The 124096-nt window shown below is 45.2% G+C and overlaps 3 protein-coding genes across 6 annotated transcripts in view; 1 reads left to right on the top strand and 2 right to left on the bottom strand.

Moving 5' to 3' along the window:
* Window positions 1-11760: 11760 nt before the first annotated feature.
* On the bottom strand, window positions 11761-65484 carry rrp9 (ribosomal RNA processing 9, U3 small nucleolar RNA binding protein). Its single transcript, XM_059944546.1, has 15 exons — window positions 65346-65484; window positions 61472-61554; window positions 53497-53603; window positions 52599-52666; window positions 50627-50668; window positions 49711-49837; window positions 49209-49333; window positions 46492-46584; window positions 44960-45060; window positions 44261-44395; window positions 26882-26944; window positions 26609-26754; window positions 24123-24202; window positions 15358-15431; window positions 11761-11981 (listed from the first exon to the last, which is right to left on the bottom strand). The coding sequence occupies exons 1-15, from the start codon at window positions 65415-65417 to the stop codon at window positions 11882-11884; spliced, it is 1416 nt and encodes a 471-aa protein (XP_059800529.1). The 5' UTR covers window positions 65418-65484; the 3' UTR covers window positions 11761-11881.
* A 6866-nt stretch (window positions 65485-72350) lies between these two features.
* On the top strand, window positions 72351-99065 carry parp3 (poly (ADP-ribose) polymerase family, member 3). Of its 2 annotated transcripts, none has more exons than XM_059944548.1 (11): window positions 72351-72474; window positions 79248-79426; window positions 83397-83522; window positions 85482-85667; window positions 87053-87185; window positions 89926-90149; window positions 92112-92267; window positions 93489-93569; window positions 94335-94512; window positions 95022-95168; window positions 97243-99065. In XM_059944548.1, the coding sequence occupies exons 2-11, from the start codon at window positions 79250-79252 to the stop codon at window positions 97410-97412; spliced, it is 1578 nt and encodes a 525-aa protein (XP_059800531.1). In that variant the 5' UTR covers window positions 72351-72474; window positions 79248-79249; the 3' UTR covers window positions 97413-99065. The 2 variants fall into 2 exon arrangements, with proteins under 2 accessions (XP_059800531.1, XP_059800530.1); XM_059944547.1 differs by lacking the exon at window positions 72351-72474 and adding an exon at window positions 77159-77216.
* Window positions 99066-111506: 12441 nt separating this feature from the next.
* LOC132377981 (cadherin-related family member 4-like) overlaps window positions 111507-124096 on the bottom strand; it is a 97981-nt gene continuing 85391 nt past the window's right edge. For 2 of the 3 annotated variants that reach the window (XM_059944549.1, XM_059944550.1), the window contains 3 exons: window positions 122752-122885; window positions 114125-114187; window positions 111507-112355 (listed from right to left, as the gene is read on the bottom strand). In XM_059944549.1, coding sequence (XP_059800532.1) covers window positions 112346-112355; window positions 114125-114187; window positions 122752-122885 — 207 coding nt within the window. In that variant the 3' untranslated portion in view covers window positions 111507-112345. Of the gene's footprint in view, window positions 112356-112497; window positions 114188-122751; window positions 122886-124096 lie in introns of all 3 variants that reach the window. The other variant, XR_009506860.1, reaches the window with a different exon arrangement.

The following is a 124096-nucleotide window of genomic DNA, read 5'->3' on the forward strand; positions in this document are numbered from 1 at the left end:
AAACGCTGGAGGAACTCAGCAGGCCAAGCAGCATCTATGGAAAAGTGTACAGTCGATGTTTCGGGCCAAAACCCTTCAGCAGAATTGGAGAAAAAAGTGCTGAGGAGTAGATTTAAAAAGTGGGGGGAAGGGAGAGAGAAACACAAGGTGATGGGTGAAACCTGAAGGGGGAGGGATGAAGTAAAGAGCTGGGAAGTTGAATGATGAAAGAGACAGAAGGCCATGGAAGAAATAAAAGGAGAGAGAAGTACCAGAGGAAGGCGATGGGCAGGCAAGGAGATAAGGTGAGAGAGGGCAAAGGGGATGGGAGAAGTTGAAGTGGGGGTGAGGTGCATTACTGTAAGTTTGAGAAATCAATGTTCATGCCATCAGGTTGGAGGCTACCCAAACAGAATATAAGGTGTTGTTCCTCCAACCTAAGTGTGGCCTCATCATGACAGAGGAGGAGGCCGTGGATAGATTTATCAGAATGGGAATGGGAAGCAGAATTAAAATGTGTGGGCACTGGGATATCCCGCTTTTTCTGCTGGATGGAACGTAGGTGTTTGGCAAAGCAATCTCCCAATCTACATTAGGTCTCACCGATATACATGAGGCCACACTGGGAGCAATGGACACAGTATATAACCCCAACAGACTCACAGCTGAAGTGTTGCCTCACCTGGAAAGACTATTTGGGGCCCTGAATGGTAGTGAGGGAGGAGGTATCAGGTGTAACATTTGTTCTGCTTGCAAGGGTAAGTGCCAGGAGGAAGATCAGTGGGGAGGGACAAGTGGATAAGAGAGTCATGTAGAAAGCGGCCCCTGCAGGAAACAGAAAGTGGGCAGGGAAGGAAAGATGTGTTTGGTGATGGCGAAAGTTTTTGGAGAATTATGTGCTGGACACAGAGTCTGGTGGGGTGGTAGGTGAGGACAAGAGAAACCCAATCCCTGGTAAGGTGGTGGAAGGATAGGGTAAGAGCAGACAGGCATGAAATGGAAGAGATGTAGTTGAGGGCAGCATTGATGGTGGAGGAAGGGAAGCCCCTTTCTTTGAAGGAGGACATCTCCTTTGTTCTAGAATGAAAAGCCTCACCTGAAAGCATATGTGGCACAGAAGGAGGAATTGAGAGAAGGGGATGGCGTTTTTACAAGTAACAAGGTGGGAAGAGGTACGGTGCAGGTAGCTGTGAGAGTCCGTGGGTTTATGATAGACATCAGTGGATAAGCTGTCTCTGGAGACAGAGACAGTAAAATCAAGAAAAGGGAGGGAGGTGTCAGAAATTGACCAGGTGAATTTGAGGGCAGGGTTGCTGCAGTTGGGCTAGGTACTATTTGGCACCACTAGAAAACCTACACTGCGGGTTGCTGTCTTGAGAGAAACAGAGCAAATTTAGACAGCCAACACTGAGACTGGAAATCCTGTGGTGAATGACTCAGCTCCTAACTCCTCAAAGACAGTCCAGGCTCGTACTGTAAGCAGCGTGGTGGAATATTCCCCACGTGGCCAGATGAGTGCACACTCAGCTACACCACACAGGACATCGCATCTCATTTGATATCTACTTAGCCTACCACAGATGTAGCAGTACCATCTAACAGGATGCACTGCAATATGCCGTCAGGACTCTTTAAACACCAACTCTACCACCTGGAAGGACAAGGGCAGCAAAAGCACAGGGCACACCACCACCTGGAAGTTCCCCTCCAAGCCATGCCATCTTGACTTGGAAATGCATCACCATTCCTTCACTGTAACGGGGTCCAGTTGCTCATTAAACCGCAGCAGCCTGCACAGTGAAAGCACTACCAGAAGACTGATAGGTAGGAATATGCGGGAGAAAAACTGTCACAACAATCTGTGTGAGGCTTATTTCAAAACAGGCAACTACTAGATACGTAGTGCTTTGGAAGGCAGTGAAGGATGGGAGTTCTCAATTAATTGAGGACAAGGGATCCTTAGGGGTTAATGGACAGTCTCTTGATCAAAGTTGAGCAACATTAGTTACATTAGTGTAGAGTATGATATTGTACTAAAATGGACATCTTGTTCTAATTGAGCTTTCTTGTAAAAACTGTGTATAATTTATGTTCAATATGTTTTTTTCTGATGAATGCCACTTATATGATGCCTGTTATGCTGCTGCTAGTAAGTTTTTCATCGCACCTGTACACACATACACTTGTGTACAGCATGACAATCAACCTTGATGTTGACTTAACAATCACAGGCAAGCATGGGAGGACTAAAACGGAGAAGGAACTCTCAAATGTGTTTGTGAACTCTGTGTCCCATGCTGGAAGGGGATTTTTGCTGGATCCAATTCTAGGTGAAGCCGGATCAGTGAACAGAAGGAAAAGGTGATCATAATCTCATTTATGTAAGACAATTGGGTCTTTGGTCAACAGCAGTCAGGTCTAGGAGTACATACAGAGATGTCAGGGTTAAGTCTTTTACTCAGAGAGGTGAGTGCGTGGAATGGGCTGCCGGTGACGGTGGTGGAGGCGAATACAATAGGGTCTTTTAAGAGACTCTTGTATAGGTACATGGAGCTTAGAAAAATAGAGGGCTATGGGTAACCCGAGGTAAGTAAGTACGTTTGGCACAGCATTGTGGGCCAAAGGGCCTGTATCGTGCTGTAGGCTTTTATGTTTCTAAATGAGTTAAGTTGCAAGAAAAATAAGGCTATGATACTAGGTGATTTTAACTTTCCACATACTAACTGGAACTTCCATACTGTAAAGGAGTATATGGGATAGATTTTGTCAAGTGTTCAGGAAAGTTCATCATTTAACACTATGCATGAATCAAAAGAGATGGGGGATCTTAAATTAATTCTTTTGCATCTGTATTTACTTGGGAGACAAACACGGTCTATAGAACTGGGGTACAACAGTACTGTGGTCATGCCCTGTAACCGGATTACAGAAGAGGAGGTGTTTGCTGTCTTGAGGCAAATTAGAGTGGATAAGTCCCCAGGGCCTAAGGTGTCCCCTTGGACCTTATGGGAGGCCAGTGTAGAAATTGCAGGGGCTCTGGCAGAGATATTTAAAACGTCCATAAGTACAGGTGAAGTGCCAAAGGACTGGAGGACAGCTAATGTCGTTCTGTTGTTCAAGAAAGACTCGCAGAATCAGGCCAGTGCGCCTGACATCAGGAGTGAGTGAATTATTGGAAATGGTTCTAAGGTACAGGATACATAAATATTTGGATAGTCAGGGACTGATTAGGGATAGTCAACATGGTTTTGTGTGTGGTAAATTATGCCTAACCAATCTTACAGTTTTTCAAGGTTACCAGGAAAGTAGATAAAGGAAAAGCAGTGAACGTTGTCTACATGAACTTCAGCAGGCCCTTTGACAAAGTCCCACGTGGGAGGCTGCTCAGGAAAGTTTGGTTGCTTGATATTCTCGATGAACTAGCACAGGGGGTCCCCAACCTTTTTTTGCACCATGGACCAGTTTAATATTGACAATATTCTTGCGGACCGGCCGACCAGGGCGGGGGGTGGGGGGGTGTTAATCACGACCGGAATATAGGTGAAACTATAAGTCACTTATAAGTAGCTAATTAATACACTCAATTTCATTTCTAAAAGGATTTATCTAATGAATTTAATATTAAACACAGTGCATATTTTCCTCGCATGAATATAGTGATGTCTTATAAGTCAGTAGAATTATAACATTTTAAGTAACATTTGGATGTTAAACATACAGTGCATATTTTCCTGGTATGAATATATAACATCATTGCAAAACACCAATATCGGTGAATCAGTGCGAACCCTGGGCTTGTTTCCCTGCAACAAGACGATCCCATCGAGGGGTGATGGGAGACAGCGATACTCGAAGGGGGTTTCTTATGTCCAGTCTATTCCGCAATTTAGTTTTCGTTGCATTCATTGCAGAAAACCCCGCTTCGCAGAGATACGATGTTGGAAATGGAAGCAACGTTTTCAGTGCTTTGGTGGCTATCTCAGGATATTCAGCCTTGACTTTGGTCCAGAATGCCGGCAGAGATGTTACGTCAAACATCCTTTTCAGCCCACCGTCACTTGCAAGCTCAAGGAGTTGATCTTCTTCCCGCGCTGACATGGATGATTCACCGGGGACATTCACAAATGGGTCACGGACCCATTCCTTTGCACGTCTTGGGTCATTTGTGGTTGGGAAGTAACGCTCGAATTCTGTCGACAGCGAAGTTAGGTGATTGCGCACCAGCTGTGAGAAGGACGGTGCAGCCTCAGTCTCTCCCAAAATCCCAGCTAACGTTGGGAACATGTCAAATATGCCCCTGTCCACTCGCCGTCCCCACAGTTCCAGTTTGGCTTTGAAAGCAGACACTTTATCTGCCAACTTGAAGACAGTTGTCATTCTCCCCTGAAGTGACAAATTGAGTTCATTGAGCAGGTTGAAGATGTCACACAGATAAGCGAGTTTTGCTATCCACTCCTCGTCACTGAAGTGTGCTGCCAGTGGGGATTTTTTCCCTGAAAGAAATCTCTGTAGTGGCTCTCTTAACTCAAAAACCCTGGCCAGGACTCTCCCCCTTGCTAGCCACCTGACTTCAGTGTGAAAGAGAAGGCGTTTGTGCTCTGCATCCATTTCCTCGCAAAGCTGCTCAAACAGACATGAGTTAAGGGCTTTTGCTTTGATGTGATTTATAACTTCAACAACGTCACTCAATACGCTGTTAAGATCAGGTGACATTTTTCGGCTAGCCAGCATTTCCCTGTGTATGACACAGTGTGTAGACTGGCATTCAGGAGCAACCTCTTTGACTAGGGTAGTGAAACCAGAGAGCCGTCTAGTCGTAGCTGCAGCCCCGTCTGTACATATTCCAACACAGAATGACCAGTCCAGTTTGCCTGACATGTAGTCATTCAAAGACTTGAATAGTTCTGCCCCAGTTGTGTTAGTTGACAGCGGCAGTGCACACAACATATCCTCGTGCACATCGTCTTGAAATATATATCGCACATAAACCAGCAGTATTGCCTTGTTGTCGACATCAGTAAACTCGTCGACCTGCATTGCATACCACGGTGACTTGTTAAGCCGTTCCAACAGCTGTGCTTCAATGTCCTCTGCTAGATCATCGATTCTCCTTGAAACTGTGGTAGCTGAAAGAGAAACCTGTGCCATCTTGTTAGCTGCAGCTTCTCCCAACAGTTCACGGCCCATGTGCCTGGCAGCAGGCAGAATGAATTCCTCAGCAAAAGTGAAAGGCTTCTTAGCCTTAGCAATGCGGCTAACCACTAGGTAGGACGCTTTCAGGGCAGCAACATTTGTGGTGATGGTGGCTTTCAGCACCTGCTTCTGTCCCGGTTGCTCACGTTTTTTCCGCTCAAAAAACTCGGTGGGTTTGTCCTTCAGTGCGGGGTGCTTGGACGCAAGGTGCCGAAGCAGCTTTGAGGGCTTCATCGCCTCATTCGACAGCTTGACTCCGCAGATCACGCACAGGGGGCGCGGGGCGTGCGAGTCACCGGTCGCAATAAACCCGTATTTTATGTACGACTCGTCGTACTTTCTGTTGAAGGAGGCTTTCTTTTTTTTGGTAGCGCCGGTCTCAGCTGCCCCTGCGTTACCGTCGTCGTTAGGCCTTTTCGGCCCCCCGCCTCTTCCGACGAAACTCGCCGGCGCCGCTGGTTCCTCGCCCATACCGACCGATGAGCTGGCGTGCGCAATGACCTGGCGTGCGTCATGACCTCACGTGCGTCATGACCTCGCGTCCGTTCGGGTCCAACGGAGAGTGCGGGAAGCTGCAGCTGGATGATACCGTTTCCTCGCGGCCCGGTACCGGTCCGCGTCCCGGTGGTTGGGGACCTCTGAGCGAGTAAATTTGGCAGGAAGAAGCCAGAGAGTGGTTGCCTCTTTACCTGTAAATAGTGGTGTGCTACAGAGATCAGTTGTTTGTCATCAACAATCTAGATAATGTGGTAAACGGGATCAGCAGATTTACAGATGACACCAAGATTGGGGGTGTGAGGAAGACCACAAAAGCTTGCAGCAGAATCTGGACCAGCTGAAAAAATGGACAGAAAAATGATAGCTGGAATGGCAGACAGGTATGAGGTGTTGAGTTTGAGAGGACAAACCAAGGTAGGACTTACACAGAGAACAGTAGGGCACTGAGGAATGCAGTAAAACGGAGGGATCTGGGATTACAGATCCACAATTCCTTGAAAGGGGCGTCACGGGTAGATAAAGTCATGAAGAGAGCTTTTGGCACATCGGCCTTCATAGAGCTCTGAGTATAGGAATTGAATATTACATGAAGTTGTACAAGACTTCATTGAGACCAAACTTACATTATCGTGTGCAGTTCTGCTCACCTAAGTTTGGAAAAAGTACAGAGAAAATTTACAAAGATGTTGCCTGAACTTGAAGACCCAAGTTATAGGGATAAATTGAATAGGGTTGGACTTCATTCCCTGGAGCACAGGAGAATGAGGAGAGATTTGATAGAGGTATACAATATTATGAGAGGTATAGATGGGGTAAATGCAAGCAGGCTTTTTCCATTGAGGTTGGATGAGACTAGAAGTAGAGGTCATGGGTTAAGGGTGAAAGGTGAGATGTTGAAGATGTGGAAGTTGTTCACTCAGAGGGTGATGCACGGGTGGGACGAGCTGCCAGTGGAAGTGGTGAATCTGTGTTCGATTTCAACCTTTAAGAGAAGTTTGATATGTACATGAATGGAAGGGCTGTGAAGGATGATGGTCCAGGTGCAGGTCGATGGGATTAGGCAGAATAATAATTTGGCATGGACTAGATGGGCCAGTGGACCTGTCTGTGTTGTAGTGTTTTATGACTCTACAGTAGAATTTATGAAAAGAACTATATGACTGATAAATAATGTGCAAAATAAGTCAAATTGAGGAACTAAATAAATACTGAGAACACAAGTTGTGGAGAACTTGAAAGTAAGTCCATAGGTCCTGAAATCAGTTCAGAATTGAAATGAGTGAAGTTAACCACACGGTTCAGGATCTTGATGATTGTAGGGTATGTAGGGTTCCTGAATCTGGTGGTGTGGGACCCAGGGCTCCTGTACCTCCTATCTGATGGTAGTAATGAAAAGAGAACTAGGCCTGAATGGGGTCCTTGATGACAGATGCTTCTTTCTTGTGGCTGCACTCCGTGTGAATATGCTCAATGGTGTGGAGGGTTTTGCCTGTGATGAACTGGGCTGTATTCACCACTTTTTGGTGTACTGTAAAGTCTGGTTTCGGACACTAGAAGGATGAATGGACTACCTGATGTATACCAAGCCCGTCTCACCCAGCATGATGGAAATACCACACAACAGAATGCGAAGACAGGACCATCTTCAGAAGGACAGTACCAGGTTATTCTCCTTTACTGGAATTGACATTACACAATCTGAATGTGTCCGATAATGATACTGGCAATCTGTTAACACACAGAACAGGAGGGTCATTGACTATCTGAACAAATGACAATTGCATTAGATATATTGAGCTCGGCTTCTGTTTTGTCAACTAGGGTGCTAACATCCACTCTCAACACAGTGGAGAGGCTGCCGGGGAGTGGTGGTACAGGCAGGTACATTAGAGACACTTAAATTCAGGCAGACAGGTGATAGAAAATTGGAAGGTATGTAAGAGGGAAGGGTTAGGTTAAAAGGTCTACACATCGTGGGCCAAAGTGTTGTAGTGTTCTATTTTGGATGATGTTTGGGAAATGGTGGTAGTGTAGTTGTTGCCAGCTTCTCTCTAAGGAGTTCGAACATTCTTCCCATGATGTCCCGGTGCCCTGGTTTCTTCCCACACTCTGAAGACCCACAGGTTAGGCTATGGGCAAGCTCGCAGCACATTGTGGGGGTGTGCTGGTTGTTGATGCAAACAATGCATTTTACTATATGTTTCAATATAATTGTTCAAAGTTCAATGTAACTTTATTATCAAAGTACATAAATGTCACTATATACAACTCTGAGATTTATTTTCTTGTGGGTATTCACAGTAAGTACAAGAAACACAATAAAAGACTGCACCTAACTGGATGGAGTGTGCAAAAGTCAACAAACTGTACAAATACAAAAGGAAATAAAGAATAGAAATAATAATTATAAATAAATAAATAAATAAATAAGCAATAAATATTAAGAACGTGAAATAGAGTCCTTGAAATTAAGTTCTGGTAACAGTTCAGTGATAGGCAAGAGAAATTATCCCCTTTGGTTGAAGGGTATTAACTGTCCCTGAACCTGGTGGTGTGAGTCCTGAGGCTCCTGTACCTTGTTCCTGATAACAGCAATGAGAAGAAAGCATGACTTGTGTGGTGGGGGTCCCTGATAATGGATGCTGCTTTTCTGCAACAGCGCTCCATGTTGATGTGCTTAACAGTGGGGAGGGCTTCACCCGTGATGGACTGGGCTCTTATCTATTACCTTTGTAGGCTTTTCATTCAATGGCACTGGTCTTCCTTACCAGACTGCAAAGCAACCAGTCAATATATTCTCCACCATATATCTGTAGAAGTTTGTCAAAGTTTTAGATGACATGCTGAATTTTTGCAAACTCCTATGAAAGTAGAGGCACTGTTATGCTTTCTTCATAATGGCAATACATGCTGGACCCAGAACAGATCCTCTGAAATGATAACACCAAGGAATTTAAAGTTGCTGACCTTCTCCACCTCTAATACTCTGATGAGGACTGGCTTGTGGACCTCCAGTTTCCTCCTCCTGAAGTCAATAATCAGCTCCCTGGCCTTGATAACATTGAGTGAGAAATTGTTGTGGCAGCACTCAGCCAGATTTTCAAACACCTTCCTATATGTTGATTCGTCACTATCTTTAATTCAGACGACAGTGCTGTCATCAGCACACTTAAAATATGGCATTGGAGCTGTGCTTAGCTTCAGAGTCATAAGTATAGAGCAAGTAAAGCAGGGAGCTAAGCACACAGTCTTGTGGTGCACTTGTGCTAATGGTGAGTGTAGAGATGTTGCCAATCTGAACTCAGAACTGTTTGCAAGATAGCAAATTGAGGATCCAATTGCACAAGGTTTTGAGGCCTAGGTCTTAAAGATTATTGATTAGCTTGAAGGGGATGACAGTATTGAATGCTGAGCTGTAGTCAATAAAGAGCATACTGGTGCATGCAATTTTACTGTCCAAGTGATCCAGGGTTGAGTGGAGAGCCAATTAAGTGGGATCTTATGTTGGCTTTTAGAGACAGCAGGCAAATTGAGCAGATCCAACTTCTCAGGCAGGAGTTGGTATGTTGCTGAGTTGCTGAACCTGATTAAATATTTGCACTCGAAGTGTACAGGTGTACCTAACAAAACGGTCACTTACTGTATGATACTATGTACTTCTGATGCTGTTGCAAGCAAGATTTTCAATGCACCTGTACATATGTGTACTTGTGCACAATAAATTCAACACTTTACAGTTCAATTCCCACCAGTCTGTAAGGACTTTGTATGTTCTCCCCACGATGGCACTAGGCAGCATGACTTGAAGGGCAGGAAGGGTCTATTCCACACTGTATCCCAATCAATAAATAAAAATTACAATGCTCGTTTTTTAAACTCCTACTGTTTAAGCATATTACTGTGGGGAGGAAAGCAAAATCACATACCATCATAATGTTCAGACTTCTCTAATTTAGGACTTTGCTCATTTGCAAATTGGATCATTTAACCATTGGCTAGTGTCAATCTTACATGCTGTGGCATTTCATAAGACTATAAGACATAGGAGCAGAATTAGGTTATTTGAGTTTACTCCACCATCCCATCATGGCTGATTTATAATCCCTCATTTTCCCTATATAACATTACGACACCCAGTATGTGTTTTTATTGGATAGTAGTGCTGCAAAGCCTTTTAGTACATTATCATATTAAGGTTGTGTTTTAAAATAAGTTGCTTTGTCCAATTTCCTCTCTCATCCAATGCTATACAAGTGATCGAGTGTTTCTTCGGTCAGCTCTTAGTGAGACTTCCATGTTCTGTATAGTTGCCTGCCACGTTTACTGCTGAAATAAAACTACTGGCAAATCCCAGGTTAAATATAGTATTAAATTCATGAGCATTTTTTGAAACAAGCGGCTTAATTATTCTATGATCATTCACCTCATTGTTCCCTGGCTGAAAATCTGCATTACCCATACAAATACAAGACTCGGAGTTTGTCTACCAAACAGATTACAGTATAACAACAAACCGTGCCTTTCCTCCATTTCCTTAGAGCACAGAAATCCCATAAATCCACACAACATGTGTTGCAATAAATCAAGAGTGTGAAGCAGGCAGGGAAATCATTACTCATAATGGCTACACTAATCTCATTCAGCTCTCAGGACAGAACTGTATTCGACTAATGTCAAAAACTAACTAGTTTTCGCTCTGCAAGCGTGTGACCTGGGTATAGTTGCTAAGAGACAATTCTTGGTGTTTTAGGGGAAGTGTAACACAAACAAGACTAGTGGAATGATCAAAGTGAAACAAAAATCCCTCATCAGGTGTGATCTATCACGGATGAAGTTCTGAAAAATTTAGCAGTAAAGTGTACATATCTCAAGGGTTTTTGCAAAGGATTAGAGAGTGATAACCTGTTTTAAAAATGCCAGTTTGGATTAGGATGTCATAACACCACCATAAATCTAACACTGGGACAATGCTGGTGACAAGCATCATTTCTCATGAACTACACTAAGTGGCCACTTCATTAGTTAATTCCACTAGCTGAATGCAAATATCTAATCTGCCAAAACATCAGATTGGGAAGAAATGTGATATGTGACTTTGACCATGGAATGATCATTAGTGCCAGGATGGGTAGATTGAGTATCTTAGAAACAGTGGATCTCCTGCGATTTTTACACACAAGTCTCTAGAGTTTACAGAGGATGGTGAGAAAAACAAAAAATATCCAGTGAGCGACAGTTCTGACAGCAAAAATGCCTTTTAATGAAAGGGCTCAGAGTAGAATGGCTAGACTGGTTCAAGCAGACAGGAAGTAGCCAAGCTTTACAACAGTGGAATGCAGAAAGACACCTCTGAACACAACAGCAGTGTTACCTAATGAAATGGCTACTGAGTGTATATTTGCCACCCAACTGCTTGGTAACTATAGAATCTGCACTTAATGGTAGCATCTTATGGAAGCTTTTTGATGGGACAACAATGATATGGTCTTGTTCTTCAACTTTGGTTGGAGAGAGAGAAGCAGTTTCTTCAGTGGAAAGGGTTAAAAGTGGGCATACTGTAAGTGGATGAAAATTCAGAGCACAAAACATCAAACTGCACTCAAGATCACAAAACAAAGGAGCAAAAGTAGGCCATTCGGCCTATCGAGTCTGCTCCACCATGAGCTAAACTATTCTCCTGTCTAGTTCCAATTTCCGGCTTTTTTCCATATCCCTTGATACCCTGACCAATCAGATACTTGTCAATATCCTCCTTAAAAACCTTCAATGATTGGGCCTCCACAGCTGTATGTCCCACATTCATTAAAAAAAATCCCCAAGACTTTGTGCTTTCAATCTGTTTTATCCCAGTTCTCCATTCAATAAGAACTCACCGTCATTCTGGTGAATACAGTGTGAATCCAGATGAAATCACGTGACTTTATTCATGACTTCTTTGCATGTTTGGATGCTTCCTGTTCTGATTTTCATGTATGACTGGGGGGAGAAAAACTACTGAAGGTGCTAGTCAACTCCAAATCAGAACTCTCAGAATCAGTTCAGCAGGGTAGGCAGCTAAATTGTGCCTTACAGAAGGACAGAATACAGCAGTGCATTTGCCGTGACACACATCCTCATCATTGAGAATGCACTAGAATTTTATTTACAAAATAAAGCCACTCCAAAGTCACTGGAGAAATTTTGTACAAAATATTGGCTAAGCACTTTAGAACTATTTGCTATCTCCCAGTTGTTGTTTCGTCTGTGTCCTTTTCAGGGGTATTATATAGATTCCATTCTTGGCTTCTTTCAGTCTCCACCACCGACCCAACCTGCAAAGAACAGTACAAGTTTCATTAAATATATTTCCCAGAATTTTCAGTGTGCCAAGTCAGTTCTATATTTCATCAGGAGTCTGGGGAAACTTGGTATGTCCAAAGACTCCAGCAAATTTCTACAGACGTAGTGTGGAGTGCATTCTAATTGGTTGCATGAATGTCTGGTATGCCAATGTAAAGGACTGGAAAAAGCTGCCAAGCATTGTAAACTCAGCCAGCCAGCTCCATTATGGGTACAAGCTTTCCCACCAGAGGACATCCTCAAAAAGATGATGCCTCAAGGCGACAATGTCCATCATTAAGGACCCCCACCACCCATGAGCCTCTCTTCTCATTACTACCATCAGGAAGGTGATACAGGAGCTTAAAGACACACACCCAATGTTTTAGGAACAGCTTCTTTCTCTCCACCATCAGATTTCTAAATGGTCCATGAACACACTGTTTTTTTCTTTTATTTCTTATATACAGTGGATTCTGGTTAATTGGGACACATCAGGACCAGTATATTTTAGCCCAATTAAGCAACTGCCCCAATTAGCCAAAGCTTCATGGAAATAGTTTGAAAAGACAAACTATATTTAACTGTGTAACAAATTGTATTTAAATGAAGTACAGAACAAATTAGAACACTGTCAATATTACTATATACTATAAAACTATTATTTCCTAGTAGAAATTGATGGAGGAATTTCTACAGTGTACACTGCCGTGCTCTTTCGATTGACTGTAAATGAACAAGATTACCACAACCACCTAGTGCAGATAGTAGACTGCTGCCTTCATTGTTGTCCTGCATGAAGTAGTGTCAAAAATCATTGCTGTTTAAAAACCTGGTGAATAACACAATAAGCAACTGACACTATTTAAAAACTGTTCACTCTAAGTATGGCATAGTGTCTAACAGCCATACAAGTGCACACGACTGAAACTGTTCAGCAACCATCTCCTATTCCAGTTAAGCGGCATAATATTCCAAGTAAGTCCTGCCTGTTTTCTCAATTAGTTTTTGTGTTTTTTTTAAAAAAGAGTTGTCTCAAATAAGCAGCAGCCTGATGGCCCAATTACAACTGGGATTATAAGGTATTTCTTATTGTAACATTGTAACTTTTTTTGGGTATTTCTCTATACTCCTGCCAGAAAACAACAAATTTCACGAAAATGTCAGTGGTCAGAAAATGCAACAGAGTAGTCCAAATAACAAGGCAAGCCTGCACTTAAAATTAAATTTAAATTAACATCTACTGCAATGCATTTGCCAGCTGCACTGTGATTCCATGGTCATTGCTGACTTACTGATAACACACTCTACGCACAAGCCTACTAACCAGAGTGAGCAGGAACAGGGGCCTCAGCCACACCCACAATGCTGTTCAGGTCACCAAAACAACTAACCAATACAGCCTAGGACGGGGGTCGGCAACCTGCGGCTCCCGAGCCATTTGTGGCTCTTTCACCTCTGTGCTGCGGCTCCCTGTGGCTTTGGGAAATAATTGGTCAGTATTTAATTAAAATGTATTTTATGTTAGTTTGTTAGCTTTTGAAATGTAATTCTAAATTTGAAGATTATGGTGATCTTGTACGATCTAAGTGTGGCGACACATTTCCTCACAATTAGCCAGCATTCCGGCTAAGGGAGATAGCCTACGGGGGTTTGTGAGTACGTGTCTTTTGCAGCATCTGCGTCCATGGGGGCTGGGTTGAGGGAGGCTTAAAAGCAAGGCTGTTTAGTTCGAATAAAGTTACCTTTGACTGCAGTCTTTATTTTAGCGCTGCGTGTAGCGCTACACCGCTACAACGTGTTTTTTATCGCTATTAATATACATCACCACTGCCAATGCCTGACACCCGCCAGTGCGCGCTTTCTTTTAATTCTTCGATCCAAGGTAGGCTACCTATGTAGTAACCTTCAACCCAACGTCTTTTTTTCGGAGTTCAAAATGTTTTTGTTGCATGCAGAAATGTAATTTCGTTTTCTCTGCAGGAGTTCATCAATTTCAAAAATGCAACACATTATAGTTTGTTTATACATAGCATAAAGGCAAAAAAAACCCGTTGTATGCAGTGTTATTTCATTTTGTGGCTCCCAGTGTTTTCTTTTCTGTGGGAAATGGGTCCATATTGGCTCTTTTAGTGGTAAACGTTGCCGACCCCTGGCCTAGGAGCTCTAAAGTGCCTACAACAAATATGTTAAAGATATTAAACAAATATGTCAAAGATACTTTGAGCAGATAGATTCGAATTCAACTAAACAGTAAATAGAAAACTTGTTTTTAAAAACAATCACAACTGTGAGTGCATTTGAAAGACAAAAACTTCACTGGAGATACATCATTGCAAATATTCCACACAAGTGGAAAACATCCTCTGAACAGCCAAGTAATCTTGAGTACGAGACAACCTGATGAAGGGTCTCGGCTGAAACGTTGACTGTTTACTCTTTTTCATAAATACAGTCTGGCCTGCTGAGTTCCTCCAACATTCTGTGTGTTGCCTTGAATTTCCAGCACCTGCAGATTTTCTCTTGTTAATGAAGCGATCATGTCTGCTTTTTTAAAAATCTTTTTTCTCTCCTGGCCCCTCTCTGTTGTTCATTATCCACCCTTCTAACACTTAATAAAATGATCATGTGCAATAAGTTTTGTGCCTCATTCTTGACTTCTTAAGAACCTCTGGATCACAGAAGTTACCAGATCCAACAAGGGCATAGCAGACATGGTGAAAAGGACAAAGTACATATAACCTACAATCTCACAGAATGAGGGAATGATGTGCCTACAGTTTCTATTGCCACAGGGAAATGAAAACCTGAAGGGAGGGTAAGTATTGGGTCTACTTGATTTGTAAAAGGAGCAACAAGTGGCGATATCATACTGAGAACAGCTTTGCAAAGAGCACTGAGTAACTACACCCTGACAATGCCATTTCTGCAGCTCCAATCAGCATGTAGCCAGATCATGAACAATATTCAGCCTTTACACAAAGCTGCACCTGTGTTCATTCTTCACCTGATGAATTTGCATCTTGCTCCATTACATTAGCTGGTGGATTCAGAAATATTTTGATGGATAGTATTCACAATATCAACCAAGGTAGAGGAATTTCAACGTAAGTACACCGTGTCCGAGAACGGACCTATGCATGGTGCTGTGCACATACTAATATAGAACAGTTTGTCCAGACAAAATCCAGAATACATCAGGCTGGATATCCACAGGATCGGTGGACCATCAGTGGGAGATTAACCTGTCGTGGAGAAGTGATATATACTGCAAGTACTTGAGCCATGTGTAGAACGTCTCTGGAAATTGACTGACCTCGTTCAGTGGATAGCCTGAGACTGAGATTTGAGAGACAACAAACACTTTACCTGTGCTCCTGTCCCACGCCAGCCACTAAAAAGTGACCACAACTGGAAAATTTCAAACAATTCACGAAACCAACCTACAAAAGAGGCAGAAGGAAAGATTAGTTTCAACATTGCAATGACCTCTTAAACTAGCTCACAGGTCTTAATTTCCTCCAAAAGGTGACATTTTTATAACACAGTATAAAGTGGCTTGCAGAATATAGTGTTGCTAACCATTCTGAACCAGGGCTGAAGTAAACATTGCCTAGTGTGAAGGAAAAGGTTAAACACGGGAAAAGTAGAAATATTATCCAAAGTTTCCGCTTCCAGTGCAAATTATGGCAAACTGACATTGAATGCATGCAAAGTCCTATCCAACACACACGGAACTGTAGTGTAGCGGTTAGTGCAACTGCGTTACAACGCTAGTGATCAACAATTGGGGTTTGATTCCTGTGGAGTCTGCAGTTCTGCCTATGACTGTGTGGGATTTCTCCGGGCACTCTGGTTTCCTCCCACGTTCTAAAGATGTACGGTTGGGGTTTGAGTTGTGGACATGCTATGTTGGTATCGGAAGCTTGGCAACACTTGTGGGCTGCCCTCTAGCACAATCCTTGGACTGTGTTGCTTGTTGATGCACTTCACTATATGTTTTGATGTACATATGACAAAAAGCTAATCTTTAACATCCAACAGGTCAATTTGAATACTTCCACAAAAGAGACTCAAAATGACAACACATCACAGCACCATATGGTGTATGAGAATGTGACTCTCGATGGCTGAAATACATTCAATCTCTTCAGAAAATTTCACCCACAATATTTCACAGCCCGGGCAATACACCCTGACTGCCTTGGGTTGTGTGGTGTTGACCCTGAGAGTTTCACATTTTTAACGTGGGGATTATTACAAGTGCCTGCTCATCTCTGGGAAGACTGCAGAGATATTGGGTTGGGGAATAAGATAAACCTTCTGTTACGGACCAGCAGCAATAGATCACAAATTGAGTCAGGTTTTAAAGTTTATTAGTATCTACTCAAGAATATAGCAAATTAAATGAAATAAAGAGAAGTTATCAGTGTGCGGCTCCCAAACTGTCAAGCTTAGAAACAGTTCTTAAAGTCTTAAGATGGCAAACTAGAAAGGTCCAGTAATCCACAGAATAAATGAGGGGAGAAATTTATAAATGCACATCATTGTGTAGAGAGGAGGATCACAAAGAATTCCACAGGTTCCACGTTGGGAAAACGAAGTAACAGTCGCCGAAGATCCTATCCATCAAGTTGTTCCGAAATCCACGTAGAAATATCCCAAAGGTGACAGGCATGGAATATCCCTTTGCACAAGTGGTTACCACATAGCACACCCGAAGGTAAGGGTTAACAAAAAGCGGTTGCCACAGGATACTCCAACAAAATCCACGTAATTAATGCCATTAATCAACCCAATCCTTTGGGCATGGGAAAGTATTAGACTTTACCCTTTTTTTTCACAGCAGGCCCCTGCTGACAGCTTGCAGTCCAAAGTCCTTCCTCTATTTTTTTCTTCTCTACCAGACCCAGCGGTCTGTCGCAGCTTGTTATACTGACGTCATAGTCCTGCCTCATCCAGGCGTTTTAAAGTGACATCCACAGTAAACGGAACCGTGGTCACATAACACTTTAAATGCACTCACCCCCAAAGGTGACAGTGATCATATTGATAAAGGTTTCATAGAAACATTCAGTCTCCAGCACTGCCGTTGTGAAGCTTCTTTGACTCGGTGTACCAGATCCCAGCGCTTTGCCCAGAGTTCAGTTCCATGCTTCTCTCCCTCTAGCCCAAAGCACTGTTATTGTATTTCATGGTCAAAAGGAAGAGGAACGTAGAACAATGGCAGAATTCAATCAACAGGTGACAATGGTTCATCAGGAGGCCTTTTTTTGTATGGAGGAACCTCTGTGCTTTAAGTGATACTGCTGTTAGAGAAGTCAATTGCAAGAACTGTCAGCAACTCTGACCAGAGAAACATGGCTGACATGTAACATCAGTTGAGCCAGAACCCAAGGCCAAGAAACTGTAATGAGGTTGCAAACTTGGATATTAATGGAGAAGATGCAGTCCATCTCAACCCGTGCTGATGTTTTAAGGTCAGCTGACAGCGGGGGGGGGGGGGGGCGTGTTTCAGCAATAACTTGAATCATACTCCATTGGGGAACAGGTACTGAGAATGCAATTAACACCTCCTTTCAATTATCCCAATACGAAAATAGTGCAAGAGAAGCAGAAGTCATGACTATGCAGATTTAGAGGGCAAACTGCTCCTGCTATGCATATTAAGTGAATGCATAAGAAAATTGTGGCCTTTCTTTTCGTAAATTTAATTTCTTCCCTATTAGAGAAACCATCTTATTTAAACACTTCAGCAATGCAGTTAGCAATACATTCAGGATACCCTGATGCCAACCCCATCATTCAACATGATCATGGTTGATCTAAGCTGGCCTCAACTCCTCTCCTGTTCTGCTTCCTCATTAACCCCTTAGTTCCTCAATCTCTCAAAAACATCAATTTCACCTTAAGTCAGAGGTTCCCTACTTTTTTTATGCATGGAGCCCTACCACTAACCGAGAGGTCTGGGGTCCACAGGTTGGGAATCCCTGCCTTTAAATATACCTAATGATCCAGGCTTCACCACTCTCATGGACGGAGGGGTCCCAGAGAAAAAAATTCAATGCCCTTCCGTTTTAAACGATTCAGCCCTTGTTCTGCAGCAAAGTCTTCTTGCTCATGACTCTTCTACTTGTGAAAACATCTCAATATCTATCCCTTAGGATCTGGAGGAGGGGGATGAATGTACCTTCCTATTCTTGCTTGGTGTTATATAATCACCCATATACATGTCATTGTTCAGCGAATTTTTCAGCATTTACAGTGGTTACTTCTGTATTTGTCTAGAATTTTCTTAGTTCAGTAGTAAATATCACTCCATTTGAATCTAGATGTTTTATACATTAATTGTTATCACTGTAATTTTGTTACCTCTAGTCTAAGAATGAGAAGACCACAATTACATTTTAGTCTGGGTCTTTGTTCTCTCCACGCAGCTTCTCTTCTGCTTGATCTCAGCTCAGTAACACTTAATAAAACAAGTGTAAGCAATAAGTCATTCTTGACTTCTGAAGAACCTTTGGATCACAGAAGTATCAGGATCCAACAGATCTTATGCCACTCGTCATTTTCTTAAACTGCAGGAATAAAGACACAAACTGTCGAAACCTCCTTCAACAGAGCAATCCTCTCAACCTAGAAAATAACCATGCAAATCTCCTTTGGACTGTCTTTAATCCTACCCCATTTTTTTAGGCAAGGAAACCTTATTAGTGTATACCATTCTGGGAGTGGCGACACAAACAGCCTGTAACAAAACCTCAACATTCATAATCTCAAATCCCTTCACAAGAAATACCAAAGTATTTACCTTCATAACTACTTGTTACACCTCCCAGCTAACTTCTTGTGATTCATACCCTAGACCACATAAATTCCCTACAAACTTCACTTGTTTACCATTAATCCTGTGTTGCCTTTATAGCAGTTATTTAGTTTATAATATTTTCACTTAGTAATTTGTTTGTTAGCATTCTAGTTAAAGTTAGGATTGTTTAAAGTTGTCTGTGAGATATCGCGGCATGCGATGACGTCACATCCGGTTTTGCCGCGTCCTGTGGGAAAATACCGGTTTGGAGAAACGGGAAGCTGGGGGTCGAGACATGTGCGAGCGCGAGCAAGCAGCAACGTTTTCTCTACGCACCAGGAACATTGTGAAAGCAACGCTGTGAGTTATGAGATAATCAATATGTTGAATTAAAATGTTAACACCGATCCTGTTAAAAGTAATGACGGTCGATAATGTTTATGTTTTCGTTAGTTAAAGAGTTGCGGATAGTTTGCGTTGAAGTGTATTTAAAGCAGTCAATGGCGTAGGTAGATTCTGACTGTATGCTGCACTTTAATGTAATGTAGTTGTAGTTTTACTTTTGCAAGTATTTACGATGTAATTGTAATATCAAGAAGGAAACAAATGCTGTACAAATCTTGTATTGTTTTATCAACAGTTTTCACCATACGTCAATGTGGAAGAGTGAACAGTAAACGGTTAATCTTACTATGATCCTGTCGTTATTGACAAAGGTTTATCTCGGTGTTTAGTTCCGCGTTATCTTACACGCCGAGCGAGAACACTACAGTGAAAAAGCGGCATTATCAGGTGTTTCAAGTGCTGCAATGACAACTCGATCCAGCGTCATGTCGTTGTCACCCAGCGAGGGGAGCAGTAGGACATCATCAAGTAAGTCCGCCCATTGCAGAGCTAAGGCAGAAGCCGCCAGGGTGCGACTGCGCTACGCCAAACAAGAAGCAGATTTGAAAATGGAAGCGGCTGCCAGAGAAGCCGAAAACCAGTTGGAAAGGGTAAGGATAGCGTCAGAGTTAGAAATGCTGACACCGGAACGAGAAGCAGAAGCTGCCAGGGTGGAAGCAGAGTTCATAGAAGATGCTGAAGAAATGCAAGATCTGGTTGATGTAAAATCTACTAAAGAAAAGACCAGATTGGAACACACAAGCGACTATGTCCAATCTCAAACAGTCTGGAAGATTCGTTCTTCCACTCCATACTTATTTGATAACACCCCACGTCATGAGGAGACTCAGAGAGACCCAACTGCACCACACCCATCTGAGGAAGACAATTTACCCTCGCAACTCTGCGATGAAGTCAAGAATGAAAGGGCTGATGACAAATACTTCTCGACACCAAACTTACAAGATTTGGCGAGAAGAGAGGCAAAGGCTGAATTCAGAACAGCAAAGTCCATAACAGAGGTACGCTCTCGGTCATATACCCGCCAACATATTTCCCCAGGCGGCAGGCCACTTGCAGTTGAACCCCTGGCACAGTATTCAGCACGACGAGATCACGTCACTTCAGGACTGTACCAGTTCGACGACAAACCTGAAAATTACTGTGCATGGTACTCCACATTCACCAACGCTATCGACGGAGTCCAGCTCAGAGCAACCCAAGAGTTGGATCTTATGGCGAAATGGCTGGGAAAAGAATCATGCGAACAGGTGAGACGCATACGTTCAGTGTACATCAACAAACCCGAGCTAGCCTTAAGCAAAGCATGGGAGAGACTTCGGGAGGGCTATGCAACTCCCGAAATTATTGAAGCGGCGCTATACCGACGTCTGGAAAACTTTCCTAAGGTGTCAGCCAAGGACCACACTAAGTTAAGAGAGCTCGGAGATTTACTCATGGAGATTCAAGGCGCCAAAGAAGATGGCTACTCAACTGGGCTAGTATACCCAGATACTCTATCCGGGATCAGACAAATCGTGGATAAACTTCCATTTGGGCTGCAGGACAGGTGGGTGTCTTTTGCCTCAGAGAACAAAAAAGACAACAATGGTCGATTTCCTTCCTTTGAGTATTTCACTAGGTTTGTGTGCAGGGAGGTGAAGAAGCGAAATGACCCTAGCCTCATGGGTCCAGGAAGCAGTACAGTTTACACCAAGCCAGATAAATCCTCTTCGAATAATTTCAACATTGATAAACCCGTCTCAGTGCTTAAGACTGAAGTCTTTACAACTAACCACGACCCTAGCAAGAATTGCCCATTGCATAACAAACCCCACCCCCTCAGGAAATGCAGAACGTTTAGGGAAAAACCCCTTGAAGAGAGGATGGCCCTTCTCAAGGAGAAAAGAATATGTTTTAAATGCTGTTCCTCGACCTCTCACCTTGCTAGAGAGTGTACGATCGCCGTGAAGTGTCCGGAATGTGATAGCACTAATCATGATGGGGCCATGCATCCTGGCCCATTACCGCAAACCGACAACCCACAACAGGACGGCGGGGAGAGAGAGAGAGGCTCACTCCAGGACAACCGTTGTCAGCTCGAGCTGCACAGAAGTTTGCGGTCAAGCTCAGTCAAGCCGTTCTTGTTCAAAGATCTGCCTCACTAAGGTGTACCCTAAAGGAGCCAAAGACAAGGCCATCAAAGCCTATGTAATTCTGGACGATCAGAGCAATCGCTCACTAGTCAGTCCAGAGTTCTTTAAATTGTTCAACATTGAGAGCGAGCAGTTCCCATACTACCTTAGAACTTGCTCAGGAAACGCGGAAACTCATGGAAGGAAGGCAGAAGGCTTCCAGCTCGAGTCCCTGGATGGTAAAGTCGTCATCTGTCTCCTTCCACTCTTAGAGTGCAATGAAATTTTGAATAACTGCACTGAGATCCCGACGCCAAGTGCGGTGCTACACCAGCCACAACTCCGCCACATCGCCAAACACATCCCAGAACTGGATCCAAAAGCAGAAATACTCCTGCTATTAGGAAGAGATGTTATCCGGGTGCACAAGGTTAGGCAGCAGGTCAGTGGACCACACGACGCCCCCTTTGCGCAACGCCTGGATCTAGGCTGGGTGGTGATAGGAGAAGTGTGCCCTGGCAATGTATACAAACCGACGGTTAGCACACTCAAGACCAATGTGCTAGAGAGTGGCCACCATTCAATTTTTCAACCCCGCACAAGTGTCACGTGTATTAAGGAAGCACAACAAGGCTTTAACAAACGTAAAGTAACTGATGAGACGCTGGGTCAGCCAGTCTTCGTTCAAACTGAGCATGATAATAAACTTGCTCAATCAGCTCAAGATGCCATTTTCTTAAAAACAAAGGACACCAAGGTCTTCAGAGTCGAAGCAAATAATGGGGTCGCCCCACTGCCTTTCAGAGAACCACGCCAGTGCTTGCCAAACAACAAAGAGCAGGCAGTCAAGCAGTTCACGTCCTTGCAAAAAACCCTGAAAAGGAAACCTGAGACGCAGCAACGCACCTGATTGACCCACGAGGTACTGTGCACACTAACGGCAGAGGTCACAGCCATTATAAATGCACGACCACTCCTACCAGTGTCTTCTGACCCGGAAAACCCCTTCATACTCTCGCCATCAATGCTCCTTACACAGAAGGCAGGAGCTCCCCCTCCACCAGGGGACTTCTCTGATAAGGATTTGTACTTAAAGCAATGGAGACAGGTCCAGGCTCTGGCAAATTGGTCCTGGTCTCGCTACATTCCCTAGCAGGGACGGACATGTCGGGATGGTTGAGTTGAAAACTACCGACCAAGGTGATGTGAAAATATACCAAAGGCCTGTTACAGAAGACATTCTACTTCTACCTAAGGACTGATTAGAGACTAAAGTTTTGTATTATGTTCATTGTGACCTTACGAAGGTTAAGCGGGGAGTGTGTTGCCTTTATGGCAGTTATTTAGTTTATAATATTTTTGCTTAGTAATTTGTTTGTTAGCATTCTAGTTAAAGTTAGGATTGTTTAAAGTTGTCTGTGAGATATCGCGGCATGCGATGACGTCACATCCGGTTTTGCCGCGTCCTGTGGGAAAATACCGGTTTGGAGAAACGGGAAGCTGGGGGTCGAGACATGTGCGAGCGCGAGCAAGCAGCAACGTTTTCTCTACGCACCAGGAACATTGTGAAAGCAACGCTGTGAGTTATGAGATAATCAATATGTTGAATTAAAATGTTAACACCGATCCTGTTAAAAGTAATGACGGTCGATAATGTTTATGTTTTCGTTAGTTGAAGAGTTGCGGATAGTTTGCGTTGAAGTGTATTTAAAGCAGTCAATGGCGTAGGTAGATTCTGACTGTATGCTGCACTTTAATGTAATGTAGTTGTTGTAGTTTTACTTTTGCAAGTATTTACGATGTAATTGTAATATCAAGAAGGAAACAAATGCTGTACAAATCTTGTATTGTTTTATCAACAGTTTTCACCATACGTCAATGTGGAAGAGTGAACAGTAAACGGTTAATCTTACTGTGATCCTGTCGTTATTGACAAAGGTTTATCTTGGTGTTTAGTTCCGCGTTATCTTACACGCCGAGCGAGAACACTACAAATCCCAATTAGATAATAACTCACTTTCAGATTTCCTAAAAATGAGTCATTTGCTCTTTGATTACTGACTCCAAATCTTAACTGGTCTCTCGTTCCCTGAATTCTATCTTCCTTATGAACATTGTTTTTTTCCAGTCTTCTGGTATGATACTAATGGAGCTTAAAGGGAACAGTAAACTAAAGGAAGAGAAGGAAACACAACCTGGTAAGTTTCAGTTTGTTTAAAGGAGCAATTTGGATCTTTGCCAGTATTCACCAATTCTAAATTCTATCCATAGCCTCCACATTACAACTCAAAACTGCTCTGATACCTTCCATGATGATCAATACTATCCTGCTCCTTTCACCTGTGTCCTGATCATATAACCTGGAATACTAAGCACCCAGTCTTGGTCACCATGTTTCCATAACAGTATTAGATTATCCTCATATGTTGCTGCTATTGTATGCTGTCAACTTATTGATCTTGATGCATTTTGATGAAAACTTAAGCTTAGATTTCAATGTTTTTTTCCAACTCCGGATTTGCTCTATGTTGTATTTTTTCTTTACATTTTCTGCCCCAAAAGGTCAAGCAGAAGGATAAGGTAGAGTCCGACACGATCCTGCATGCTCAAAAAGCTTGTTGACATTAATGCACTAAAGATAAGTAGGACTCTCTCCAACACAGATTGGTGCTTCAGGAGAGGGCTACATTAAATAAAGGGATAAAAGCGATTAGATCACTGAGTGCGGTTTCCAAAGATTCTATAATCAAGCTCAGCATTCAGCAGAATAATATATCAGCTGCAAAAAACACTTTAAAATCTCTTACCACGGGGATGTCAAAGAGTGGCTCCAGTCGCTTGAATCCCTCTCCACACTTCCAGAGTCTGATCTGGGAATTTTGTGAACCTGAAATCATGAATTAAAACAGATAATATTCAAGCAATATTAGCAATTCAGTAAAAAAAAACTGATACACATTCTTATCGTCCTGTATTTACTCCCCATATAATGCACCATAAATATAGATGAAATTAAGACATCCTATAAAAGTTAACATTTGATTGAAGAAAATGAGATGATACACTAGGGAAGATTAATGAAGGACCCCAGGAATATGTCATTCTGTTGCTGGCTACTGCAATGAGTGCATTCAAATACTGGTACAGAGAAATGGCTAATTATCTTAGCTACACAGCAAGACTGGACGTTAAGACTATGAAAGAAGATGTGAGTAACTACAGAAGTGTTAACAGAGAACGTTTCTCAGCTTCATTGTGCCCTAGAAGCTACGCTAGCATGGTAGTAACCTGCAAGCAGGAATACATTATGATCAAACAATTACTGCAAGAGCCCAGAAATGACAGGCAAAATTCAGAGCCAGCCACTATACAGCATTGTTAATGTAGTAAAACATTAAGATGCCTTGTGGGCACAGGCTCTAAATCCCTTTCAACAGGAGAACGTCTTGATAAAAATAGATAAAATTCAGATGGGAAATTGGCTGACATGGACTGAGCAAAACACTGCTGATGTTGAAAATCTGAAATAAACTGTTGGCAGCAGTCTGCAGGTGAGGCATCATCAGCTTGGAAAATAAGGTAAGCATGTTTTAGGTTACAAGGGAACAGGTTGGAACAAGCAAAGGAAATGTCTGTGATACAATGCAGACCTAGGCTGGCAAAATAATAAATAATTATTTATTTATTGAGATACAGCGCAGAATAGTCCCTACCAACCATTTGAGCTGCAGTGCCCAGCAACCCCTGATATAACCCCAGCCTAAACACAGGACAATTTACAATGACCAATTAAACTAATTGGTATGCTTTTGGACTGTGGGAGGAAATGGAAGCACCTGGAGAAAACCCACGATTCCACAGGGAGGAAGTACAGATCCCTTACAGATGACGGTGTAATAGCATCGGAACTAACCACTACCCTTTACTTTAAAATAAATATTGGCAGCTGGAAGAAAATAGAGAAGCAGAAATGTATAATATTGAAAACAAAGGTACAGCCACATGTGTGAAAAAATGGCATAGTTGTTTAACTTGAAAATGTAATTTAATGCTAAAGGAGGTGGCTATTCCTTGAACTTACACAGGGTGTAGCTCGGAGAATTGCAGGGTGAAGGCAGCTGAGTGGGTAGAGAATTAAAGCTCCAGGTTGTTCTTACAAACGGAACCATTCTACATCGTGGTCACACAAACCTTGTTTGGCTTTTCCAACAGAACAATCACATTTATTGCAAACACCAAATGAATGAATTACTACATCATCTGGAAAGACTGCTTGGGCCCCTAAGTAGTGGGAAAGAAAGAAAATGTTGCATTCTTATAATTGTATGGAAACAGATTCAGGAGTCAGAAAAGGTATGGTTCCTTGTGAATGATGAAAGTGAAGGGCGGTGGAACCTTGTAGGAGATGGGGGAAGTTATGGAGCATTGTCCTTTGAATGTGAGATAGAAAACAAGCACCAGAGGAATCTTACCCTTGTTCCAGCTGACAGCAACTGTATGTGGGAAATAGGAGACAGAGTTGGAAGCCCGAACTGTGGAACAGGAGAAGCCACAGTTAAGGCAAATGGAGGACATCTTGAAGGCACTGGTATGGAAAGTCGCATCAGAATAGGTATAATGAAGACAGCAAAACCGAGAGAATGCATCCTTACAGGGTGTATAGCAAGAGGAGGTGAAATTGGGATGATGTGGCAGCTGTGAGGGTTTACAATGGATATTGGCAGCTGACGTATTCCCTAGAGATGTTCAAGAAAAAGTAAAGTCAAAGATGGGCCATGGGAATCAAAGAGACAGGTAGTAACAGGCAGTAAAATAAAAAAAAACTCTGGAAAAACAGCGGAAGCAGCACCAATATAATCCCCAGAACATCCTTAGTCTCATTGCTACCATCAGAGAAGTAGCACAAGAACCTGAAGACACACAACAGTTTCTTCCCCTCTGTCTTCAGATTTCTGAATAGGCAATGAACACTACTCCATTGTTTTTGCACTACATATTTAATTTGCCTTTTTATGTATACATTTCACATTTCTTATAATTTCTAGTTTATGGATTGCACTGAAATGTTGTTAAAAAACAAAAAAAGATTCACAACCTATGTCAGTGATAATAAACCTGATTCTGAACATACTCGAATGGGAATCTGAGTAAGTCAAACTTGTTTCAGAACAGGATAGACAATACGTTCTGTATGTTCTGAATGAAGCAAAAAGGACAATAAAGTGTTTTCTGAAAGCATGTTTAGCAACTTTCAGTAGACACAGACATTAAATTGCATGTCAGTTTGATGTACCTGAGGCTACCAAATCACTGTTCAGCAGTGCTGCCACAGAAGTAATCCAATTTGGCTGCTTTATGCCTGGATCTCCTTGGAAACCATGAGCTGCCCTGACAGTTACCAGAGGCCTCTTCTTAGTAACTGTCCAAAGCGCCAAGGAGCTGAAACACAGAGGTCAACAGGTTTAAAGTTTAATTTCCTACATTTCGGCAAAATGATTTGTACCAAATCTTTGTTTTAGAAATAAAAATGAATAAAACTGAAATATTTCAGACTTAAAACACGTACCCATCATCAGCTCCAGAAACCATCGTCTCCTCATTTATCAGCTGAATGCAGTCGATGGAACTCCTGGGGAGCAAAGGGAAAATCACAACTAGCTGAAAAGCAAGAAACTGTTAGGGCTAGAAATCTGAAATACAAACGCCATTTCCAGAAAAGTTGGGGTATTTTCCAAAATGCAATAAAAACAAAAATCTGTGATATGTTAATTCACGTGAACCTTTATTTAACTGACAAAAGTACAAAGAAAAGATTTTCAATAGTTTTACTGACCAACTTAATTGTATTTTGTAAATATACACAAATTTAGAATTTGGTGGCTGCAACACACTCAACAAAAGTTGGGACAGAGGCATGTTTACCATTGTGTTACATCACCTTTCCTTTAAATAACACTTTCTAATCGTTTTGGAACTGAGGATACTAATTGTAGTAGATTTGCAACTGGAAATTTTGTCCATTCTTGCTTGATATAAGACTTCAGCTGCTCAACAGTCTGTGGTCTCCGTTGTCTGATTCTCCTCTTCATGATGCGCCATACATTTTCAATAGGAGATAAATCTGGAATGGCAGCAGGCCAGTCAAGCACACGCACTCTGTGTCTACAAAGCCACGCTGTTGTAGCCCGTGCAGAATGTGGTCTGGCATTGTCCTGCTGAAATAAGCATGGACGTCCTGGAAAGAGACGTCATCTTGATGGCAACATATGTCTCTCTAAAATCCTAATATACGCCTCAGAGTCAATGGTACCTTCACATACATGCAACTCACCCATGCCGTGGGCACTGATGCACCCCCATACCATCACATATGCTGGCTTTTGCACCTTTTGCTGATAACAATCAGGATGGTCGTTTTCATCTTTGGCACGGAGAACTCAACGCCCGTTTTTTCCAAAAACTAGCTGAAATGTGGACTCATCTGACCACAGCACTCACTGGCATTTCGGCATAGAGTTGATGTATGGCTTCCTCCTTGCATAATACAGTTTCAAGTTGCATTTCTGGATGCAGTGACGGACTGCGTTAAGTGACAATGGTTTTCTGAAGTACTCCCGAGCCCAGGTGGCTATAATTGTCACAGTAGCACGACAGTTTCTTAGGCAGTGCTGCCTGAGGGCTCGAAGGTCACGCGCATTCAACAGTGGTTTCCGATCTTGCCCTTTACGCACTGATACATCTCTGAATTCTCTGAATCCTTTCACAATATTATGTACTGTAGATGTTGAAAGACCCAAATTCTCTGCAATCTTGCGTCGAGAAATGTTCCTTTTGAACTGACTAACAATTCTCTCACGAATTTTGGGACAAAGGGGTGAAGCATGACCCATCCTTGCTTGCAAAGACTGAGCCTTTGATGGATGCTGCTTTTATACCCAGTCATGATACCACACCTGATACCAATTAGCCTGCTTAATGTGGAGTCTTACAAACCGGTGTGACTTGAATATTCTGTGCACTTTTCAATCTTATTTCAACTCTGTCCCAACTTTTGTTGAGTGTGTTGCAGCCATCAAATTCTAAATTTGTGTATATTTACAAAATACAATTCAGTTGGTCAGTAAAACTATTGAAAATCTTTTCTTTGTACTTTTATCAGTTAAATAAAGGTTCACGTGAATTAACATATCACAGATTTTTGTTTTTATTGCATTTTGGAAAATATCCCAACTTTTCTGGAAATGGGGCTTGTAAAACCAGAAAATGGCAACAGGTACTCAGACATGTATCTGCCTGACCTGTGGAGTATCCCTATTATTTTTGTTATATTTTAAGCTGCAAGATGTACATATGTACAAAATTAAGGGAGGGAAGTTTAGAGGAGACATCAGGGGTAAGTTTTTTTTTTATTAACACAGAGGGTTGTGATTGCCTGGAATGACTTGCCAGGGATGGTGGTGGAGGCTAAAACATTAGGGATATTTAAGAGTCTCTTGGACAGGCACATGGATGAAAGAAAAATGGAGGGTTATGGGGTAGTGTGGGTTTAGTACTAAGGATTATATGGGTCAGCACAACATGGAGGGCTCAAGGGTCTGTACTATGCTGTAGCGTTCTATGGTTCCAAGATAAACTTGTTGATAGACAGTCAGTGATCAGAACAAGCTACCAGCTGTACAGAGATCTCCTAATGATGACAGGCACTGAAACAGCAGCTCTCATCTGTCAACTTTATTCCAATCTCCCAATAGTTTTCTGCTATTTGCTGTCAGTCATAATGGCAATAGGTTAGATAGGGCCTCGGCCCTAGTGGTGGTGTGATGTTGTCTGATAACTGTAGGATAGACCAAGGGGAAAATGGTCTGCTTACTGGACAAAACACATCAAGAGCAAGTCATCTGCTTCCCTTTGCCCATCACTGCGTCTCTGAACTGTGACAGGGATATCTGTAATGCAACTTCGGTGACAGAAAAACAACTCAAACTACTGTTGTCACATTGGAACAAAACTCTTACACATGGTGGACTACCTTAATACTGAAAGAAGTGACACGTCCCTTATACTAAAGTGCTCTCTTCATATTCTTGATATTGTGGTAGTTTCAATTCACTTGCAATGGGAATCAATGCCAACCCTCAACCACTCACCCCTCCCAACCCAGGTAGATGCCTTAACCCACTCTACAAGACATGCACAACACAGTACCAGTACATGCTTTCCCTTCTCCCTCAAAACAATCCACACCCTTCACCACAAATTAAGGCAATCACATCAATTTTTGGTGACAAATCAAATGATGCTCTACACTATACTATGTAGAGTAGTATACATAATATACAGTCAGCCCTCCTTATCCGTGGGGGATTGCTTCCAGGACCTCCCCAGCAGATACCAAAAAACGAAGATGCTCAAGTTGGTAGACTTTAGGACCCAGTGGAGCCCGGGACCTGCCACCCACAGTGTTTCTGTTCCGGAAAATGATCACAATTGAAAATAAAGTGTAATTAATAAAGCGATCAGAAAGAGGTGAAACACCATCAGTCATTGGAAAAGCGTTAGGCTACAGTTGGTCAACGATCAGAACACTTTTAAAGGATAAAATGAGAATAATGGAGCATGTGAACGCCTTGCCCCGATGAAAGCTACAATTATTACTAAGCAATGCCATGGTTTAATTATTGAAATACATAATGTTTCTTAAGTGTTTTATATGCATAGAAAGGTAAAATACATACTATATACTAAGACAAGCGTTTGACTAACTGATGCTAAATAATATCGGATGTACCTGTTCCGACTTAGAGAACTTACGTTTTTTTTTCAATTCCCGATCTGCAGTAACCTATGCACATCCTCCTGTATACTTTAAATCATCTCTAGATTACTTATAATACTTAATATAATGTAAATGCTATGTAAATAGCTGTTATACTGTATTGTTTAAGGAATAATGACAAGAAAAAAAATCTGTGCATGCTGTGCTGGAGAGAGAGCTTCCAGGTTTTCCTAATCAGTGGTTGGTTGAATCCGTGCATGCGGAACCCATGGATAAGGAGGGCCGACTGTTGTTGTGAATCTCCACATAATTTCCTGTTGTTGCAACTGTATAAAGATCTTGCAAAAAAGGAGACATGCGGCCAGCCCAACAAACGATCATGCCGATCGAACATTTGTTCAGTGCAGGCGATGTGACAATTACCTTGCATGAAAACACTTTGGTAGGAAGAATATAAATGCAAGAGAGTGGGGTTGAGAGGGATAATAAATGGAGCAGAGCCAATGAGCCAAATGGCCTAATTTTGCTTGTCTTATGGTCTTGAAAGGAGGTGCATTCAAAAGTAGTCTGCTAGAACGTTTCATTTCACGGCAAAAGTAGAAATGTTGAGTCACGCCCCATTTAAATGTCAAAGGTGAGTGACAGCAACAGGAGGGACTGTTTCTTTCCAGCCAGTGCTGCCTGGCCTGTTAAGTGTTTCCAGAATTTTCTGTTTTATTAGCTCAAGTGCAGTTGTATACGCAGTCATTTAAAAGCTGTGAATAACGTGTGTCTTGTGCTCCTGTGTTAAATGCACCTTCCTGCTGAGGGCTGCTGACTGCTCTCTGCTTTTAACAGTACAATTCCACCTCACTGGCTACTAGCATTCAAACTAATGGCCTCAGTGTTAAAGAGAAGAGCTCCGATGATACAAAAGGAACAATGGAAAATGCTGACATTAGGATCACTGCCAGCGTGATCATCTTTTGCTGAACATAAATTTCAACTGTAGAATCCTACTGTCATTTCAATGGGTTGTCAGTGTTTACAGGACGGTCGATGATTAATGAACTCAGTTATGTATTTGCAATCAACTGCATTGCTAGTCTAAAGGCATATTAATAGGACCTGCCAGATAATGACATACTCCTCATTTCAGCACCTGTACTTTAATGGAGTGTTTAGGAACAAGTAATTGGCAACAGATAAGATCAGGTAAGCTGGGGGGAAAAGGATGACAAAAAGCAAACTGTGTGAGGCAGAGCTCAGAGAAACAACCAACTCAGTTATTCTAAAGAATAAATTTCACAGCTTCTTTATGGGAATTGCTCCCCATTGTCTCTCATTATCTAAACACAGACTTTCTACCAAACAGCTGTGAAGATGATTAATTCAGTCAGGGCTAAATTACTTTTTATAGAACGAAAGAAAGTATATGACATGGGAAGCCATTTAGTCCAGTGGCTGTGGCAGATGAAAAGGAACTACCCAACCTGACACAACCCCACTTTGTATCACAGGGTCCCTATTCTTCAATTACTATTCAGATACTGTCAAGGGTTTCTGCTTCCCTTAATCTTTTCAGGCAGCAAGTTCAAGACCAACACTCCCCCCTCCCCTGGGTGAAGAAATGTTTCCTCAGCACCCTCTAAACTTTGGTTTTTGACCCCTTTACCAATAGAACCAGTTCCTTTCAATTTATATTTTATCACCCCTATCATTTTATACAGCACAATTAAGTCTCTTCAGTTTCCCTTGTTTCTGAAAAGAAAAAAAAATCTTATTGCAGCTGAACTTTCCTCAAATACAATTTTCCAGTTCCTGTGACATCATCTCTTCCGCATCCCTTTCCAAATGCCATCTTATTTTTCTTGTAATGTGGTGACCAGACCAGTCCTCAAGCCATGATCTAACTAGTAATGTATTCAGTCTCCCTGTTCTTATATTCTTTGCTTCAGATAATAAAGGAAACTATTCTTTTTCAAGCTTCTTGATTGAAGCATCTAACTACTTTAAGGATGTGTGTGTGTGGCTCCTTCAGTTCCTCCAAACATTCAATATTTTTGTTGCACTCCCCAAATGCATTACCTCACACTTCCCTGACCCAAATGAACAGACCATCTACTGTATTTCTTTATCCTCTTCAGCGTTAACCAATTTTAGTGCCTACAGTTTTTCCACATCAAAAATAGTGAGGGAGCTTAAAATGAGGCAAGCTGGCCAGCTGAAAAGTTAGTCCTCCAAAGATTTCTGACAATTACATGAAGCATTTTTGTGAATCTCTACTGTATATTCTTTCCAGTACAACTTGTTTAAACTTTTATAACATGGTGACCATATCTGTGAAGTCAGCTAGAAATAACATCGCTTAGCTTGATTGTGATGCTCTTCATAATTATGCAACCCCTAACATAACCTAGGATTAATAAATTGATCCTGCTGAGAAAATCCAATGCTTTCAGGAGGGCTGAGAGGGTGCAGGGAAGCTGGACACAAGCAAAATTAGTGACATCTTTGGCACAGCAGCCAGCAGCTTTTAAAATGCTGTTTCTGATTGGTTGAGTTGCCGCAGACTTTGCCAATAAGGCTGGGTCAAATGGAGCAGCTATGTTGAGAGTGAGCCTGTGTAAGAATGGGGAGCTGAGGCTTTGGCAAAGTGGCACAGGTCAGAATCAGTTACCGTAAATTCCGGACTATAAGCCGCTACTTTTTTCCCACGCTTTGAACACTGCGGCAACACTGCAGCCTATACTACGTTGCGGCTAATGCATGTTTATTTTTCATGCCGCCAAAAACATTTTGCCTCGTAACAGTTGACCAATAAAATTGATGAGTAGTTCACAGAGGTCCAATGAAATTGTACGATAAATCAAGCGCACTTTCACAATTAAATTATTGTAAATCAGTCATTTGTACTCACCCTCATCAACATGGAAAACACTCGAAGAAAAGCATATGATGCAGCTTTTAAGTTAAAGGCGATCAATCTGGCGGTTGAAGAAGGAAATCGAGCTGCTGCACATAATCTTGGCATAAATGAATCGATGGTGAGACGGTGGAGACGCCAGCGTGAAGAACTGAGTCAATGCAAAAAGATGACAAAAGCTTTCAGAGGTAATCATAGCAGATGGCCCGAACTTGAAAACTTTCTTGAAGACTGAGTTAACACACAGAGAGCAGGCGGCCGCGGTGTTACCACCGTGCAAATCAGACTGAAGGCTAAAGCAATCGCCAACAAAATGAAAATCGAAGATTTTAGAGGTGGGCCATCATGGTGTTTTAGATTTATGAGACGAAAAGGCCTGACTGTCAGGGTACGCACGACTCTGTGTCAGCAGTTCCCTCCCGACCACGAGGAAAAACTTGCTAACTTCCGCACATTCACTCAAACAAAGATAGCGGAGAATTCCATCGGGCCAGATGATATCATAAATATGGATGAAGTACCTTTGACGTTTGACCTGCCTCTCACTTGGACTGTTAATAAAAAAGGTGACTTGTCCATCACACTGAAAACAAGTGGCCATGACAGAACGCATTTTACTTTGTGTTCTGAGCTGCACAGCATCTGGACTAAAGCTTCCACCGATGGTGATTTTTAAGCGGCTGACAACACCAAAGGAAAAATTCCCAAAAGAAATCATGGTGAAAGTCAATAAGAAAGGTTGGATGATGGAGAGTCTAATGAAGGATTGGCTGAGAGAGTGCTACGCCAAGCGACCGGGGGATTTTTTCACAGAAAAAAGCGGCGCTGCGCGTTGAGTGGGAGGCTTGGATGATGAGTGGCGAGAAATCCTTTACCAAAACAGGACGCATGCGAAGAGCATCTTTAACTCAAGTCTGCCAGTGGATCCTAAATGCGTGGAGCCGTGTCACAACATCCACCATCACCAACGGGTTTCGAAAGGCTGGACTGCTGCGTGATGAAGAGGACCGCGTGCGCTCAAGTGAGAGCGACAACGAAGAGACTGAAGTGAATGATGAGATCCTGAGGTTGTTCAATTCGGACACTGAAGAAGAGGACTTTGATGGTTTTAGTGCGCAGGAGGAAGATGAAGAAGGCGATCAATAACTTTTCCTGGTAGGCTGCAGTATATATATATTTTTTACCCGTCGTTAGGAGATATTGGAATGTTGTTCGTGCACTGTTCAGTAAAAAAGTATACACAACGTAATTTGTGTGTTACCGATACGTATGTATATTTAAAAGTAGCTGTGTTACAGGCACTGTTCAAAAAAAAGCATTTGCAATATGTATTTGTTTATGTTACCATACGGATTTAATTAAAAGTTAAAAAATCCTCACGTGTAATATCTTTCTGTGTAAATATCTCATTACAACGTGGGACACCTGCGGCTTAAAATCCGGTGCGGCCTGTACAAGTACAAAATTGATTTTCTTTCTAAAATTAGAGCGTGCGGCTTTTAATCAGGTGCGCTCTGTAGTCCGGAATCTACGGTAATCTATTTAATCTGTGACCTTACAATGGCTGCACATTGGTTTTGTTTTTCAATCATTGTTCAATCATGCCCGCAAGAAAATGAATCTCAAGTTAGTATATGCAGTTTGATAATAAATTTCCTTTGAACTTTGGACCTTTGGAAGTTTAGATGTAAAGGCAGTCAGGACAGAGGATATTCCTCTTGCAAGATGTGGGAAGCCAGGGAACATCATGGTTTCCATGTCTACATCTACGGGAAGTGCCCCCATCCTGACAGACTGGTGAAGGTACTCCAGCTGGAGCTGGATGTACTCAGGGTCATCTGGGATCCAGGACATTAGAGATGAAAGTTTTAGTGAGGTAGGCACACCTCATGTACAGGCTACAGATACATGGGTAACCACCAGGAGGCAGGTAGCCAGGCAGAAAGGTTTTCATAGGGCCATTCCTCTCACTAACAGCAATCCTATAGATACGATCCTATGGTCTCCTTTTCTCTTCCTCTTCATCATCTACAGCTCCGACTTCAACTACAACACAGAGTCTTGCCATCTTCAGAAGTTTTCTGATGACTCTGCCATAGTTGGATGCATCAGAAGGGAGATGAGGCTGAGTACAGGGCTACAGTGGGAAACTTTGTCACATGGTGTGAGCAGAATCATCTGCAGCTTAATGTGAAAAATACTAAGGAGCTGGTGGTGGACCTGAGGAGGGCTAAGACACCGGTGACCCCTGTTTCCATCCAAGGGGTCAGTGTGGACATGGTGGAGGATTACAAATACCTGGGGATACAATTGACAATAAACTGGACTGGTCAAAGTACACTGAGGCTGTCTACAAGATGGGTTAGAGCTGTCTCTATCTCCTGAGGAGACTGAGGTCCTTTAACATCTGCTGGACGATGCTGAGGATGTTCTACAAGTCTGTGGTGGCCAGTGCTATCATGTTTGCTGTTGTGTGCTGGGGCAGCAGGCTGAGGGTAGCAGACACAAACAGAATCAACAAGCTCATTCGTAAGGCCAGTGATGTTGTGGGATATCTCTGACGGTGGTGTCTGAAAAGAGGATGCTGTCCAAGTTGCATGCCATCTTGGACAATGACTCCCATCCACTGCATAATGTACTGGTTAGGCACAGGATTACATTCAGCCAGAGACTCATTCCACCGAGATGTAACACTGAGCGTCATAGGAAGCCATTCCTGCCTGTGGCCATCAAACTTTACAACTCCTCCCTCAGAGTGTCAGACACCTGAGCCAATAGGCTGGTCCTGGATTAATTTCCACTTGGCATAATTTACTTATTATTATTTATTTATGGTTTTATATTGCTATATTTCTACACTATTCTTGGTTGGTGCGACTGTAACAAAACCAAACTTCCCTCGGGATCAATAAAGTACGTCTGTCTGTCTAATTAGTGGTGGAATGATCTTACAGAAACCAGCACCAGTAGCCAGGACAGTGGCACTGTGCCCAGCTCTGAGCTAAAGGCAGTCAGGCAGAACAATAGTGGTGGGGATTTGATAGCAAGGGGCATAGATCAGCAATTTTGTGGCCACAATCAAGCTCCCTGGTGCCAAGGTCAAGATATCTCACAGCGGTTATCTGAAATTCTGAGGAAATGGCGAATGCCCGGGGGTCATGTCTGCACGGGGCAAAGGCGAAACAGGGGTGACATCTTGCAAAAGAAAGAAGTCAAACAGCAGGACTTCCAAGGTTGTAATCACAGGATTGCATGCTAATGAGCTGAGAAATAGATACACATGGTTAAGGACCTGGTGGGGGAAGGGCTTCAGATCATTGGGATCTCTTCCAGGGCAGATGGAACCTGTATGAATAAGAATGCTTGCAGCTAAACTGTACAGGAGTCAGTGCCTTCACTGGGATGTATGCTCAGGAGATTATACACAGGAGGATTTAAACTAGAGTGGCAGGGGGATGGGAACCACAGACACAGGTGGAAGGGTGGAAGGCAACAAAACTGAAAAGAAGGGCAATGGACAGGTTAATCAAAATGGTGGGTCTGATGGGCTGAAACAGGTTTATTTCAATGCTAGGTGTATCATGGGTAAGGTGGATGAACAGAACAGGATCAGTACATAGAATTATGACAATGTTGCGATCATAGAGACCTGGATGCATGATGCACTAGACATTGTTTTAGACATGATAGAAAGTGGTAAGAGGTGGAGTGGCTGCACTGCTGATAAAACGTCACAGCAGCCCTCAAAAAATATTGCACAGCTCATCCATTGAGGCAATTTTGACAGAGCTCAGAAATCAGGTAGGTGAAATAACATTGGGATTATAGGTATTACAGTGGGATGTGCCAAAGTGCTGAGACGCACAGGCGATAGTACTGAATCTTCTAAAAAGCATTAAAATGGATATATCCCAGGGGGTTGATGGCATATTACATATCACAAAATATTGAAAGAAGCAAGTGAGGAGATTGCTGGGGTTTCAACAGGGATGCTTCTGTTCTCACAAATAACAAGCAAAGTTCTGGAGGACTGGAGAGTAGCAAGAAGGGAAATGAATTAGCATGCAATCCTTGTGTCAGTGATAGGGAAGCTACCGCAGAGCACATTGAGGGATAGGGTTTATGTGCACGTGGAAAGGCATTGCCTGTTTAGGGGCAGTCAGCCATGACTTAGTGCAGAGAAGGTCATGAAGATGAAAAGAGAGCTTGAAGCGGGCAAGGAAGTGGATATTTGGATACTACATGGGCTTTAGTAAGGCATTTGACAAGGTCCTTCATGGCACGTTAAAGACAGAGATACATGGGACCCAGAATTGCAAGTTTAGCTTCTGAACTGACTTGATAACAAAAGATATTAAGGGTGGAAGACTGTTACCCTGGCTGGAGGTTCATGACCAGTGGTGTTCTGCATGGATCATTTGTGAATGGTAACAAAGTTGGTGGAGCTGGAGACAGTATAAAGGTCTATAAAAGAATACAGCAGGATATACATCAGTTAGAGATACGGCCATTAGTGGCACATGGAGTGTAACCCAAGAAAACTGGAGGTACACAGAAGAGTACTGCATGGGAACAGGCCCTTTGTCCCATGATGTGCTGAACTAATGAATAATCAAATGTCCTACTAATCCCTTCTGCCTACAGCATCCATATCCTCCCATTCCTGCATATTCATGAGCTTCTTGAATGCCTCTACCACAGGCATGGGCAAACTACGGCCCGCGGGCCATATGCCCGTTAAGCTTTTTAATCCGGCCCGCAGAACTTGATGAAATTATATTAATAAACCTTGTTAACGTTTTTCCCCGCAATTCTGGCGTTTTCCCAACAGATGACGCACTCTATATACATTTGTGGCGACCCATTTCCTTGCACATCCGAACCAGCTCACAATTAACCAGCATTCCGGATAAGGGAGATAGCCTGCGGGGATTTGCGAGCACAGAGCTTTGGAGCCTCTGCGCAGGGGGGCAGGTTGAAGGAGGCTTAAAAGTGATGCTGGGGATTTCGAATAAAGTTTTTTTTCTTTATTAGTTACCGACTCCGTGTCGTAATTTTAGCACTGCATGTAGCACACCGCTATACATTGACCTTTGTTGAGGTGCAGCGTATTACTCCACATTTGCGCTTTACTCTTTGTTCGGCTCGACCCATTTGTGTGAACAGGCGTTCAGCGTCATGAACATCAACAAAGCCAGCCACAGATCCAAGTTAACTGACCAACACCTCAGATCCATCCTGAGAATCGCCACAACAAAACTAAATCCAGACTTTGATGCGCTGGCTAAAAAGGGAGACCAACAACACTGTTCCCACTGAAATTAAAAATAAGTTTCTTCGTTGTGTTATTTTAAAAAATGCATTTGAAAATATTTTTTTCAATAAGCCTTACATGTTACATGTCATTTGTTAAGTGATGGACATGAATAGTGCGCAGGTGCACGTACGTTCTCAAAATAAAAAAATGCGCTCCAGATCAAATAACGGGCTCCACATACTGGCGCGCTGTCAGTGTTCTGTCTTTGTGCAGGTCGTTGTTGAGTTTTGGCACAGGGGACAATTGAATAAGAAGGAGCAGGACAAGTAGACCTGCATTTCCTACCGTTTTTGAAATAAAGACAGTCAGGAGGAGAGTGATGATGATAATATCTTGAAGGATAACAGAATTGTCAGTGCTTTAAAATAATAACTGTTACTATTAAAAAAGCTGTATTTTATTCATTTAATTTTCAGTGTTTTAAAAGTCATTTCAATAAATAGCTAAAAACCATGGGACTTCAAAGACAGATATTTTGTTGTAATGCATTTGTTCATTTTCAATTGAAATTAAAGCACATGTTTTCTACATATCCCATGATATTTTATTTTCTCTTATGAGGTGTATTACCAAAACACTCCGTCCATCTGCTCCTGGTCCGGCCCCCCTGTCAAATTTTAGAACCCTTTGTGGCCCTCAAGTCAAAAAGTTTGCCCAGCCCTGCTCTACCACCACCTTCGGCCAGCACATTCCAGGCATTCACCACCGTGTAAAAATACAACTTTTGCTCCGCACATCTCCTTTGAACTTGTCCCCTCATCTTAAATGTGTGTTTTCTAGTATTAGGTATCTTGAGCCGGGAAAAAGACACTGGCTGTCTATTTATCAGTGCCCCTTATAATATTATTTATTTTATTTAGAAATATGGAGCAGATTAGGTCATTCTGGCCCTTCGAGCCGTGCTGCCCAGGAACCCCTGATTTATCCCTAATCATGAGGCAATTTACAGTGACCAATTAGCCTACTACCTGGTACCTCTTTGGACTGTGTGAGGCACCCAGAGAAAACCCATTCATTCTACAAACCCCTTAGAGGATACTGTGATTGAACACTCGACACCCCGAGCGGCAACAGCATCACAACTGCTACGCTATCTGATATCTCCACATCCTCTGCTACTCCAGAGAAAACAGATCAAGTTTGTTTATCCTCTTCATATGCAAGCTTAACCAGTTGGCATCTTGGCAAAACTCTTTACTGCACCTTTTTGAAAGCCTCAACACCCTTCCAACAATGGAGTGACCAGAGTTGAATGCAATACCCAAGAAACTTTCCAACTTGTGCGCAACACATACCAAATGCTGGAGGGCCTCAGCTGGTCAGGCAGAATATATGGAGTGAAGTGAACACGACATTCCAGACTGAGACCCTTCATCAAGACTGGAAAGAAAGACGGTAGAAGCCAGAGTAAAAGGGTGGAGGAAGATATTGTTGATAGGTGAATCCAGGTGAGAAGGGGAAGGTAGGTAGGTAGGTGGGGAGGGGGGAGCAGTTGTAAGGAGGATAGTTGAATAAAACGGCTCTCATTCTCTTTATTCCACAGTCCACTGTCTTTTCATATACAGGCAGTCCCCGGGTTACAAACGAGTTCCGTTCCTGAGTCTGTCTTTAAGTCGGATTTGTATGCAAGTCGGAACAGGTACATCTGGTATGATTTAGCGTCAGTTAGCCAAACGTTTATCTTATATCTTATATATCTTACCTTTCTATGCATATAAAACACAAAGGTATTTAAACCACTGCATTGCTTAGTAATAATTGTAGCTTTTATTGGGGCAGGGCCTTTCACATGCTCCATTATGCTCACTTTATCCTTTAAAATTATTCGAATCGTTGACCGGATAGGCTAACACTTTTCCAATGACCAATGGCGTTTTACCCTTTTCCGACTGCTTTATTATTTCCACTTTATTTCCAATTGTGATCGTTTTCCATCAACGGAACAGAAACACTGCGGATTCAGCAGCAGTGAGCTCCCCTGGGTCCTAAAGTCCATTGCACTGAGACAGGTTAAATGGGACAAGTGGGGGGAGTGCTGACTGGAAAAGGGTGGGAGGCGGAAGTCAGGGTGAATCTTGCTAAGAAAAATTTAGGCCAAATACAAAGTTACACATTCAACATGGTGTCAACAGCAACAACTTAAAATGGCGGATGGTGTTCTTCTTCCTTGGTTCGTAAGTATGAGTTGTTCGTTAAGTTGGATGTTCGTAACTCGGGGACAGCCTGTACCATCTTCTTCTGCTCTTTGGCTCTTCCACCCAACATCTCCCAGCAAGGAAGTCATGCTGGACCTATGTAAAACTTTAGTCTGGCCACACTTGGGAGTACAGTGAACACAGTTCTGGTCACCCATTATAGGAAGGATGTAGAAAAGGTACAGAGGTAGTTTACCAAGATGTTGCCTGGATTAAAAGGATACAAGCTACATAAATGGATTAGATAAACATAGATTTCTCATCCTTAGAGCCTCAGAGGCCAAGGGGAGATCCAAAGGAGGTTTTTAAAATTTAGACAAAGATAACAGTTGACAGAATCTTCACCACAGGGTAGAAATGTCAAACACCAGAAGACAGCTTTTATGGTGGGGAGGGTGTGTGAAGACAGACAAGGGCAAGTTTTTTTTAAATGTCAGAGAGTGGTGAAGAGAATAGAAAGACATAAATGATCAACAGGAAGCATCAAGATTGGCACAACATTGTGGGCCATAATGTCCAGTGCTGTACTGTTCCTTTCTATAAAACTGTACGATAAGAGTCTTGGGGGGGTTGGGGGGGGGGGTGAATAGACACAGACACTGGTATGGAAGCACCCTCAGCCTGACTGTCAAGTCTCAATGACTATTTTGAACTATGAAACCAAACAACACTATCGCCACAATTGGATCTCTCTGCTACTGGAGATGTTATGTGATCATCTTCGTGTTCTGTGGTAAGCCCACCTCTTTCCAGATATAGATAACTTTCTGAACGCATTTCTTCTCTGCAAGTTTTAGAAATTCAGCAGGATTAATATTTCCTCCCATGGCAATCCTTTCAATTGGCATAAGACCTTTTTGATTGCTTGTTAATCAAGGTTGTGGCAACAATGGACCCACAGGCTGCTGTGGGTCCGAGTCAAGTGTTTTTACATCAAGAACAGGGTCACAGTGAGATGGTTTTTAAAGTGTTCCTTCCAGTTGATTCTAATTGTTGCCTTTAAACTTTCTTTGCTTGGCTTCCAGCGGTGGCCCTTGGGTGTTTGGGCTGTAGATGACCTCAGGGGTGTGAAGAATCACACAGTGTCAGAAAGTCATTGGAATTCATACCCATCATCTGTTATTTAGATCAAAACTTTTCTGCTGGTCCTTAGCCTTCAGGTGACAGTGAGGAACTTTTCTGCCTCCTTAACATATAATATTTCTAATTAAAGTACACCCTACATTTGCAGTTAATTAACTCCTGGATATCATGGTCATTGTACTTAAACAAATCCTGGTGTATTGTGGAGAAGCCAGGAGTCTCTTCAGAGATTGAATTAGAGCAGTCTAGACACTCTGCATACAGATTACCAGTGAGGTGCTGTCTGAGAAGCTCTTTTAAGCTCCTGGGATGTTTAGCATTTTCTTACAATGCTTACACAAGCATGTTATTATTTTCTCAAGTCTGAGAAGCACTCAGTCATGAGGCAGAGAGATGGCAGCCCTGCTATCTTCGACCCACCAGCACAGTCAGATGTGTCAGAGCAAATGATTTGTCTTCAACCGACAGGTGCAGAGTGGAAAGTTGTCACATTGCTCCAGTGAGCTCAGGCACCTGGCAGGTGTGAAATGAATGAGCTTCATGTGAAAGGAACAACAGTGAAAGACAACTGTTCATAGAAGTCAAAGAATGAACTGGATGTACCAGAAACCAAAGCATTTGGAAGTTATAAGTTGGAACTGGAATGACATTTGGTATTTAATCAGTCTGCACACTACACTCCTAGTGGAGTATGGTCTCCATATTCTGATAGGCACTGCCAACTCTGTTCAACGTGCCAACACCCCTCAGCCAGAATTACCACACTGTACAGCCCAGCAACTTTTGGAAAACGAGCATTACAACCACTTGAACAGACTAAACGCACATTCCAAATAAGCAGAGATTTGATGGCAGTAGTGACAAAGTAGGGTTAAGAATTATAGAGCATGGAAAGAGGCCCCTCTTCTCAGCTTGCATAAGCCAACCAAAGGGCTTCCCTAAGCTAGTGTTATCTACCTGTGTTTGGCCCATATACCTCCAAATTTTCCTAACGAATCCACACTAACTCTTTTTTTGCAGACAAGTTGGTAGAGAATTTAAATTCAAATTAACAATTTAGGATTTTTAATGAAACAACCAGTCTTTGTTCTGCCTGCAGAATGACTGGATTGTTGTAAGTACCATCCAGATCAGTGATCAAATCTGCAGAACACACCTTGGCTGGTCAACATACATTAGTTTTAAATACATGACTGCCTCTTAAATGTGCTCAGAAATAGCCTACAATATCATAACCTCTAAACCTCAATCTCTCAAAGCTGAAGAAGAATGAAACAGGATAAACTACCTAGGATTGAGTTAGGCAACAAGCCACTACTGACTCCGTTGACCTTCCAAAGAATTTACAAATACATAAGCTGTTCTTAAATTGGGAGAACTGTACCACAGACCAGTCATGCAACTGATTAAGTATGTGTCAGACCTGTATGTCAGGCCAACCAGAGGAAGCTGTACAGTCACAAACCTACAACAGTGATTACACTTCTTTCAATTTACTCTACTGCACTCAGAGCCCATAATGAGGTCCCCTCTGCTTCAAAACAAACACAGTCTACAGAGAAGCACCCACCACTTCTTCCCTACTGCACTGACTGGTATGTGGCCTCCAACTCAAGCTAAGGAATGGCACCTCACTGGCACAATGCAGCCTTCTGGACTCAATGCCAAAATCTCTAACTTCCAATTGCTTACTTTCTCTGCCTGCATTAGAACTGGCCTTCTGATTTTGAATGGTTTGATGATAAACTATTTCCACAAATGCTTCTTCACCTGCTGAGTATTTCTAGCATTTTTGATGTTCAAATGTAGGATTACATGTAGTGAACAGTATGCAACAGACAGAAGTATGCAACCTCACAACCAACGTATCGCATTGATGCTCTGCGGTCCTACTACATCTCGTCATGAACTGTGGTGGACAATCAAACAGGTAACAGCAGGAAGGTCTGAGATCCCTCCCACCTTCAATGACAAAATGAAAGCTGTGGCAACCACATCCAAATATATTACCCATTGATTCACTATTCTACACCCTCCCATCTGTACAAAAGGTCACAGATGTAGGGCTACACATGTAAGTGTTGGCACGTGGCCAAGTGATTAAGGTGTTTGTCTAGTTACCTGAAGGTCGCTAGTTCGAGCCTTGGCTGAAGTTGCGTGTTGCACTTAACCACACAATGCTCTTGGAAACTTTGCAAGGTGCAAATCCATGGTCTATCGAGACTAACAGAGGCCTACACACACACATGTAAGGAAAGGAGTTAAATTTGATTGCTCCTTGGAATATGCCAAAATGTGTAACACAAAATGGTATTGTTCAGACAAAATGGTGTTAGCCTGTGATGTTTGAATACTTTAAGATAGTACAAGGGAACTTATCTACAACCATGTTTCAAGAACTTAGTCCCAATACCAGTAGATAATGGTGAAAAACATGCTTATCTGTTAAAGTACTGGGGTAAATGTTACAACAGATTTTTGGAGATCTTGGAGGGTGTAAAAAGGGCAATTTCTTTGTGCAAGTGGGGGAATCTTCTTGTGCTGGGTTGTGAATAATGCTGAGAGAGGGTGAGGGATACCCTTTGCTGCCAAATCAAAAAAGAACATAGAACAAAATATTTTCATTCCAGCAGCTCATTCACAACCACATGCACAATCACAGTACTCACTCATGACCATGAAATACAAGCTGTGTTTCCTCCACAATCTTCCAAATGCGTACAGTACGGTCTCGACCCCCTGACGTGACACATCGCTCCCGACTAAGGCTGTCCAATCCTGTGATTGCATCCTGGTGACCAAATCTGTTTATTTTTGGGAAAAAGAAATGAAGCACAACAGTGAAGGCCATGTCAAGTATGGGCGTCTGCTTTTCCTGATCCTCATTGTTTAAATCAAGGTTCAGCATGTTTTCTTTCTCCAGAGTTGAGAGCATGCAATGAATACTGAAACAAAGATACAACACAGAACCAGGCCTTTTGGCACTCTTTTGTATATACCCTTTTTTGGGTAATCCTACCCTAACCCATTTTCTTCTCCTCACACATTCATGAACTCCTCTCCACCACCCCACCCACACTTCACCACTTAGGGCAACATACAATGGTCAAATGTAACAGATATCATGGCAAGATTATGGGGATCTTTAAACAATGGGCATCAGAAATCAATAATGGTCTTCCTAAACACAGCAAAGTGTACCATTTTACAGTAAGTAATCAATTCTTTAATTATAGCATTAACAAGAATCATTCAGATGGATTTCAGATTATTTTTATTAGTCAAAAGTCTGTGGAAATTTATTGAATTGAATGGGAATTTAACAATCCCAACAAGATCAGCAATCATTACAAGTTAGCAGTACTCACAGTGTTTCAATGTAGGCATTCTGGTCAACATTCCACAACTTAACAGAGCGGTCATGAGAGGCACTATACAACTGGTGTGTCCCTTTCCTAAATGACAAACCCTGAATGGAGAAGTACATAATTAAAAGGCAGCACCCAGCAGTCGGATATACAGTACTGTGCAAATGTAAAAAAATTCTGTAAAGCTAAGATGCTTTCAAAAAAAATGAAAAAGTTACTAAATATCAAAAATTTACTATAAAGAGTAGTAAACCGTAAAAAACTAAATCATATCAGTATTTGGTGTGATACCCTTTGCCTTTAACACGGTTTCAATTAAGTACACTGTTAATGCAGCTTTATAAAATTGGCTGGTAGTTTGTTCCAAGCATCTTGGAGAACTTGCCGTAGTTTTTCTGCAGACTTTGCTGGCTCGCTTGCTGGCCTCTTCAGGTTGTTTTATACATAATATAAAATACATATACCCTTGTTGCTGAGTAATTAATACATACACACTTAAGAATGTACATACCTAATGTGAAGTCCACTCTACGTTATTGCCCTACAACTGCTGAATTGACATGGATAGCTCCACTCTGAACTGATTCCATAACCTATAGACTCACTTTCAAGGACTCAACAACTCTTGTTCTCAGTATACTTGTTTTTTTGTTTGATTGATTGCACAATTTGTCTTCTTCTGCACGTTGTTTGCCAGTCTTTATGTAGTTTTTCATAAATTCCTTTGTATTTCTTTATTTTCCTTTATATACTTGAAAATTAATCTCAAATATATGGTGGCATTATGTACTTTGATAATAAATTTACTTTTGACTCTGTACTCATTCCAAATCCTCAAGTGAAGCAATAGGTTCAAGCTGAGCACTGACTGCTTTCATTCTAATAACAACTAAACCAACAACTACACATCCTTCTGGAATCTTGTCTATTGCTCCCCCTGAGCTATAGTTTGTTTGTTCCCAGATACTGTTGCTTATACTAGCAGCTGCAAAATCTATGATTAGAGAGCAATATGAATAACCTCAACTTTTCCCAAATAATTACAAAGATCAAGACAACTTTGTCTGTCACACATACATCAAAACATATACTGAAATGGGTTATTTGCGTCAAATCAGTGAGGATTGTGCTGGGCAGACCACCCAAGTGTTGCCACAACTCACTAACCCCAACACGGACATCTTTGGAATATGGGATAATCAGAGCAGCTAGAAGAAATCATGTGGTCATGGGAAGAAAGTACAAAACTGCCTTTAGGAAGCAACTGGAATTGATTCATGAACTTGCAGCCAGTGTTGTAAAGCATTGCACAAACCGTTGCATACCAAAACAAGAAGCCACAGTGGCAGCTCTTGTACAATGTTCTGTGAAGCACTAGAGGGCAATCAAACCTCTCAATGGGATTCAAAATGCAGCTCTTCACTGTAATTGAACTGAACGTGCTACATCAATCTGTGGTTCTACTTAACTCTACGAAAACTGAAAATTTCTTCCATAAACACACATCTCACAACTCCACCACGCTAACTCACCGACACTGCATCTTTATGCCCTTTGAATGTGTGAAGATGCTGACATGTAACTGCGTCCCATATTAAGATAATCTTGTTTCGATCGCCTGTAGCCTGCAAAGAGAAGCAACTGGATTAAGTTTTACAGAATCCATCCACAGCACACCTTTACAAACACAACTGGTAAACTGTTAAATGCTCACAGTTAGATCTACAGGATATGCTGAGTATATTACATGCTTCAGACTCTGGCAAGTCAAACAGAGAGGGTCATCATATACTGTAATGAATGAGATATATCACATTAGTTAAGGCCATTATTCCAAAGAGGATGGTTTACTGGACTGGGATGTCTTGCAAAAACAATGCAGAATAGTGGTGAAACCACATCAGGGTACGGTGTTTAAAAGAAAATTTATTTGGGGTTAACTTGCGGTTAAGAATTGCGTACAGTGTTGCACTGAATGAGCTACTTTCACACACAGCATGGGAAGTGTTGTTCCACAGTGGCAGAAGGAAACATGAAAATTAAGAGTTAAAGGATATAGTAAGAACAAAACAGGAGCTGTTTTATTCCTTTCAGTCCTATCTAATTGAAATAGAATGAAGTTATTAAATTGGAATGGGTTGAAACTGGTTTTAATTGTTGTATATTGACAATTATTAGTGAAAAGCTTGCCCTGCATACTGTTCCCAGAGGTCGTATCGCCATAGAGAGCACGTTAGAACACAGAACATTACAGCACAGCACAGCCCTTCAGCTCATGGTGTTGGGGTGATCTTTCAACCTACTCTAAGATCAATCTAACCCTTCCCTCCTTTTTCAATCATCCATGTGCCCTCATATATCTGCCTTTACCACGAACCCTGGCAGAACATTCCACGTATCCATTCTGTTAAAAAACCTCTGACATCTGCCCCTTGCTATATTTTCCTCCAACCACCTTAAAATTATGCCGTCCTGTATTTCCCATTTCTGCCCTAGTATTAAATGACATATTAATATTAAAAATGGAGGCTGGCGAGTTCTTGATTAGTAAGGACATCAAAGGTCAGGGGGAAAAGGTAGGAGAATGGGTTTGAGAGATGTTGTGTTTGCTATTGAGGGATAGTGCAGAGTACACCAGAACACCAACATACAGGATACTCAACTGGACTTTATTGACAACCTTGTACGTGAACTCCTCCCATGTGGGAGTGGCTGAGTGGTATTGGAATAACACTATTAGCTAACAGTACAAGAGGGATAATAAATCAGCCACAATTGGATGTCAGAACAGACTCAATGGACGGAAAGGCCCTACTCTGCTCCTATGTTTTATGGTCTAAATCAATTTCTGGGAGAGCAGATTCAATCACATCAGCTGTAACTTTACTGAACATCAGAGGCTTGTAAGACTGTCTGCACAACACTGCTTTTTCTCCTTACAAATGCAACAATAAAGAACTAATGTCACCGTGCTTCAGTTCTAGAACTCCTGATTATTGAACCTGGACTGTGAAGTCCCTCTACAGAATCAGTGTAATCGGTGCAGTCACATCATGGCACAGTACTGGTGGGACAGCTGGGAAAAGCTAAATCTTAGCTCTTCCACCTGCAAGTGGGGGTGATGATCCCATAACAAATTTCCAGCATCTTGGTAAATATTTACATCATAGATTAAAACACTGTCATAAAACGTGGTAGTGCAGAAGCACGAGTATTATTTTGTACAGGGCAAGTACTTGACTGATTGTAAAATGCTTTGAGATGCCCTGAAATTAGGAAAAGTGTTCAAAGTACAATCAATATCAAAGTATACTGTATACAACCTCGAGATTTGCCTTTTGGCAGGCAGCCACCAAAGAAACACAATAGAATCCACTTTTAAAAAAAACAAAGACCGATAAATACCCAAAGTGTGAAAAAAATTGTGCAAAAGTAAAAAAAGCAAACAAATAACACATAGAAAATGAACTGCGAAGATCCCAGCCAGAGATAGTTCAGCACTGAGGTGAGTGCTGATGGTTGCAGGTCACAGCTGCAGAGTCAGTTCAACGCTGAAGCGCTTTAATCAAAACAAATAGTTTTTTAAAAAAGTAAACAAAAACACATGGAACATTATCTGCAGGGTCCCTGAAAGTGAGCCCACAGCTGCAGTGCCTGTTCAGCGCTGAGGCAAGCGAAGCTCATCCAGGACCCAAAGGTTGCAGGGCAACAACTCTCCTGACCCTGGTGGCGTTAGACCCAAGACTCCTGCACCTCCTGCCCAACAGCAGAGGCAAGAGAGGGAAACTGGTAAACCACAGGGCAGATGATACTGAACACCTGTCAGCTCTCATCTTCGATGATTTTAGTCTTACTTGACGCTTTAATTGGTGCAGACTAATGGAGCCAACCACAGGTTTGTGTTCGCTCATCAGGAATCAATGCTGCTTACACCCCAGTGATGACCACACTCTCCAGAATCCCCCAGAAGATCACAAAATTGCCAGATCACTTAATTGGCTCAAAAATACATCGCTTAATAGGGAAATTACAGGCTGCAATTGATCGAAAGTTAGACGACCGTACAATTTCCAGAAGGAGAGTATCTAGTAATTTTGTGAACTGCCTGTAATATGTTGCTGGCATCATCTTGCTCCTTATATTAAATGCAGATGACTCTCCTCCTTTCTTAATTCTGTTTGAAATGGAAAACACTGTACAAGCCAGAGTATCTAATGTTATCTTATCAAGGAAGAGGGAAGTCACTCACCAAGTACTTGCCATCTGATGATATTGCCATGGAGAGAATGTGCATTGTGTGCCTCACATGTTGATCTTCTGCTCCCTTGCCACCGCCACGGATTGTGTTGATCTTTTTACCACTGGCAATGTCCCCTGAAATCAGGTTTGAGATACTGTATCATGTTCTGCCTTTTAAATCCAGAGATTTTAAATATTAGTAGCAACAGTAACAAGGAGACAGTGAGCTCAAACTCGATGCTGGAGGAACTCAGCAGGTCAGGCAGCATCAGCGGAGGGAAATGAATAGCTGATGTTTTGGGCCAGGACCCTCCATTAGGTCCCGACGAAGTGTCTTAGCCCAAAGCATCAGCTGTTCATTCCCTCTAATAATGCTACCTGACTTGCTTCCTCTAATATTTCGTATGTTCCTCAAGATTTTCAGCATCTCCAGTTTACTGTTGATAAAATTTCAGCTAGGTTCCCAGTATCAGATGCTGAGAAATCCATATAATTGAACTACAAAAACTTACATTTAATGATGGAACAATCTTTGGATGCTGAGAATATGTGTTTATCGTCAGGAGACAGAACTAGGCATGTGATAGCAAGTTGGTGACCACGTAACAGGCGAATTTCAGATGTGTCAGGTGGAAGATACTGAAACAAACAACAGTGCAGTTACTTTGAAAGCATAAACAGAGACAATCTATGTAACTGGGGAGTAAAAACAGTAAATGCTGGAAACACTTGGCAGGTCAGGCAACATTTATGGAAAGAGAAATATTTCAGATGCTGCCAGACCTGCTGAGTGTTTCCAGCATTTTCTCATTTTAATACAGATTTCATGAATGACAAATCTCCAAATTAAGATGTACACATTGGAGTGAAGTATAGCAGTCCTGTGACATTGCTGCTGTTTAGCTTTATGGGAATTGGTGTAGTACGCCCTTTACTGTACCATAATGCCCACTGGAGGGAGGGAATAACAAGCCTAGTAGCAAGGGAATAAATCAAATGGATTTCTCTGCTTTGGGTGACATGGACCCTCCTTGCAGGTATATCTGGTGACTGACAGTTTTCCATTGCACTGTTAGATGCATGATGATGTGCAAAAGGCAGACGTCTGTTTAAATTAATAATGCATGACATGTTTGAGAGATTGCATTGCAATTTCTAATTTTCATTAGAAGGGAAAGTAGCCTTGTGTAAATACTCAAAGCTAAATAATCCAACTGTTACAATGTTTCATTTGTGAAAATTTAACGTTTTGTTACACCTACTATGTGCAAGGAATCATTGAACCTGTACCGACAGCGTTCCGATAAAAACTGCTGAAAAATGCTTGGAGAACAGGACAGGCTTCCCTGTTTTACACTCACACTCGGCTTTTGCTCATGGTCATTATGTGATGAATTTCTATCTGGAGATCTTTAATCCTTTACTCACATCTTTGGCAACAAGTCGCTTTAGTTTTCCCTTCTGTTCCAGCTGTAAAGAACAATTCAAATCAGTATCACTGGAAATAAAAAAACTCAAATCACATTGAAAAGAGCCTTTACTTTAAGTGCAACTTTCCCCCTCTGGCTCCGGACCAACTCAGAAGTATTAACATCAACATTCTGACAAGGATTTGATACAATCCATGAGAAGGCTCACCCTTTATAAATAAGTACCGAAGTGGCAACATGACATAGCAGGTAGTGCTGCACCTCACAGCTCCAGTGAGCTGGGTTCAAAACTGACCTTGACTGCTGTCTGGAATAATGTGGTCTCCCCTACACCCATGTCATCTTCCCCTGGTTTCCTCCTACACAGTCAAAGAACACAACACAGAAACAGGCCCTTCAGCCCATCTAGTCCGTGCCAGAACATTAGTCACATTGACCTGTACGCTGACCACAACCCACCATACGCCTCTCATCCATGCACCTGTCTCTTGAATGCTGAAATCTAACCCGCATCCACTACTTGGGCTGGCAGTTCAGTCCACACTCTCACACCCTCTGAATGAAGAAGATCCCCCTCACGTTGTCCTCAAACATTTACCTTTCTCCCTTAACCCATGACTTCTGGTTGTAGTCTCACCCAACCCCAGTAGAAAAAGCATTTACCCTAGCTATAACCCTCATAATTATGTACACCTCTATCAAATCTCCCCTCAACCCCCTATGCTCTGGGGAATAAAGTCCTAACCTATTCAACCCTTCGCTATATTTCAGGTCCTCAAGACCCGGCAGCAACCTTGCAAATTTTCTCTGTACTCTTTCTATCTTTTGACAATCAGAGGAGCAATCACTTCTTACACAAAACCAATGTCTAATCCAATTTACTACCTCATTTTGAATGCCAAATGACAGAAAATTCTTAACCAACCTCCCATGCAGGACCATGTCAAATGCCTCGCTAAAGTCCATGTAGACAACATCCCCTGCCTAGCTTTTATCAACTGTCCTGGTAACCTCCTCAAAAGATTGGTTAGACACAACTTACCAAGCACAAAACCATACTGACTATCCCTAACCAGTTGCTAACTATCCAAATATAGCCAGTCCCTTAGAATAACTTCCAGTAACTTTCCCATTACTGATGTCAGACTCACTGGCCTATAATTTCCTGGCTTATTCTTAGAGTCTTAAACAATGGAGCAACATTAGCTAACCTCCAAACCTCTGGCACCTCACCAGTGGTTAAAGATGTTGTAAGTATCTCTGCTTGATCCACTGAAATTTCTGCACTAGTCTCCCACAGGATCTGAGGGAACATCCTATCAGGCTGTGGAAATGTACCTATCCTAATTTGCATCAAGGCAGCAAACAGCTCCTCCTCTGCAATCTGTATAGGACTCATGACCTCCCTGCACTGTGTCCGTCTCCAGACTCCAGACTCAATACAGATACAAAAAAAACTTAAGAGGACCCCACCCCACCAAACTCTTTTGGTTCCAGACGCAGATTAGCACTCCAATCTTCCAGTGGACCAATTTTGTCTCTTGCTATCCTTTTACTCTTACTATAACCATATACAGGCAGTCCCCGGGTTATGTATGAGTTCCGTTCCTGAGTCCGTCTTTAAATCGGATTACTGGATTACTACAGTAAATTACCCCTTAGTGAATGCAGGGGTAAAAGACCTGGTTGGAGGGAGGTGGGGGGGGGAGGGGAGGGAAGTGGTGCCTTTAACAGGTATGCGAAAGAGAACAAGCTGCAAATGAACAGTGGGAAATGGGGTGGGAGTGAGACTTGTACACTGGACTGAGATCAAAAACTATCGACTCTGAGCAAATGGTCAACAGCAGGAAAAGCATTTACGTGAAAAACAAACACAAAACGGGAGAGACCTCCATTTTCCTAACAGTAGATGGAAGGACTACGATCATGTTCAGTTTCTTCTTTTTACTTTAAAAAAAAGCATTTCTTACCGCATCCTCCTCTAATCTTCCTCCAATAAGGTCGCTCTCCAATTGTTCCTCCTCCGCTTTCTCCTCTTCTGCAAGCAACAAGAAAAATTAAGGCAAATCAGAGGACGCAGCAAAACAAACCTGTCAGCTTCACCTTCCAAATCCCACTGTCCGCCCATACTGTATTCAAAAATGCAATGAAATAGAACTGCAGTAAACCAAGTGCTACACAGATGAAAATTTCAACTACTTTTTCTACTAAGAAAGAACCAGGAACATTTTTTCTCAGATTCCCGAGTACAGGCACAGTGGAGAACAGTTTAACACCCAATGAACTGCAGCAACTTTGCACAGGGGCCCAGAACCAAACCCTGTGTTATTAACTACAAACAGTAATACTCTGGTATCTAAATGTTCCAAAATCGCAAAAACTTGGTGCCTGTCTTACTCATCCATACACAAGCCTTTGTTAATTGCAGACATGAACATAGAGGGTTAGTCAGCCATGTGTGTGACATGGGATGTGGGACAAATGAATGACCCGAGCCAGGAACACCAAATGCCAGAAATGTTGGGAGGGTTTGGCAGGATGCAGAGTGTTTTTACAGCTCAGTTTGTTTGATACGTTGAAACACAGAAGTCAAAACTCATCTAGCTCCATTTCTCTCATTCTCTAAACTTAGTGGGTATATGGGGAAATTTATTATACTCTCGTGTAAAAATTGAAAAAGAGCAGTCGCTAAAGTAATAGCAGAGGCATCCAATCGCCCAGTGAATCTGCTAGACCGGTACAACAGCCCATAAGTTTCAGATTATCAAAGCTTTATTCTCACCACTTCCAATTAAGTAACCTCATGATCACATTTGGATTGCTACAAGGTCTACACCATGGTAGCAAACAGGGTAACATAAAACATACCTTCTTGCCGTAGTTGTTCCAAGTAAAGCTTGGCAAGTCGCAGCTTCTTCTCCTGTGCCGTTTCCTCTATCTCTAACGTCTCTGGAGCTTTCTTTTTGTGCTCAATGCTGCCAGAGAATTTAAACAATCTTTAGTATTATCCTTAAAAGAAAAATGTGTAATTGAGTACAAGGGTTCTAATCCAATATACCAAAAGCTTCAAGCTTGAATGTTGAGCCTCCATGAGCAGAGGGTTCCATGGATACAACTAAATAGTTCCCTGAGAATGACTGCACAGGTTGATATGTTCGTAAAGGTGGTATATGGAATGCTTGCCTTTACTAGTCAAGGAAATGATTTCAAGAGTCAAGAAGTTACGATGCAGCTTTATAAAACTCTATATTAGACTACATCTGGACTATTGCTTTCAATTCTCACTGCTCCTTTATTGGAGAAGGTGCAGAAGGTTTATCAGGATCCTGCTGGATCAGAGGCCATACGGCATAAGGAAGGTTGGATAAACTTGGGCTGTTTTCTCTCAAGCAGCGCAAGAGGCGGGGTGATCTGATAGACGTTTAAAATTGAGATGCATGATTAGAGTGTCAGTATCTTAGATGTGAAATATCTACCACTAGATTACATGTATTAAGGTGAAAGAGGGTAAATACAATATTAAAAAACACAGCAGACCTGGAATACACACTGCCAGGGATAGTTTTGGAGGTAAATACGATAAAGTTGCTTAGGACGGGATCAGTTCAATTAAGTGTTTTGATTACTAGCTTAATTAATTTGGCACAATTTCATAGGCTTGTTCCTGTGCTGTACTGGTCTACATAGAGGGACTTGACTGGCTATTAAAAACCTGAACCAACCAACTGGCTGGATTGTTCAAAGATCGATACTTCCACCTCTCACTACTATGGCCTGCATGCTTCAAAAGGGCTGCAATCATGCCAGAGACCAAGAGGAGGAGGATGCCTTAATGACTATTGATCGTTACCACTTACATCCAATGTAATGAAATGCTTCAAGAGACTGGTTAGCACTATCACATGCCCAAGAAAGGACCTAGACCTGGTGCAACTTGCCTACTGCCACAACAGATCTACACTGGTTCTCTGCTGTGCACCTAGAGAGCAGCAAAATATACATCAAGCTGCTGTTTACCAATACAGTAATTCCCCTCAGTATTAATCAACACGCTTTGAAAACTGAGTTTCTGCACCTCCCTCTTCAACTAGATCCTTGACTTCTGCATTGGGAGACCACAATCAGTACATATCAGAGACAACAGCTCTTTTCACCAACAATCAACATAGGCATACCTCAAGGATGTGCCCATTACTCAACTCTACACTTGTGACTGTGTGGCTAAGCACAGCTCAATTGCCATTTGCAAATTCACAAACACCACTTTGGCAAAATCTCAGATGGTGACAAGGAGGCATACAAACGTGAGAGATCAGCTGTGTCACAACAGCCTTGCACTTAACATGAGAAAGGCCAAGGAATTGATTGCAGACTTCAGGAAGAGGAAGTTGGGAGAAAGTGCACCAGACCTCATTGAGGTGGAAAGAGTGAGTAGGTTTAAGTTCCTGGATGTCAACAGCCAGAAAATCTGTCCTGGGTCAATCACGAAGGCGGCAAATCTACATGAAGAGATATGTTACAGCTGAGATATTGTACACAGTTTACACGACAGCCTGGAATGGAACCTCTAAGGTACAGGATCAAACGAGACTTCAGAGGGTTGTAGACCCAGCCAACTCCATGGGCTCAGTATCATGGCTGTATAACACTATTACAGTGGCAGCAACTCAGGTGCAATTCCACCACTGTCTGCATGGAGTTTATACATTCTCCATGGGCTTTGTCCAGGTGCTTCAGTTTCTGCCCACATTCCAAAGGTGTACAGGTTAGTACAGGGGTGGGCAAACCTTTTGACTTGAGGGCCACAAAGGGCTCTAAAATTTGACAGGGGGGCCGGACCAGGAGCAGATGGACGAAGTGTTTTGGTAATACACCTCATAAGAGAAAATAAAATATCATGGGATATGTAGAAAACATATGCTTTAATTTCAATTGAAAATGAACAAATGCATTACAACAAAATATCTGTCTTTGAAGTCCCATGGTATTTAGCTATTTATTGAAGTGACTTTTAAAACACTGAAAATTAAATGAATAAAATACAGCTTTTTTTAATAGTAACAGTTATTATTTTAAAGCACTGAAAATTCTGTTATCCTTCAAGATATTATCATCATCACTCTCCTCCTGACTGTCTTTATTTCAAAAACGGTAGGAGATGCAGGCCTACTTGTCCTGCTCCTTCTTATTCAATTGTCCCCTGTGCCAAAACTCAACAACGACCCGCACAAAGACAGAACACTGACAGCGCGCCAGTATGCGGAGCCCGTTATTTGATCTGGAGCGCATTTTTTATTTTGAGAACGTATGTGCACCTGCGCACTACTCATGTCCATCACTTAACAGAAATGACATGTAACATGTAAGGCTTATTGAAAAAAATATTTTCAAATGCATTTTTTACATAACACAACGAAGAAACTTATTTTTAATTTCAGTGGGAACAGTGTTGTTGGTCTCCCTTTTTAGCCAGCGCATCAAAGTCTGGATTTAGTTTTGTTGTGGCGATTCTCAGGATGGATCTGAGGTGTTGGTCAGTTAACTTGGATCTGTGGCTGGCTTTGTTGATGTTCATGACGCTGAACGCCTGTTCACACAAATAGGTCGAGCCGAACAAAGAGTAAAGCGCAAATGTGGAGTAATACGCTGCACCTCAACAAAGGTCAATGTATATAGAGTGCGTCATCTATTGGGAAAACGCCAGAATTGCGGGGAAAAAAAAGTTAACAAGGTTTATTAATATAATTTCATCAAGTTCTGCGGGCCGGATTAAAAAGCTTAACGGGCCGCATATGGCCCGCGGGCCGTAGTTTGCCCATGCCTGGGTTAGTAGGTTAATTGATTATATGGATGCCATTGGTATAGGGCACAAGGGTTGTTGGGTTGGAAGGGGTCATTTCTGTGCTGTGTCTCTAAATAAACAAAGAACCTTCCCCACCATTCCGAACATCTCCAAGAGGCAGTGCTTTAAAAAGATGGCACCCAACATTCTGTCTATTTTCTTTTTACAGCTGAGCAAACCAACCATTGCTTGGAGCAGTAGAAGTTTACACAGCCTGAAAACTGTGTGACACTAAGTGTTTTTTTCCATACTAAATATGTGACTGTGATTCATTCTAAATATTCATACTATGAATATTTAGAATGAAAGTTGAAAAATCACATGGTTTTGATTTTATTAATTGAAGGGTATAATAAATTAAAGTACAAAGAAAATTGTTCACATTTCATAAACCTTTTCTCATCTGTATTTACTCTGGCTGCGCACCAACGCAGCTCAGAGGGAACGGTGGGGGCATCCATCACTATGTACAGTCAGCATCTTGGATATACCCTCTTCTCATTACTATCAGGGAGAGGGGACAGCAGCCAGAATTCAGGAACAGCTTCTTCCCCTCCAGCAGATATCTGAATGGTCCGTGAAAACTACTTCATTATTCCCTTTCTTATATACTATTCTGCAAATTTATGTATTTGCACTGTATTGCTGCCTCAAAACAACAAACTTAACCATATAACAATTACAGCAGGGAAACAGGCCATCTCGACCCTTCTAGTCCGTGCCAAATGCTTACTCTCACCTAGTCCCACTGACCCGCACTCAGCCCATAACCCTCCATTCCTTTCCTGTCCATATACCTATCCAATTTTACTTTAAATGACAATACCAAACCTGCCTCTACCACTTCTACTGGAAGCTTCGTGTCATACAAGGCAGTGATACTAAACCAGATTATCTTAGCTTTAGAACCTTCAAGATGGGACAGGATAGAGGAATAATGAAGCTGGTCCTGATTTCATTTAGTAGCCACTTGCTGGGAAGTGTCTGATATAGACATATGATCAAGGACTTCTGTTGTTAATGGGCCTGCCAATAGAAAGTTTTAACTTTCAACCATCGTGAAGCAAGAGAACATCCTGTACATTACAGAGCATTAAGCCGGATGGCTCACAATTTTAAACAATTAATTTAAATCTTCACTCAAACTCCTCTTTTCCGAAGAGAACAATCACAGCTTATCTAACGTTTCCTTCAGACTGATCCTAACGAGTTTAAGAACCCTGCTTGCAAGACAATTAGGAAATATAATTAGATATGCCCAAGTGAACAAAAACTTCTTGTTCTGAATGGTGCCAATGGCATGTCAATAATACTAATCACTCACCACTGCAAGCCTGGCAAATCACTCACAAATGCAGGGGATGGCTAGGACAGGGGTCCCCAACCTTTTTTGCACCGCGGACCAGTTTAATATCGACAATATTCTTGCAGAACGGCAGACGGGGGGGGGGGGGGGTGAGGCTATTAATCACGACTGGAATATAGGTGATAAGTCAACTATAAGTCACTTATAAGTGGCTACTACACTCAATTTCGTTTCTAAAAGGGTTTATCTAACGAATTTAATATTAAACACACAGCACATATTTTCCTCACATGAATATACTGATAAGTCAATTATAACTCACTTATGTCAATAGCATCATAATGTTTTAAGTAACGTTTGGATATTAAACATTCAGCACTTATTTTCCTTGTGTGAACATATGAACGTCATTGCAAAACACCAATGTCGCTGAATCAGTGGGAGCCCTGGGCTTGTTTCCCTGCAACAAGACGATCCCATCAAGAGGTGATGGGAGACATCGATACTCGAAAGGGGTTCCTTATGTCCAGTCTATTCCGCAATTTAGTTTTCGTGGCTCTCAGCATTTGCTTCTGTCCCGCTTGTTCATGTTTTTTTCATTCAAAAAACTCAACGGATTTGTCTTTACGTGCAGGGTGCTTGGACTCAAGGTACTGAAGCAGTTTTGAGTGCTTCATTACCTCATTAGGCAGCCTCCGAGCCCGAACTCCAGCCTCCCGCCCGTCTGCCACCAGTTTCCTTGGCCAGGTGCGGCTGGTCGTGGGTGGGGTGAGAGGACAAGGTCAGGGCCGTGGCAGTCGCAGTCCAGAGGCTCGAGGGATGACTCTCAGTAGATCGCAGCGAGGTAGCTGCTCTGCTGCTTACGAAACCCTGAGCCTGAGTTAGGTCGTCTGCGAATATTTTAGCACCGGGTTCCTCACGAACATTTGGTGTGTTAAACAGGTTTAGAGCCCATCTGTCCGTGCTCCAGGCCAGTAGCAACTGCACTTCTTGCCAGCTGCCTGAGGCGGCTGGTTTCCCGAGGCCAACCGGTGATCCCTGGCGTGAGGGTATCACTGCGTTTAGGTGACTGATGACCTCAAGTGCATTCAAGTTCAACAGTGGGCGTGACAGGGAATGAGGAAAAGTGCAGCTGGCTCATATCATTTCCTCACGGCCCGGTAGTACATGCTTTGCCACTGGGCTAGGACACATCACAGCCACTCCAAATGAAACATATGCATCCTTCTGCAGATAGCTGGAATCACAGAATCAGAGAAAAGACCACCCTGTCCATTGTGTCTATGCGAGTTAAAAGAGCCACCAGTCTCATCCCACGTTCCAGCACAGAGCTTCCCCTGCAAGTAGCAACTCTTCAATTACTCATACAAATACTATTTAAAGATATTAAGGGTCTCTGGCACCACCCTTTTACACAGCACGGTTCAGATACCTACCACACTCTAGATGATAAAATGTTCCATTACTTCCATTCTAATTCTTCCACCATGTATTTTAAAATTATGCCCTTGGTTTTAGACCGGGCATGGGCAAACTACGGCCCACCCCTGTTTTAGACCGCTCTGTTAAGTGAAGTAGGTTTGAGTAACTTAGCTCCTCCTTAGTACAAAACAGAACATCACAGTACCAGCCCTTCAGCACAACGTTGGGTCTTTTAAGAGACTCCTGGACAGGCAGGTGGAGCTCAGTAAAATAGAGGGCTATGGGTAACGCTAGGTAATTTCTCAGTTAAGGACCTGTTTGGCACAGCTTTGTCAGGCCCAGGGCCTGTATTGTGCTGTAGGTTTTCTATGTTTCTAACATTTATACCTATTTCCAAGATCAATCTAACCCTTCCCTCACATGTAGCATCTCGCATTTTGCTTCTATTCCTGTCCCTATCTCAGAGCATCCTAAATGTCCCTAAAGTATCTGCCCCTACCACAACCCTGTTTGTGCACCACATCCACCCACCACTCTACGTTAAAAACAACTTCCTTCCAATCACCTAGCCACTTCCACCCTGGGAAAAGGTTGGCGCCTGGCCACTCTTATCTATGCCTCTTACCTTATACATCTCCATCAAGTTACCTCTCAGATTATCGAGCACAGGAGTTGAGTATTATATTGGAGTTATATAAGAATTTGCTAAGGCCGAATTTGGAGTACCTTGTACTCAATTGCTTCCCCTGTGTCCTGTTCCAAAGGGAGGGCAGCATAAGTGGCACAGCTAACAGGACACAGATGTTCTCCCAGTTCCCCTCCCTATCTCAGACTCGCACGTTTGGAACTTAGTTACCCACCATGAATTGCCCCAAGTGTGCAAATGAGTGGTAAAATCTGGAGGGGAGGAGGGCAGAAAAGAGGCAACCTGATCAATGTGAGAATAAAAATGTGTTACGGTAGAATTGGCTATAAAATGGATGTTTGGTGGTTGGCAAGACTTTGTACTGTGTTTAATCTCTCCATGACTATCCCAACGACCCTCGATCTTCATAAATCTCCTCTGCACCCACTTCAGTGAAAAATCACAACTGAAGTGATGCGCGTACTCACACCACCCAAGAATGGAGTCAGGCTGTGACAAACTAAATGTGCAGAGCTTCGTTCAAAATGCTAGAACCACAGGAAAACTATGATCATTACACTGTATTATTATAGATAGGAACACCTTATATACCGGCTGGGTAGCCTCCAACCTGAGGGCATAAACATTGACTTCTTTAACTTCCATTAATGCCCCTCCTCCCTTTCTTACCCCATCCCTGATATACTTATTTTTTTCCCTCCTTTTTCTCCTCTCTTTCTGCTCATCACTCTGCCCGTTCTCCATCTCCCTCTAGTGCTCCCCACCCCTTTTCCTTCTCCCTAGGCCTCCCGTCCCATGATCACATGATTCCCTTCTCCAGCTCTGTATTCCTTTTGTGCCAATCACCTTTCTGGTTCTCAGCTTCACCCCACCCTATCATTCCACATTTTCCCCTCCCCCTCCTACTTTCAAATCTCTTACTATCTTTCCTTTCAGTTAGTCCTGACGAAGGGTCTCGGACCGAAATGTTGACAGTGTTTCTCCCTATAGATGCTGCCTGGCCTGCTGCGTTCCACCAGCATTTTGTGTGTGTTGACTATTATTAGATCTCTTGAACCCTTGACAAGAAAGTATTATCACAACGAGATATTTCAGGATGTGTGTGCCTAATACAAGATCTGCAGTGAGGTCACACCCTTCTATCATTAATACACACATACACTGAAACAGAGGGAAGTGTGTCAATGACACCAGATCAAATCAGCAAGCATTATGTTGAGCCACACTCCCAGTGCCAGAATAGCATGCCCACAACTTATTAATCCTGACCCATGCCTTTCTGGATTGTGGGAGGAAACCAGAGCATCTGAAGGAAACCCACACAGTCACAAGGAGAATGGACAAACTCTTTCCAGACAGACGCAGAAATTGAATCCCAATCTTACAACTCATGCTGTAGAGCAAACTTCTTCAGAGTAGCTTAGAGAGCAGGAAGGGCAAGCTGGGCAGTTGGGGTGGCAGAATGGAATGGAGCTCTACGGCTTCAAGTAGGCATGGGCAGGTTTGATGGAAATTGTTCCAGTACCTGCAACCTGTAAGCTTCACTTCACTCTCTCAGGTCGAGAACCACAACGACCAATGACTCTTAGTACCAAATAGCACAAACTAGCGTGAACACTTGGGTTACCTTTCAGTCTCCGAGTCACTGGAAATTTCTTCATTCAGAGCTGTGTCAAATTTCTTGCGAACCTTATCTTTGCCATCTTCTGCCTGTAAATCGAATACAAAATAGGACTTTACACTTGTCAGAAGAACTAGCGCCTCCGTGAGGAAGTGCCAGTATTCCTTCTACACAACCATCTGGCCAAGATCAGTACCTCAACAACAGGTTAGCAGGACAGCAGCATCATTCTGCAGTCCTGCCTCTCAGCTCCTTGATTAGTGTTAATCTGGAATTCCAGTGAGATCCATAAGTTGAATAGTCCATATTGAACCTCAGCTTGGAATACTGTGTTCATGTGGAAGGTTTGGAGAGGGTGTCCAGGAAAATTACCAGGATGTTGGCTAGATTTGAGAGCATGTCTTATGAGGTGAGGTTGCATGAGCAATGGCTTTTCTGTCCGGAGCGAAGGAGGTCGATAGGTGGCCTGGTATGGGAACACCAACATCCTACAAAAGGTAGTGGATTCAGCCCAGTATATCATGGGTAAAACCTTCCCAACCATTGAGCACATCCACATGAAACATTGCTGTAGAAAAGCAGCATCCATCATCAAAGATCCTCACCACCCAGACCATGCACTTCTCACTGCTGCCATCAGGTAGAAGGTACAGGTGCCTCAGGACTCACACCACCAGGTTGAAGATCAGTTACCACCCCTCAACCATCAGGCTCTTGAATCAAAGGGGATAACTACACTAATTTAAGAACTCTCTTATCTTGTTATTTCATGCTGGTTATTTATTGCTATTTGTTTATATCTGCATTTGCAGTTCATTTACAGTTTAGTTCCTGATGTTTACAGCTCCTGGTTACAGTTACTGTTCTTTAGATTTGCTAAGTATGCCCACTGTAAAAGAACCTCAAGGTTGTATGTGGTGACATGTATGTACTCTTATAATAACTTTTACTTTGAACTTGATAGATGTGCACAAGATAAGAGGCATAGATTGAGTGGATAGCCATAAGTTGAGTGGAAATGGCTAATATAAGGGAGCATTATTTTAAGATGACTGGAATAAATTATGGGGGGGGGTATCAGAGGGAAGTTTTTTCAAAAGAGAGTGGAGAGTGCCCACTTCCATTTACTGGCAGCAGAATCACAACCTCATATTAGTAAGCTCCAATCACAAATCCCACATATTCTCCCAGATATGCAAACTTACCCAAAACCTACAGCAAGGACGACTGTTTTAAAGGGTGATCCTCATTTTCTCCCTAACCTAAACACAGGGAGTTTGAAATTACAACAGACACACACTAATCCAGATTGGCTTTCCTCTTCAGTCTCTGCAGCAATCTAAATCTAGGTGAGGATTCTATTCACATATTTTGTCCTCTCCTTTTCTTTAGTGAGCTATATAAGTTATTCATAAATCTTTTCTGATGGCTTCCATTTCAATCACTAATTCTGATAACACCCCTGACTGTCTGAATTACCTACAGGTCTGTTTTTCAGATGTTACACACAGAAAGCTGGGAAACAAACCCAGAGGTGGAAGCAAGTTTCAGATAATTTATTTATTTGATTGAATTAACATTTTTCTGTTGTTTTCGAGAGTTGAAGTGCTTAAATTTTAAACCATTTTTATTTAGAAAAGTACTAATTAATCTCAGTATTAAAGTTTTTTTTAAACTGTTTTTCAGTATTACAGAAATCCACAACCATCAGTCTGAACACTGATCGCCAGTAACCCTGGGGCCACAGCTGTTAGGAGTGATTCTGGTAGTTAAGCTCAGGGACCTTGCTGATCAAGGGCTGGCTTTGGGAACATGCTGCAGGCAACGACAGGCAGCTCACTGCTCAGTTTGGTGAGGCAAACTGCTTATGGACTTAACATCATTAATCCTGTTCTCGATGCTGACTTAGTAAGAAATCTTCAATATCCCTGCATTAACAGTAAAACACGTATCAAAGGGTGGTAGTTAGGGTAGCGCTTTACAGCGCCAGCAATCGGAATGCAATTCCCAGCACTGTCTGTAACATGGATTTCCTCTGGGCACCCCGTTCCCTCTCACACTCCAAAGGTGGACAGGTTAGGGCTGACGCCAGAAACATGGCAACACTTGTGGGCTGCCCCCAGTCCATCCTTTGTTGGTCTTTTACACAAACAACACATTTCACTGTTTGTTTTGATGTCTGTGTGACAAATAAAATCTAATCTAACAAAAGCTAACTTAATCAAAAGCAGCCCCAGGTTTGCAGAAGTTTTCTTGCTGTTGTGTTTCCACACACCAGACATTAGTCAAGTGAATCAATCATCACATGGACAGCAAACATGTGCTGCCTTTCATCTCCATTTTTATTCCCATTATACAACTCTAAGTTACTTTGTTTCTCATTTCTTATGCATTATTTTCTTGAGGACTCAAGATGACTACTTCCCTCAATATGTTCAACAGGTATGTAGGAAATATTGGCAGGTCTGGGATTTAATGTCTAGCCTATTCACTGAGAGAGTGATGGCAAATCACTTTCTTAAACCTGACGGAAGGCTGAGCAGTATCTCGGGGAGCTAACAGGACAATTGATATCTCAGGCAGATCAGAGTGCGGAAGTGATCTTTGTACTCTCAGTACAAAGTGGTGAGAATGTAGGGCAAGATGGGCTTGTAGGTGATGTGTACAAACAGGTAAGGTGGGGTATGATGGAGAGATGGAGCCAGGTGACAAAGGGAGAGCCAGAGTTCTAATATAGTATCTGGTGGGTGATAGGGTGTAACCAGGGGAGGTGGGAGATGATGGACAAGTGGAGCCAGGTTGTGGGGGGGGGAGTAGAGACAGAGGCTGGAACCATACAGAAGTAAAGGATGATGAGCAGACAGGAGAAAGGACAGAGGGGGGTCAGCTAGATGGATAGGTGTGTGATGATGAGCAGATGGAAATAGGGAAGGTGGATTAAGGGAGAAAGGACCAGCTGGACTAATGGAAATGAGTAAGAAACACAGGAGGTGAGGGTTACCTAAAAGTAGATAAAACAACGCTCACAGCATTGGCTTGTAGGTAGTGGAATGAACAGTTCTTCCAGTTTGTTTTACTTCATTGTGTAAATGGAGAAGGCAAAGAACAGACACATTGATGTGAGAACATGTTAATGTAAGAACAGGAATAGTTAACGCTGTCATCACCTTTTTTAAAACGTCTATCTTCTGTGTGTGCATGCATTACGAGGAGGGACTGAGTAGACTAGGAGTTAGAAGAATGAAAGGAGATATCATTGACACTTATAAAATTCTGACAGGGGGGATATTTCTCCTGAGTTTAGAACCAGGGTTAACGTTATATAAATGTTGCTAATATTCGTACGCTATTTGTAATGAAAACTGATTACGTATGCATAAACATCTGAGTGAAAATGTTGCCCCCAGGTTTCTAATAAAACTATCACCTTAAAGCTATGCCCCCTACTGAGGACTACTCAATCTTGAGAAAAAGACAGCACATTTTGAATTGCAATACCAAAGTCTTGTAATGTAGGAATTGTAACAGGATAATCACACAGACAGCAGCATGATAATTACGCAGATAATCAGGTAGTATTGTGGCCGGGGCCACAAAGGCAACGCTTCAAACTGAAAATCTTTATCCGGGACAATCTGAAAGGTCTTCGCACTGGAATAGCCCCTTTCCACAGACGTTGCCCGGTCAGCGTATAGTTCCAGCTGCTTCTATTTATCATTCTACCCCTCTCCAGCAGCCTACCCGACCTGGGCCTCCCCTCAGCTCGCCACCGGTTCTACCCACGTGTCGGATTTGCTACCCTGCGCCTCGCCAGAACTGGAAAACCGCCAGCCGCCAGTGCGGTACGATCAAACCCCGAGTTCCGACTCGCCCTCCTCACCTTCCTCTTCTTGCCTCTGGCTTCACTCGTCTTCTTTTTACGAATAAAAAACGAGTCGTTCTCCATCACCATCTTCCCCTCAATCACCAAACGGGTCAATCTAACCCGATTTCCTTTTACCCGCCCTCAAAACACCCTAGCCAACGGGTGGTCGCTTTTTCCCAGATCCTTAGTAGTTATTGGTTACTACGAGTGCCAATCTTGTTAGACCGGTGTTTTGGCTATTATGGAAGTTGGTGCCGCAGTATATAGGTCCCACGAGTGCACGTTTGTAGCAATAGTTCCGTGATTAAGTTTTTTTAAAAAAATGTTGAGTGGGGGTATTTTGGTTCCATTTTCTCTTTTTAAAATGTAGCTTTTCTTTTCCTACTTTGATTCTTTTTGCTTTTTTTGTTTTGTTAATATATCACGAATGATTCATTGAATTTTTTTTATGAAGAAAGTTAATTACCAGTGAGTCAAGAATAATAGGGAAAGCAAGGTAGTGTTGAAGCCAAAATTGGATCGGCTTTAATCTACTTAAATGTAGCATGTTTGAGGGTCAAATCATTCCTTCTAGTTTTCTTTCAATGCAGCTGAATCTTCTATCTTTTCCCTATCCTACTTAGGTAGACAGCACTGGAGAGGGTTAATATTGAGATACTTGAAAGCAAAGTTCAAAGTGAATTTATTATCACCATATACTATACTGTGATTTGTTTTCTTGCAGGTCTTCACAGTAGAGCAATCAAATCAATGAAAAATGCATACAAAAACTGACAATCAGCCAATGTGCATAAAATAATAATACTGTCAACGTGAGTTGTAGAGTCCTTGAAAATGAGTCTGTATGGCACAGAATCAGTTAAGTTATCCATTCTGGTTCAGGAGCTCAATGTTTGAAGCTTAATAACTGTTCCTGAACTTGGTGGTGTAGGACCTAAGGCTCCAGTGCCTCCTTCCTGATGGCAGCAGTGAGGAGTGAGCCTGGATGGTAAAGGTCCTTGATGATGGATGCCATTACCTTGTGGCAGCATACTTTGTAGATGTGCTGAAATCATGGGGAGGGCTGTATCCATCATTTTGTAGGCTTTTCTGTTCTTGGGTATTAGTGTTTCCATACCAGGCCATGATGCAACCAGTCAGGATACGCTTCACTGTGCATCTATAGAAGTTTATCAAAATCTTAGTCATGCCGCATCTATGCAAGTTTCTAAGAAAGCAGATATGTCGTGCTGCCTTTGTGATGGCAATTATGTCTGGTCGAGGGATAGATTCTTTCATATGATGACACCAAGAAATTTAAAGTTACTGACACTCTCCACTTTCAATCCCCTAACGTGGGCTGGTGCATGGGCCTCGGTTATCTTCCTTGTGTTGTTAATAATCAGCATTTTGATTCTGCCTTTTGATTTTGCTGATGTTGAATGAAAGGTGGTGGTTGTTGTGGCACCTTTCAAAAAGATTTTCAATATCTTTTCTTTATGCCATCTGTCCATATTTCTATTGGAAATTGGTTGATGGTAATATCCCATCCTGTGGTTATATAGGAAAAGTGGGAGAGAACAGACCAAGTCAACCCAAAGAATTGGATTGTCAGAGCATATTGTCAGACTAGATGAACGTGATGGCCAAGTGACCTTATTGTAGTTACTTAAGAGGATTAGAAAGTGAGATTGTTATATTTAGATGAAAATGTTCATGAATACGTGATATGCTTTTAAAGATTCTTTCACTCTCACCTTGAAGCATTTCAGGCTTCTTCTAGAGCTGAACACTCTAAAGTTGGCCACCTCGTCCTCAGTGTATCTGCTGCAGACACTGCCACAATCCACTTGTTATCTCCAAAGCTGACTTATCCAACACGTTTGCTCAGCTTTTTTTATGGTGGCATAGCTAGTAGAGCAGTTGTCTTACAGCTTCAGTCCTAACCCCAGTGCTGTCTGGGTGGAGTTTGCACATTCTCATATTAGCTGAGTGGGGTTCCCCTCCCGTATCTCAAAGACATGGGTTGGTGAGTTATTTGGTCACTGAATTGCCTCTTGTGCAGGTAAGTGGTAGAATCTGGGGGAGTTGGTGAGAAAATAGGGAGAATGAAAAGAAATTAGATTAATGTAGGATTTTGGTATAAATGGGTGTTGGGTGATTAGCAGACATTCAGTGGGCTTAGGGGCCTGTTTCTGAGCTTGTCTCATTGTCTCTATGACTGTACAGCAGGATGGTGGGGTGGAAGCCTAACCTCCCTTTTGAGCAGACTGTACTGCTATATCCTATACTAACCACACCATACGAGGGCTAGATCTGTGGCATTCAAGTCTGGCAACCTAGGTCTGTCCAAGAAAACCAAGTATGACTTGCAGGGGACTATTTCAAAAGCTAAGGAACAATTCTGAGTGAGGTTGGAGGTGAAATCGGATGCACATCAACTCTGGCAGTGTTCACAGGCCATTATTTCCCACAAAATAAAAGCCAACATATCATGAGGCAGAGACACTTCACTCCCAGACAAGCTTAACTCCTTTTATGCTCACTTTGAATGGGAAATAAAACTACAGTTGTGAGGATCCCTGCAGCACCCAGTGACCCTGTGACCTCTGTCTCGGAGGCCGACGTCAAGAGGGTGAACCCTCGCAAGGCAGTAGGCCCAGTCGGAGTTGCTGGTAAGGCTCTGGAAATTGGTGGGGGTGTTCTTTAGGTTTCAATAGGTACTTTCAATGTCAGAGAAATGTATACAATATACGTTCCGAAAGTCCAATCACTCACTGCTACAATTGATAAACTGTGTTAAAATTATCGTAACAAACGGTGAAGGGGCAAACGATGGCAAGTCATGAAGCTGTGTTGCAGAGTCATTGCAGGTGGGTTCCGATGCCCGTACAGCCGGCCTGGCAGCAAGGTTGGATTGCTCTGGGCATCGAAGGAAGAAGTAGGGACCCGGGCAGAGAAGTTTTGGTGCTTGTTCAGCTGGCCCGGGTGTGAGGCTGGTCACTCTGAGTGCTGAGCTGATTTGAAGAGCTTGAGAGTGGCTTCAGGCTGGGCAACAAAATCTGTGTCTAGAACGAGTCAGTGGGTGACGCGGTCTAGGCCCAGAGCGTTTTGCTGTAGCTGAGTTCTGGTGAGAGGTACAGTTTGCTGTTTGGCCAATTTAAACACTGGCGGAGATCGGAGGTGAGAGCTGATTACATTCACTCTCTACGATCTTCACTCACTCTATCCTTTGTTGGGTCAATTTAAATGCTGGTCCAGACAGACTGAAAAGACAGGATGTTGGGATCCGAGGCGAGAGCTGATCTCACTCGCTCAGTACGATAGTCATCTCCACAGCACTGAGCCTATGAGGCAGCCCTAGCTGCTGTGCTCCATGCCTGCTAATATGGTGAATTGGTAGGTGTGGTGAACTACGTCTCAGAGTGAGTTATTGATGGTGCTGTGCTCCATGCCTGCTAATATGGTGAATTGGTAGGTGAGGCTTCGAGCCTCCACCAGGCTGCTCTGAGGACTCAGTTTTGGTTTAAAATGTTGTTGTTCGCTTCAATTGTTTGCATGATTGGTATTTCTTTTCTTTCTCTTGCGCATCGAGTGTTGGACTTTTTATTTTTATTATTTTTTTCCTTTAATTGATTTTCTTGATTTGTGGCTACCTGTGTGCAAACAAATCAAGGTTGAAGCTTGAATTGAATTGAAGTTCACACCTGCTTCAAAAGGGCAACAATTATAGCCAATGACCACGAAGAGCAGTGTCAGCTGCCTTATCATCCAGTAGCACAGTGATGAGAGGTTGGTGATGGCTAGAATCAACTCCAGCCTCAACAAGGACCTGGCTTGCTACAATTTGCCTAGTGCCACAATAGGTCTATGGCAGATGCGATCTCATTGACTCTCTGTGTGGCCTTGGATCACCTGAACAACACAAATGCCTCTGTCAGGAATCTCTTTGTTGACTACAGCTCAGAATTTAACAGCATCATTCCTAAAATTCTGATCGAAAAGCTCCAGAACCTGGGCCTTTGCAAATGGATCCTTGACTGCCTAACCAGAAGACCACAATCTGTGCAGATTGGAAATGACCTCGATGGCAATCAACACTGGCACACCACGGGAATGTGTACTTGGCCCAGTGCTCTACTGACTACACCCACGTCTTTGTAGCTAGGCACAGCTCAAATGCTGTCTATAAATTTGCTAATGATACAATCATTGAAGGCAAAATCTCAGATTGTGATGAGAGGGCATACTGGAGTGAGATATACCAACTAGTTGAGTGGTGGTGCAACAACAACCTTGCCCTCAATGTCAGTAAAACCAAAGAACTGTTCGTGAATTTCTGAAAGGGTAAGATGAGGGAACACACCAGCCCTCAGAGGGATCAGAAGTGGAGAGGGTGAGCAATTTCAAGTCCCTGGCTATCAGTATCTGAGGACCAAATATATCAATATAGCTAAAAAGAAAGCAAGACAGCAGCTTTATTTGTTCAGAGTTTGAGATTTGGTATGTTACCTAAAACATTCGCAACTCCCCCAACTCACCTCTAGCCGTTACTGCTGATGCTTCACACTGTGCTGTGCATAAACAACTGTTCAGAGAGGTGTGGCATCCACTCGCCTTCTTCAGCCATCAGCTCCACACCCACTCCGAAAGAAAGTACAGCTCGTTTGACTGTGAGCTTCTCTGTCTCTACCTGGCTGTCTGCTGTTTTTGTTTTCTTCTAGAGGGTCACCATTTCACAGTGTTCACTGACCACAAACCCCTTGTGCATGTAGTGGTTAAAAATACCAGCCCTTTGGTCGGCAGGGCAGCAATGCCACCTGGCCTACGTATCAGAGTTCACAGCAGACGCACAACACGTCAAGGGGAAAATAATGCTGTGTCATTGAGCCCATACACATAGGGGTTGACTATGCCGGCATGGCAGCCAACCAAGCTACTGATCCAGGCTTGCCAAGCAGCAGTCGTGGGCCTGCAGCTGGTTGACAATAAGTTTGGGGAAGCTGTAGTTTTCTCTATTGTGTGATGTCTCAATCGGTTGCCCTCGCTCCATTGTGCCTGCAAACAGGAGTCGTTTTTAACTCTGTTCATGGCCTCTCGTACCTGGACCAGAAGACCTCACAGAAAATGGTTACACTAAAGTTTGTGTGGCATGGCCTTGGAAGTGATGTGCGTGATTGGACAGCAGCCTGTGCGGAGTGCCAGCGGGCGAAAATTAATCGTCATGTCCGGGTGTCATTGGCTCCTTTGGAGGTCCCTAAGCAATGGTTTGACCATGTCAACGTGGACCTGGTCGGTCCTCTTCCCTCCCCCGTTTTCACGCACCTCCCTACCATAGTGGCCAGAGATCATCCCTCTATCATCAACAATGGCCGCAAACGTGGCTCAGGCATTCATCAGCACCTGGGCTGCTCGGTATGGCAGCTCATCTGATATTTCCTTTGACTGCCGTCCCCAATTCACAGCAGACCCATGGACTGTGATGGCCCAGAACCTCGGCGTTAGACTACATTACACCGCAGCGTAACACCCACAGTTTCACCACTCCTTAAAGGCTGCTCTGACGGGTGAGTGTGGCATGATCGCTGGGGCTCAGAACAGCTCCAAAAGAGGGCCTGCAGTCGTCTGCAGCTGAGTTGGTATACGGAGTGCCAAGTTATTTTATTCCTGACACGACTCTCAACAGCATCTGCCCTCCTCACTAAATTCAATTTCCTTGCACCTATTCCTACTTCCCATCATGGCGTACAGCACTCTTGGGTTCTATTGACATACATTCCATCTCATTTATTTTCAACCGCCATGATGCACACCAGCCTTAGGCCCCCTTACAAAGGCCCGTCCTGCGTTTTGGAACGAAGTGAAAAGACTTTTATTATAGATGGGAGAGGTAAACCAGAATGTAGTCCTGTAGATTGCCTTAAACTGGCCAACCAAGATTTGGAGGATTCCACTGCCATGCCCCTGGCATTATGACATGACCCTATGTGTGTCAATACACCTCCGGACAGGCCAGGGGCGCCAGCTGGTGCTCAGTCCTTGGAGAATAGGCCTTGAGCCAAGCAGCTCGGACAGGCTATCAACGCAGGCTTTGGAGAATTCTGGAGGGGCCTGTGTGGGATAAAGTAATATGTGGTAATTGATGCACCATCAATAACTCACTCTGAGATGTAAGGCGAGATATCGGCTTTCATTGATTGGAAGAAGGAACAAGCAGTGGTTGACCACCATACTACATCCTGGAGACTGAGAGGCCGGGCTCAGGCCTCGATTGCCTTTATACGGGGGTCTGTGGGAGGAGCCACAGGAGCAGTCAGCAGGGGGCATGTCCAGACAGATATATGCAGTTCACCACAGTAACATAAGCTTTATTTACAACGGAGTGGGGGGGGGGGGGGGAGGTTCACTTTAAAGTGGTTGGTCTGATGTAACAGCGTAATCACGTTAAGTTTTTTACTGCACTTTATGTTCCGTCTGGTGGACAATAAAGGAGTTGTTACAGTTCCCATTAAATTTAAAATGTCTCTGTCGCTTTATTTACGAAAACCTACAGCCCCAACACTGAGCTGTTCCCACAACCTATGAACTCGCTTTCAAAGACTCTTATATTTATTGCTAATCTATTTATTCACTATTTTCTCATATTAGAAATATTAGTAATAAGTGAAGGCCGGTCAGAAATATTAAAATCGCATGCCAGGGGCAAGGTCGCAACTTGAGACGGATGTTGACCGAGTAGCAACATCCGCTGGTGCCCAAGTTCATTGGCAAGGCGGTGTGGGGAGGCGGGATATTGAAAATACGGACATGTGCACTACCCAATAGAGACAACCGTTTGGGGTGGAAAGTTGTTGCTAGGTGATTAGAAGTCATGTCAACTCCTCCAGAATAACACCCATCTGTCAAACCTGACCAAATTCAAAGCCCGGCAAGTCTTTCGGGGCAATTTCTCTTTCGTCTCCCGCACAGGGAGGAGAGGAAGTGAGCTCGCTGACCCGAGGAATGCGAGTGCGGAGCCGGGGGGAGGAGGAGGAGGAGGAGGAGGAGGAGGAGGAGGAGGAGGAGGAGGACGCTGATTGGATCACGGGACTATCCAGAGACCGTACTTCCTCACTCGCTGCTCTGACTTGTCCTGCCTGACCAGCTGCAGGAGCCGACAGTTTCAGTAAGTATCAGTCTGGCTTTGAAAGATTTTCAGCATCCGCTGCCGTTCAGTGACGTTTCCCTGTTATTGCAAACAAAACCAGTTTGCCGAGGAACTTCTGAAGGGGGTTAAGGGTTAGCCAGTTTATTCCGCGTCAGCGGCTTGTTTCCCTGGATGATATTCGGGAAAACAGTTGAGCTTTTATATAGACGCTGACTCATAATAGTTTTTTGTATCTTGGTTTGTTTTTAATTAAATTTGCAGTTTCTGAATGCTAATCTCCTTGATTGCAAGCCGAATAAAATAACTACCTCAATCCCTTTATAATATGTGCTCATTTTTAATTTAAATACGATTGCACAAATCACTGACATATGTCGCGAAAAGTGTTTTGCTGCAGCAGTACAGTGCAATACTTAAAATACATGTTACAATAAGCAATATAAACCATTAAATGGTGCAAAAAGTGAGGTAATGCTCATAATCTATTCAGAAATCTGATGGTGGAGGGGATGAAGCGGTTCCTAAAACCATTTCACTTCCCTACGTCAATATTCTAAATCAATCCAAGTACTTTATTTTTTCTATTGAAAACAGCAAAGGTTCAACTTCTGTAGCAGGAGAGTTAGTGTTTATTCCAAGTTCTTTTAAAATAATTATCAAATTTTGTCTTTCTCTGAAGAGAAGGGATTATGAATGCCTGTTGCCTCCCATATCCCAAAGACGGACAGGCTGGTCCCAAACTTGTCCCAAAAATGAACGTGGATAGTTGAATTTCAGGGGGAGAATAAAGCTGAATTTGTGTAAATGGGTTTGGGCTCGGCCTTGCGGGACTGGTTCTGTGTGGTGTGGCTCTACTGTGTAGGGATTTCTTTCTGTTTCCACCTGGCTACGGGTGGGGTCTGTCCGGAGTCTCTGGAGTCTAGGCACTTGCGCCTGGAGCAGATCAGTTGTCAAACGAGTCACCTCCTCGTTGGAAACGACGAACCAATGAGAGCCGGGGCGTGGCAGCCCTCGTCGGTTGAAGGGTAAAATCAGGAGGTGCGGGTCTGGAGGAGCACACGTGAACAGATTTCACAATAAAAGTGACCGAGTTTTGGTTTCGCGTGGCGCGTTGTACGGCATGAAAAAGACCCTTCAGCCCAACTCATTTGTGCCGGCAGGGAACTCGAATTCATCCTGCATGCTGAAACTTTTTTTTAAAGCACACAAGTTGGAAATACAAAACAACAGTGCTGGAGGAACTCGGCAGGTCTGGCAGCATCTATGGAGAGGAATGAAGAGTCAATGTTTTGGGCCGAGACCTTGTATCAAGGTTGTTAAAAATTTATTGAGGTACAGCGTGAATAGGCCCCTCTGACCTTTCGAGCTGTACCGGCCAGCAATTCCCGATTTAACCTCCGCGGGAAGTGAAGCCAGCTCGCTGGGACTGTGCAGCTTTGTGCAAGCCGCCACCTTACCTTCTCATTCCCGGCCGAAGCCAAAGTGACGCGGTTAAACAGTAATAATATGTGTTCAAAAATAGAAGCAAAAAGGCGGTCGTTCTACCATTTCATTCGCTTATTTAAAGAGTGATTTAAAGAAAATGAGTCAAAACTTAAGCAACCCACGAATTTCAAAAATAATTTATGAAATTTCTTTATAAAATGAGCCGAGTTATTAGAGGATGACGTCACCGATCCGGGCCGCACAGGAGTTCAAATGACACAACAAGACTTCTCCTTTCAGAACCAAACTGCAAACAATACTTGCTTTGAATTTCTCTTTCTTTTTGTATTGTTTTCTAAAGGTTGAATTTATTCTCACAAGGGTGTTGAGCTGTGGGTGTTGTTTGTTGCTGAGATGAAAGGATCAGTAACATATCTAATGAAGGCAGGACATGGTAACACCAAGTCTACTGTCTGGAAACAAGGCAGTGTTCAGGTGACCGTTGGCCATTTGAAATGAAGCCACTGGTTTTAAATGCTTCTGAAGCACCGTCACGGGACTGTGTATATAAGGAAGTCCTATGGTTGCTTGGCAATATCAAGCATTGTATGTTGCAGAACATGGGTGGGTCCAACAATTGTTCCCTGGATCAGCTGATGGAGTCTGCAGGGAGAGGAAGTGAAGGTGGGACACTGTAGCATAGGACAGGTCCTTTGACCCACAACGTTGTGCTGATCTATTAACCGACTCTAAAATAAATCTAACTCTTCATTGGCTAATCTACATGGCCCTCTATTTTCCTTTCATCCCATGTGCCCAAGTGTATCTGCTTCAACCACCACCACAGCAGGGTATTTCAACACTCTCTGTAAGAAGAAAAAAAGTTTTCTGACTTCTTATTTGTATTTAGTTTCACATTTTAGTTGAGTTTATTTTTTTTCAAAGTATCTTAAATACTTGAATGAAGATCCGATTCATCAGCTCTTCATTCAGCTCTAGAATATCTGGACACCAAAGATGCAGACATCAGGAGGCTCTTTATCGACTACAGCTCAGCACTCAATACCATCATCCCCTCAAAATAAGCTTCCAGACTGTGGCCTCAATACCCCCTTGTGGAATCGGATCTTCAATTTCCTCATTTGCAGACCCCTGGAATAGAAACTCCAGAAAACCCTACAGAAAGTAGTGGAAATGGTCCAGTCCATCACGAGTAAAGCACTCCTCACCCTTGAGCATATCTACTCAAAACCATTTTACTTCCCTGCGTCAATAGACTAAAGTTCTTTATTTTCTCTATTGAAAGTAGCAAAGGTTCAACTTCTCTAGCAGAAGCGTAGAGTTAGTGTTTATCTACTTGGGGTTGCCCCAGGAGAGCAGCATCCATCGTTAGAGACCTCCACTGCCCGGGTTACGCTCTCTTTTTGCTGCCGCCACCAGGAAGAAGTTCCAAGAGGTTCAGGAAGAGTTATTACCCCTCAACTCTTTAGCCTTTGGGGATAATTTCATTCATCTTCACTTGCCCCATCACTGAACTGTTCCAACAACCTACGGACTCACTTTCAAACAGTCTTCATCTCATGTTCTCAATATTTATTGCTTAGTTATTTACCATATTTCCTCTTTTGTATTTGCACAACTTGGTGTTTTTTGCATAATGGTTGTTTGTCTGCCTTGTTGGGTATGGTCTTTCTTTAATTCTAGTATGATTCTTGGATTTACCGAGCGTGCCTGCAAGAAAGTTCATCTCAGGGTTGTATGTGGTGACATATATGTACTTTGATAATAAAATTACTTTAAAATACTTATGAAATTCTTGTGTATTTCAGCTATCTGTGACCTTATGCAACCTCCATTGCTCCTTAAGCTCATTGGCTAGTTGGTGTGGGAGGGAGGGATTTTTAAAAGATGGACATGTTAAGCAACCAATAGAGGCATGAGTTGAAGCAGGGAAGTTCTATTTTATTTAGAGACACAGCCTGAAATAGGCCCTTGAATCCCGGTGCCCAGCAACCCCCGACAATCCCAATTTAGCCCTAACTCAATCATGGGACAGATTACAATGACCAATTATCCTACCTGATGTGTCTAGACTGTGAGAGGAAACCTAGGCACCTGAGGAAAACTGCATTCCATGGAGAGGATTAATAAATTCCTTACAGGGGACACTGGGATTCAACTCTGAACTCCACCTCGAGCTGTAATAACATGGCACTAATTGCTACGCTACCGTGATGCAGAAAGTTGTTGCTGGGTGATCAGAGTGGTGACTGGGAGTGAGTCCTGATGCCTGTCCATGCTACAGGGAGCAAACGTTGACAGCAGATGGAGGTGGGCCTGGGATTCTGCTATCTGTCAAATCTGCAAAAAACACTGCTGGAGGAACTCAGTGGGTAAGATAAAGGATCTTGAGCTGAAGATAGGGAGAAGGGGTAAGAGTGAGGTGACTGTCCATCTCCCTTCACACATCCTGCCTGATGCGCTGAGTTTCTCAGGAGGGGGTATTAATGCAGTTTTTCCCTCTGGGGTTAGGAAATCAGAACTAAAGGATACAGGAGCAGATCATTTGTCAAGTGAGTTACCACCTTGTTGCTAAACTGCATTTGTGAAAATTACAACAGACCAACAATTTAGAGCCAAAGCCTAGTAATCCTGGTCAATGGTGGTGGTTGCCCATTTAGAGGGTAAAATCAGGAGGTGCAGTGAGTAGACTGCAGTGTGGTGGCTATATGGACTGAACTGCCAGAGGAAGGGGATTTGGCAGGTACATTGACATCATTTAAAGAGTACTTGGGCAGGAAAACTGCTAGGAAAGGTTGAGAGCATGGTTTGTCAGCCAGGGTTCCATGAGACTTCATGATTTAAAACAAATATTGTTTTTTGAATTTTGCACGATGCTTGCGGTCGCAGTGGTGGGCAGTGACCGAGTAGCCCAGTTAGTAATCTCAGCTCAGTATGGCAGTGTGCAGTTGGACCAGGTTTACTTGGTTGAGTCCATTCTCAGTTTTTGACGCAAGGTAAGGGTTGATAATTGGTGAGTGCTGTGTTGCACAGGGGAGAATGGTAGGCTGATTGTGAGCATTGAATAGGCCTGCTCAAGAGGCTGTGATGTCGGCCTCGCCCTCTCGAATTACCTCCCCAACTTCCCCTTGTGTGCCGCAGACTGACTTATGGGAGCAAACAAACTCTACCGGTGTCATAGAAAATTGGAGGGAAATTTCCATTCTAAAGCTGATCCAGATTTTTGAAGAGGAGGATTCTAGGCCTATGGACAATTCTGATAAGGTTAATGATGACGAATTACAACCTTCTGAGTCAACAATGGACACAAAAAAGTATGCTTTTTTTTACAAAAGTATTGAAGTTTATTTAACAAATACTCTACTGTCTACTAAACAGTTAATTCCCTGGGGGGCCTACCACACTCAGAAATACCCCACTGTGCCCATTGTGACGGCAGGCTCCCTCTTCAAGGACAGCCGAGCACGAACGTACCCTCAGAAAAGGGGCGGGCAGCTGGCCCTGGCAGAGCCCTCGACTTTTCGCTGCCTGGACCGTGAAAGGCCATCTTGACCAGGAGCAAGCCCACTGGGAGATCCTCCTCGCGACCCGCCCCCTTCCGTTCTCCGTCCCGTATATGAGGAGCACGGGGCTGAAATGAAACCAGAACCTGAGGAGCGGCCCCTTCAGATGCTCACACAGGGGCTGCAACCTCTCACACTCCATATCAGCGTGGTACACTGACTCCTCCCAGACACAGAATGGACAGGTGGACCTGCTTAAAGACCTGTTGTACGGTACTGCCCCGTGCCATACCTTCCAGCCCAGGTCCCCTGTGTACAGGCGAAAGGCCCCTGCATAAGGAGGTTTCCATGGGGACCTCCTCTGCTGCCAGATGCCAAGGCAAGTGCAGTTGGCAGATGATGGAAAGGAAGTGAAGGGTGTGCAAGAGCAGTCCAAAAAGAAACTCGTTGGAGTGCTATGGAAGGGAATGTTGCCATCCCCATGAGTACAGGACCCTCCCATCTGGTGTCCCGAGGCCTGGGTCCGATAGGCAATTCCGGCCAATCAGGTGATGGTGCAGCCGGAACCCCTCAACCAACACTCACCCTGATAGGATGGGAGTGAGTAGAGCACTGTCCCCCACCAGCACAGGAGCACCCTGTCTGAATGAGATGAGACCCCATACCCTCAACAGCTCTCGGTAAAAGCGAGGCAGTTCCCTCAAAGCCGCGTGCTCTCCTGCAGGTAGTGACCCAGCGGAGAAAGTGCGTTGCCAGCGCATGCCATCTCGGGAGTGGTCATTAGGTACAGTACCTCTGCAGGGTCCCGATGCAGACAGCCCCCGGCTGTGTGCGCACACACACCAGAGACTGACCGCCCTCCACAATCGGAAGACTCAGAGACCCAGTGCCTCCTGTTGCTCCAGAACAAGTCCGCCAGCCTCCTGTGGATCCTGGAGACAAAACCAGTAGGCAGAACTGAAGGAATCAGCTGCTACTATATCTTTACAACAAAAGCTACTTATCAATGGGTTTCACATAGACTGGTGATCTAAGTTAGAAACACAGAAACCTACAGCACAATACAGGCCCTTCGGCCCAGAAAGCTGTGCCAAACATGTCCCTACCTTAGAAATTACTAGGCTTACCCATAGCCCTCTATTTTTCTAAGCTCCATGTGCCTATCCAAAAGTCTCTTAAAAGACCCTATTGTATCCGCCTCCACCACTATCACCAGCAGCCCATTCCACGCACTCACCACTCTCTGCGTAAAAAAACTTACCCTTGACGTCTCCTCTGTACCTACTCCCCAGCACCTTAAACCTGTGTCCTCTTGTGGCAACCATTTCAGCCCTGGGAAAAAGCCTCTGACTATCCACACGATCAATGCCTCTCATCATCTTATACACCTCTATCAGGTCACCTCTCATCCTCTGTCACTCCAAGGAGAAAAGACCGAGTTCACTCAACCTATTCTCATAAGGCATGCTCCCCAATCCAGGCAAAACCCTTGTAAATCTCCTTTGCACCCTTTCTGTGGTTTCCACATCCTTCCCGTAGTGAGGCAACCAGAATTGAGCACAGTACTCCAAGTGGGGTCTGACCAGGGTCCTATATAGCTGCAACATTACCTCTCAGCTCCTAAATTCAATTCCACGATTGATGAAGGCCAGTACACTACTTGACCTATTCCACTGTGCCTGGTCTGTGACAAACAACTTATAAATGTAGCAAAGGCTCCAGCAAAATTGAACAGACACTTAACTGCCCCCCCACCTCTGTGCCTTCCCCCCCGCGCACCCCCAACCCATCCTGCTCCCTCACCACTATTGGCAGTAACCTTTCCTTTCTGCTCTCTTGCAGCTATGCCACCAAAGAGGAAATCCGCTCAAGCAGCCACTACCAAGGGCAAAAAGGTGAAAACGGAACCGGAGGAGGCCTCCTTGAAGTCGACTGTTACTGCGCTGAAGGCCGCCCCAAAGGAGAAACTCAAGGCCAAGATCGATGAGCAGTGTCCACTGAGCATTGAAGCACAGGCCGCGGTAGGTGGGGCAGCATCGTAGTGTTATTACAGTGCTGGTGAATCAATCTCTGCCTGCTGAAGCAGTGAACGCCACCTCAGTAAATATATTTCAGACATGGTTGGATAGATTTTTGCATCATAGGGGAATTTAGGGCTTTGTGGAAAAGACAGGTAGGTGGAGATGTCCATGGCCGGATCAGCCATGATCTTATTGAATGGTGGAGCAGGCTCGACAGGTGGCCTACTCCTGCTCCTACTTATGTTAGTGATTACAGATTAAGCTTCAATTCCCATCACTGCCTCAAAGGAGTTTGTACGTTCTGCCCGTGACCCTGTGGGTTTCTTTCAGTTGCTCCTATTTCTTCCCAAGTTCCCAAAGATACTCGTGTTAGTAAGTTGTGGGCAGGCGATGTTGGCGCTGGGATCCTGGCAACTCTTGCAGGCTACCCCAGAGCATCCTCACTGATTTGATTTTGTACAAGTGACGCATTTCACTGTATATTTTGATGTTTCAATGTACATGTGACAAATAAAGCTAATCCTTATTGGTTGTTGCTGTTCTGGAACAGGCCCTCCAACTCCCTTTACTTTCAGGCTCCACCACGTCTTCTGCTTTTGACAACACGGAACATGAGCCCCATCCTACACCAGGCTCATCCAATACAAGACAGTAAAAACACATTTTAACCATGGATCTCCTTTCATATTGGAAATGAAGCACCAAATTATTCAAAAGTAGCTTCTCCTATCTCATCTCCTTTTCCTGTTGCTACTGCTCTCTGAATCGTTGTTGCTTTTCCAGCGCTCACCATCAATAACTCTCGGAGATGGGAGGCAAAAGATAGGCTTTTATTAGCAGCAAGAAACGACCACACAACATCCTGGAGACTGAGGGGGCGGGGGGAGCAGTGCTGCCAATCGCCTTTATTCAGGGGTCTGTGGGAGGAGCCACAGGAGCAGTCAGCAGAGGGGCGTGTCCAGACAGGCGTATGTAGTTCACCACACCTCCACAGCAATAAAAACTGTAAAGCAAACCCAATCCCACCTGTAGCAGCACAGTTCCAACTTGCGAGTCAGCCAGGCTCCTTCAACCTGGACTGTGAGGTGACAAGTATTGGCGGTATCAGTGATGAGCAGCAAATGAAATGATGATCACTTTCTGCACTAAGGCCTTGAAATCTTGAAACTTTTTAACCAAGGTGCCTGAGCCATACTTTAATTGTCGTCGGTAACGTTACAAAATGTTGGGGGTGCCACACTTTACAGCAGCCAACTGTATGATCGGGGTTCGATTCCCGTTGCTGTCTGGAAGAAGTTTGAACATTTTCCCTTCATGTGTTCCAGTTTCATCCTACATTCAAGACTACAGGTCAGGGTTAGTGAGTTTTGGACATGTGTGGGCTCACTGAGTTGATTTGATGCCAGTGATACACTTCACTGTATGCTTCAAGCACATGTGACAAATGAAACTGAACTAATTCAATCTAATCTAACCTACAAAAGGCCTGATGGAGTGAACAGTTGGGACTCTTAAAAGGACAGGCACACAAACTGCTGGAAGAACTCTGCTGGTCAGGCAGTATTTGTTGAGGGAGCTGAAGTTCTGGGTCTGAGACCCTGCATCTGGACTGGAAAGAAATGGGCAGAACGACATTCCAAAATGATGGAAGGAAAGGCTGGAGCCAGAGTTAGCAGGAGACTGAAACATCGAGAGAGCAGGCAGTGTGCACTGCTGTCGGAAGAGGTTCCCCTTCCCCCCTCAAGTCGGGGGACTTGGAGAAGCAATGCAGAAGAATGTAGCATCAAAACAAGAGAGCTGCTGGTCTCCCACTCTCGATCACCACAGAATCGAGCTCTTTCTCCCTCGCCACTGAGAGATATCGCAGTGTTGGGATGGGCTGCAGTTTTTTTGATGGATTCTAGGTTATGGCTTCTTTAGGGGCTTTGCTCATGCTTGCATGGCGGAGGGAGGGGGTGGTTGGTGCTCTTGTTGTGACAATTGGGGGAGGGTAAGGGCTGATGCTTTCGATGCCGCTTGTGTGTGGGGGGGAAAGTGAGCTTTGGGGTTCTAATATTTCTGTCATTTATCCTTTGGGTTTTTTCTGTTTCATGGATGTCTGTAAAGAGTTGTACACCATACATTTGCTGATATTAAACTGAACCTTTGAACCATGACTACCCCTTTGAGTTTAGAGAAAGTGAAAGGAGATGAAGACATTGTTGAGGGTGGTGGTGGAGAGGAATTGGTTGGATCTTCTGTTGAGAAAGAAGCTGGGAGCTTTAAGGCCTTCTTGATGGGGATATAAGTGTACAAGCGCTTGACAATCATGGTGAGAATGAATATCTCTCTGGTTTTCTGTGGTAAAATTATTATAATCATTGATTACATGATAGGGAGGCATAAGAAGGAATGGAAAAGCAATTTATGGAAATAACAAGAAATAGCAAGCACCCCACAAGAAAGGGACATTATTGTTTAAAGGGGACCAGATTGTGCAAATCCCAGTCGAGTGTCTGGAAACAGGACAGGAGGCTCAGTAAAGATTTAAGTGAGGTATACAAATTTATAAAAGGGTGAATAGTTAGTACAAGGAAGCTGGAAATTAGGGGTGTAGATTTAAATTCATGGGTGGAATGATCAGAAGTGAATTCAGGAAACATGCCTTCACCCACAGTGTCTGGAATTCAGACAGACTGAAGCTCTGCATTTTAGAGAAAGGCAAGGAAGGGTAAGAGGCCAGTAGAAGGTTGCTCGATCTGATAAGTTGCGGAAAAAAAAATGAGGAATAACATGTGGCTTGGGCTGGTGTACAGCACATGAACTACTTTGTAGTTTGCCGCCTTGCCCAAGGCCACAGAGCACAGGATCCCAGCACAAAAACGTACCAGGTCTGTGGAGAGTGGGCTTGCTCGTGATGGTCCAGATTGCTTGGCTGTTTTTGTTGCAACATACACACAAAATGCTGGAGGAACTCAGCAGATCAGGCAGCATCTATGGAGAGGAATAGACAGTTGACATTTTGGGCTGAGGACTGGACTGGAAAGGAAGGGGGAGGGAAGCTGGAATAAGAGGGTGGGGGAGAGGAGGGAGTACAAGGTGACTTGTGATAGGTGAAAGCAGGTGAAAGGAAAGTGGGTGGGGAGGAGAGGATGAAGTGAGAAGCTGGAAGTTGAGAGGTGGAAAAAGGGCTGAAGAAAAGGAATCTGTTAGGGGGAGAGTGGGCCATGGGAGAAAGAGGAAGGGGAGGGGCAACAGAAGAAAGTGATGGGCAGGTAATGAGAAGAGAATGGGTAAAAGGGAACCCCGAATAGGAAAAAAGAGAACATCTCCTTCGTTCTAGAATGAAAAAGCCTTTTTCTGAGAGCAGATGTGGCAGAGGCGGAGAAATTGAGAGAAGGGGATGGTGTTTTTACAAAGTAACAGGGTGGGAAGAGGTATAATCCAGGTAGCCAAGAGTCCGTGGATTTATAATAGACATCAGTGGATGGAGATGGAGACAGTAAGATTGAGAAAGGGGAGGGAGGTGTTGGAAATGGAGAGAGATGTGTAAATTTGAGGGCAGGGTGGAAGGTGGAGGCAAAGTGGATGAAGTCAACGACCAATGCAGTCATTGATGTAGCGTAGGAAAGATTATGGAGTGACACCAGTGTCTGCTTGGAACATAGACTGTTCCACGTAGCCGACAAACAAGTAGGCATAGCTGGGACCCATGTGAGTGCCTATGGCTACCCAGTTTGTTTGAAGGAAGTGGGAGGAGCCAATGGGGAAATTATTTAGAATCTGGATAAGTTCCACTAGCGGAGGAGAGTGGTGGTAGGGGGAACTGGTGAGGTCTGGTGTCCAGAAGAAAACAGAGAGCTTTGAGGCCATCCTGGTGGGGAACGGAGATGTACAGGGATTGGACATCCATAGTAAAAATGAGATGATAGGGATCAGGGAACCTAAAATCATTGAAAAGTTCCAGGGTGTGTGATGCTTTTTGTTGCAGGTTTACGAGGACTATGACTGCATGCTGAATCAAACCAACATCGGAAACAACAACAACAAGTTCTACATCATCCAGCTGATTGAACAAGACGACTCGTACTACTGTTGGAACCGCTGGGGCCGGGTGGTGAGTCTCCAGTGTCCAGGCCCCCACCCTTGTGCTTCTAATGTCTGTCTGCAGCCCAACCCCACCGGCATGGATCAAATATGGTTCTGATGGATCAAGATCAGTCACGACACCCAGTCCCCTCTCTCCCCTCTCCCTCCTTGAAGTTGTAATGCACAGGAATCAAGTTGATGGTGGTGTCAGTGTCACAGCTCAATCTTGGCTGGAAGGGGGTGTCGTTGCTGTGCGGGGGAAGATGGTGGGCTGATGAGTTTAGGCATATCGATCAGGGATCATTTGAGATTCGTGGGAGAGTGCTTTGGAGGGGTGAGGATGGTAGTATGGTGAGTGGTGAGTGGTGTTGTTGGAGGTGTCACACTGGCCTAGATTGGTGGATTGGAAGAGGTGAATTGGTGCAGGAGTGAATTAGTGGGGTAAGCTTGGTGTGGGATGAGGAGAGGGAATTGGTGGTAAAGGCAGTTATGGGAGGTACTGTAGGGGTAGGTTTGGAAGTGTGGGATGGTGAGAAGAGGCTGATGGTTGGGGAGGGGATTGTGGGGAGTGGGGCAGATGCTTCAAGGGGCAAGATTGGGGGTGGGATAGCATGAAGAAGTCGATGATGTGAGGGGGGAGTTGGTTCTGAAGAATGTGCTAATTGTTGTCAGGGTGGTGTGTGATCATGAGAAGAGGCCACTGATGTGGAGGGGAGATGTGATGTGATGGGGGAGGGATGGAAGGGATACTACTTGGGCTTGAGATGTGAACGTGAGAAAGAGTTGGTAGTTGGGAGGGGAGTGGTTTCACAAGGGGTGAGTTTGGGGCTATGGAACAGCTGTGAAAGGGCTGATTTCTAGCCTTTAACACAGTGGAAGCCTCATGGGCTGCCCCTCCCAGGCACTGAGGCCAGTGACACCCACACTACTACCCCTTCAGGAGAACTCACATCATTCACACCCACCTTTACAGCAGTTGAAACTGCACCCATTTTCAAATTCCTGGCATTGCATATCTCGCACAAGCTCTCATGGTCCCAGAGCATATCTACACAATCAAAAAAGCTCACCAGTGTATCTGAAGGAAGCTGTTCTATGCACCTCAGTACTCATGACCTCCTACAGTCGTGCAGTAGAGAGTATCCCAACATGCTGTGTAACTACTTGGTTTGGAAACCACACTGCAGCGGACATTAAGGGTTTATATCAAAGCCCAACCCATCACCAGCACTAGTCTACCAGCCATCAAGGACCTACGTACCGAAAGGTGCCCGTAACAGGCCAGCAAAATTGAAAAGTACCCCAGCCACTCTGCTCATGGACTGTTTGTCCCATACCCGTTGGGAGGAGGCTACGTAGCATGCACACCAGGAGCACTAAACTCAAAAAACAGCAACTTTCCCCAAGCAGTAAGGTTGATCAACACCTCCACCCACTAACCTACCCCTTCACAGCTCCACCTCCACTACCCTACCAGTCACCTTCTGTACACACAGTCCTGTGCTGAATGTTACTTTATGTACATGCCATCAATCCACGTATACAAGATATCTTATGGACTGTATTTATATTTATTGTGTCCTTTATCCTAGTGTGTTTTTTGTGCTGTTGTATCTGTAGTAGCAATTATTTTTTTCTCCTTTACACTCGTGTAAGGGAAATAACAGTAAACAATCTTGAAGTATCTGACCCTCACTTCCCAAGTTTGCTGAATGGAAGGGCATCAGATTGATGAGGAAGGAGAAGGGGGGGTGTCTGATTACAGTCTGAGAGAGTGTAAAATATATGCCCCCCCATGAATTTAACATTTAGTACTTCCCATATGCTCCCATTCACACAACTACTAGCTTGAAAGTAAGATTTAAAGATTGCTTTCAACAGAAGATGTTGTAAATGATTTGTACGATTGCTCAGTTACACTCTTGCCTCTGTTCTCTGGATTGGCCCTCCCTGATACCCTTCCTCCTCCTGCCTCTCTGTTGATTAGGGAGAAACTGGGCAATCCAATCTGAGTTCTCCACTTGACCTGAACAAAGCTGTGAAGGAATTTGAAAAAAAGTTCAAAGATAAGACAAAGAATGACTGGGCGAAGCGAGGTTCCTTCACTGCGCATCCTGGAAAATACACCATGATTGAAGTTCAGCAGGGCTATGAGGAAGCAACAGTCATGAAGGTGGGTAATTGTGATAAGTTCAGATGTATTTTTGTTTGGCTTGGCTTATAAAAACAGCATTGAAGAAGTGAGATTACAGGTCAGGCTAGGGTGATGTGTGTCATTACAGACATTCGCTAAGTCAACTTTGTCCTTATCAAAAAATACACCAAAATTACTCAATGGTAACTGTGCAGAATGATAAGAATGGGCAATTAGTAAAACTGGAGAGAAAGGAAGGAAACTAGTTTGGCCTTTCATAGGAATGAATGTTTGTATGTACCTTGGACTTCTGAATTTATTAATAATATTGGAGCTCACTCATGAGTATGGGTGTTTGTAACTCCAGGGAATGCCTATACGAACGTAATGGAAGGCTTTTGTCAATTTCCATGTTAAAAGCCAGGTCAGTAATATTGTGGAATGGATCACTACACCACATCTGCACAAGGATAAATGCCTGCTTTTTTTTAATTGGAGACAGTGCTGAAGGAAGCAAAGGAGGGCTAAAGCTGCCGAGACAGGAGATGAATGAAAAGAAGATGTGGAACACAAGAGACTACATATATTGAAATCTGGAGCAATAAAAAATCAGCTGTAGGACCTCAGCAGTCAAGCAGAGTCTACGGGTGGAAAGGAACTGTCTGTGTGGGTCAAAACTTTTTATCAGGATTCAACCTAAAGCATCAACAGTTCTTTCTCCCTCACAGATTCCTGCTGAGTTCCTCTTGCACAAGGGTTCCCAAGCCTAGGGTCCATGGACACCTCTGTTAATGGTAGGGGTTCATGGCATAGTAAAAGGTTTGTTCATTGTAGGCAGAGTGATATCCCTGGAAAGGATTGGATTGAATAAGAGTTGGTGCACAGAACCTCTGTTTCAGCAGAGTAAGCTTGAAGTTTAAGAATAACCTAGGCACGGATGTTTGGAGAGAAAGGAACAATATAATGTTATAAAGTGGCGTGAAGGAGAGAAGGTTCAAGATTGAAAATGAAAGAGGCTTAATTTACCACAGTATAGTATGGAAGAATTTGCCTTTAAAGAAATTAAAAGATTAAAGATTAGCTTTGTCACACATACATTAGTGAAACGTGTTGCTTGTGTCAATGACCAACACAGTTTGAGATGTGCTGGAGTCAGCCTGCAAGTGTTGTCATGTTGGTGCCAATGTAAGCATGCCCACAACTTTCTAACCCAAAATTGTACACCTTTGGAATGTGGGAGGAAACCCAAGCGGTCACAGGGATCGTGTACAAATACCTTAGAGAGTGGCAGGAACTGAATCCTAATCTGAAGCTGTGCCACCTCAACACTACTGTGCTTCCTTTCGATCCTACAAGATTGATGTTGGGAGTGTGCTAGATTTCGCCATGGAAGAATCCTAATGCCAGGTCTTCTCTGATTGCAGAATGATGTAGTGGATGGAAATAGTGTGCGTAAGAAAGTCCGACCAAGCACTTTAGATAAAAACACCCAGCAGCTGATCAAATTGATCTTCAGCCACGATATGTTCAAGGAGCAGATGGAAACAATGAATCTTGGTAAGTTTCACATTCACTGGGAGGCGGGGACCAGGGCTATGTGTATGCGCCTGTCACGGACCAATGAATCAGGCCACTGAACTTCAGGGAAAGGTGCACCCATGGTCTTGCAGCGTTATGCTTGTGTCTCAGCATTCTCTCCACTTCCTGCTTTAAATGTATGGATGCTTACCCCCTTTTTGAGGTTCTGCTTTGTCTAAGAATAAATGTAATGTTACTCCAGCCGTTAGCTTCTGCCCCATGCCTCTGATGACTCCTGCTACTTTTCACAGCTGCATCATAGAGAGCAGTCTATCAGGATGCACCGCAGCCCAGTCTGGTAACTGCTCTGCCCAGCAAGAGCAAGGAATTGCAGTATTGTGAATGTGGTTCAGTCCATCTTGCAAAGCACCTCCCCTCTATTAACTCCATCTACAATGAAGCTGCACATGCATAAAGAAATGCAAGCTGAAAAAATAGAAAATTGTACTACTTTTTCACTGAATTCAGTATAGTAAATATTATTCCATACCCCATACTTTTGGGGAAGGATTCGTGAATTCTGTAAAGATAAATTATGTAGCCTAAGCAACTGTAACCCAGGAGTTGCCTGTACTTCCCAAAGTCACATTTCAGTGGGAAGTGGTATGAAGCTTGGGACCAAAACCATCAAGAGTAGGCCCAGTATTTTTTTGGCTTAGAGTGAGAACTGCAAATTTCACTGCAAGATGAATCAAGTACTGATTCACGAATCAGGAGAGGGAAAGCTAGAAGCAATGAGGAAAGTGACAGGTATGTTAGAAGGAGTTTGGGGTACAACTGAAAGATAAATGAAAAAGTGCCTTATTTGTGTCTGAAGGATACAGTAACCTTTATGTTGGGGGTTATAGATCTTTGGAATTTGATAGTACAGATGTTCTGGCTCTTGAGTTAATATGTTGTGAAGCAGGTAGATTTTTTAGACTAGAAGACATCGGGGTTATTGGAGGATGCTGGGATTGGGACATGTGGTAAGTGAATAGTCATTACTGTATTGGTTGGTGCAAGGACTGCATTGCCTACCTCTGGTTATGTTTCTTACATTACAAAACTGAGTTGTGGTACCCTAGGGGATCCTGCTTAATAAGGGGAAGTAATCCCATCTGTGTGAACAGTCGATTTGGCTCCTCTGTACTGAGGTGACCCAGCAGTGCAGCACTGTTTGTAAGATCAAGGGTCGATTCCCACTGCTGCCGAGAAGGAGTTTGCATGTTTTCCCTGTGGATGCTTAGGTTTCCTGCCACATTTCACAAGTAAAGAGGCATGGGATTCAAGGGGACATTGCTTCGTGGATCAAGAACTGGCTTGCCCACAGAAGGCAAAGAGCGGTTGTAGACGGATCATATTCTGCATGGAGGTCGGTGACCAGTGGAGTGCCTCAGGGATCTGGTCTGGGAACCTTACTCTTCGTGATTTTTATAAGTGACCTGGAAGAGAAAGTGGAGGGATGGGTTAGTAAGTTTGCTGATGACACTAAGATTGGAGGTGTTGTGTGGAGGGCTGTCAGAGATTACAGTGGGACATTGATAGGATGCAAAACTGGGCTGAGAAGTGGCAGATGGAGTTCAATCCAGATAAGTGTGAGGTGGTTCATTTTGGTAGGTCAAATATGATGGCAGAATATAGTATTAACGGTAAGACTCTTGGCAGTGTGGAGGATCAGAGGGATCTTGGGGTCCAAGTCTATAGGACACTCAAAGCAGCTGCACAGGTTGACTCAGTGGTTAAGAAGACGTACGGTGTATTAGCCTTCATCAATCGTAGAACTGAATTTAGGAGCTGAGAAGTAATGTTGCAGCTATATAGGACCCTGGTCAGACCCCACTTGGAGTACTGTGCTCAGTTCTGGTCACCTCACTACAGGAAGGATTTGGAAGCCATAGAAAGGGTGCAGAGGAGATTTACAAGAATGTTGCCTGGATTGGGGAGCATGTCTTATCAAGATAGGTTGAGTGAACTCAGCCTTCTCTCCTTGGAGCGATGGAGGATGAGAGGTGATCTGATAGAGGTGTATAAGATGTTAAGAGGCATTGATCGTGTGGATAGTCAGAGGCTTTTTCCCAGGGCAGAAATGGCTGCCACAAGAGGGCACAGGTTTAAGGTGCTGGGAAGTAGGTACAGAGGAGATGCCAGGGGTAAGTTTTTTTACACAGAGAGTGGTGAGTGTGTGGAATGGGCTGCCGGCAACGGTGGTGGAGGCGGATATGATAGCGTCTTTTAAGAGACTTTTGGATAGGTGCATGGAGCTTAGAAAAATAGAGGGCTATAGGTAAGCCTAGTAATTTTTAAGGTAGGGACTTGTTTGGCACAACTTTGTGGACTGAAGGGCCTGTATTGTGCTGTAGCTTTTCTGTTTTTCTATTCCAAATAGGGTTAGTGAAAAGTGGGCATGGTGTGTTGGATACCAGAAGTGTGGAGACACTTGTGGGTGCCCAACATAATCCTCACTCCCATCATTTGACTCAAATAACATATTTCACTATCTGTTTTCATGCACATGCAACAAATAAATCTATTTGAGATGGGAAGAATATTTTAGGTAGAGTCCTATATGTTTTTTGCAAGCATGTGTATTAAGGTTTCTTTGTGGCACATTGTTTTACTGATGGTGAAGTTTTGTATTGAGATATCAGTCAAAGTAGATCCTGGCACAGATTTTTAGGACGAGAACAAAAAGGCTGCTGCGCTGTGGCAGTGACTCTGTTCATTACTGCCCTACTAGATTTGAAGAAGATGCCTCTTGGGAAGCTGAGTAAACAGCAAATTGCTAAGGGGTTCGATGCATTGGATGAATTGGAAGAGGCCTTGAAGAGCCCCAACAATGCAAAACAGCTGGAAGAGTTGTCCTCAAAGTTCTACACCATTATTCCTCATTACTTTGGACGTAATCGACCCCCTGTGATTAATACTGCAGAGGTGCTCCAAGCCAAAAAAGACATGCTGTTGGTGAGTGTCACGCAAAATAAATCAGACTTTGCCTCGCTTTGATGAGACACTGCTGGGGTTTGTATCAGTCTGGACACTGAGCTCAGTAAAGCTCTGATAGTCTGGCATCTGGTTGTGTAGAACTCCTGCCCTCTGACATCTGGCTCACTTGTTAATTTGGGATGCAGTCTGTGGACTGGGTGGGATCTGCACATCAGGGTTCAGAAACACGGGTGGAACACCTGCAGATTTCCTACTCCATTTAAACTCACAGGGTTTGTGAAAATTTTATTATATTGCTGATGACATGATATAATATAAATTTAGTAGTAGTAATAAGAGTCTACAAAATCTGCTAGTCTAGTACTACCAAGGCCACGCAGGTGCTGGCGAAGGGTCTCGGCCCGAAACGTTCACAGTACTTCTCCTATAGATGCTGCCTGGCCTGCTGTGTTCCACTAGCATTTTGTGTGAGGTGCTGGATTATTGTAGTTTTACTGTTCTGCCAAAGTACATCAGTGTGGTTACACTGTCAAAACCAGAAAATACTGGAAAGTCTGGCAGCATATGTGGAGCAAGAAGCAGAGTTAATATTTCAGATTAAAGATTCTTCATTGGAGCCATCATAGTCGTGCAAGTCAATATTATATGTTGGCAATCAAGCTTATTACAAGTGGTGCCCTTCAGGGTGCTTGGATATTGGCTTTAACAATTCCATTAGTTCATCTCAAATTAAATTTCACCTCTATTCTCTCTCAACTATCATCTAGCCACCGTTTCATTATATCTCTCAATGATAATGCACACTCCCCATCTGTCCATTCAACCCTGCTGAGTATAAGATTACCTAGCAACTGTTTGAACAACGTTGTGCAACTGTGTCCTTTCCCCACTGATATGATAGCAATTCAAGAGACACCAATCGATGAGACAGGTATGGAGAACAGAGTCATTATGAGGTATGAAACGTAAGAGTCTAGAACATGGGAACACGCCCTTCGGAACTAATCATGGTTATGGTAATCCTGTCTGCACACCCATGATCTATATCCATCAATTCTCTGAATGTTTCTCTGTTTCTGTGTCTCTTGTGAATGTCACTATTTTCACTCATTTTGGGCCAGGCCAAGACCCTTCAATAGTCCTAATGAAGGGTCGCTGCATGAAATGTCTCCCTAGATGGCTGCCTGAGATACACCGGCATTTTGAGTGTGTTACAGTCAATAGATACTGTATGATCTATCTCAGAGCAGCCACAACAATAATGAAAGCAGAATCCATCTTATGACCTCAGATATGACTTTGGTTTTCACTCAGTCTGGGTGATACTCGAGAAATTAACTCGTGAGTGGGTTGTGAAATTGGAAATCACAAGGTGGAGAAAGGCAGCCTCCTTTAATCGTAAATACCCCATCTATGTATGACTGAGCCAGACAATCCGGAGGGCCCCATGTCTGTCTAGGGACTGTTTCCAGCCACAGTAGCACCAATCAAATTCGTTGATGTTAAGATGTGCTCATAGCGACAGCAGATTGTTCATCTCCACAATTAGAGCAGCAGGGTGCCTCACCGCACCAGAGATGTGGGGTCAACCCTTATTTCAGTTGCTGTTTGTGTGGGCGTTTCACATTTTCTCTGACAGCAAGGGCTTCTTCCCACGTTGCACAAACATGCAAATCGATAGGTTAATTACCCTCTGTAAATTGCTAATCTGGGTGAAGGTGATGGGAATGTGAGATTCGTGTGTAAGATTTCTGCCAAAAACTCTGTTTTTGTCCTGCACTTCTCTATGGCTGTGTGGTCCTTTGTGACCTGTGGGTCTTGGCATGCTGAGTGGTCATTTAAACTGCCATTCTTGTCTCAGAGCCAGAATGAGGCAGTGCTGTCAGGAGGGGCTGCAGAAGGAAAAGCAAAACACAATGAGGATTTCTAAAGAGTCAAGAGCATGTGTTAATTTGTAAAATGTTATCAAATCCTCCCCAGGTGCTTGCAGATATTGAACTTGCACAGAGTCTCCAAGCAGAAAAGGAGCAGAAGCAGAAGACAGGAGACGTTGAGGTGCCAAACCCCCTGGATGAAGATTACAATCTGCTGAAATGCCAGCTCACTCACCTGTCCCAGACTACTAATGATTTCAAGGTAAAACCAGGACATCATCCTCCATCTGGAGAGCTGCCTGTTCCCCACCTCTCCCTCCAAAATTATCATTCCTCCCTGTCCCCTTCAAGATCACTTCTCACTTTCACCCCAAGAATTACCCTTGCTGGGTATATTCAAGAAAGTTTTCGTAGCAACACAATCTGAACACGTAGGAAATCTGAGCAACACACACACACACAATGCTGCAGGGGCTCAGCAGGTCAGGCAGCATCTGTGGAAAAAAGTACAGTCGACGTTTCAGGCTGAAACCCTTCAGCAGGACTGGAGGGAAGAATGCTGAAGAGTAGATTTGAAAGATGGGGGGAGATCGGTGAAACCTAGAGGGGGAGGGATGAAGCAAAGAATGTCTGCAAGTCCGAAGCTCGCCTCCAACGTTGGGAGGAGGTTTAATGTTGAGAGTAGAGTTTTTGGGGACAGGCAGTGATATGAGGTCATGTAGACTTGCTTCTCTCCTCCTCCACTCATACTCTCCCCCCACCCCACTCACACCCATTCCTGTTTTGAATGACTGCTTGGATCTGCCCTTCCAAGGTCACAGTTGAATCCCACGATGGATGACAAGTGGCTTCCTGGCGTTCAGTGTTCTTCTGGAACAAGGAAATAGATTCCAAAAGAAGTTTGGAGCTTCCTCAGCGAGGTGAGGAGCAGGGAACCAAAGAGGGGATAGAGAAATGGGCTGATGACAGAGCAACTTCAGAATGACCACGACACTGGCATGCGACCCACTGGGGCTGTGGTTGAATGGGGTATCTGCTTGGCTCAGTTCTAGGGGAATCTCTGGGTCTGGAATTGAATTCATTGCCAGAGATGGCTGTGGAGGCCAAATCATTGCGCATATTTAAACCGGAAGATCTTACCATCTTTCTTGAATAGTAAGGGCTTCAAAGGTTGTGGGGAGAAGGCAGGAGAGGGTTAATAAATCGGCCATGATGGAATGGCGGAGCCGACTAAAAGGGTGAATGGCCTAATTTCCTCCTATGTCTCATGGTTGCTGAGGCAATTGCATTTTATACAGGTTGTATGGTGAATCGGCAGTTTTGGTATCAGCATGATTAACCATCTAACACCACAGTCTCTGAAGCCATCTTATTGAAGGTGGGGAGAGAGGGGATTGGTTTCATTGCCAACTGCAGGTAATAACGCCCCAGATTGTTGGTGTTTCTCTTTTTCCAACCCTTCTGGATCTCTGTGTCCTTGCAGATGGTTAAGAAATATGTGGATGAAACTGGTTCCAGTCATCTGAAGGTTGTCAACGTCTGGAGATTGGACCGGGAAGGAGAGGTGAGCTTATGTGGAGTGGAGGAACCAAAATCCTTCCTGAGGCAAGTGCTGCTGCTCTTGCTGTGAAGTGTGCAGTGGGCTGGTTGAGGTCGTAGGCAACTGCTGTCCCTGTAGTGGAGGCACAGAGAAGTGTGCAGTGTGGAAAATCAGGAGAGTTGCCTAACGCCACTTACACCACCAAAGGCTATTGGATTGGCCAGAGCTGGATCCACAAAGAGTTTATCACCTAGAGTAAGAGCAAGAAAAGCATCAGCATCTTTTGCTCAACACTACCTGGAACAGACAGCATGAAGCACGAGAGCCCAGCAGAGATAATGTTGTGCCAACCTTTAACCTTACCTTAAAATCAGACTTGTGAGACATGACCTGCCCCTCACAAACTACCCTTAATCACATTGTGCTTCTCGTAAATTTTGTCTCTAAGAATCTTCTCCAATAATTTGGCCACCACAGAAGTAAGATTCACTGGTTTGTAATTACCAGGAATATCCCTACTATCTTTCTTGAACAGAGGAACATTTGCCACCCTCCAGTCATCTGGTTACTACTCCTGTAGCCAGTGAACAATTAGCAGTAACTGTCTGAGGAACAGGATAATTTAGGAACTGGGGGCATGTTGCTGAGGGAGCTGACTCTTGGCTCCCACGTTTGGTTATAGGCAGTTCTGAGCACCTGGAACCAATTGAAAATGGATCTGGGCATCAGTGCGCGGTGATGTTCTTGCACTGCAACCAGCACAAGTTCACTCTGTTCCTGTGTTCCCAGGCCGAACGATTCAAGGCTCACAACAGCATCGAGCACCGTCGCCTCCTGTGGCACGGGACCAACATCGCCGTTGTTGCTGCCATCCTGAAAACCGGGCTGAGGATCATGCCGCACTCGGGGGGGCGTGTCGGCAGAGGCATCTACTTTGCATCGGAAAACAGCAAATCAGCAGGATACGGTAACGGCACCGTCCACTCTGCCAATTGCCTCTTTGATTGTCAGTAATAGAGCCATTCTAATCATGGACTCTGGTCCCTAACTCCTCTCTCTGTCCCCAAAACCATCCCTACAAGCTTAGAGAAACAGCTAAACCTGTGCCATGATTTCAACAGAGATCTCTCGTCAACACCATCTTGACCAGAAGTTCATGATGGCTTTTATTTTTCTTGCCAGTAATTGTACAAGCAATTAAGGAGCTGTAGTGTTTTTAACTCCCTTGACCCTCTATCCTTTAAATATTTGTGTGAAGGAACAGCAAGCTGCTTTTCAATTACACTTATAGTCATGTCATCTTTTCAAACTGCATCATTCCAATCTCCATCTGTCGACTTTGCAACTCATATTGTGTATAGTTACCCTCTTCACTGTATTCGTGCTCATCAGTTACTCCTGCTTTATCTGGTTACAAGATATTATTGTTTGGTGAAAATTAACATTGTACTCTGAGACTGGTGTTTCTTTTTGCAGTTGGTTACACATCCAGCAGGGAAGGCATCATGTTCCTGACTGAAGTGGCTCTGGGGAATGTGCACTACATTTTCAATGATAACTCCCAACTGAGGAAACCTCCCATGGGCTTTGACAGCGTTGTTGCCCGTGGCATCACCGAACCAGGTATGTACAGCCCATACTTTATGGTGGTTGCCCTTCTCAAACTACACGTACCACGCACACACATAGGCACATAAACGGAGGTGCATGACACTCATACAGACACAGAATCGGCAGAGCCCTCTTTTGTAAGTGCTCCTCACACCCAGTTTTCTCTGGATTTTGCCTGCGTGACCAATGATGATTTTGGATGCACTTCAAGTGGCCCGTTTATGTACAGGTAGTTCAGTGGCACAGCTGGTAGAGCCACTGCTTTATAGACCCAGTTCAATCCTAACCTCGGGCATTGTCTGTGTGGCGTTTGCATGTTCTCCTTATGACTCCGTGGATTTCCTCCTGGTGCTCCAGGTTCCTCTTGCATCCCAAAGACATGGTTAGTAGAGTACTTGGCTGCTGTAAATTACCTCTTGTATACAGGCGAGTGTTAGAACCTGGAGGAAGTCAATGAAAATGTGGGGAGAATAAAAAGGGACTAAATGGCTGGTTACACACACAAAATGCTGGAGGAGCTCAGCAGGCCAGGAAGCGTCTGTGGAAAAGAGTACAGTCAATGTTTCAGGCTGAGACCCTTCAGCAGGACTGAAGAAAAAAAGATGAAGACGGTGGGGGAGGGGAGGAAGAAACACAAAGTGATAGGTGGAACCAGGAGGGAGGGAGGGGTGAAGGAAAGAGCTGGGAATTTGATCAGTGAAAGAGATACAGGGCTGGAAAAGGGGGGATCTGATAGGAGAGGACAGAAGATCAGGGAAGAGAGGAAGTTGGGGAGAGCACCAGAGGGAGGTGTGATGGGTAGGTCAGGAGATAAGTTGAGAGAGGAGAATGTGAATGGTAACGATGGGGGCATTACCAGAAGTTTGAGAAATCGATGTTCATGCCATCAGGCTGGAGGCTACCCAGTTGGAATATGAGGTGTTGCTCCTCCAAACGGAGAGTGACCTCATCGCGACGGTAGAGGAAGCCATGGACTGACATGTCGGAATGGGAAGTGGAACTAAAATGGGTGACCACCATTTTCCAGCAGATTGTAGGTGCTCGGGGAAGAGGTCTCCCAATCTACATTGGGTAACATCAATATACAGGAAGCCACACTGGGAGCACCGGATACAATAGATGACCCCAGCAGACTCATAGGTGAAGTGTCACCTCACCTGGAAGGACTGTTTGGGACTCTGAATGGTGGTGAGGGACGAGGTGTAGGGCAGGTTTAGCACTTGTTCTGCTTGCAAGGATAAGTGCCAAAAGGGAGATCAGTGGGGAGGGGCAAATGTACAAGGGAATTGCATAGGGAGCGATCCCTGTGGAAAGCATTAAGTGGGAGGGGGGGAGGGAAAGATGTGCTTGGTAGTGATCTCCCATTGGAGATGGCTGAAGTTTCGGAGAATTATGTGCTGCACGCAGAGGTTGGTGGGGTGGTAGGTGAGGACAAGTGGAACCCAATCCTTGGTGTGATGGCAGGAGGATGGTGTAAGGGCAGATGTTCACAAAATGGAAGAGATACAGGTGAGAACAGCATTGATGGTGGAGGAAGGGAAGCCCCTTTCTTTGAAGGAGGTAATCTCATTAGTTAGAAACATAGAAAACCTGTAGCATAATACAGGCCCTTCGGCCCACTATTATTGTTTCTTTTTTTCCCTTTTTTTGCAGTTTGTTGCCTTTTACACATTGGTTGTTTGTCCTGTTGGGTGCGGCCCTTCATTGTATATATTATGTTTCTTGGAGTTACTGAGTATGCCCACGAGAAAATGAATCTCGGTTGTATATGGTGAAGTATATGTACCTTGATAATAAATTTACTTTGAACTTTGAAATTATAAACACACAGATTCTACAGATACTGGATATATCTGCAGAGTAAACACAATGCCGGAGGAATTCAACAGGTCAGGCAGCATCTATGGAGAGGAATAAACAGTCGCACGCTTTCAGGCTGAGACCCTTCTGATATCTCGGCCTGAAATGCTGACTGTTTATTTCTCTGCATAGATGCTACCTGATCTGCTGAGTTCCTCCAGCATCTTGTGTAGGTTGGGGGTAAGTGGAGGCTCGCTGCTTTTCATTCCTCTTTGGCTCTTTGCAGATCCTTCTCAGGACAAGGTGGAAATTATAGATGAGAAGAGGGTGATTGTGCCGCAGGGTAAACCCAAGAAGGTGAAGCTGGCCAAAAATTCCAGCTTCAGCCAGAGTGAGTACGTCATCTACCAGGAGAGCCAGGCACGCCTTCGTTACCTGGTGCAGGTGCGGTACTGAGAGCTCTTTCCACCAGCCTCCCAGAAACATTCAAGTTGATGGAGTCAGAGCAAGCTTGCTTTCTTTTATTGGGACTGCTTTTGAACATTACACATTTAACCACTGTTGCTGCTCTGCTTTGCAGGTACTAAAGGGTGGAATGAGATCCCATGTGCAGGTGGGACATATCACATTGGTGATGGGGCTGAGCACTAAGAATGGGTTCTTTCTTGTCACCAAGTACGGGCCTGTTCATCTGGGCCGGTTTATACTTCATTTGCCCAGACAGTCCCATTTCAATCCAGATAGGTTGATAGCACCTGGGTGATGTTGTGTTGGGTTAATGTTGGCATTGATGGTCTAGGAGCTTCTAACCCAGCCACATTGGGGCTTGTGCAATGGGCAGCACTGACAGATGTCTTCCTTGGCCCTTCCTCACTGTAAACTGACCGTTTCTGCTCCTAGAACTTTACCAAGGACATTCGCTGACCAGCATCCACTGGACAGGCTGAGAAACTCATTGAGTTAGAATCTAAACCTCCCCCACCCCCTCCCTGAGAAATTCAGTGAGCTGATCTGGGTTTAAGTCCAAACACCACACTCTCCCTACATCCTCTCTCCAGGCTAACTGAGTACTTCACTCGATTGCTAAGTTGGACAGCATTAACATCCAGACCATCTCCAAACCCCAGAGTTGTTTGGGAATTCTGCCCCCAAGGCACATCGGTTAGTTTGAATAGATCCACTTTCCCCAGCTGATCCCAGTGGTAGACTCTGGAAAAGCCGGAATCTAGGGAAGAAGTCAAACTGCTGCCAGTTGAGGAAAAGGGCCTCGACCACAAGTGTGAGCCGGTACATTTCCCACCTCAGGTGTTGAGTTGTCTCCAGCTATGGGTCCCTCAGGAGCCCTTCATCAACTCTCACACAGCCAGTGTAAGTACTTTCACGGCTGGTTTGTTCCCCATCAGCACACCAGCCTCTTGTTGAATGTCTGAGAAATTTATTTCCAATATTTTACCTTCCTTTGTGCTTGGAGACCACCAGCAGACTGACATTAGGGCATTCCCTTTGTCCTTGGAGACTGACACTGGAGTAGGAGATGTAAGGTGAGTTCTCCCAGGATTCCGGCTACAGACGGACATGGTTTGATTCTGGTTTCATTGTATCTAATCAATAGTCTGTGGACCTTCCTCGATACCCCACCTCTTTTCCAAGCATCTCGCATTTCTCCCCATTACATTGAGAGTGAGTGGCATGAGACTGACTAGCAGAAATGGAAGTTGAGTAATGAGTCTTGCTAGCTGACCTTTGAACTGGGGTTAGCTAGGGTGGAGGATGCTGACTTGATAGTTCTGTTGGGGGTGCAAGCGATTACAAGCCCTAGGTTGGCCATGGTGTCGGGACCCTGTACTCTGCACAAGACAGCTCCTCCCTGGTGAGGAATATGGGTCAGGAAGGCTGTCTTTGGCAACCTTGGATGGTTGACCCCATGTTGGTGGGTCTCACTGTGGAGTACTCTGCACTGCATTTCAAACTATTGTTAGGTGCAAGATTTCCTCTATTGGGGTGTTGCACTCTATAGATGGTCCTGTAATTAGTCTCTCTTAATGTTGACCGCAAGCTTCTGATGATGTATCTGCACTATTAAAGCATTCTCTTGTTCGAGCTGGTGAATCATCTCGCAGTGAAAGTCTATCATTGTTTTTGGTGTCCCTTTTACTAGTCCTCAGTGCCCTCCACTCCCAAGGCTGCTTTCTGCCCTTCCTTCATATGTAACACTATACAGGTCTCTGTCTCCCTGCCTGCCACGAGAGAAAATCTGTAGGTGCTGGAAATTCAAGCAACACACACAAAATGCTGGAGGAACTCAGCAGGCCGGACGGCATCGATGGGAAAGAGTGTAGTCAATGTTTCGGGCCGAACCCCTTCAGCAGCTGGAGATCTGACTTATCTTTTTGTCCCAGTCCTGGCGAAGGGTCTCGGCCTGAAATGTTGACTGTGCTGTTTTCCATTGATGCTGCCTGGCTGGCTGAGTTCTTCCAGCATTTTATGTGTGTCTCCCTCTCTGCTTGTCTCTCTCTTAGTCACTCCCTTAGCTGTCTTTTATACCCCTCTTGTTTACTTTCTCTCTATCCTGATCCCTCACTTACACTGCCCTCAGTCCCTCCCAACTCTGTGTGTCACCGCAGCCTCTGTCCACACTCAGTGACAGTCTCACTAAAAGCTACGGGTGAGACAGTGTAACCAGCTCTTACCTCAGCCTCTAGAACAGGGCTTCCAAACCTTTTTTATGCCAGGGGGCTGTGGATGCCAGGTTGGGAACCCCTACGCTGGAGGGTCCAATCCTCTGGCTTAAAGCCCGTACACACACCCCACACCCAAATGTTGAAGGATCTCCCCCGCCCACCACCGAGGATGTATTGTTAATCAGAGGCCCCGCCTTTGCTCTCAAGCTGCTGCGCAATTCCATGAAGAGCAGCGATTGCTTCCAATAATTATCCTTCAGACAGATTGCAGTACATGCTCCTCACCCAGTTCTGAGAATTTGCTGTTTTAAAACTCCTGTCATGTCTCCTGCACTCAGTGGCTAGGAGCACCTCGGAATCCTGAAGCCAGGACAAGTTCCATACGCACACAGGTTCTGCCATTCTTACCCTGACCTGGACTACCCACAACTCCTGCTGCGTGTAAGCCCTGAGCTGTGCACTCCTGATATCTCTGACCTATGGTAGGTCAGCCAGATAGGACTTTTCCACCTTGGGTCCCTGTCCCCAGCCAGAGGGAACATTCAGCGAGCTTCTGGCGTCTTCCAGCTGAGTGGTCCAAAGGCTCACGTGTCGGAGAATCTCAGAGCCCACGCACGGTCCAGAAGGCAATTCGGAATCTCGCCAGGGAGTAAGGGGAGGACAGGCATGCATGGATCATGCTCAGCCATGTTCACTACAGACCAGATCAACATTCCCTCTCAAGATGAAACAATCCTGGAAATAAAGGACAATGCACGATACATGTCTGGTGCTCTATCCTTTATAAGGGAATCCCTTACATCATTCACGTTAGCTGCTTCTAGGAATGCAGCTTGCAGTTGTACAAGACATTGATGAGGCCACATGTGAAATATTGTGTTAGTTTTGTAGACCCTTTCATAGCAATGAGGAAATTAATCTGAGTGCAGAAAAGATTTAGGAGGACATTGTCAATACTCGAGCGACTGAGTTATGGAGGGGAGTTGAACAGACCAGGGCTTTATTCATTGGAGCACAAGAGCCTGAGGGGCATCAACAGAGTGGATGCACTGTCCTTTCCCCAGGTTTGGGGAACCAACAACTAAAGGTTGAGAAAGGAGAGATTTTGTAGGAGTGCGAGGGCAACTTTGAACCCAGAGTACGGTCTGTATATGGAATGAGCTGCCAGTACAAGTGTTTGAGGAAAGTACATAACAACGTCTGAGCAGATACATGGATAGGAAAGGTTTAGGGATATGGGCCAAAGTCAGCAAATGGAGACACGAGGAAATATGCAGATGCTGGAAATTCAAGCAACACACACAAAATGCTGGGGGGACACAGCAGGCCAGGCAGCATCTATAGGGAGAAGCACTGTCGACGTTTCGGGCCGAGACCCTTCGTCAGGACTAACTGAAAGGAAAGATAATAAGAGATTTGAAAGTAGGAGGGGGAGGGGAAATGTGAAATTATAGGAGAAGACCGGAGAGGGTGGGGTGAAGCTGAGAGCCGGAAAGGTGATTGGCAAAAGGGATACAGAGCTGGAGAAGGGAAAGGATCATGGGACAGGAGGCCTAGGGAGAAAGAAAGGGGGGGGGGAGCACCAGAGGGAGATGGAGAGCAGGCAGTGATGGGCAGAAAGAGAGGGGAAAAAAGGAGGGGGGAAAACTAAATATGTCAGGGATGGGGTAAGAAGGGGAGGAGGGGCATTAACAGAAGTTAGAGAAATCAATGTTCATGCCATCAGGTTGGAGGCTACCCAGCCGGTATATAAGGTGTTGTTCCTCCAACCTGAGTGTGGCTTCATCTTGACAATAGAGATGGAGATGACAATAGCCATGGATAGACATATCAGAATGGGAATGGGACGTGGAATTAAAATGTGTGGCCACTGGGAGATCCTGCTTTCTCTGGCGAACAGAGCGTAGGTGTTCAGCGAAACGGTCTCCCAGTCTGCGTCGGGTCTCACCAATATTTAAAAGGCCACATTGGGAGCACCGGACGCAGTATACCACACCAGCCGACTCACAGGTGAAGTGTCGCCTCACCTGGAAGAACTGTCTGGGGCCCTGAATGGTGGTGAGGGAGGAAGTGTAAGGGCAGATATAGCACTTGTTCCGCTTACAAGGATAAGTGCCAAGAGGGAGATTGGTGGGAAGGGATGGGGAGGACTTGTGGACAAGGGAGTCGTGTAGGGAGTGATCCCTGCGGAAAGCAGAAAGAGAGGGGGAGGAAAAGATGTGCTTGGTGGTGGGATCCCATTGGAGGTGGCGGAAGTTACAGAGAATTATACGTTGGACCTGAAGGCTGGTGGGGTGGTAGGTGAGGACAAGGGGAACCCTATCCCGAGTGGGGTGGCAGGCGGATGGGGTGAGAGCAAATGTGCAGAAAATGGGAGGGATGCATTTGAGAGCAGAGTTGATGGTGGAAGAAGGGAAGCCCCTTTGTTTAAAGAAGTAAGACATCTCCTTCGTCCTGGAATGAAAAGCCTCATCCTGTGAACAGATGCGGCGGAGACGGAGGAATTGTGAGAAGGGGATAACATTTTTGCAAGAGACAGGGTGGGAAGAGGAATAGTCCGGGTAGCTGTGAAAGTCTGTAGGCTTATAGTAGATATCAGTAGATAAGCCGTCTCCAGAGATGGAGACAGAAAGATCCAGAAAGGGGAGGGAGGTGGCAGAAATGGACCAGGTAAATTTGAGGGCAGGGTGAAAGTTGGAGACAAAGTTAATGAAGTCAACGAGCTCAGCATGTATGCTGGAGGCAGCGCCAATGCAGTCGTCGACGTAGCAAAGGAAAAGAGGGGAACAGATATAGACTTGGAACATGGACTGTTCCACAAAGCCAACAAAAAGGCAGGCATAACTGGGACCCATGCAGGTGCCCATGGCTACATCTTTGGTTTGGAGGAAGTGGGAGGAGCCAAAGGAGAAATTAATTGAGAGTAAGAACTAATTCCGCTAGACGGAGGAGAGTGGTATAGAGGGGAACCGATTAGGTTTGGAATCCAAAAAGAAGCGAAGAGCTTTGAGACCTTCCTGGTGGGGGATGAAAGTATATAGGGACTGGACGTCCAGGGTGAAAATAAGGCGGTGGGGGCCAGGGAACTTAAAATCATTGAAAAAATTCGAAGTGTGAGAAGTGTCACGAACATAGGTGGGAAGGGATTGAAGAAGCCGGGATAAAACAGTGTCCAGGCATGCAGAAATGAGTTCGGTGGGGCAGGAGCAAGCTGAGACAATGGGTCCACCTGGACAGGCAGGTTTGTGGATCTTGGGTAGGAGGTAGAAATGGGAAGTGCGGGGTGTGGGAACTATGAAGTTGGTGGCAGTGGATGGGAGATCCCCAGAGCTGATAAGGTAGGTGATGGTATAGGAGACAGTGGCTGGGTGCTCCTTAGTGGGGTCATGATCAAGGGGTAAATAAGAGGAGGTATCAGAGAGTTGTCACTGTGCATCAGCCAGAAAGAGGTCAGTACGCCAGACTACAACAGCTCCCCCCTTATCAACGGGTTTTATAGTAAGGTTGGGATTGGTGCGGAGGGAGCGGAGAGCAGAGTGTTCGGAAGGAGTGAGGTTGGAACTGGAACAGGGTGTGGTGAAGTTGAGACGGTTGATGTCCCGTCGACAATTAGCAATAAAGAGATCCAGAGCAGGCAGAAGACCAGAGCGGGGTGTCCATGAAGAGGAGGAGGGTTGAAGACGGGAGAAGGGGTCATCGGTGGGTGTAGGAGAGTTCTTGACAAAGAAGTAAGCTCAGAGACGGAGCCGGCAGAAGAAGAGTTCAGCGTCATGACGTACGTGGAACTCACTAGGGTGTGGGCGAAGGGGGACAACACTGAGGCCCTTACTGAGGACAGAGCGCTCTGCCTGAGAGAGTTGAATGTTGGAGGGAATGGTAAAGACCCGGCACGGATGAGAGATGGGATCAGAGGGGGGAGGGAGGCTGGTGGTCCCTCTCCCTCTCTTTCTGCTTTCTGCAGGGATTGCTCCCTTGTCTACTCGTCCCCCCCATCCCTTCCCACCGATCTCCCTCCTGGCACTTATCCTTGTAAGCGGAACAAGTGCTATATCTGCCTTTACACTTCCTCCCTCGCCACCATTCAGGACCCCAGACAGTCCTTCCAGGTGAGGCGACACTTCACCTGTGAGTCGGCTGGTGTGGTATACTGCATCCGGTGCTCCCGGTGTGGCCTTTTATATATTGGTGAGACCCGACGCAGACTGGGAGACCGTTTCACTGAACACTTACACTCTGCCCACCAGAGAAAGCAGGATCTCCCAGTGGCCACACATTTTAATTCCATGTCCCATTCCCATTCTGATATGTCTATCCATGGCCTCCTCTACTGTCAAGATGAAGCCACACTCAGGTTGGAGGAACAACACCTTATATACCGGCTGGGTAGCCTCCAACCTGATGGCATGAACACATTGACTTCTCTAACTTCTGTTAATGCCCCTCCTCCCCTTCTTACCCCATCCCTGACATATTTAGTTTTCCCCCCTCCTTTTTTTCCCTCTCTTTCTGCCCATCATTGCCAGTTCTCCATCTCCCTCCGGTGCTCCCCTCCCCCTTTCTTTCTCCCTAGGCCTCCCATCCCATGATCCTTTCCCTTCTCCAGCTCTGTATCCCTTTTGCCAGTCACCTTTCCAGCTCTCAGCTTCACCCCACCCTCTCCGGTCTTCTCCTATCATTTTGCATTTTCCCCTGCCCCCACTACTTTCAAATCTCTTACTATCTTTCCTTTCAGTTGGTCATGATGAAGGGTCTCGGCCCGAAACGTCAACAGTGCTTGTCCTTTTAGATGCTGCCTGGCCTGCTGTGTTCCACCAGCATTTGGTGTCAGCAAATGGAACTAGCTTAGGTGGGCATCTTGAGCAGTATGGGCCAGTTGTGCATGCTTCCATGCTATTTGAATCTACAGCTGAGTCAAACAGGCTTCTACTGAGTTGTATATAATTTTCAAACACCTAAATATTCACAGCAACATCCTGGACACATCAGATTGAATGTTAATCACCTCTGATTGCAAATGCAGACATCTCAGGTCAGTGGAGTGTTTCTTGGTTTGCAATCGACCCCAGTCTGCAGCTCCAGGAAGACCAGTGTTCTGAGCTGCATTTAAACTCAATCTACAACCCATATTCAGATCTGAAGACAGGTTGCTGTTGAGATTAATATTTGCCATATTCCATATCTCCAGAATATGCCCTAACAGTACATAACTGTGTTGGGAGGAGTGGTGTGCTGGGGTACATGTAGATGGGAATGTTGCAATGTTGGGCCACAGCTTACTAGTGTTCTCAATACCTCTGCCTTATCTACAACCATGTACTTGCATCGGTACTCTGCCAACAAACAGTTCAGACTTACAGTGGAAAGCTGTTCTATCCTGTGTGCAGTTCAGTTCATTGCAGATGAAGATGGGAAAAGAGAACTGGACTAAGGATGAGGAAAGTGGGCTGGGGTGTGGGAGTTCATTGCTCAGTCCCTGAGGTGCTGCCCTGCGGATCAATGCAACATGAATACAGGTTGTGGGGTACTTCCCCACCTCACCAGTACATATATGAGTGCTCGTTGTATGAGGAGCAAGGCATGGAACAATGATCATGGTTACAGATCTGCCTTCCTGGATAGAGAGAATATCAGTGCTGTGCCCCAGCTCGTCTGAGAGCAAGGCCGGGTTTGGTGGGTCACAGGGAGCACAGACACATGGTGCAGGTTTTGACTGTGATCAAAGTCTCTGGAGGGACACTGAAGCTGGTAGATACACAAGTCTTTATTCAGCACAAGCAGGCATCATCCTGGAGACACTCATAGAAGAGATCTCCCGAACCAACAATGCATTACATTTTTATATGCTAAAGATCAAAGGTAACAGCAGGACAATTTCTATATCTACAATGCATTCATAAGGTTTCTTTTGAGTCATATATAATCTTCAAACACCTAAATATTCACAGCAACACTCTGAACACCTCAGATTGAATGTTAATCACTTCTGTCTCTGAGCTGCATTCATGCAAATGCAGACATCTCAGGTCAGTGGAGTGTTTCTTGGTTTGCAATTGACCCCAGTCTGCAGCTCCAGGAAGACCAGTGTTCTGAGCTGCATTTAAACTCAATCTACAACCCATATTCAGATCTGAAGACTGGCTGCTGTTTAAATTAATATTTGCTATATACCATAGCTCTAGAATACACCCTAACATTACGTATCAGTGTTGGCAGGAGCAGTGTCCAGAAATACCTCACCTCATCAGAAACAGTCACACTTAGAAATAGTTTTTAAAAATTTTTCACTTTGAAAACCACGTTTTAGTTAATAGTCAGTGTGTTACAAAAATTGCAGACAACACTAGAAAAAGTTACTATTCTTTAAAATGCAACTTGAAAGAACTGTGATGGAGTTTCCAGTGGGGGTGGGGTAGTAAAGTACACTGTCATGTCCTCTCATTGCTGCTGTGAAGGAGCCCTGTCTTATCCTGTGTACTTGTCCTTCATTGTTATCATCTGTATACTCTTGCACCTGAATTTCTGACTAGCACATGCACTTGGAACAGTTTCTTTCCCCCTTTCATTCTGCATTCCTAGTTACTTATTCATTAAGTGTCCCTGTCTGTACATCTGGAGAAAACTGCCACTCTGATGGCTAGAACAGCAGAGTGGAATAGCTCACAGCACAAAAGACCTGGGTCTTTGTCAAATTTTCATGGTCCTTCTGTGACCACATACTCCATGTTCCTCCCAGTTCCAAAGGTCTGTGAGCTAGCAGGTAATTTGACCACCATGAACAGCTCCTAGTTTCTGAGTAGTAGAAGATGGGGCTGGGGGTGTGTTAATGAGCAGGAAGAATATTGGGATTAGTGCAGGATTAGAGTCAATGGGTAGTTGATGAACATTGTGGACAATGGCCAAATGAGTTTGATTGTGTGCTGCATCTCTCCTGTAGCCCCTGACCCTTAAACTTTGCACTGAATAATACTCCTGTGATCATTCATCTCATTCCCAAACTGGTTGGAACAAATTCTGTAGATATCCTCTCCCTGCTTCCTCATGTTGAAGATATATCTCACTCCTTTGTATCCCAATCTAACTAGTAAGGGGTAGAGGCCATTCTGCTTAACATTAGTGGTGGGAAAGGTAGTGGAATAATTCCTAATGAAGAGGTTAGAAGAACGTTTAGAAACAAATGAATAGCCCACATGAATACCAAAAATAAAGATCTGGCTTGCACAACCTTATTGATTTTTTCAGTAGGTGATAGTGCAATCAAAGTGCAACACAAATAATTCATTTAGATCTCCAAAGGGCCTTTGATTAGGAGTCCCATAGATCAGCAAGTGAGATTGGAGAAAGTAGCACTGGGAAATGTCACCCATTAGGTTACTTTCTGGCTTCAGGAGAGAAAACAGGAGGAAAGGGTGGTGTGTGAGGGTGTGTGGGTGGTGTTTTAAAGTGACCACACTGCTCTTCACAAACAATTTAGTCCCTGGAAACAAAAATACAGTCCCTACATCTGCAAACTGTGGGAAATGCTCAATAATAAACTTGCGCAGTTATTTGTCAATGAAGTCCAAGGCAAATGAAGAATGAGCACTCTGGTAGCAAGAATAGGGGCGGTTAATTTATACTTCAATAGATAGGGTAGAAGAACAAGAATATTTCTGTTGTAATGTGAGTGTTATTAACAGTAAGTTAATACTAATCGGAAGCTGGTTCCGTATTATAATTTATAATAATATAACCTCTGGTTAATTTATACTTCAATAGATAGGGTAGAACAAGGATATTTCAATCTTGAATTAAAAATGCATGAATTCCCACGGCGGAAATGGTTAAGCCAAGGGGGCATAAATTTAAGGTGATTGGAGGAAAGGATAAGGCATATGTCAGAGGTAAGTACACAAAGAGTAGTGGGTGTGTGGATCGCCCTGCTGGGGGTCACGGTAGAGAGAGAGATACATGACGGGCATTTCAGAAACACTTAGATAGCTACATGGAGGGTACAAAAATGGTGGGCCATGTAGGAGGGAAGCATTAGATTGCTCTTAGAGTAGGTTAAAAAATTAGCCAATGGGCCAAAGGCCCTGTACTGTGTTGTAATGATCTGTCTTCTTATGTCTAATCACACAAAGTTGTGCCACATGCTAACAAGATCATAAAGAAAGCAGACAAACAGCAGGATTCATTTCCAGAGGGACATAATGGAAAAGTTGGGAACTAATGCTAAAGCTGTACCATGTTTTGTTTGAGATACACTTGGGTCCTGGTCATTATATTATGGGAAAGGTGTAGAGGGACTAGAGAGCGGGTACAGAAATGATGCAAGAATGTGAGGGAATAGATGGCATGTTGAGAGTTGGGAAGGCTGAGGGATGACCTGACAGGGTTTTAGAATTATGGCATTTTCTCAGAGAGGATGCAGTGGGATGAGCATAACTAGAGGTATTAATATTGGATGAGAATGTGGAACTGGCTGGAACAATTTAGGGAGTGGAGAGTTCCACTGATGGGTTTAGCAAAGGAGGCTGGGGTGAAGCCAGCATGGACAGCTTGGATCAAATGACCCCTCACTGGGCTGAGCATCTTGTATAATCCTAACTCACCCTTGCCTAGAGGACCAACTGCAAAGCTCTATACACGCACACACACACACACACACACACACTCACTCAATCACACACAATCTCTCTCTCACTCACACACACACATACTCACACACACTCTCTCACACACATTCACTAACACTCACACACATCTCTCCCCCACTCTTCTTGTTGAAACACTTAACATCCAAGTCTGCTTTTCTTTCCCACTTTCCCACTCCAGTTGATGCTGCCAGCGAGGTCTTCAGCCCTCGAGCCACTCCACTTGCACACAGTGAGTATATTCTGATACAAGGAAAGATGGCCAAAACTGAAATTCCTTTTCCATCTTCAACTCCTCCTTTTTGGGCTAGTGAAAGAATTCACATCATCCAGATATCCGTTAACATTAAACAGGCAACTAGCACAAAAGGTTTATGATTCATTGCAGATTACAACTACCTATTTGCACATAATCCACTAGCAACAGGTGTGTGAAAGGGCAAAGTGTTGGACAAACACAGCAGGTCAGGCAGCATCGATGGAGAGGAGTAAACTGTCGACACTTTGGGCCACGACCCTTCATCAGGGCTGGAAAGGAAGTGGGAAGAAACCAGAATAAGAGTGGCAGGGGCAGGGGGTAGGGAAGTAACACAATCTGACAAGTGATGGGTGAGACCAGGTGAGTGGGGTGGGGGGCAGGGGGTAGGGAAGTAACACAATCTGACAAGTGATGGGTGAGACCAGGTGAGTGGGGGGGGGGGTAGGGAAGTAACACAATCTGACAAGTGATGGGTGAGACCAGGTGAGTGGTGGGGGGGGGGTAGGGAAGTAACACAATCTGACAAGTGATGGGTGAGACCAGGTGAGTGGTGGGGGGGGGGGAAGTAACACAATCTGGCAAGTGATGGGTGAGACCAGGTGAGTGGTGGGGGGGGGAAGTAACACAATCTGGCAAGTGATGGGTGAGACCAGGTGAGTGGTGGGGGGGGGGAAGTAACACAATCTGACAAGTGATGGGTGAGACCAGGTGAGTGGGGTGGGGGGGAAGTAACACAATCTGGCAAGTGATGGGTGAGACCAGGTGAGTGGGGGGGGGAAGTAACACAATCTGACAAGTGATGGGTGAGACCAGGTGAGTGGGGGGGGTGGTAGGGAAGTAACACAATCTGGCAAGTGATGGGTGAGACCAGGTGAGTGGGGGGGGGGTAGGGAAGTAACACAATCTGGCAAGTGATGGGTGAGACCAGGAGAGTGGGGGGGGTGGTAGGGAAGTAACACAATCTGGCAAGTGATGGGTGAGACCAGGTGAGGGGGGGGGTGGTAGGGAAGTAACACAATCTGGCAAGTGATGGGTGAGACCAGGTGAGGGGGGGGGGAAGTAACACAATCTGACAAGTGATGGGTGAGACCAGGTGAGTAGTGGGGGGGGGGGGAAGTAAAACAATCTGACAAGTGATGGGTGAGACCAGGTGAGTGGGGGGGGGGGGGAAGTAACACAATCTGACAAGTGATGGGTGAGACCAGGTGAGTGGTGGGGGGGGGGAAGTAACACAATCTGACAAGTGATGGGTGAGACCAGGTGAGTGGTGGGGGGGGGGAAGTAACACAATCTGGCAAGTGATGGGTGAGACCAGGTGAGTGGGGGGGGGGGGAAGTAACACAATCTGACAAGTGATGGGTGAGACCAGTTGCATCACCCTGGAAACGTCCCTCTGAAACCAGACTCGGTAGCTCCGTGCACTCATTACGTTAGTGGACCGAATGCTTTCTCAGTGCCACATGCACATCAAATGGAATATCAAACGCATATCAAACTCCCTGCAGTTTAGAAGAACGAGGGGGGACCTCATAGAAACATTTCGAATGTTGAAAGGCATGGACAGAGTGGATGTGGCAAAGTTGTTTCCCATGGTGGGGGAGTCTAGTACGAGAGGGCATGACTTGAGGATTGCAGGGCGCCCATTCAGAACAGAGATGCGAAAAAAATGTTTTAGCCAGAGGGTGGTGAATCTATGGAATTTGTTGCCACAGGCGGCAGTGGAGGCCGAGTCATTGGGTGTATTTAAGGCAGAGGTTGTTAGGTATCTGAGTGGTCAGGGCATCAAAGGTTATGGTGAGAAGGCGGGGGAATGAGACTAAAGGGGAGATTGGATCAGCTCATGATGAAATGGTGGAGCAGACTCGATGAGCTGAATGGCTGACTTCTGCTCCTTTGTCTTATGGTCTTATGGAACCAACGTTCACAAAATGCACGTCCCAATGCATACCAGCTGAGAGTGGAGCAGCCTGACACTCTATGGAGAAGCCTCAGCAGAACCGTGAGCACGTGGTCCTGGTGTCAGCTGACGGGATACTCTGCTGGACCATCGACAGGATCTTTCCACCCTCCCAGGGTTTGTGCAGCTGGCTACAATAACAGGGGGTGTTACACTGAAGTACTTGTCTGGCTGTCAAAGTCAAAGTAAGTTTTCTATCAAAGAATGTACATCTGTCGCCATAAGGTTTATTTTCTTGCAGGCATTTACAGGAAAAATAAAATACAATGTCTAGAACTTCCCTACCGCATAGCCCTCTACTTTTCTAAGCTCCGTGTACCTGTCTAAGAGTCTCTAAAAAGAGCCTATCGTAACCACCTCCATCATTGTCACTGGCAGTGCATTCCACGCAGCCACCGGTCTGCCTGAAAAACCTATCCCTCATTCCTCTGTACCTACTCCTTGTGTCAGCCATTTCAGGCCTGGGAAAAAGCCTCTGGCCTCACGATCGATACCTCTCATCATCTTATACACCTAAGATGAGTTGTGTAAATAAAAAAAGAAAGAAATAAAACTGAAAACAAGAGCTGTCGAGCCATTGAAAGTGAGTGTGGTGGTTGTGGAATCAGTTCAGAGTTGTGGTGAGTGAGGTTACCCACGCTGGTTCAAGAGCCTGATGGTAATAACTGTTCCTGACCCAGATATGTGGGACTTAAAGCCTCCAGCCCGATGCTATTAGTGAGAAGAGTGCATGGCCTGGATGGTGGGGGTCCTGAATGATAGACGCTGCTTTCTTGCGACAGTCCTCCCTGTAGGTGTGCTCAGTGGTGGGGACAGTGACCCTGCCAGCAACACCTCACTACTGATCCTGAGGATCAGGCCCTGCTGATTCATCCACCCTAATTTGCCTCAAGACAGCAAACACCTCCTCCTCTGTAACTTGTAAAGTCCATGACCTCGTTGCTGTTTTGCCTCAAGTGTCTCTCTTGCATGTCTTATACTCCGTTGATGCACCATCAATAACTCACTCTGAGACGTAAGGGGAGATATCGGCTTTTATTGACTGAAGAAGGAACCAGCAGTAAGTGACCATCATATTACATCCTGGAGAATGAGGCCGAGGATCAGGCCTCGATCGCCTTTATACAGGGGCCTGTGGGAGGAGCCACAGGAGCAGTCAGCAGGGGGCATGTCCAGACAGGCACATAGTTCACCACATCCGTAAGCACCTCATTTGTACCTTAATAAACAATCACACTTCCCAATTCACAACTGTCCTGCCTGATTCACCGTAAGTCCAAGAAAAAAGGGCACGGCAACATCCTTACAATTTGCATAGATTCAGCATGTTATCTGAAACTTTGACAAATCACTATAGGTACACAACCTGACTGGTGGTATCATGGCCTGCGATGGAAACAACATCCAAGGACAGGGAAGTCTTCAAAAAGTGGTGGATGCAGCCCAGTCCATCACAGACAAAGTCCTCCCATCATCGAGCACACTCACAAGGGAGAATCCTCAAGCACCACCACCATCCAGGTGAAAAAAAAGAAATTATGCAAACAATAAAAAGCGAACAAAACCACGCAGAACATGAACTGCGGAGTCCCTGACACGGAGCCAGTCCGGGAGCCTGATGGCTGCAGAGTCAGTTCAGAGCTGAGGTGAGTGAGCCCAGGTCTCGCTATACACAGCCCACGGCTGCTAACCCTCTGCTCCCAATGTTCCATGGTCTCCCATGATGTCTCACCCTGCAGGTGCGTTAGTCTTCCAGACTGTGTCCTTGGCTTATCAAAAAGCAGCCGGCGGTGAGGCCCTGAGAGCGGGTCCCATTCCCACAATGAACTGAAGTCAGAGTGTAACTCAGGTCAGGGTCTTCAAAAGAACCTTGAAAGGGAAAAGAGAGATATCAAAGATAGAATTAGAACTGTCTGGCTTGGCACTTAAATTAGCCAAACATCAGTTTTTTTTATCACTCTCAGGCCCAGGCCCCACCGCTCCACTCCAGCCACGGCCACCATGACCCTACCTGCATTCTTGAGAGCCCAGTTTGCTGAATTCTTCAGGAAACTGCAGAACACTCCAGGTCATACAGACAGTTGAAAAGCACAGCTCCCAAAGGGAAATTCCAGGCTGTGGAGTGCAGTAATCATCACCCAGGAAAAGTGTAATTAATAAAATTGTTAGTAGTTTTGCCTGCTGCCTATAAAGCATCACAGCATCTTGCGCCATCTTTAACAGACTTCTTGCTACACCCATCAGGCAGGAGGTACTGGAGCCTCAGGTCCCAGAGCATCAGATTCAAGAACAGTTATTATCCTTCAACCATCAGGACCAGTGTGGATAACTTCACTCACCTCAACAATCAACTGATTTCACAACCTATGGACCCACTTTCAGGGACTCTACAATTCATGTTCTCAGTGTATTTGTTTATGTATTTTCACAATTTGTCTCTCTTGCACATTGGTTATTTGTCTGTCTTTGTTTATCTGCAGTTTTTTATATAAATTCTATTGTACTTCTTTATTTTCCTGTAAATGTCTGCAAGAAAATGAATCTCAAAGTTGTATATGGTGACGTAGTTGTTCTTTGATAATACATTTACTTCGACTTTGACCTCTGCTCTAGTTCTCACTGAGGTGTCGAACACTAGGCCTCTGACCATAGCCTTCCCTTCTTTCACTCTGGCCAATCCCTGGTGCACCCAGGTAGCAGAAACACAGGGCAGGCCACCCATTGGCAGAAACGGCTGCACTTCAAATGATATCATCAGCTTTAGAGTTGTGGAGACTGGGTAGCTCATCAAACTTTTAATCCAAGAGTCCAGGGTTCAGGTGCTGAACTGATACAGGGCGGAAATAAGTAAGGTGAGAGGGCATAAATTTAAGGTGATTGGAGGAAAGTGGAGTAGGGATGTCAGAGGTAAGAGGAATGAACTGCCATGGGTGGTGGAAGAGGCAGACTTATTACAGGCATTTAAGAAGCTCTTAGATAGGCACATGGATGATAGAAAAATGGAGGGCTCTGTGGGAGGGAAGGGTTAGATCTTAGAGTAGGTTAAGAAGTCGGCACAGCATAGTGGGGCAAGGGGCCTGTACTGTGCTATAATGTTCTATGTTCTGTGTTCTAAGAGCCCCTCAGATAGGCATGTGAAAGGAGAGAGATGAACCATGTACCGACAAGAGGGGCTCGTTTAATTTGGCATCATCTGCTTCTTCAGTTCAGCACACCACGGTGGCCCAGAAGGTTTCCTCCGACAGCTCAGTATTCCATCGTCCAGCACCCTGGAACTCCCTCCCCAGCAGATCTGTGGGAACACCTTCAACGACAGACAGCAGCGGCTCAAGAAAGCAGGCCATTAACATATTCTCAACGGCACTTAGCGGTGGGCATTAAATACATGTCTTCCTGGTGATGCCAGGATCCAAACAGAATGAATAGCTCGAGTTTCGTAGTTGTCAGCCACACAAAATTACAAAGGGACAAAATTCCGTAGAGAGGGTGAACAGTGACACAGCAACAGGGTCACGAATACAAACCACACTGATAGACAGGGAGGGAAGACAGGTTGGAGGCAGAAGTGGAGGACTGGAGCATCTGCCCCAACACAGCCTGGGGTTATAGAGAGAGGTACCCCATGCATGTAGTCCTACCTGTCCAGTAGCAAGTGCTGGGATACTTCACTCTGTGGGAAAATCCGATTAAAGCACAAAGCCCTGCAAAGAGCGGAACAGACCGGTGAGAAAATTAAAGGCTACAGAAGGCAGAACAATATACTGTCCTTCATTGCAACAGACTCATTAGCAGACTGAAACGTTCTTGACCTCCCCCAAAAGGTGTGTCTCAATGATCTCACAACGTTCCCCACATTGCAGAGACATAAGGACTGGAGCATCGACTGGCGAAGCTGCACAGTGGTGCAGGAGAGAAGCACAGTGGTGCAGGAGAGCTGCAGAGTGGTGCAGGAGAGAAGCACAGTGGTGCAGGAGAGCTGCAGAGTGGTGCAGGAGAGAAGCACAGTGGTGCAGGAGAGCTGCAGAGTGGTGCAGGAGAGAAGCACAGTGGTGCAGGAGAGCTGCAGAGTGGTGCAGGAGAGCTGCAGAGTGGTGCAGGAGAGAAGCAGAGTGGTGCAGGAGAGCTGCAGAGTGGTGCAGGAGAGCTGCACAGTGCTGCAGGAGAGCTGCAGAGTGCTGCAGGAGAGAAGCACAGTGGTGCAGGAGAGCTGCAGAGTGCTGCAGGAGAGAAGCACAGTGGTGCAGGAGAGCTGCAGAGTGGTGCAGGAGAGAAGCACAGTGGTGCAGGAGAGAAGCACAGTGCTGCAGGAGAGAAGCACAGTGGTGCAGGAGAGAAGCACAGTGGTGCAGGAGAGAAGCACAGTGGTGCAGGAGAGAAGCACAGTGCTGCAGGAGAGCTGCAGAGTGCTGCAGGAGAGAAGCACAGTGGTGCAGGAGAGAAGCACAGTGCTGCAGGAGAGAAGCACAGTGGTGCAGGAGAGAAGCACAGTGGTGCAGGAGAGAAGCACAGTGCTGCAGGAGAGCTGCACAGTGGTGCAGGAGAGAAGCACAGTGGTGCAGGAGAGCTGCAGAGTGCTGCAGGAGAGAAGCACAGTGGTGCAGGAGAGCTGCAGAGTGGTGCAGGAGAGAAGCACAGTGGTGCAGGAGAGAAGCAGAGTGGTGCAGGAGAGCTGCAGAGTGGTGCAGGAGAGAAGCAGAGTGGTGCAGGAGAGCTGCAGAGTGGTGCAGGAGAGCTGCACAGTGCTGCAGGAGAGCTGCAGAGTGCTGCAGGAGAGAAGCACAGTGGTGCAGGAGAGCTGCAGAGTGCTGCAGGAGAGAAGCACAGTGGTGCAGGAGAGCTGCAGAGTGGTGCAGGAGAGAAGCACAGTGGTGCAGGAGAGAAGCACAGTGGTGCAGGAGAGCTGCAGAGTGGTGCAGGAGAGAAGCACAGTGGTGCAGGAGAGCTGCAGAGTGGTGCAGGAGAGAAGCACAGTGGTGCAGGAGAGCTGCAGAGTGGTGCAGGAGAGCTGCAGAGTGGTGCAGGAGAGCTGCAGAGTGGTGCAGGAGAGAAGCACAGTGGTGCAGGAGAGCTGCAGAGTGGTGCAGGAGAGAAGCACAGTGGTGCAGGAGAGCTGCAGAGTGGTGCAGGAGAGCTGCAGAGTGGTGCAGGAGAGAAGCAGAGTGGTGCAGGAGAGCTGCAGAGTGGTGCAGGAGAGCTGCACAGTGCTGCAGGAGAGCTGCAGAGTGCTGCAGGAGAGAAGCACAGTGGTGCAGGAGAGCTGCAGAGTGCTGCAGGAGAGAAGCACAGTGGTGCAGGAGAGCTGCAGAGTGGTGCAGGAGAGAAGCACAGTGGTGCAGGAGAGAAGCACAGTGCTGCAGGAGAGAAGCACAGTGGTGCAGGAGAGCTGCAGAGTGCTGCAGGAGAGAAGCACAGTGGTGCAGGAGAGCTGCAGAGTGGTGCAGGAGAGAAGCACAGTGGTGCAGGAGAGCTGCAGAGTGGTGCAGGAGAGAAGCACAGTGGTGCAGGAGAGCTGCACATGTAGAGGACAGAACTGGAACTCTATGTCTTTAGAGGGACTTGGCTAATGAAGAGGTATTCTGAAGGGGCCAACACTGTTGATAAGGCAGCATTTTTAGATCATTTCACAGCTACAGATCCAGTATGGAAGGAGTGACAGTCTTTCTCAGAGACAGTACTGACGGAGAGCCGGTCTGTATCGGAGACAGTACCGAGGGAGAGCCAATCTGTCTCGGAGACAGTACTGAGGGAGAGCCGGTCTGTCTCGGAGACAGTACTGAGGGAGAGTCAGTACTGAGGGAGAGCCGGTCTGTATCGGAGACAGTACTGAGGGAGAGCCAGTCAGTCCCGGAGAGAGTAGCGAGGGAGAGCCGGTCTGTCCCGGAGACAGTACTGAGGGAGAGACAGTACTGAGGGAGAGCCGGTCTGTCTCGGAGACAGTACTGAGGGAGAGCCGGTCTGTCCCGGAGAGAGTAGTGAGGAAGAGACAGTACTGAGGGAGAGCCGGTCTGTCTCGGAGACAGTACTGAGGGAGAGCCGGTCTGTCCCGGAGAGAGTAGTGAGGAAGAGACAGTACTGAGGGAGAGCCGGTCTGTCTCGGAGACAGTACTGAGGGAGAGCTGGTCTGTCTCGGAGACAGTACTGAGGGAGAGCCGGTCTGTCTCAGGGACAGTAGTGAGGGAGAGCTGGTCTGTCTCGGAGACAGTACTGAGGGAGAGTCAGTACTGAGGGAGAGCCGGTCTGTATCGGAGACAGAACTGAGGGAGAGCCAGTCAGTCCCGGAGAGAGTAGCGAGGGAGAGCCGGTCTGTCTCGGAGACAGTACAGAGGGAGAGCCGGTCTGTCTCGGAGACAGTACTGAGGGAGAGACAGTACTGAGGGAGAGCCGGTCTGTCCCGGAGACAGTATAGAGGGAGAGACAGTACTGAGGGAGAGCCGGTCTGTCCCGGAGACAGTATAGAGGGAGAGCCGGTCTGTCTCGGAGACAGTACTGAGGGAGAGACAGTACTGAGGGAGAGCCGGTCTGTCTCGGAGACAGTACTGAGGGAGAGCCGGTCTGTCTCGGAGACAGTACTGAGGGAGAGCCGGTCTGTCCCGGAGAGAGTAGTGAGGAAGAGACAGTACTGAGGGAGAGCCGGTCTGTCTCGGAGACAGTACTGAGGGAGAGCTGGTCTGTCTCAGAGACAGTACTGAGGGAGAGCCGGTCTGTCTCAGGGACAGTAGTGAGGGAGAGCTGGTCTGTCTCGGAGACAGTACTGAGGGAGAGCCGGTCTGTCTCAGGGACAGTAGTGAGGGAGAGCTGGTCTGTCTCGGAGACAGTACTGAGGGAGAGCCGGTCTGTCTCAGGGACAGTAGTGAGGGAGAGCTGGTCTGTCTCAGAGACAGTACTGAGGGAGAGCCGGTCTGTCTCTGGGACAGTAGTGAGGGAGAGCTGGTCTGTCTCAGAGACAGTACCGAGGTTGAGCTGGTCTGTCTCGGAGACAGTACAGAGGGAGAGCCGGTCTGTCTCGGAGACAGTACAGAGGGAGAGCCGGTCTGTCTCAGAGACAGTACCGAGGGAGAGCCAGTCTGTCTCGGAGACAGTACCGAGGGAGAGCCGGACTGTCTCGGAGACAGTACTGAGGGAGAGCCGGTATGTATCGGAGACAGTACTGAGGGAGAGACAATACTGAGGGAGAGCCGGTCTGTCCCGGAGAGAGTAGTGAGGGGGAGCCGGTCTGTCTCGGAGACAGTACCGAGGGAGATCTGGTCTGTCTCGGAGACAGTACTGAGGGACAGCCAGTCTGTCCCGGAGTACTGAGGGAGAGCCGGTCTATCTCTGGGACAGTAGTGAGGGAGAGCAGGTCTGTCAAAGAGACAGTACCGACAGAGAGCAGGTCTGTCTCTGGGACAGTTCTGAGGGAGAGACAGTACTGAGGGAGAGCCGGTCTGTCCCGGAGAGAGTAGTGAGGGAGAGCCGGTCTGTCTCGGAGAGAGTAGTGAGGGAGATCCGGTCTATCTCTGGGACAGTAGTGAGAGAGAGCTGGTCTGTCAAAGAGAGTACCGACAGAGAGCCGGTCTGTCTCGGAGACAGTACCGAGGGAGAGCCGGTCTGTCTTGGAGACAGTACTGAGGGAGAGCCAGTCTGTCCCGGAGTACTGAGGGAGAGCCGGTCTATCTCTGGGACAGTAGTGAGGGAGAGCAGGTCTGTCTCTGGGACAGTAGTGAGGGAGAGCTGGTCTGTCAAAGAGACAGTACCGACAGAGAGCAGGTCTGTCTCTGGGACAGTTCTGAGGGAGAGACAGTACTGAGGGAGAGCCGGTCTGTCTCGGAGAGAGTAGTGAGGGAGATCCGGTCTATCTCTGGGACAGTAGTGAGGGAGAGCTGGTCTGTCAAAGAGAGTACCGACAGAGAGCCGGTCTGTCTCGGAGACAGTACCGAGGGAGAGCCGGTCTGTCTGGGAGACAGTAGTGAGGGAGAGCCGGTCTGTCTCAGAGACAGTACTGAGGGAGAGCCGGTCTGTCTCGGAGACAGTACCGAGGGAGAGCCGGTCTGTCTGGGAGACAGTAGTGAGGGAGAGCCGGTCTGTCTCAGAGACAGTACTGAGGGAGAGCCGGTCTGTCTGGGAGACAGTACCGAGGTTGAGCCGGTCTGTCCCGGAGACAGTACTGAGGGAGAGCCGGTCTGTCTCTGGGACCGTACTGAGGGAGAGCCGGTCTGTCTCAGAGACAGTACTGAGGGAGAGCTGGTCTGTCCCGGAGACAGTAGTGAGGGAGAGCTGGTCTGTCAAAGAGACAGTACCGACGGAGAGCCGGTCTGTCTCAGAGACAGTACCGAGGGAGAACCGGACTGTCTCAGAGACCGTACTGAGGGAGAGCCGGTCTGTCTCGGAGAGAGTAGTGAGGGAGAGCCGGTCTGTCTCAGAGACAGTACTGAGGGAGAGCCGGTCTGTCTCGGAGACAGTACTGAGGGAGAGCCGGTCTGTCCCGGAGAGAGTAGTGAGGGAGAGCCGGTCTGTCTCAGAGACAGTACTGAGGGAGAGCCGGTCTGTCTGTGAGACAGTACTGAGGGAGAGCCGGTCTGTCTCGGAGACAGTAGTGAGGGAGAGCCGGTCTGTCCCGGAGACAGTACTGAGGGAGAGCCAGTCTGTCTCGGAGACAGTAGTGAGGGAGAGCTGGTCTGTCAAAGAGACAGTAGTGAGGGAGAGCTGGTCTGTCAAAGAGACAGTACCGACAGAGAGCTGGTCTGTCTCGGAGACAGTACTGAGGGAGTGCCGGTCTGTCCCGGAGACAGTACCGAGGGATAGCCGGTCTGTCTCAGAGACAGTACTGAGGGAGAGCCGGTCCGTCTCAGAGACAGTAGTGAGGGAGAGCCGGTCTGTCTGGGAGACAGTACCGAGGTTGAGCTGGTCTGTCCCGGAGAGAGTAGTGAGGGAGAGCCGGTCTGTCTCTGGGACAGTAGTGAGGGAGAGCCGGTCTGTCTCTGGGACAGTAGTGAGGGAGAGCTGGTCTGTCAAAGAGACAGTACCGACGGAGAGCCGGTCTGTCTCGGAGACAGTACCGAGGGAGAACCGGACTGTCTCAGTACTGAGGGAGAGCCGGTCTGTCCCGGAGAGAGTAGTGAGGGAGAGCCGGACTGTCTCAGAGACAGTACTGAGGGAGAGCCGGTCTGTCTCTGAGACAGTTCTGAGGGAGAGACAGTACTGAGGGAGAGCCGGTCTGTCCCGGAGAGAGTAGTGAGGGAGAGCCGGTCTGTCTCGGAGACAGTACAGAGGGAGAGCCGGTCTGTCCCGGAGACAGTACTGAGGGAGAGCCGGTCTGTCTGGGAGACAGTACAGAGGGAGAGCCGGTCTGTCTCGGAGACAGTACCGAGGGAGAGCCGGTCTGTCTCGGAGACAGTACAGAGGGAGAGCCGGTCTGTCTCGGAGACAGTACCGAGGGAGAGCCGGTCTGTCTCGGAGACAGTACAGAGGGAGAGCCGGTCTGTCTCGGAGACAGTACCGAGGGAGAGCCGGTCTGTCTGGGAGACAGTACTGAGGGAGAGACAGTACTGCGGGAGAGCCGATCTGTCCCGGAGAGAGTAGTGATGGAGAGCCGGTCTGTCTGGGAGACAGTACTGAGGGAGAGCCGGTCTGTCTCAGAGACAGTACTGAGGGAGAACTGATCTGTCCCGGAGAGAGTAGTGAGGGAGAGCCGGTCTGTCTCAGAGACAGTACCGAAGGAGAGCCGGTCTATCCCGGAGACAGTACTGAGGGAGAGCCGATCGGTCCCGGAGAGAGTAGTGAGGGAGAGCCGGTCTGTCTTGGAGACAGTACTGAGGGAGAGCCGGTGTGTCTTGGAGACAGTACTGAGGGAGAGCCGGTCTGTCTCGGAGACAGTACAGAGGGAGAGCCGGTCTGTCCCGGAGAGATTAGAGTGGGAGAGCCGGTCTGTCTCGGAGACAGTAGTGAGGGTGAGCCGGTCTGTCTGGGAGACAGTACTGAGGGAGAGCCGGTCTGTCTCAGGGACAGTACCGAGGGAGAGCCGATCTGTCCCGGAGAGTGTAGTGAGGGAGAGCCGGTCTGTCTGGGAGACAGTACTGACGGAGAGCCGGTCTGTCTCGGAGACAGTAGTGAGGGAGAGCCGGTCTGTCTCGGAGACAGTACCGAGGGAGAGCCCGTCTGTCTCGGAGACAGTACCGAGGGAGAGCCGGTCTGCCTCTAGGACAGTACCAAGGGAGAGCCGATCTGTCCCGGAGAGAATACTGAGGGAGAGCCGGTCTGTCCCAGCAACAGTACTGAGGGAGAGCCGGTCTGTCTGGGAGACAGTACTGAAGTTGTGGTGGTCTGTCTCAGGGACAGTACCGAGGGAGAGCCGGTCTGTCTGGGAGACAGTACCGAGGGAGTGCCGGTCTGTCTGAGAGACAGTACTGAAGTTGTGGTGGTCTGTCTCAGGGACAGTACCGAGGGAGAGCCGGTCTGTCTGGGAGACAGTACCGAGGGAGAGCCGGTCTGTCTGGGAGACAGTACTGAAGTTGTGGTGGTCTGTCTCAGGGACAGTAGTGAGGGAGAGTCGGTCTGTCTGGGAGACAGTACCGAGGGAGAGCCGGTCTGTCTGGGAGACAGTACTGAAGTTGTGGTGCTCTGTCTCAGGGACAGTACCGAGGGAGAGCCGGTCTGTCTGGGAGACAGTACCGAGGGAGTGCCGGTCTGTCTGGGAGACAGTACTGAAGTTGTGGTGGTCTGTCTCAGGGACAGTGGTGAGGGAGAGTCGGTCTGTCACATTAACAGCATTTCCTTTAGATTGATGAGAAAGGCAGGATACGTCACTGTAAAGAGAACTACAAACTTTCCCCTTGTAAGTACATGCCTTCAAATGCTGTTCATAGACTTCAGTTCAGCATTCAACACAATCATTCCTCAGAAACTGATTGGAAAGCTGAGCCTACTGGGCCAGAACACCTCCCTCTGCAAATGGATCCTAGACTTCCTGACTGGGAGACCTCAGTCAGTCCGGATCGGGAGCAGCATCTCCAACACCATCACACTGAGCACGGGGCTCCCCCAGGGCTGTGTGCTCAGTCCACTGCTGTTCACTCTGCTGATCCACGACTGTGCTACAACACACAGCTCGAACCATATCATCAAGTTCGCCGATGACATGACCGTGGTGGGTCTCATCAGCAAGAATGATGAGTCAGCTTACAGAGAGGAGGTGCAGCGGCTAATGGACTGGTGCAGAGCCAACAACCTGTCTCTGAATGTGAACAAAACAAAAGAGATGGTTGTTGACTTCAGGAGGGCACGGAGCGACCACTCTCCGCTGAACATCGACGGCTCCTCGGTAGAGATCGTAAAGAGCACCAAATTTCTTGGTGTTCACCTGACGGAGGATCTCACCTGGTTCCTCAACACCAGCTGCATAGCAAAGAAATCCCAGCAGCGTCTCTACTTTTTGCGAAGGCTGAGGAAAGTCCATCTCCCACCCCCCATCCTCATCACATTCTACAGGTTTTGTATTGAGAGCATCCTGAGCAACTGCATCACTGCCTGGTTCAGAAATTGCATCATCTCGGATCGCAAGACCCTGCAGCGGATAGTGAGATCAGGTGAGAAGATCATCGGGGTCTCTCTTCCCACCATCACAGACATTTACACTACATGCTGCATCCACAGAAAGGAAACAGCATTATGAAGGACCCCATGCACCCCTCATACAATCTCTTCTCCCTCCTGCCATCTGGGAAAAGGCTCTGAAGCATTCAGGCTCTTACGACCAGACTATGTAACAGTTTCTTCCCCCAAGTTATCAGACTCCTCAATACCCGAAGCCTGGACTGACACCTTGCCCTACTGTCCTGTTTATTATTTATTGTAATGCCTGCACTGTTTTTGTGCACTTTATCCACCCAGTGTTGGTCTGTAGTCTAGTGTAGCTTTCTCTGTGTTTTTTTTATTACGTAGTTCAGTCTAGTTTTTGTACTGTGTCATGTAAACCATGGTCCTGAAAAAAGTTGTCTCATTTTTACTATGCACTGTACCAGCAGTTATGGTTGAAATGACAATAAAAGTGACTTGACTTGACTTGACTTGAAGTAGTTAACCTCTGTGGGGTCTTCTGTCACAGATTGCAACTGTGGAGTATATTCTGTAAATGCATCCTGAGATGTCTTGAGGTCAAGTGAAGGCTGATTGTTGACTTGTTATTGGTGACTATATATGTTAGATCTCTTTGTTATTGACTCCGATGTATTTCCCAAGCCAGCCTCCCCCTTCCCGCCCCCCATGCCCTGAATGAAAGCGGGTGCCTGACCTTGACCGATAGAGCATCAATGCGAGGGTCCCTGCAGTCAGGACTGCCACCACCGTCAGGAGCACCACAAACCAGGGCTGGGGCTTCCAGTACTTGTCCAGCAGAGTCACCACCTTGTGGACAGGTGTTCTTGTCTGGCAAGGGAGAGTTCAGAGGAAAGTGAGCCATCGTGTGTTCTCCTCCCTCCACACAGCCCTTGCCTGCCTTCTGTGCCTCTGTCAGATTCTGAGTTATTTATCATTGAAACACGCAGTGAAATGCTCCTTTGTATTAATGACCAACACAGTGAGAGTGTGCTGGAGGCAGCCCGCAAGTGTCTGGCACCAACATGGCATTGGGTCAGTAGATCAACAACAAAACAGAATTTAACAACGGAACTACAGAAAAACCTGCCCCATCCCACACCCACACACACACACACCCCTCACACACTCACACACCCCCCACACACACACTCAAACACCCCCCACACACACACTCACACACACCCCCCATACACCCATACACACACCTCACACACACACACTCACATCCCCCACACACACACACCCATCCCACACCCACACACACACACACACCCACACACACCCCCCCACTCACACACCCCCCCATACACACACCTCACACACACACACACACTCACACACACCCCCATACACACACCTCACACACTCACATCCTCCCCACACACACACCCATCCCACACCCACACACACACACACACACACACACACACACTCACTCACATACACCCCCACACATACACATACACACACACACACCCCCACACACTCACCCCCCCCCACACACACACACACACACACACACTCACATACACCCCCACACCCCCACACATACACACACACACACACGCACACACACACTCACATACACCCCCACACCCCCACACATACACACACACACACACGCACACACACACTCACATACACCCCCACACCCCCACACATACACACACACACACACACACACACACCCCTCACACCCTCACACACTCACATCCCCCCTCACACACCCCCCACACACTCACACACCCCCCACACACACACTCACACACCCCCCACACACCCCCCCACACACACACACACCCCTCACACCCTCACACACTCACATCCCCCCTCACACACCCCCCACACACTCACACACCCCCCACACACACACTCACACACCCCCCACACACCCCCCCACACACACACACACCCCTCACACCCTCACACACTCACATCCCCCCTCACACACCCCCCACACACTCACACACCCCCCACACACACACTCACACACACCCCCCATACACACACCTCACACACACACACACTCACATCCCCCC

The sequence above is a fragment of the Hypanus sabinus genome, chromosome 19 (genome assembly GCF_030144855.1).
Source record: "Hypanus sabinus isolate sHypSab1 chromosome 19, sHypSab1.hap1, whole genome shotgun sequence".
Taxonomy (NCBI): Eukaryota; Metazoa; Chordata; class Chondrichthyes; order Myliobatiformes; family Dasyatidae; genus Hypanus; species Hypanus sabinus.

Bases quoted from the DNA above. Each gene is read 5' to 3' on its own strand.
- rrp9 (XM_059944546.1), bottom strand. From the start codon at position 65,417: ATGGTGATGGAGAACGACTCGTTTTTTATTCGTAAAAAGAAGACGAGT. The intron at 53,604-61,471 runs GTAACCCAAGTG...ATTCTCTGGCAG, and splicing joins AGTGACTCGGAGACTGAAAG to CATTGAGCACAAAAAGAAAG. The intron at 15,432-24,122 runs GTAAGAGATTTT...CCTCTTTTGTAG, and splicing joins CACTCTTTGACATCCCCGTG to GTTGGTTTCGTGAATTGTTT.
- parp3 (XM_059944547.1), top strand. From the start codon at position 77,171: ATGATGACGAATTACAACCTTCTGAGTCAACAATGGACACAAAAAA. The intron at 85,668-87,052 runs GTGGGTAATTGT...CTCTGATTGCAG, and splicing joins AGGAAGCAACAGTCATGAAG to AATGATGTAGTGGATGGAAA. The intron at 87,186-89,925 runs GTAAGTTTCACA...CTGCCCTACTAG, and splicing joins GATGGAAACAATGAATCTTG to ATTTGAAGAAGATGCCTCTT.